Here is a 144,179-nt window from a genome sequence, read left to right as displayed (position 1 = left end):
TGCACACACACACAGGCGCACACGCCCGTGCACACACGCCAGGCGCACACGCCCGTGCACACACACACAGGCGCACACGCCCGTGCACACACACACAGGCGCACACGCCCGTGCACACACACACACCCATGCACACACACACACAGGCACACACGCCCGTGCACACACACACGCCCGTGCACACACACACAGGCGCACACGCCCGTGCACACACACACAGGCGCACACGCCCGTGCACACACACACAGGCGCACACGCCCGTGCACACACACACACACAGGCGCACACGCCCGTGCACACACACACACACACAGGCGCACACGCCCGTGCACACACACACACAGGCGCACACGCCCGTGCACACACACACACACAGGCGCACACGCCCGTGCACACACACACAGGCGCACACGCCCGTGCACACACACACAGGCGCACACGCCCGTGCACACACACACAGGCGCACACGCCCGTGCACACACACAGGCGCACACGCCCGTGCACACACACACAGGCACACACACGCCCGTGCACACACACAGGCGCACACGCCAGGCGCACACGCACACACAGGCGCACACGCCCGTGCACACACACACACGCGCACACGCCCGTGCACACACACACACAGGCGCACACGCCCGTGCACACACACACAGGCGCACACGCCCGTGCACACACACACACACACAGGCGCACACGCCCGTGCACACACACACAGGCGCACACGCCCGTGCACACACACACACACGCCCGTGCACACACGCACACGCCCGTGCACACACACACACAGGCGCACACGCCCGTGCACACACACACAGGCGCACACGCCCGTGCACACACACACACACAGGCGCACACGCCCGTGCACACACACACAGGCGCACACGCCCGTGCACACACACACACACAGGCGCACACGCCCGTGCACACACACACACAGGCACACACGCCCGTGCACACACACACAGGCACACACGCCAGGCACACACGCCCGTGCACACACACACAGGCACACACGCCCGTGCACACACACACACAGGCACACACAGGCACACACGCCCGTGCACACACACACAGGCACACACAGGCACACACGCCCGTGCACACACACACAGGCACACACGCCCGTGCACACACACACGCACACACGTCCGTGCACACACACACAGGCACACACGCCCGTGCGCACACACAGGCACACACGCCCGTGCGCACACACAGGCACACACGCCCGTGCACACACGCCCTGCATTCATATTACCTCACAATTAGTGACATTAGAATTCAACACGCTCACAGCTTGTCTTAGTTCTTACTGTTTTTGTTCTTGTTATTATCTTGTTATTTTTAGTAAAACATTGTTAGTGATTACTGCATTGTTGGGGTTAGAGCTGCAAGAAAGACATTTCACTGTACTGGTGCACCTGACATCACAACTTAAATTGTCTGGAGCCGGGTGTTGTGTGACCTGTTCAGACTGTGATGAGTGTGCAGGATGGTGCTGCCTGGCATACACCCACACACTGTACACAATCTGGCAGCCAGCCACTCTTTCAGTGGGTAGAGGGGATACACTGAGGTGGTCCAGAACAGAACAGGCCAGAAAACATAAAAAAATTCATCCCTCTCTCTCTGGCCTGATGTCATCCTTCTGCCCCCAGGAAATGACCCTGACCTGCCTGTCTGCCTCCATGGCTTCAGACTCCTGGCTAAGACAAGAACACGCTCTCTGGCTTTACATAATCAAACCAGCGCCTAGGATTGTGCTCACCAAAGCAAGGCCTCCAACCTAGAGATGGAATGTGGCCCCATGGTTGACACCGGGGTCCAGAAATCACAGCAATGGTACATCCATAGAGATACATGTACAGTTGAAGTTGGAAGTTTACATACACTCAGGTCGGAGTCATTAAAACTCGTTTTTCAACCACTCCACAAATTTCTTGTTAACAAACTATAGTTTTGGCAAGTCGGTTAGGACATCTACTTTGTGCATGACAAGTAATTTTTCTAACAGTTGTTTACATTCAGATTATTTCACTTATAATTCACTGTATCACAATTCCAGTGGGTCAGAAGTTACCAAACACTAAGTTGACTGCCTTTAAACAGCTTGGAAAATTCCAGAAAATTATGTCATGGCTTTAGAAGCTTCTGGTAGGCTAATTGAAGTAATTTAAGTCATTTTGAGGTGTACCTGTGGATGTATTTCAATGTCTACCTTCAAACTCAGCGCCTCTTTGCTCGACATCATGGGAAAATCAAAAGAAGTCAGCCAAGACCTCTACATGTCTGGTTCATCCACGCAGCCGTCATACTGCTCAGGAAGGATACGTGTTCTGTCTCCTAGAGATGAACGTACTTTGGTGCGAAAAGTGCAAATCAATCCCAGAACAACAGCAAAGGACCTTGTGAAGATGCTGGAGGAAACCGGTACAAAAGTATCTATATCCACAGTAAAACAAGTCCTATATTGACATAACCTGAAAGGCTGCTCAGCAAGGAAGAAGCCACTGCTCCAAAAAAGCCAGACTACGGTTTGCAACTGCACATGGGGACAAAGATTGTACTTTTTGGAGAAATGTCCTCTGGTCTGATGAAACAAAAATAGAACTGTTTGGCCATAATGACCATCGTTATGTTTGGAGGAAAAAAGGGGAGGCTTCTAACCCGAGGAACACCATCCCAACCGTGTGAGCAAGGAGGTGTACAAATCTGACTCAGTTACACCAGCTCTGTCAGGAGGAATGGGTCAAAATTCACCCAACTTATTGTGGGAAGCTTGTGGAAGGCTACCCGAAACATTTGACCCAAGTTAAATAATTTAAAGACAATGTTACCAAATACTAATTGAGTGTATGCAAACTTCTGACCCACTGGGAATGTGATAAAATAAATAAAAGCTGAAATCACTCTACAATTATTCTGACATTTCACTTTCTTAAAATAAAGTGGTGATCCTAACTGACACAAGACAGGGGACTTTTATTCGGATTAAATGTCAGGAATTGTGAAAAACTGAGTTTAAATGTATTTGGTATGTAAACGTCTCACTTCAACTGTATGTGTTCTACCTGCTTAAGGTCATGTGAGCGTGGGTGTAAGTCTGTTTCTCTGTTTCTGTGTTGGTCAAGGTGGCGTTGCCTTGCCAAACAACTGTGTGGTTTGACTACCCGTATACAGAGACAGCCAGGCACTTAGTAATGCTCAACACACCAATTCAGGAAGTAGAGGAACATGTAACTATAGAGAACTAATACAACCCTCATAAGACTAGACCTGCTCTGACAGATCTCTAAGCCCAGTCAGATTAGTATTGCAAGAAGCTGTTCTGAACTCCTCAACAGCCACATTAGAGAGGAAAGACCACAGCAGGTGAAGCTGCTTATGTCTCCCGTGACACTGTAAGACAGCAAAAATAGTTTGGACTTATACTTCCATTTACATTCTACTGATCCACACTTGAAATTCACGGCATTCGTTCTTACCTACAGGGACTTCAAAAGTGCATTTAATAAGAGGGAGAATCAACAGCATGAAGTCAAGTTAGTACTCGACTGGTATCGTAAGCGTGGACTCACAACTAGTTATATGCAGCAGCTGGCTACTATAGCAGTGACCGAATGAAGAGTAGATTTCCAGTATAGGGATACAGGTCATGATGCAACATGTTGGGTGAGAGACAGTATTGCATTGGAGGTTGAGAGGATGCTGTGTGGTCAAAGTAAGTGGGTAGTGGATCTCTCAGCACACTTGGAAAATGGTGCTGGATCAAATCCAGCTTTGAAGTCATGAAAGTTAAATTAATAATTAATCCCCCAAAAACAGACACATGGTGAGACCATTCATTCCTTCCTTCCTTCCTTCCTTCCTTCCTTCCTTCCTTCCTTCCTTCCTTCCGACAATGTACACTGCCTTTTCATAGCATGTCTAATTGAGGGAGTTCCCCATTCCACCCTGTAATGTTTTCATTGATATTGACTGGCACTTTGTACATTCAAATGTATATATAATCCCTTTTTACTTCAGCAGATGTCACAAAGTGCTTATTCAGAAACCAGCCTAAAACCCCAAAGAGCAAGCAATTCCTATCTACAGGGGCAAACGCAGGATCCGCATTTTAAAAATCCTTCTGCTAGCTTTAGGGGACTTTACTTGCTAACATAATGTGATGTATGAGTCATATTAAATCTATGGGCTTGAGAGAAAGAAACTATATAAAAACTGTTAAACTCTCTTAAAGAGATTTACAGAAGCAAACATGAACTCACAGCCCCAACCTTATAATCAGATCACCATAGCAACACAATGTGCCATATCTAGGCCATAACGCTCTTTAAAAAAGCGTCCGACTGTCAATCTGAAAATAGGGCTTTAAAGCTTGTGATGAATTTTGTGGCTTCTACTTTACCAGTCACATTTAGACAAATCTGGTTCTTGGGTACAAAACAGATGAAGAGACAGGTTGTTCTGGTTTGAGTGAGTGAGTGAGTGTGTGTGTGTGTGTGTGTGTGTGTGTGTGTGTATGTGTGTGTTTGAGTGAGTGAGTGAGTGTTTGTGTGTTTGTGTGCATGTAGGTATTATCTGGAAGAAACAGACTCAAACTTCCGTCCGTCGTCTCACAGCCAAAACTGTCCTGCTAGCTGCGAGGATTAACATCCCAGAATCCACCTGGACAGGGAGAGAGAGATTCATCCACCACTAGCCAGATAAAAAGCCTTATCCCTGTATTTTCTCACACATATCCTTACTTTTCTTCTCTGTTTGGAAAGCCATCAAATCACATTTTAATTGGTCACATGCGCCAACTGCTTTACTTACAAGCCCCTAACTAACAATGCAGTTAAGAAAAAGAGCAGCAGTAAAATAACAATAGCGAGGCTTTATACAGGGGGTACTGCTACAGAGTCAATGTGAGGAGGCTTTATACAGGGGGGTACTGCTACAGAGTCAATGTGAGGAGGCTTTATACAGGGGGGGGGTACTGCTACAGAGTCAATGTGAGGAGGCTTTATACAGGGGGTACTGCTACAGAGTCAATGTGAGGAGGCTTTATACAGGGGGGTACTGCTACAGAGTCAATGTGAGGAGGCTTTATACAGGGGGTACTGCTACAGAGTCAATGTGAGGAGGCTTTATACAGGGGGGGGTACTGCTTTACAGAGTCAATGTGAGGAGGCTTTATACAGGGGGTACTGCTACAGAGTCAATGTGAGGAGGCTTTATACAGGGGGTACTGCTACAGAGTCAATGTGAGGAGGCTTTATACAGGGGGTACTGCTACAGAGTCAATGTGAGGAGGCTTTATACAGGGGGTACTGCTACAGAGTCAATGTGAGGAGGCTTTATACAGGGGGTACTGCTACAGAGTCAATGTGAGGAGGCTTTATACAGGGGGTACTGCTACAGAGTCAATGTGAGGAGGCTTATACATACAGAGTCAATGTGGGGGTACTGCTACAGAGTCAATGTGAGGAGGCTTTATACAGGGGGGTACTGCTACAGAGTCAATGTGAGGAGGCTTTATACAGGGGGTACTGCTACAGAGTCAATGTGAGGAGGCTTTATACAGGGGGTACTGCTACAGAGTCAATGTGAGGAGGCTTTATACAGGGGGTACTGCTACAGAGTCAATGTGAGGAGGCTTTATACAGGGGGTACTGCTACAGAGTCAATGTGAGGAGGCTTTATACAGGGGGTACTGCTACAGAGTCAATGTGAGGAGGCTTTATACAGGGGGGTACTGCTACAGAGTCAATGTGAGGAGGCTTTATACAGGGGGTACTGCTACAGAGTCAATGTGAGGAGGCTTTATACAGGGGGTACTGCTACAGAGTCAATGTGAGGAGGCTTTATACAGGGGGTACTGCTACAGAGTCAATGTGAGGAGGCTTTATACATACAGGGGGTACTGCTACAGAGTCAATGTGAGGAGGCTTTATACAGGGGGTACTGCTACAGAGTCAATGTGAGGAGGCTTTATACAGGGGGTACTGCTACAGAGTCAATGTGAGGAGGCTTTATACAGGGGGTACTGCTACAGAGTCAATGTGAGGAGGCTTTATACAGGGGGTACTGCTACAGAGTCAATGTGAGGAGGCTTTATACAGGGGGTACTGCTACAGAGTCAATGTGAGGAGGCTTTATACAGGGGGGGGTACTGCTACAGACAGAGTCAATGTGAGGAGGCTTTATACAGGGGGGGGTACAGAGTCAACAGAGTCAATACAGGGGGAGGAGAGCTTTATACAGGGGGTACTGCTGCTACAGAGTCAATGTGAGGAGGCTTTATACAGGGGGGGTACTGCTACAGAGTCAATGTGAGGAGGCTTTATACAGGGGGACTGCTACAGAGTCTTTATATAGGGGGGTACTGCTACAGAGTCAATGTGAGGAGGCTTTATACAGGGGGGGTACTGCTACAGAGTCAATGTGAGGAGGCTTTATACAGGGGGGTACAGAGTCAATGTGAGGAGGCTTTATACAGGGGGTACTGCTACAGATGTGAGGAGGCTTTATACAGGGGGTACTGCTACAGAGTCAATGTGAGGAGGCTTTATACAGGGGGTACTGCTACAGAGTCAATGTGAGGAGGCTTTATACAGGGGGTACTGCTACAGAGTCAATGTGAGGAGGCTTTATACAGGGGGTACTGCTACAGAGTCAATGTGAGGAGGCTTTATACAGGGGGTACTGCTACAGAGTCAATGTGAGGAGGCTTTATACAGGGGGGTACTGTACAGAGTCAATGTGAGGAGGCTTTATACAGGGGGTACTGCTACAGAGTCAATGTGAGGAGGCTTTATACAGGGGTACTGCTACAGAGTCAATGTGAGGAGGCTTTATACAGAGTCAATGTGAGGAGGCTTTATACAGGGGGGTACTGCTACAGAGTCAATGTGAGGAGGCTTTATACAGGGGGTACTGCTACAGAGTCAATGTGAGGAGGCTTTATACAGGGGGTACTGCTACAGAGTCAATGTGAGGAGGCTTTATACAGGGGGTACTGCTACAGAGTCAATGTGAGGAGGCTTTATACAGGGGGGTACTGCTACAGAGTCAATGTGAGGAGGCTTTATACAGGGGGGTACTGCTACAGAGTCAATGTGAGGAGGCTTTATACAGGGGGGTACTGCTACAGAGTCAATGTGAGGAGGCTTTATACAGGGGGTACTGCTACAGAGTCAATGTGAGGAGGCTTTATACAGGGGGTACTGCTACAGAGTCAATGTGAGGAGGCTTTATACAGGGGGTACTGCTACAGAGTCAATGTGAGGAGGCTTTATACAGGGGTACTGCTACAGAGTCAATGTGAGGAGGCTTTATACAGGGGGTACTGCTACAGAGTCAATGTGAGGAGGCTTTATACAGGGGTACTGCTACAGAGTCAATGTGAGGAGGCTTTATACAGGGGGGTACTGCTACAGAGTCAATGTGAGGAGGCTTTATACAGGGGGTACTGCTACAGAGTCAATGTGAGGAGGCTTTATACAGGGGGTACTGCTACAGAGTCAATGAGAGGAGGCTTTATACAGGGGGTACTGCTACAGAGTCAATGTGAGGAGGCTTTATACAGGGGGTACTGCTACAGAGTCAATGTGAGGAGGCTTTATACAGGGGGTACTGCTACAGAGTCAATGTGAGGAGGCTTTATACAGGGGGTACTGCTACAGAGTCAATGTGAGGAGGCTTTATACAGGGGGTACTGCTACAGAGTCAATGTGAGGAGGCTTTATACAGGGGGTACTGCTACAGAGTCAATGTGAGGAGGCTTTATACAGGGGGGGTACTGCTACAGAGTCAATGTGAGGAGGCTTTATACAGGGGGTACTGCTACAGAGTCAATGTGAGGAGGCTTTATACAGGGGGGGTACTGCTACAGAGTCAATGAGAGGAGGCTTTATACAGGGGGTACTGCTACAGAGTCAATGTGAGGAGGCTTTATACAGGGGGTACTGCTACAGAGTCAATGTGAGGAGGCTTTATACAGGGGGTACTGCTACAGAGTCAATGTGAGGAGGCTTTATACAGGGGGTACTGCTACAGAGTCAATGTGAGGAGGCTTTATACAGGGGGTACTGCTACAGAGTCAATGTGAGGAGGCTTTATACAGGGGGTACTGCTACAGAGTCAATGTGAGGAGGCTTTATACAGGGGGTACTGCTACAGAGTCAATGTGAGGAGGCTTTATACAGGGGGTACTGCTACAGAGTCAATGTGAGGAGGCTTTATACAGGGGGTACTGCTACAGAGTCAATGTGAGGAGGCTTTATACAGGGGGTACTGCTACAGAGTCAATGTGAGGAGGCTTTATACAGGGGGTACTGCTACAGAGTCAATGTGAGGAGGCTTTTTTACAGAGTCAATGGGGGTACTGCTACAGAGTCAATGTGAGGAGGCTTTATACAGGGGGTACTGCTACAGAGTCAATGTGAGGAGGCTTTATACAGGGGGTACTGCTACAGAGTCAATGTGAGGAGGCTTTATACAGGGGGTACTGCTACAGAGTCAATGTGAGGAGGCTTTATACAGGGGGTACTGCTACAGAGTCAATGTGAGGAGGCTTTATACAGGGGGTACTGCTACAGAGTCAATGTGAGGAGGCTTTATACAGGGGGTACTGCTACAGAGTCAATGTGAGGAGGCTTTATACAGGGGGGGTACTGCTACAGAGTCAATGTGAGGAGGCTTTATACAGGGGGTACTGCTACAGAGTCAATGTGAGGAGGCTTTATACAGGGGGTACTGCTACAGAGTCAATGTGAGGAGGCTTTATACAGGGGGGTACTGCTACAGAGTCAATGTGAGGAGGCTTTATACAGGGGGGTACTGCTACAGAGTCAATGTGAGGAGGCTTTATACAGGGGGTACTGCTACAGAGTCAATGTGAGGAGGCTTTATACAGGGGGTACTGCTACAGAGTCAATGTGAGGAGGCTATATACAGGGGGTACCAGTACAGAGTCAATATGAGGAGGCTTTATACAGGGGGTACTGCTACAGAGTCAATGTGAGGAGGCTTTATACAGGGGTACTGCTACAGAGTCAATGTGAGGAGGCTTTATACAGGGGTACTGCTACAGAGTCAATGTGAGGAGGCTTTATACAGGGGTACTGCTACAGAGTCAATGTGAGGAGGCTTTATACAGGGGGTACTGCTACAGAGTCAATGTGAGGAGGCTATATACAGGGGTACTGCTACAGAGTCAATGTGAGGAGGCTTTATACAGGGGGTACTGCTACAGAGTCAATGTGAGGAGGCTTTTACAGGGGGTACTGCTACAGAGTCAATGTGGAGGCTTTATACAGGGGGTACTGCTACAGAGTCAATGTGAGGAGGCTATATACAGGGGGTACTGCTACAGAGTCAATGTGAGGAGGCTTTATACAGGGGGTACTGCTACAGAGTCAATGTGAGGAGGCTATATACAGGGGTACTGCTACAGAGTCAATGTGAGGAGGCTTTATACAGGGGGTACTGCTACAGAGTCAATGTGAGGAGGCTTTATACAGGGGGTACCAGTACAGAGTCAGTGTGAGGAGGCTATATACAGGGGGTACTGCTACAGAGTCAATGTGAGGAGGCTTTATACAGGGGGTACTGCTACAGAGTCAATGTGAGGAGGCTTTATACAGGGGGTACCAGTACAGAGTCAGTGTGAGGAGGCTTTATACAGGGGGTACTGCTACAGAGTCAATGTGAGGAGGCTTTATACAGGGGGTACCAGTACAGAGTCAGTGTGAGGAGGCTTTATACAGGGGGTACCAGTACAGAGTCAATGTGAGGAGGCTTTATACAGGGGGTACTGCTACAGAGTCAATGTGAGGAGGCTTTATACAGGGGGTACTGCTACAGAGTCAATGTGAGGAGGCTTTATACAGGGGGTACCAGTACAGAGTCAGTGTGAGGAGGCTTTATACAGGGGGTACCAGTACAGAGTCAATGTGAGGAGGCTTTATACAGGGGGTACCAGTACAGAGTCAGTGTGAGGAGGCTTTATACAGGGGGTACCAGTACAGAGTCAGTGTGAGGAGGCTATATACAGGGGGTACCAGTACAGAGTCAACATGAAGAGGCTATATACAGGGGGTACTGCTACAGAGTCAATGTGAGGAGGCTATATACAGGGGCTACTGCTACAGAGTCAATGTGAGGAGGCTATATACAGGGGGTACCAGTACAGAGTCAGTGTGAGGAGGCTTTATACAGGGGGTACCAGTACAGAGTCAATGTGAGGAGGCTATATACAGGGGGTACCAGTACAGAGTCAGTGTGAGGAGGCTATATACAGGGGTACCAGTACAGAGTCAGTGTGAGGAGGCTATATACAGGGGTACCAGTACAGAGTCAGTGTGAGGAGGCTATATACAGGGGGTACCAGTACAGAGTCAGTGTGAGGAGGCTATATACAGGGGGGGTACCAGTACAGAGTCAGTGTGAGGAGGCTATATACAGGGGTACTGCTACAGAGTCAATATGAAGAGGCTATATACAGGGGTACCGGTACAGAGTCAATGTGAGGAGGCTATATACAGGGGGTACTGCTACAGAGTCAATGTGAGGAGGCTATATACAGGGGGTACCAGTACAGAGTCAATGTGAGGAGGCTATATACAGGGGGTACTGCTACAGAGTCAATATGAGGAGGCTATATACAGGGGGTACCAGTACAGAGTCAATGTGAGGAGGCTATATACAGGGGTACCAGTACAGAGTCAATGTGAGGAGGCTTTATACAGGGGTACTGCTACAGAGTCAATGAGGAGGCTATATACAGGGGGTACCAGTACAGAGTCAATGTGAGGAGGCTATATACAGGGGGTACAAGTACAGAGTCAGTGTGAGGAGGCTATATACAGGGGGTACTGCTACAGAGTCAATATGAGGAGGCTATATACAGGGGGTACCAGTACAGAGTCAATGTGAGGAGGCTATATACAGGGGGTACCAGTACAGAGTCAGTGTGAGGAGGCTATATACAGGGGGTACCAGTACAGAGTCAATGTGAAGAGGCTATATACAGGGGTACCTGTACAGAGTCAATGTGAGGAGGCTATATACAGGGGTACTGCTACAGAGTCAATATGAGGAGGCTATATACAGGGGGTACCGGTACAGAGTCAATGTGAGGAGGCTATATACAGGGGTACCAGTACAGAGTCAATGTGAGGAGGCTATATACAGGGGGTACCAGTACAGAGTCAGTGTGAGGAGGCTATATACAGGGGGTACCAGTACAGAGTCAACATGAAGAGGCTATATACAGGGGGTACTGCTACAGAGTCAATGTGAGGAGGCTATATACAGGGGCTACTGCTACAGAGTCAATGTGAGGAGGCTATATACAGGGGGTACTGCTACAGAGTCAATGTGAGGAGGCTATATACAGGGGGGTACCAGTACAGAGTCAATGTGAGGAGGCTTTATACAGGGGTACTGCTACAGAGTCAATGTGAGGAGGCTATATACAGGGGGTACTGCTACAGAGTCAATATGAGGAGGCTATATGCAGGGGGTACCAGTACAGAGTCAATGTGAGGAGGCTATATACAGGGGGTACCAGTACAGAGTCAATGTGAGGAGGCTATATACAGGGGGTACCAGTACAGAGTCAGTGTGAGGAGGCTATATACAGGGGGTACCAGTACAGAGTCAATGTGAGGAGGCTATATACAGGGGGTACCAGTACAGAGTCAGTGTGAGGAGGCTTTATACAGGGGGGTACTGCTACAGAGTCAATATGAGGAGGCTATATACAGGGGGTACCAGTACAGAGTCAATGTGAGGAGGCTATATACAGGGGGTACCAGTACAGAGTCAATGTGAGGAGGCTATATACAGGGGTACCAGTACAGAGTCAATGTGAGGAGGCTATATACAGGGGGTACTGCTACAGAGTCAATGTGAGGAGGCTATATACAGGGGTACCAGTACAGAGTCAATGTGAGGAGGCTATATACAGGGGGTACCAGTACAGAGTCAGTGTGAGGAGGCTATATACAGGGGTACTGGTACAGAGTCAATGTGGAGGCTATATACAGGGGGTACCGGTACAGAGTCAATGTGAGGAGGCTATATACAGGGGGTACTGCTACAGAGTCAATGTGAGGAGGCTATATACAGGGGGTACCAGTACAGAGTCAATGTGAGGAGGCTTTATACAGGGGGTACCGGTACAGAGTCAATGTGAGGAGGCTATATACAGGGGGTACTGGTACAGAGTCAATGTGAGGAGGCTATATACAGGGGTACCAGTACAGAGTCAATGTGAGGAGGCTATATACAGGGGGTACCAGTACAGAGTCAATGTGAGGAGGCTATATACAGGGGGTACCAGTACAGAGTCAATGTGAGGAGGCTATATACAGGGGTACCAGTACAGAGTCAATGTGAGGAGGCTATATACAGGGGTACCAGTACAGAGTCAGTGTGAGGAGGCTTTATACAGGGGGTACTGCTACAGAGTCAATGTGAGGAGGCTATATACAGGGGGTACCAGTACAGAGTCAATGTGAGGAGGCTATATACAGGGGTACCAGTACAGAGTCAATGTGAGGAGGCTATATACAGGGGGTACCAGTACAGAGTCAATGTGAGGAGGCTATATACAGGGGTACTGGTACAGAGTCAATATGAGGAGGCTATATACAGGGGGTACCAGTACAGAGTCAATGTGAGGAGGCTATATACAGGGGGTACCAGTACAGAGTCAATGTGAGGAGGCTATATACAGGGGGTACTGCTACAGAGTCAATACAGAGTGAGGAGGCTATATACAGGGGGTACCAGTACAGAGTCAATGTGAGGAGGCTATATACAGGGGGTACCAGTACAGAGTCAATGAGGAGGCTATATACAGGGGTACCAGTACAGAGTCAATGTGAGGAGGCTATATACAGGGGGTACCAGTACAGAGTCAATGTGAGGAGGCTATATACAGGGGGTACCATGCTACAGAGTCAATGTGAGGAGGCTATATACAGGGGTACCAGTACAGAGTCAATGTGAGGAGGCTATATACAGGGGGTACTGGTACAGAGTCAATGTGAGGAGGCTATATACAGGGGGTACCAGTACAGAGTCAATGTGAGGAGGCTTTATACAGGGGGTACTGTACAGAGTCAATGTGAGGAGGCTATATACAGGGGTACCAGTACAGAGTCAATGTGAGGAGGCTATATACAGGGGGGTACTGCTACAGAGTCAATATGAGGAGGCTATATACAGGGGGTACCAGTACAGAGTCAATGTGAGGAGGCTATATACAGGGGTACCAGTACAGAGTCAATGTGAGGAGGCTATATACAGGGGGTAATGCTACAGAGTCAATATGAGGAGGCTATATACAGGGGTACCAGTACAGAGTCAATGTGAGGAGGCTATATACAGGGGGTACTGTACAGAGTCAATATGAGGAGGCTATATACAGGGGGTACCAGTACAGAGTCAATGTGAGGAGGCTATATACAGGGGTACCAGTACAGAGTCAATGTGAGGAGGCTATATACAGGGGTACCAGTACAGAGTCAATGTGAGGAGGCTATATACAGGGGTACCGGTACAGAGTCAATGTGTGGAGGCTATATACAGGGGTACCAGTACAGAGTCAATGTGAGGAGGCTATATACAGGGGTACCAGTACAGAGTCAATGTGAAGAGGCTATATACAGGGGTACCAGTACAGAGTCAATGTGAGGAGGCTATATACAGGGGTACCAGTACAGAGTCAGTGTGAGGAGGCTATATACAGGGGGTACTGGTACAGAGTCAATGTGAGGAGGCTATATACAGGGGTACCAGTACAGAGTCAGTGTGAGGAGGCTATATACAGGGGTACCAGTACAGAGTCAATGTGAGGAGGCTATATACAGGGGTACCAGTACAGAGTCAGTGTGAGGAGGCTATATACAGGGGGTACTGTACAGAGTCAATGTGAAGAGGCTATATACAGGGGGTACCGGTACAGAGTCAATGTGAGGAGGCTATATACAGGGGGGTACTGCTACAGAGTCAATCAATGAGGAGGCTATATACAGGGGTACCAGTACAGAGTCAATGTGAGGAGGCTATATACAGGGGGTACTGCTACAGAGTCAATGTGAGGAGGCTATATACAGGGGTACTGGTACAGAGTCAATGTGAGGAGGCTATATACAGGGGTACCAGTACAGAGTCAATGTGAGGAGGCTATATACAGGGGGGGTACCAGTACAGAGTCAATGTGAGGAGGCTATATACAGGGGGTAATGGTACAGAGTCAATGAGGAGGCTATATACAGGGGTACCAGTACAGAGTCAATGTGAGGAGGCTATATACAGGGGGTACTGGTACAGAGTCAATATGAGGAGGCTATATACAGGGGTACCAGTACAGAGTCAATGTGAGGAGGCTATATACAGGGGGTACTGCGGTACAGAGTCAATGAGGAGGCTATATACAGGGGTACCAGTACAGAGTCAGTGTGAGGAGGCTATATACAGGGGTACCAGTACAGAGTCAATGTGAGGAGGCTATATACAGGGGGTACTGGTACAGAGTCAATGAGGAGGCTATATACAGGGGGTACCAGTACAGAGTCAATGTGAGGAGGCTATATACAGGGGTACCAGTACAGAGTCAATGAGGAGGCTTTATACAGGGGGTACCGGTACAGAGTCAATGTGGAGGCTATATACAGGGGGTACCAGTACAGAGTCAATGTGAGGAGGCTATATAGGGGGTACCAGTACAGAGTCAATGTGGAGGCTATATACAGGGGTACCAGTACAGAGTCAATGTGAGGAGGCTATATACAGGGGTACCAGTACAGAGTCAATGTGAGGAGGCTATATACAGGGGTACTGGTACAGAGTCAATGTGAGGAGGCTATATACAGGGGGTACCGGTACAGAGTCAATGTGAGGAGGCTATATACAGGGGGTACTGCGGTACAGAGTCAATGAGGAGGCTATATACAGGGGGGTACCAGTACAGAGTCAATGTGAGGAGGCTATATACAGGGGGTACTGTACAGAGTCAATGTGAGGAGGCTATATACAGGGGGTACTGTACAGAGTCAATGTGAGGAGGCTATATACAGGGGTACCAGTACAGAGTCAATGTGAGGAGGCTATATACAGGGGTACCAGTACAGAGTCAATGTGAGGAGGCTATATACAGGGGTACTGGTACAGAGTCAATATGAGGAGGCTATATACAGGGGTACCAGTACAGAGTCAATGTGAGGAGGCTATATACAGGGGGGTACTGCTACAGAGTCAATATGAGGAGGCTATATACAGGGGTACCAGTACAGAGTCAATGTGAGGAGGCTATATACAGGGGTACCGGTACAGAGTCATGTGAGGAGGCTATATACAGGGGTGCCGGTACAGAGTCAATGTGAGGAGGCTATATACAGGGGGTACAGGGGGTACAGAGTCAATGTGAGGAGGCTATATACAGGGGGTACTGGTACAGAGTCAATGTGAGGAGGCTATATACAGGGGTACCAGTACAGAGTCAATGTGAGGAGGCTATATACAGGGGGTACTGGTACAGAGTCAATGTGAGGAGGCTATATACAGGGGGTACCAGTACAGAGTCAATGTGAGGAGGCTATATACAGGGGGTACTGCTACAGAGTCAATCAATGAGGAGGCTATATACAGGGGTACCAGTACAGAGTCAATGTGAGGAGGCTATATACAGGGGTACCAGTACAGAGTCAATGTGAGGAGGCTATATACAGGGGTAATGTACAGAGTCAATGTGAGGAGGCTATATACAGGGGTACCAGTACAGAGTCAATGTGAGGAGGCTATATACAGGGGTACTGTACAGAGTCAATATGAGGAGGCTATATACAGGGGTACCAGTACAGAGTCAATGTGAGGAGGCTATATACAGGGGTACCAGTACAGAGTCAGTGTGAGGAGGCTATATACAGGGGTACCAGTACAGAGTCAATGTGAGGAGGCTATATACAGGGGTACCGGTACAGAGTCAATGTGAGGAGGCTATATACAGGGGGTACCAGTACAGAGTCAATGTGAGGAGGCTATATACAGGGGTACCAGTACAGAGTCAATGTGAGGAGGCTATATACAGGGGTACCAGTACAGAGTCAATGTGAGGAGGCTATATCAATGTGGGGGTACCAGTACAGAGTCAAGTGTGAGGAGGCTATATACAGGGGTACTGCTACAGAGTCAATGTGAGTATAGGGGGCTATATACAGGGGTACCAGTACAGAGTCAATGTGAGGAGGCTATATACAGGGGTACCAGTACAGAGTCAATGTGAGGAGGCTATATACAGGGGTACCAGTACAGAGTCAATGTGAGGAGGCTATATACAGGGGTACTGGTACAGAGTCAATATGAAGAGGCTATATACAGGGGGTACCGGTACAGAGTCAATGTGAGGAGGCTATATACAGGGGTACTGTACAGAGTCAATATGAGGAGGCTATATACAGGGGTACCAGTACAGAGTCAATGTGAGGAGGCTTTATACAGGGGGTACTGTACAGAGTCAATGTGAGGAGGCTATATACAGGGGGGGTACTGCTACAGAGTCAATATGAGGAGGCTATATACAGGGGTACCAGTACAGAGTCAATGTGAGGAGGCTATATACAGGGGGTACCAGTACAGAGTCAGTGTGAGGAGGCTATATACAGGGGGTAATGCTACAGAGTCAATATGAGGAGGCTATATACAGGGGTACCAGTACAGAGTCAATGTGAGGAGGCTATATACAGGGGGTACTGCTACAGAGTCAATATGAGGAGGCTATATACAGGGGTACCAGTACAGAGTCAGTGTGAGGAGGCTATATACAGGGGGTACTGCTACAGAGTCAATATGAGGAGGCTATATACAGGGGTACCAGTACAGAGTCATGTGAGGAGGCTATATACAGGGGGTACCAGTACAGAGTCAGTGTGAGGAGGCTATATACAGGGGTACTGTACAGAGTCAATGTGAGGAGGCTATATACAGGGGGTACCAGTACAGAGTCAATGTGAGGAGGCTATATACAGGGGGTACCAGTACAGAGTCAATGTGAGGAGGCTATATACAGGGGTACCGGTACAGAGTCAATGTGTGGAGGCTATATACAGGGGGTACCAGTACAGAGTCAATGTGAGGAGGCTATATACAGGGGGTACCAGTACAGAGTCAATGTGAAGAGGCTATATACAGGGGTACCAGTACAGAGTCAATGTGAGGAGGCTATATACAGGGGTACCAGTACAGAGTCAATGTGAGGAGGCTATATACAGGGGTACCAGTACAGAGTCAATGTGAGGAGGCTATATACAGGGGGTACTGCTACAGAGTCAATATGAGGAGGCTATATACAGGGGGTACCAGTACAGAGTCAATGTGAGGAGGCTTTATACAGGGGGTACTGTACAGAGTCAATGTGAGGAGGCTATATACAGGGGGTACCTGTACAGAGTCAATGTGAGGAGGCTATATACAGGGGGTACCAGTACAGAGTCAATGTGAGGAGGCTATATACAGGGGGTACCAGTACAGAGTCAATGTGAGGAGGCTATATACAGGGGTACCAGTACAGAGTCAGTGTGAGGAGGCTATATACAGGGGTACCAGTACAGAGTCAATGTGAGGAGGCTATATACAGGGGTACCAGTACAGAGTCAGTGTGAGGAGGCTATATACAGGGGGGTACCTGTACAGAGTCAATGTGAGGAGGCTATATACAGGGGTACCGGTACAGAGTCAATGTGTGGAGGCTATGTACAGGGGTACCAGTACAGAGTCAATGTGAGGAGGCTATATACAGGGGTACCAGTACAGAGTCAATGTGAGGAGGCTATATACAGGGGTACCAGTACAGAGTCAATGTGAGGAGGCTATATACAGGGGTACCAGTACAGAGTCAATGTGAGGAGGCTATATACAGGGGTACCAGTACAGAGTCAATGTGAGGAGGCTATATACAGGGGTACCAGTACAGAGTCAATATGAGGAGGCTATATACAGGGGGTACTGCTACAGAGTCAATATGAGGAGGCTATATACAGGGGGTACTGCTACAGAGTCAATATGAGGAGGCTATATACAGGGGGTACTGCTACAGAGTCAATATGAGGAGGCTATATACAGGGGGTACCAGTACAGAGTCAATGTGAGGAGGCTTTATACAGGGGGTACCAGTACAGAGTCAATGTGAGGAGGCTATATACAGGGGGTACCAGTACAGAGTCAATGTGAGGAGGCTATATACAGGGGTACCAGTACAGAGTCAGTGTGAGGAGGCTTTATACAGGGGTAATACAGGGGGTACCAGTACAGAGTCAATATGAGGAGGCTATATACAGGGGGTACCAGTACAGAGTCAATGTGAGGAGGCTATATACAGGGGTACTGGTACAGAGTCAATATGTGGAGGCTATATACAGGGGTACCAGTACAGAGTCAGTGTGAGGAGGCTATATACAGGGGGTACTGTACAGAGTCAATATGAGGAGGCTATATACAGGGGTACCAGTACAGAGTCAGTGTGAGGAGGCTATATACAGGGGTACAAGTACAGAGTCAATATGAGGAGGCTATATACAGGGGTACCAGTACAGAGTCAATATGAGGAGGCTATATACAGGGGTACCAGTACAGAGTCAATATGAGGAGGCTATATACAGGGGGTACCAGTACAGAGTCAATATGAGGAGGCTATATACAGGGGTACCAGTACAGAGTCAATATGAGGAGGCTATATACAGGGGGTACCAGTACAGAGTCAGTCAAGGTAATTGAGGTAATATGTACATGTAGGTAGAGTTATTAAAGTGACGATGCATAGATAATAACAGAGATTAGCAGCAGCATAAAAGCGGGGGCAATGCAAATAGTCTGAGTAGCCATTTGATTAGATGTTCAGGAGTCTTATGTTTTGGGGATAGAAGCTGTTTCTAAGCCTCTTGGACCCAGACTTGGCACTCCGGTACCGTTTGCCGTGCGGTAGCAGAAAGGACAGTCTATGACTGGGGTTTCTGTGGTGTCCTTTCACCCATATGAAAGCTGCAAGATAAGTGATCAATCACCAATTGATTGAGACCTGGACTGGCAGGTGTGTGCACTGGCAAATTAGTGGCATGGTGTCCACATATTTAGGGGGTAAAGGCGGGGGGCTAGGGGTCACCTTCCTCCAAAGCCAGTTAGAACCCACTAGACTACAACCAGATTGGTGGAGGGGACAGACATATCAGCTTACCCCGCCCCCTCTATAAGCCTGATCTGTAGGTCCACTTGTGTGTTATTGGCTCTGACATCATGCTGGGTTAGCTGTAACCAGGTGAGGCACGAGTGACTGGAGCATCTGCTCTCCCTGGGCCCTTCCCATTTCAGTCTATACTCCCTACCAACCTTCCCTCGTCTCCTACCCCCTTCGAAGTGTACAGATCTGAATGGACTGAGTAGGATGTGATAGCAAGATCTACTTAACTATATTGAGGCTATAATATCCCTTTTTTACATACACCTATCTGGTTACTTCAGATCGGCACAGAGGGAATGGTTAGGTGGCTAAGGGAAGGGGGTAGGGAGTGGAATGGAACGTGACCCATGCGATCGCGGTCTGGTGCCTGATCCCTCGCTCGACATGGGGGAGAAATAAAGGCGGAGGGCAGCAGCGTGGACAGCTGACAGGAACCAATGTTCGGCCAAGGTCAGGGGAGGGAGAAAGGGGACGCGCAGGGACTCAGAGGTCTGACAGGAAGCAGTGGTCAGCAGGTGGGAGAGGGTTAATGTGGCGACTGTGCTCCGATGTGGCAGGAACCACATTCCTGGCAGGGTCAGTGGAGGGGGGAGTGTAAGTCAGGTAACACAGCCACAGTGCCAGACAGTGAGATCTACAACCCCGGGAACATGTACACGTACGTCACTGTTACACACACAAACTGACACCATCATTGTTTTTCACCACACATACAGTATATAGATGCACTCACTGACACTTCCTATGCATGATAATGATTGAGACAGCTGCCCTGCTTGGCCAGAGGTGGAGGAACCAATCAATATTACATTACCTACAGTTCACCATCCCCCCAGCACCCTCTGTGTGTGTGTGTGTGTGTGTGTGTTTCTGTCTGTCTGTCTGTCTGTCTGTCTGTCTGTCTGTCTGTCTGTCTGTAATGAAAAGAAAGTGCAGAAAACAGAAAATACAATAAAAGTATTGAGGAGACAGCAGGCAACAGAAAGGAGACAGCAGGCAACAGAAAGGAGACAGCAGAAAGCAGAGTGGAGACAGCAGGCAACAGAAAGGAGACAGCAGACAGCAGAGTGGATACAGGAGACAGCAGAGAGGAGACAGGAGACCGCAGGCAGCAGAGAGGACACAACAGACATCAGAGAGGAGACAGGAGACAGCAGGCAACAGAAAGGAGACAGCAGGCAACAGAAAGGAGACAGCAGACAGCAGAGTGGAGACAGCAGGCAACAGAAAGGAGACAGCAGACAGCAGAGACAGGAGACAGCAGGCAGCAGAGAGGACACAACAGACATCAGAGAGGAGACAGGAGACAGCAGGCAACAGAAAGGAGACAGCAGACAGCAGAGTGGAGACAGCAGGCAACAGAAAGGAGACAGCAGACAGCAGAGTGGATACAGGAGACAGCAGAGAGGAGACAGGAGACAGCAGGCAGCAGAGAGGACACAACAGACATCAGAGAGGAGACAGGAGACAGCAGGCAGCAGAGTGGAGACAGCAGGCAGCAGAGAGGACACAACAGACAGCAGAGAGGAGACAGGAGACAGCAGGCAGCAGAGAGGACACAACAGACAGCAGACAGGAGACAGCAGGCAGCAGAGAGGACACAGCAGGCAGCAGAGAGGAGACAGCAGAGAGGAGACAGCAGACAGCAGGCAACAGAGAGGAGACAGCAGGCAACAGAAAGGAGACAGCAGACAGCAGAGTGGATACAGGAGACAGCAGACAGGAGACAGCAGGCAGCAGAGAGGACACAACAGACATCAGAGAGGAGACAGGAGACAGCAGGCAGCAGAGTGGAGACAGCAGGCAGCAGAGAGGACACAACAGACAGCAGAGAGGACACAGCAGGCAGCAGAGAGGAGACAGGAGACAGCAGAGAGGAGACAGCAGACAGCAGGCAACAGAGAGGACACAGCAGGCAACAGAGAGGACACAACAGGCAACAGAGAGGACACAACAGGCAGCAGAGAGGAGACAGAAGACAGCAGAGAGGAGACAGCAGACAGCAGGCAACAGAGAGGAGACAGCAGGCAACAGAGAGGGACACAGCAGAGAGGAGACAGGAGACAGCGGGCAGCAGAGGACACAGCAGGCAGCAGAGAGGAGACCACAGGCAGCAGAGAGGAGACAGCAGGCAACAGAGAGGACACAGCAGACAGCAGAGAGGACACAGCAGGCAGCAGAGAGGAGACAGGAGACAGCGGGCAGCAGAGAGGACACAGCAGGCAGCAGAGAGGACACAGCAGGCAGCAGAGAGGACACAGCAGGCAGCAGAGAGGACACAGCAGGCAGCAGAGAGGACACAGCAGGCAGCAGAGAGGAGAGGAGACAGCAGGCAACAGAGAGGACACAGCAGGCAACAGAGAGGACACAACAGGCAACAGAGAGGACACAACAGGCAGGACACAGCAGGCAACAGAGAGGACACAGCAGGCAACAGAGAGGACACAACAGGCAACAGAGAGGACACAACAGGCAACAGAGAGGAGACAGAAGGCAGCAGACAGCAGAGAGGAGACAGCAGGCAGCAGAGAGGACACAGCAGGCAGCAGAGAGGACACAACAGACATCAGAGAGGAGACAGGAGACAGCAGGCAGCAGAGTGGAGACAGCAGGCAGCAGAGAGGACACAACAGACAACAGAGAGGAGACAGCAGGCAGCAGAGAGAACACAACAGACAGCAGAGAGGAGACAGGAGACATCAGGCAGCAGAGAGGAGACAGCAGACAGCAGAGAGGAGACAGGAGACAGCAGGCAGCAGAGAGGACACAGCAGGCAGCAGAGGGGACACAGCAGGCAGCAGAGAGGAGACTGGAGACAGCGGGCAGCAGAAGACACAGCAGGCAGCAGGCAGCAGAGAGGAGACAGCAGAGAGGACACAGCAGGCAGCAGAGAGGAGACCGCAGGCAGCAGAGAGGACACATCAGGTAGCAGACAGCAGAGAGGAGACAAGAGACAGCGGGCAGCAGAGAGGACACAGCAGGCAGCAGAGGGGACACAGCAGGCAGCAGAGAGGACACAGCAGACAGCAGAGAGGACACAGCAGGCAGCAGGCAACAGAGAGGAGACAGCAGGCAACAGAGAGGAGACAGCAGACAGCGGGCAGCAGAGAGGAGACAGGAGACAGCGGGCAGCAGAGAGGAGACAGGAGACAGCGGGCAGCAGAGAGGAGACAGGAGACAGCAGGCAGCAGAGCAGGAGAGGACACAGCAGACAGAGAGACAGGACACAGCAGGCAGGACACAGCAGGCAGCAGGCAGCAGAGGACACAGCAGGCAGCAGAGAGGACACAGCAGGCAGCAGAGAGGAGACAGCAGGCAACAGAGAGGAGACAGCAGACAGCAGGCAACAGAGAGGAGACAGCAGACAGCGGGCAGCAGAGAGGAGACAGGAGACAGCGGGCAGCAGAGAGGAGACAGCAGAGAGGAGACGGAAGACTGAAATCTTCCAGCCCAGCCCTCCCAAAGGTTTCTGGGAAAACAACTAGGGAGGTCTAAAAATGTGCCTGATGCATTAGCCAAGACCTAGATCCATCATAATTAAAGTATTGCACAGACAGAACCCAGGAGGTTCACATGTCTTGAATGAAATCTTCCAGCCCAGCCCTCTCAAAGGCTTCTGGGAAAACAAGTCTCCAGTTGGGGCCTTCCACTTTTACACTGGAACTAGGGAGGTCTAGAAATGTGCCTGAGGCATTAGCCAAGACCTAGATCCATCATTGTGAATGCTAACTAAGCTAACTAGGCTAGTAAACCAGAAAAATAAATGACCTGTGTATGAGATGGGACGTATAACTCTGGATCACATTCATTATAGCACATCATAGCAAAACATTTTGCAACAGAAAAGGAAAATGAGCATTTCTATAGAAGTTCAGATAGTCCCTCCCTGTTTCAGTATGGCTTCTTGCTTGGGTGCCTAATGAGTAAGACCTTTGTCAAGTCTCTTAGCCCTTAAAGACCCAGCGTCAGTTTCCCTCTGTGAGCAAACGCAAAGCCTTTCAGCTGGTTTTAATTAACTCAACCAGAGACAATGATTAATTACAATCAGTGCAAAGACTTTTTACTGAGGATACTGACAAAGACTGGAGAACTTCACACTGGTCCCAGGACGAAGGGATTTTAATACAGACACAGAAGTAGGTCTAACACACACACACACACACACAAACTCTCATGAGACCCTCTCTATTTTAACAATGTCCAAACAAACCAATTGAAAGTGGGCTTTGGATGTTTAATCCAGATGAAATATGTGTTCAGCACAGAGGTTTCAACCATCAGTATCCATCAACTTTGTTTTGTTGGTGGAGTTTAAACACTTGATCGATGTATACATCATAGAGTGTCATTGTTTTTAGGCCAGCTGTTTTTAGTCAAGATGTTTGTGTTTTTAATGTCAAATGTTTTTGTTGTATTGTATGTGTGTTTATAGTTTTGTTTAATGATGTGTTCGTTTAAGTAAGTTGTTTTGTCTGAAACGTTCCCCCTGCTGCTATTGGACCAGGTCTCTCTTAGAAAAGAGATATTATCTCAATGAGAAAAAACCTGTATCAATAAAGGTAAAAATAAATAAAAAAATAAATCAACCATCATAATCATTCCCAGATCCACAGCCTTTACCGGTTGGGCTTTGACACACAGAGGGATACAGAGAGAGGAAGCATGGTGAGACAGGCAGCGTGGTATAAGGAGACAGGCAGCGTGGTATAAGGAGACAGGTAGCGTGAGATAAGGAGACAGGCGGCGTGAGATAAGGAGACAGGCAGCGTGGTATAAGGAGACAGGTAGCGTGGTATAAGGAGACAGGTAGCGTGAGATAAGGAGACAGGCAGCGTGAGATAAGGAGACAGGCGGCGTGGGATAAGGAGGCAGGCGGCGTGGGATAAGGAGGCAGGCGGCGTGGTATAAGGAGACAAGCAGCGTGGGATAAGAACACAGGCAGTGTGGGATAAGGACACATGCAGCGTGGGATAAGGAGACAGGCAGAGTGGGATAAGGAGACAGGCAGCGTGGTATAAGGAGACAGGCAGCGTGGTATAAGGAGTGAGGCAGCGTGGTATAAGGAGTGAGGCAGCATGGTATAAGGAGACAGGCAGTGTGGTATAAGGAGACAGGCAGCGTGGGATAAGGAGACAGGCAGCGTGGGATAAGGAGACAGGCAGCGTGGTATAAGGAGACAGGTAGCGTGAGATAAGGAGACAGGCAGCGTGAGATAAGAGACAGGCGGCGTGGGATAAGGAGGCAGGCGGCGTGGGATAAGGAGGCAGGCGGCGTGGTATAAGGAGACAAGCAGCGTGGGATAAGAACACAGGCAGTGTGGGATAAGGACACATGCAGCGTGGGATAAGGAGACAGGCAGAGTGGGATAAGGAGACAGGCAGCGTGGTATAAGGAGACAGGCAGCGTGGTATAAGGAGTGAGGCAGCGTGGTATACAGTGAGGCAGCATGGTATAAGGAGACAGGCAGTGTGGTATAAGGAGACAGGCAGCGTGGGATAAGGAGACAGGCAGCGTGGGATAAGGAGACAGGCAGCGTGGTATATGGAGACAGGCAGCGTGGTATAAGGAGACAGGCAGCGTGGTATAAGAAGACAGGCAGCGTGGTATAAGGAGACAGGCAGCGTGGTATAAGGAGACAGGCAGCGTGGTATAAGGAGACAGGCAGCGTGGTATAAGGAGACAGGCAGCGTGGTATAAGAAGACAGGCAGCGTGGTATAAGAAGACAGGCAGCGTGGTATAAGGACACAGGCAGCGTGGGATAAGGAGACAGGCAGCGTGGGATAAGAAGACAGGCAGCGTGGTATAAGGAGACAGGCAGCGTGGTATAAGGAGACAGGTAGCGTGGTATAAGGAGACAGCGTGGATAAGGAGACAGGCAGCGTGAGATAAGGAGACAGGCGGCGTGGGATAAGGAGCAGGCGGCGTGGGATAAGGAGGGCGTGGTATAAGGAGACAAGCAGTGTGGGATAAGAACACAGGAAGTGTGGGATAAGGACACATGCAGCGTGGGATAAGGAGACAGGCAGAGTGGGATAAGGACACAGGCAGCGTGGGATAAGGAGACAGGCAGCGTGGTATAAGGAGACAGGCAGCGTGGTATAAGGAGACAGGCAGCGTGGTATAAGGAGTGAGGCAGCATGGTATAAGGAGACAGGCAGTGTGGTATAAGGAGACAGGCAGCGTGGGATAAGGAGACAGGCAGCGTGGGAGGAGACAGGCAGCGTGGTATATGGAGACAGGCAGCGTGGTATAAGGAGACAGGCAGCGTGGTATAAGAAGACAGGCAGCGTGGTATAAGGAGACAGGCAGCGTGGTATAAGGAGACAGGCAGCGTGGTATAAGAGACAGGCAGCGTGGTATAAGGAGACAGGCAGCGTGGTATAAGAAGACAGGCAGCGTGCAGCGTGGTATAAGAAGACAGGCAGCGTGGTATAAGGACACAGGCAGCGTGGGATAAGGAGACAGGCAGCGTGGGATAAGAAGACAGGCAGCGTGGTATAAGGAGACAGGCAGCGTGGTATAAGGAGACAGGCAGCGTGGTATAAGGAGACAGGCAGCGTGGTATAAGGAGACAGGGCAGCGTGGGATAAGGAGACAGGCAGCGTGGTATAAGGAGACAGGCAGCATGGGATAAGGAGTGAGGCAGCGTGGTATAAGGAGACAGGCAGCGTGGTATAAGGAGACAGGCAGCGTGGGATAAGGAGACAGGCAGCGTGGGATAAGGAGACAGGCAGCGTGGTATAAGGAGACAGGCAGCGTGGTATAAGGAGACAGGCAGCGTGGTATAAGGAGACAGGCAGCGTGGTATAAGGAGAGAGGCAGCGTGGTATAAGGAGTGAGGCAGCATGGTATAAGGAGACAGGCAGCGTGGTATAAGGAGACAGGCAGCGTGGGATAAGGGAGACAGGGCAGCGTGGGATAAGGAGACAGGCAGCGTGGTATAAGGAGACAGGCAGCGTGGTATAAGGAGACAGGCAGCGTGGTATAAGAAGACAGGAGCAGGAGGCAGGCAGTGTGGGATAAGGAGACAGGCAGCGTGGCATAAGGAGACAGGCAGCGTGGTATAAGGAGACAGGCAGCGTGGGATAAGGAGACAGGCAGCGTGGGATAAGGAGACAGGCAGCGTGGGATAAGGAGACAGGCAGCGTGGTATAAGGAGACAGGCAGCGTGGGATAAGGAGACAGGCAGCGTGGTATAAGGAGACAGGCAGCGTGGTATAAGGAGACAGGCAGCGTGGTATAAGGAGACAGGCAGCGTGGTATAAGGATGAGGCAGCGTGGTATAAGGAGACAGGCAGCGTGGTATAAGGAGACAGGCAGCGTGGGATAAGGAGACAGGCAGCGTGGGATAAGGAGACAGGCAGCGTGGTATAAGGAGACAGGCAGCGTGGTATAAGGAGACAGGCAGCGTGGTATAAGGAGACAGGCAGCGTGGTATAAGGAGACAGACAGCGAGGATAAGGAGACAGGCAGCGTGGGATAAGGAGACAGTCAGCGTGGGATAAGGAGACAGGCAGCGTGGTATAAGGAGACAGGCAGCGTGGTATAAGGAGACAGGCAGCGTGGTATAAGGAGACAGGCAGCGTGGTACAAGGAGACAGGCAGCGTGGTATAAGGAGACAGGCAGCGTGGGATAAGGACACAGGCAGCGTGGGATAAGGAGACAGGCAGCGTGGGATAAGGACACAGGCAGCGTGGGATAAGAAGACAGGCAGCGTGGTATGGAATACAGATATGCATCTGTTGGTCACAGATACCTTAAAAAAAACAGTAGTGGCATGGATCAGAACACCAGTCAGTATCTGGTGTGACCACCATTTGCCTCATGCAGCATGACATCTCCTTCGCATAGAGTTGATCAGGGTGTTAATTGTGCATTCTAAAAATGCATCATAGGTGACAAGTCTGGTGAGTATTTAAGAACTGGGACATTTTCCGCTTCCAGTTATTGTGTACAGATCCTTGTGATGTGGGGCCGTGCACTGCAGTCAGGTCAAGACCCTGGTGAGGACGACGAGCACGCAGATGAGCTTCTCTAAGACATTTAACAGTGAAGAAATTATTTGATTGTGCACACCCACAGATTCATCAACTGTCCAGGTGGCTGGTCTCAGATGATCCCGCAGGTGAAGAAGTCAGATGTGGAGGTCCTGGGCTGACGTGGTTACACATGGTCTGCGGTTGGGAGGCCTGTTGGACGTACTTCCAAATTCTCTAAAACAACGTTGGAGGTGGCTTATGGTTGAGAAATGAACATCCAATTCTCTGGCAACAGCTCTGATGGACATTCCTGTAGTCAGTACGCCAATTGCGCGCTCCCTCAAAACTTGAGATATCAGTGGCATTGTGTTGTGTGTCAAAACAGCACATTTTAGAATGGCCTTATATGTAATGATTTTGTTGTTTAATCAGCTTCTTGATATGCCACAGCTGTCAGGTGGATGGATCATCTTGGCAAAGGAGAAATGCTCACTAAAAAGGATGTAAACAAATTTGTTAAAGAAATAAGCTTTTTGTGCATATGGAAAATTTCAGGAATGTTTTATTTCAGCTCATGAAACATGGGACCAACACTTGACATGTGTTTTTTTTTGTTCAGTGTAGATCAAATACTACCCTATGCTCTGGACAGTGAACATCAAATGATTTAATGAGAAATTTAGAGGAGTATGTAAACCACCTGCTGTCTTATAATACCTTAGAGTATAAAACATTATACATTACAGACCACACACAAGCACTTTACCATAACAGTATTCATGTCCTGAGATCACCTCAAGACTTCACAGATTTGATTGACAGGGAGAGACCTCCTCTGATGATTTACTTGCACACTGAGTTTAAAGCACCAATAGGTAAGAGCACATGTTCTGACATCAAAAACAAGGCCCAGATTGAATACTTTGAAAACGCATCCTTTCCTTTCAAAAATTCACAGATTTGAAATGACTCTGGATTGTCAACCATGAAGTGGAAGCAATCGGTCAGCTTTTCAATAGCGTCAGATCAGAGATGACGACAAGCAACGATGGAAGGAAGGAAGCGAGGAAGGAAGGACGCATTGTCAAAGTATTAGAACAAGGCCATGTTCTTGATACAGACCACAAGAGATAAATCATAGTGCCTTTTTACAAAGCTCACTAGAGCGTGGATCAGTAGTAATAAGAAAACTAAATGTATGAAAGCAAGATATATACAATAAAAAAGGACTTGTACAAACAAAACAAAAAAAACAGGCTCTATTGATATAATTAGTGTATAAATGTCCTAAACAGTGTTGAACTTAATAGTAAACATAGTCGACAGAGGCCTTAGGTCAAGGTTTGATTTTTTAAAAAAGTGGTGGGTAGGCTTCCCCATACTGCGGAATCCATCTTTAAGGCTTTAGTTAGTCCAAATACACAGGTTTAGACCGCTACATTTTAGTCAACAGACGCTCTTATCCAGAGCGACTTACAAGAGCAAATTAGGGTTAAGTGTGTTGCTGAAGGGCATAAGAGATGTTTCACCCAGTCGACTCAGATTGAACCAGCAACCTTTAGGTTACTGGCACAACGCTCTTAAATCGCTAGGCTCCCTGCCGCCCAAACTTCACAGGGAAAAATACATGTACTTTGTTTAAGACGACAGAACACAATCATGACCATTTGCAGAGTGCCACGACATTAACAAAGCAAACGACTCATTGGGCACTTAGAAATACAAAACCAATTCACTGTGTTTGACAACATCACAACAGATAATGCTGGTGCATTTCATTATAGCATAGATTTTCCTAGTTAAAAAGAGCATAGAAAAATCTTTCCATATTGCATACAATTTACCCCAGTGCAGTAAGAATCAAATGCTTTTTGTCTATGGTCCCCTGATACAATAAGAAAAGCAGAATAGTTCATTTTGTCAGGATATCAATTTAGTTGTGATTGTTTGACTGTTGTGGCATGCAGAAGGCAGAGCAGGAGAAATGATGTAGTTTGTTGTGACTGTTTGACTGTTATGGCATGCAGAAGGCAGAGCAGGAGAAATGATGTAGTTTGTTGTGACTGTTTGACTGTTGTGGCATGCAGAAGGCAGAGCAGGAGAAATGATGTAGTTTGTTGTGACTGTTTGACTGTTGTGGCATGCAGAAGGCAGAGCAGGAGAAATGATGTAGTTTGTTGTGACTGTTTGACTGTTGTGGCATGCAGAAGGCAGAGCAGGAGAAATGATGTAGTTTGTTGTGACTGTTTGACTGTTGTGGCATGCAGAAGGCAGAGCAGGAGAAATGATGTAGTTTGTTGTGACTGTTTGACTGTTGTGGCATGCAGAAGGCAGAGCAGGAGAAATGATGTAGTTTGTTGTGACTGACTGTTGTGGCATGCAGAAGGCAGAGCAGGAGAAATGATGTAGTTTGTTGTGACTGTTTGACTGTTATGGCATGCAGAAGGCAGAGCAGGAGAAATGATTGTCCTTTAGCAGATCTCCTGTTCTTCACCTACTCTGATCTGAGAATGCAGGCTAAAGCAACATGGCAGATGACTAACAGACATTGGCTCTCACCTGTCTGGCTCTTTCAGATCAATGCAAGGATAGGAGACGAGAACTATTTCCATTATTGAGCTACGCCCCCTTTAGTCTAAAGTGGTTTCCTTATAGCTCATTAGTCTAATGAGCTATGCCTCCCTCTCATTCCACCTTCTTAAGGATGTAGAGGATTCCGATATTGTCGATGGTGACGAAGGTGGAGAAGTCAGGTGACACGTGGATCCTTTTCAGATTGGCTCCTGTCGGGTAGAAGGTCTGGAGGGCCTCTCCTTTCTCCACGTTCCACCACTGAGGGAGAGCGAGAGAGAGAGAGCAGGGGCAAGAGGGAGAGAGAATGAGAGAGGGAGAGTGAGAGAGACAGAGAGAGAGAGTTATCAGTTTAAGTGTGTCTCTAAGCTTCTACCACTGCTGTACAGTACCCTGCAAGAGCCCGTCTGATAATAGATCAGTGATGCAGTTTGGTCTTGACACACACACACACACACACTTTTGCTAACCGATTCTGTTTAATGCGACCTGCTAAGCTGTAATTTTTTCATTGAAGTTCCACCTCTCAGGAATCCACTATCAAAGGCGCCAAGTCAATCATATCAAGTGTGCGCGCAGGAGGTGTCTCAAACATGCCAATCTTCCACATTTCCCAGAATAATATTCATATTCGCTCTTATCAGGCCAATGAAAACAGACAGCATCACACCACTTATCTCCCTGCAGAACATATTTCCACTTCCTCAATTCCATTAGTGGAAGGGAGAAACCTAGCAGCTTCTAAGACCCAGCTGTTATTGTGGGTCTGAGGAAAAAACAGGACAAGTCTGGCTGTAAGACCCAGCTGTTATTGTGGGTCTGAGGAAAAACAGGACAAGTCTGGCTGTAAGACCCAGCTGTTATTGTGGGTCTGAGGAAAAACCAGGACAAGTCTGGCTGTAAGACCCAGCTGTTATTGTGGGTCTGAGGAAAAACCAGAACAAGTCAGACTGTAAGACCCAGCTGTTATTGTGGGTCTGAGGAAAAACCAGGACAAGTCTGACTTTAAGACCCAGCTGTTATTGTGGGTCTGAGGAAAAACCAGGACAAGTCTGGCTGTAAGACCCAGCTGTTATTGTGGGTCTGAGGAAAAACCAGGACAAGTCTGACTGTAAGACCCAGCGGTTATTGTGGGTCTGAGGAAAAAGTCTGTCTCCGAGAGTGTGTGTGCAGCGTCAACTGTTGCAGTATTAGTAGTAGTACCCTTGTACCATCATACTCAAGTACACACATATTCTCACACGCAGACACATGTACGCACGCACAAACACACCACAGACACAGAAATATTAATGAATCATACAAACTCCTCAAACACACATTGATCTGAAAGATGCCCTCAATCTCACACAAATCATCAAGGAACCCACCAGGTACAACCCTAAATCTGTAAACAAGGGCACCCTCATAGACGTCATCCTGACCAACTGGCCCTCCAAATACACCTCCGCTGTCTTCAACCAGGATCTCAGCGATCACTTCCTCATTGCCTGTATCCGCTACGGAGCCGCAGTCAAACGACCACCCCTCATCACTGTCAAACGCTCCCTAAAACACTTCTGTGAGCAGGCCTTTCTAATCGACCTGGTATCCTCGGGTATCCTGGAAGGACATTGCCCTCATCCCGTCAGTTGAGGATGCCTGGTCCTTCTTTAAAAGTAACTTCCTCACCATTTTAGATAAGCATGCTCCGTTCAAAAAATGCAGAACTAAGAACAGATACAGCCCTTGGTTCACTCCAGACCTGACTGCCTTCGACTAGCACAAAAATATCCTGTGGTGGACTGCAATAGCATCGAATAGTCCCCGCGATATGCAACTGTTCAGGGAAGTCAGGAACCAATACACGCTGTCAGTCAGGAAAGCTAAGGCCAGCTTCTTCAGGCAGAAGTTTGCATCCTGTAGCTCCAACTCCAAAAAGTTCTGGGACACTGTGAAGTCCATGGAGAACAAGAGCACCTCCTCCCAGCTGCCCACTGCACTGAGGCTAGGTAACACGGTCACCACCGATAAATCCATGATTATCGAAAACTTCAACAAGCATTTCTCAACAGCTGGCCATGCCTTCCGCCTGGCTACTCCAACCTCGACCAACAGCTCCGCCCCCCCCGCAGCTACTCGCCCAAGCCTCTCCAGGTTCTCCTTTACCCAAATCCAGAAGCAGATGTTCTGAAAGAGCTGCAAAACCTGGACCCGTACAAATCAGCTGGGCTTGACAATCTGGACCCTCTATTTCTGAAACTATCCGCCGCCATTGTCGCAACCCCTATTACCAGCCTGTTCAACCTCTCTTTCATATCGTCTGAGATCCCCAAGGATTGGAAAGCTGCCGCAGTCATCCCCCTCTTCAAAGGGGAGACACCCTGGACCCAAACTGTTACAGACCTATATCCATCCTGCCCTGCCTATCTAAGGTCTTTGAAAGCCAAGTCAACAAACAGGTCACTGACCATCTCGAATCCCACCGTACCTTCTCCGCTGTGCAAACTGGTTTCCGAGCCGGTCACGGGTGCACCTCAGCCACGCTCAAGGTACTAAACGATATCATAACCGCCATCGATAAAAGACAGTACTGTGCAGCCGTCTTCATCGACCTTGCCAAGGCTTTCGACTCTGTCAATCACCATATTCTTATCGGCAGACTCAGTAGCCTCGTTTTTCGGATGACTGCCTTGCCTGGTTCACCAATTACTTTGCAGACAGAGTTCAGTGTGTCAAATCAGAGGGCATGCTGTCCGGTCCTCTGGCAGTCTCTATGGGGGTGCCACAGGGTTCAATCCTCGGGCCGACTCTTTTCTCTGTATATATCAATGATGTTGCTCTTGCTGCGGGCGATTCCCTGATCCACCTCTACGCAGACGACACCATTCTATATACTTCCGGCCCGTCCTTGGACACTGTGCTATCTAACCTACAAACGAGCTTCAATGCCATACAACACTCCTTCCGTGGCCTCCAACTGCTCTTAAACGCTAGTAAAACCAAATGCATGCTTTTCAACTGTTCGCTGCCTGCACCCGCACGCCTGACCAGCATCACCACACTGGATGGTTCCGACCTTGAATATGTGGACATCTATAAGTACCTAGGTGTCTGGCTAGACTGTAAACTCTCCTTCCAGACTCATATCAAACAACTCCAATCGAAAATCAAATCAAGAGTCGGCTTTCTATTCCGCAACAAAGCCTCCTTCACTCACGCCGCCAAACTTACCCTAGTAAAACTGACTATCCTACCGATCCTCGACTTCGGCGATGTCATCTACAAAATTGCTTCCAACACTCTACTCAGCAAACTGGATGCAGTTTATCACAGTGCCATCCGTTTTGTCACTAAAGCACATTATACCACCCTCCACTGCGACTTGTATGCTCTAGTCGGCTGGCCCTCGCTACATATTCGTCGCCAGACCCACTGGCTCCAGGTCATCTACAAGTCCATGCTAGGTAAAGCTCCGCCTTATCTCAGTTCACTGGTCATGATGGCAACACCCATCCGTAGCACGTGCTCCAGCAGGTGTATCTCACTGATCATCCCTAAAGCCAACACCTCATTTGGCCGCCTTTCGTTCCAGTTCTCTGCTGCCTGTGACTGGAACGAATTGCAAAAATCGCTGAAGTTGGAGACTTTTATCTCCCTCACCAACTTCAAACATCTGCTATCTGAGCAGCTAACCGATCGCTGCAGCTGTACATAGTCTATCGGTAAATAGCCCACCCATTTTTACCTACCTCATCCCCATACTGTTTTTATTTATTTACTTTTCTGGTCTTTTGCACACCAATATCTCTACCTGTACATGACCATCTGATCATTTATCACTCCAGTGTTAATCTGCAAAATTGTAATCATTCGCCTACCTCCTCATGCCTTTTGCACACAATGTATATAGACTCTCTTTTTTTTCTACTGTGTTATTGACTTGTTAATTGTTTACTCCATGTGTAACTCTGTGTTGTCTGTTCACACTGCTATGCTTTATCTTGGCCAGGTCGCAGTTGCAAATGAGAACATGTTCTCAACTAGCCTACCTGGTTAAATAAAGGTGAAATAAAAATAAAAAATTAAACACAAAAGGGGTCTCATTTTCCATTCCCCTGCAAGTACAGTTTGCAAATGAGACTCCTTTTGTGTGTTTGAGGAGTTTGTATGATTCATTAATATTTCTGCATATTTTTGTGTGTGGTGTGTGTCTGACTGTCTGCCACTCTGTACCCCCCTATCTCTAGTCTATGAGTGTGAGGCCCATGCTGTGTAATGGCTCTGCAGGGGTTTCGGCCACGGTCTGTGGAATACCAACACCACTGTGTGAGCAGCGTATGGAGCAGGCTGCAGTGAAGTGGTGTGACTGAGCTCCATAAGGCCTCAAGCTGACTATTCTAGATCTATGAAGACTGAGGAATGGGAGGAACAACAGGATGTCTGTTTTGACTTAATGAGGTATGCTTCTGTGGAGAATAGAGGGAGTGATGGAGGGAAGGAGAGAAGGAGAGATGGAGGGCAGGAGAGATGGAGAGAAGGAGAGATGGAGGGAAGGAGAGAAGGAGAGATGGAGGGCAGGAGAGAAGGAGAGATGGAGGGAAGGAGAGATGGAGGGAAGGAGAGATGGAGGGAAGGAGAGAAGGAGAGATGGAGAGATGGAGAGAAGGAGAGATGGAGGGCAGGAGAGAGGGAGAGATGGAGGGCAGGAGAGATGGAGGGAAGGAGAGAAGGAGAGATGGAGGGCAGGAGAGATGGAGGGAAGGAGAGAGGGAGAGATGGAGGGAAGGAGAGAAGGAGAGATTGAGGGAAGGAGAGAAGGAGTGATTGAGGGAAGGAGAGAAGGAGAGATGGAGGGAAGGAGAGAAGGAGAGATGGAGAGATGGAGGGCAGGAGAGATGGAGGGAAGGAGAGAGGGAGAGATGGAGGGAAGGAGAGAAGGAGAGATTGAGGGAAGGAGAGAAGGAGTGATTGAGGGAAGGAGAGAAGGAGTGATTGAGGGAAGGAGAGAAGGAGAGATGGAGGGCAGGAGAGAAGGAGAGATGGAGAGAAGGAGAGATGGAGGGAAGGAGAGATGGAGGGAAGGAGAGAAGGAGAGATGGAGGGAAGGAGAGAAGGAGAGATGGAGGGCAGGAGAGAGGGAGAGATGGAGGGCAGGAGAGATGGAGGGAAGGAGAGAAGGAGAGATGGAGGGCAGGAGAGATGGAGGGAAGGAGAGAGGGAGAGATGGAGAGAAGGAGAGAAGGAGAGATTGAGGGAAGGAGAGAAGGAGAGATGGAGGGAAGGAGAGAAGGAGAGATGGAGGGCAGGAGAGAAGGAGAGATGGAGGGAAGGAGAGAAGGAGAGATGGAGGGCAGGAGAGAGGGAGAGATGGAGAGAAGGAGAGATTGAGGGAAGGAGAGAAGGAGAGATGGAGGGCAGGAGAGAAGGAGAGATGGAGGGCAGGAGAGAGGGAGAGATGGAGGGCAGGAGAGAAGGAGAGATGGAGGGAAGGAGAGAAGGAGAGATGGAGGGCAGGAGAGAGGGAGAGAAGGAGAGATGGAGGGCAGGAGAGAGGGAGAGATGGAGGGAAGGAGAGAAGGAGAGATGGAGGGAAGGAGAGATGGAGGGAAGGAGAGATGGAGGGAAGGAGAGAAGGAGAGATGGAGGGCAGGAGAGATGGAGAGATGGAGGGAAGGAGAGAAGGAGAGATGGAGGGCAGGAGAGATGGAGAGATGGAGGGCAGGAGAGATGGAGAAGGTCCGGTAGGTGATTCCCTTTCAGATCCCTTACATAATCATGCAACACAACAAGACAAAGGTCTTCAATATTTAACACCACTAAGATGTCTCTAAATTCATCTCTTTCTCTCCCCCCTCCTTTCTTTCACACTCCCTCCATTTCCATATAAATATTTGGAGAGAGAGGAGAGTTAATAATAAATAAACCCTGTACTGTAGCTGTAAGACTGCTGATTCTAATCCCAGACTGGGCAACACAGATATGGACCCATGGATATAGATAGTTACTGCTTTTCAGCAATGCTCTCAACCCTAGATAACTCTAGGTAGTGCTGCACTTGGAGTGGTGTGTGTGTGTGTGTGTGTGTGTCTGTGTGCGTGCATACGTGCGTCTGTGTGTGTGCGTGCCTGTGGCCTGCCTGTTGACAACAGAGAAGGTTTTTGTAGTAACGGATGGATATAAAACTAGTACTATTCTTCCTATTTGACAGCTTCTCGTGATGGAGGAGGTGGTACCCTATACTGAGAGGAGAGGGGGAGCGAAGTGTGATTAAGTCTCAGAGGAAAGAAAAACAGCTCCCCCCACACACACTCATGTGTGCACAAAACCTCCTAGTCTCTCAAACACTCATCAATCTCTCTTGTAAATATCCTTTGATCGAAAGACAACCAGCAAGGGATGAGAATAAAGACAAGACCACCAGCAAGGGATGAGAATAAAGACAAGACCACCAGCAAGGGATGAGAATAAAGACAAGACCACCAGCAAGGGATGAGAATAAAGACAAGACCACCAGCAAGGGATGAGAATAAAGACAAGACCACCAGCAAGGGATGAGAATAAAGACAAGACCACCAGCAAGGGATGAGAATAAAGACAAGACCACCAGCAAGGGATGAGAATAAAGACAAGACCACCAGCAAGGGATGAGAATAAAGACAAGACCACCAGCAAGGGATGAGAATAAAGACAAGACCACCAGCAAGGGATGAGAATAAAGACAGACAACCAGCAAGGGATCAGAATAAAGACAGACCACCAGCAAGGGATGAGAATAAAGACAGACCACCAGCAAGGGATGAGAATAAAGACAGACCACCAGCAAGGGATGAGAATAAAGACAGACCACCAGCAAGGGATGAGAATAAAGACAGACCACCAGCAAGGGATGAGAATAAAGACAGACCACCAGCAAGGGATCAGAATAAAGACAGACCACCAGCAAGGGATGAGAATAAAGACAGACCACCAGCAAGGGATGAGAATAAAGACAGACCACCAGCAAGGGATGAGAATAAAGACAGACCACCAGCAAGGGATGAGAATAAAGACAGACCACCAGCAAGGGATGAGAATAAAGACAGACCACCAGCAAGGGATGAGAATAAAGACAGACCACCAGCAAGGGATGAGAATAAAGACAGACCACCAGCAAGGGATGAGAATAAAGACAGACAACCAGCAAGGGATGAGAATAAAGACAGACCACCAGCAAGGGATGAGAATAAAGACAGACCACCAGCAAGGGATGAGAATAAAGACAGACCACCAGCAAGGGATGAGAATAAAGACAGACCACCAGCAAGGGATGAGAATAAAGACAGACAACCAGCAAGGGATCAGAATAAAGACAGACCACCAGCAAGGGATGAGAGTAAAGACAGACCACCAGCAAGGGATGAGAATAAAGACAGACAACCAGCAAGGGATGAGAATAAAGACAGACAACCAGCAAGGGATCAGAATAAAGACAGACCACCAGCAAGGGATCAGAATAAAGACAGACCACCAGCAAGGGATGAAAATAAAGACAGACCACCAGCAAGGGATGAGAATAAAGACAGACAACCAGCAAGGGATGAGAATAAAGACAGACAACCAGCAAGGGATGAGAATAAAGACAGACAACCAGCAAGGGATGAGAATAAAGACAGACCACCAGCAAGGGATGAGAATAAAGACAGACAACCAGCAAGGGATGAGATTAAAGACAGACAACCAGCAAGGGATCAGAATAAAGACAGACCACCAGCAAGGGATGAGAATAAAGACAGACAACCAGCAAGGGATGAGAATAAAGACAGACCACCTGCAAAAGATGTGAATAAAGACAGACCACCAGCAAGGGATGAGAATAAAGACAGACCACCAGCAAGGGATGAGAATAAAGACAGACCACCAGCAAGGGATGAGAATAAAGACAGATCACCAGCAAGGGATGAGAATAAAGACAGACCACCAGCAAGGGATGAGAATAAAGACAAGACAACCAGCAAGGGATGAGAATAAAGACAAGACAACCAGCAAGGGATGAGAATAAAGACAGACAACCAGCAAGGGATCAGAATAAAGACAGACAACCAGCAAGGGATCAGAATAAAGACAGACCACCAGCAAGGGATTAGAAGAGACCGAATAAAGAAAACGAGAATGACACAGAGGAGAGGACTTCACTCCACATCCTCCAAACTCTAACCCCAGAGAGAAAAGAGAGAATGTGGTTCCTGCTAAAGGGGTCAGCATGCTTCAGTTCGGCTGATGCCTAGCCAAACACGGCTAGCTGAACCAAACGAGTGCGCTCGCATACTGCCTTGGAAGACCTATGCTTGAAAAAGGAGGAAAAAGCAGAAATAGTACTGTTTGTCCATTTTGACATGCCATAGCCAGGATATACTTCCTCAAAATAGTCTGAATTATTCCAAGAAATCTGTCATTCATTTTGACATTTTGCCGAAGAGATCTTAGTCGTGCAATTTTACATCTAAGATGTTTGGTGCAGTATCAATTGTACATCTATCTAAGATGTTTGGTGCAGTATCAATTGTACATCTATCTAAGATGTTTGGTGCAGTATTTTTCAATGAAACAATGTGCTGGGGACAGTGTGTCCATGTGGGGTACATGATGCGGGGACATAGTCACTGTACTATAGGTACACACAGACACACACTACAAGAGGAGCCTTATTTGACAACGGTCTAATGACCACCAAGAGAATACTGCAGTATAAGTCATGATGGAATGTGTGTGTGTCCTCTATAGAACAGATGGTGCTGCTGATATGAACACTATTACTGTGCTGCCATTGATTTATGATGGTGTTAGCGAAGCAGAAAGATGCAATGTCCTGGTGTGTGTGTGTGCATACGTGTACTGTAAGCTCTGTTTTTCTTCATGTGTGTGTGTTTGTAACTTGTGTGTGTGTGTGTGTGTGTGTTCTCATAAGTTAGAAAACTTTCCAATCCAACAGCACAGCTTGCTGCCCCCTCCTGCCAAGTCTTCTAAAATTAACACTGATGATGATATCTACGTGGATATACTAATATAGAATAACAACCCGTCTAACACACACACACGCACACACACACACACACTGACTAAATGTATTAGTATATGTACTGTGTGTGTCTATATGTACTGTGTGTGCCTAGCTTATTACCTTATGCTAGAGTGAATACAGTACACTAGAATGACCCTGTGTGTGTCTGTATGTGAATATGCAGGCATGTACACTGAGCATATGTGTGTCAGTATGTTAATATGAAGGCTTGTATACTGAGAGTATGTTTGTGTGTCAGTATGTGAATATGAAGGCTTGTATACTGAGAGTATGTTTGTGTGTCAGTATGTGAATATGAAGGCTTATATACAGAGTATGTTTGTGTGTGAGTATGTTAATATGCAGGCTTGTATACTGAGAGTATGTGTGTGTGTGTGTGTGTGTCAGTATGTTAATATGCAGGCTTGTATACTGAGAGTATGTGGGTGTGTGTCAGTATGTTAATATGCAGGCTTGTATACGGAGTATGTTTGTGTGTGAGTATGTGAATATGCAGGCTTGTATACTGAGCGTATGTGTGTGTGTCAGTATGTTAATATGCAGGCTTGTATACTGAGAGTATGTGTGTGTGTCAGTATGATAATATGCAGGCTTGTATACTGAGCGTATGTGTGTGTGTCAGTATGTTAATATGCAGGCTTGTATACTGAGAGTATGTGGGTGTCAGTATGTTAATATGCAGGCTTGTATACTGAGAGTATGTGTGTGTGTCAGTATGTTAATATGCAGGCTTGTATACTGAGAGTATGTGTGTGTCTGTGTCAGTATGTTAATATGCAGGCTTGTATACTGAGAGTATGTGTGTGTGTCAGTATGTTAATATGCAGGCTTGTATACTGAGCGTATGTGTGTGTGTCAGTATGTTAATATGCAGGCTTGTATACTGAGCGTATGTGTCTGTGTCAGTATGTTAATATGCAGGCTTGTATACTGAGAGTATGTGTGTGTCAGTATGTTAATATGCAGGCTTGTATACTGAGCGTATGTGTGTCTGTGTCAGTATGTTAATATGCAGGCTTGTATACTGAGAGTATGTGTGTGTGTCAGTATGTTAATATGCAGGCTTGTATACTGAGAGTATGTGTGTGTGTCAGTATGTTAATATGCAGGCTTGTATACTGAGAGTATGTGTGTGTGTCAGTATGTTAATATGCAGGCTTGTATACTGAGAGTATGTGTGTGTGTCAGTATGTTAATATGCAGGCTTGTATACAGAGTATGTGTGTGTGTGTCAGTATGTTAATATGCAGACTTGTATACTGAGAGTATGTGTGTGTGTCAGTATGTTAATATGCAGGCTTGTATACTGAGAGTATGTGGGTGTGTGTCAGTATGTTAATATGCAGGCTTGTATACTGAGAGTATGTGTGTGTGTGTCAGTATGTTAATATGCAGGCTTGTATACTGAGAGTATGTGTGTGTGTCAGTATGTTAATATGCAGGCTTGTATACAGAGTATGTGTGTGTGTGTCAGTATGTTAATATGCAGGCTTGTATACTGAGCGTATGTGTCTGTGTCAGTATGTTAATATGCAGGCTTGTATACTGAGAGTATGTGTGTGTGTCAGTATGTTAATATGCAGGCTTGTATACTGAGCGTATGTGTGTGTGTCAGTATGTTAATATGCAGGCTTGTATACTGAGCGTATGTGTGTCTGTGTCAGTATGTGAATATGCAGGCTTGTATACTGAGCGTATGTGTGTGTGTCAGTATGTTAATATGCAGGCTTGTATACTGAGAGTATGTGGGTGTCAGTATGTTAATATGCAGGCTTGTATACTGAGAGTATGTGGGTGTCAGTATGTTAATATGCAGGCTTGTATACTGAGAGTATGTTTGTGTGTCAGTATGTTAATATGCAGGCTTGTATACTGAGCGTATGTGTCTGTGTCAGTATGTTAATATGCAGGCTTGTATACTGAGAGTATGTGTGTGTGTCAGTATGTTAATATGCAGGCTTGTATACTGAGCGTATGTGTGTGTGTCAGTATGTTAATATGCAGGCTTGTATACTGAGAGTATGTGTGTGTGTCAGTATGTTAATATGCAGGCTTGTATACTGAGAGTATGTGTGTGTCTGTGTCAGTATGTTAATATGCAGGCTTGTATACTGAGCGTATGTGTGTGTGTCAGTATGTTAATATGCAGGCTTGTATACTGAGCGTATGTGTCTGTATGTTAATATGCAGGCTTGTATACTGAGAGTATGTGTGTGTCAGTATGTTAATATGCAGGCTTGTATACTGAGCGTATGTGTGTCTGTGTCAGTATGTTAATATGCAGGCTTGTATACTGAGAGTATGTGTGTGTGTCAGTATGTTAATATGCAGGCTTGTATACTGAGAGTATGTGTGTGTGTCAGAATGTTAATATGCAGGCTTGTATACTGAGAGTATGTGTGTGTGTCAGTATGTTAATATGCAGGCTTGTATACTGACAGTATGTGTGTGTGTCAGTATGTTAATATGCAGGCTTGTATACAGAGTATGTGTGTGTGTGTCAGTATGTTAATATGCAGACTTGTATACTGAGAGTATGTGTGTGTGTCAGTATGTTAATATGCAGGCTTGTATACGGAGAGTATGTGTGTGTGTCAGTATGTTAATATGCAGGCTTGTATACTGAGCGTATGTGTGTCTGTGTCAGTATGTTAATATGCAGGCTTGTATACTGAGAGTATGTGTGTGTGTCAGTATGTTAATATGCAGGCTTGTATACTGAGAGTATGTGTGTGTGTCAGTATGTTAATATGCAGGCTTGTATACTGAGAGTATGTGGGTGTCAGTATGTTAATATGCAGGCTTGTATACTGAGAGTATGTGTGTGTGTCAGTATGTTAATATGCAGGCTTGTATACTGAGAGTATGTGTGTGTGTCAGTATGTTAATATGCAGGCTTGTATACAGAGTATGTGTGTGTGTGTCAGTATGTTAATATGCAGACTTGTATACTGAGAGTATGTGTGTGTGTCAGTATGTTAATATGCAGGCTTGTATACTGAGAGTATGTGTGTGTGTGTCAGTATGTTAATATGCAGGCTTGTATACTGAGAGTATGTGTGTGTGTCAGTATGTTAATATGCAGGCTTGTATACAGAGTATGTGTGTGTGTGTCAGTATGTTAATATGCAGGCTTGTATACAGAGTATGTGTGTGTGTGTCAGTATGTTAATATGCAGGCTTGTATACTGAGAGTATGTGGGTGTCAGTATGTTAATATGCAGGCTTGTATACTGAGAGTATGTGTCTGTGTCAGTATGTGAATATGCAGGCTTGTATACTGAGAGTATGTGTGTGTGTCAGTATGTTAATATGCAGGCTTGTATACTGAGAGTATGTGGGTGTCAGTATGTTAATATGCAGGCTTGTATACTGAGAGTATGTGTCTGTGTCAGTATGTGAATATGCAGGCTTGTATACTGAGAGTATGTGTGTGTCTGTGTCAGTATGTTAATATGCAGGCTTGTATACTGAGAGTATGTGTGTGTGTCAGTATGTTAATATGCAGGCTTGTATACTGAGAGTATGTGTGTGTCTGTGTCAGTATGTTAATATGCAGGCTTGTATACTGAGAGTATGTGTCTGTGTCAGTATGTTAATATGCAGGCTTGTATACTGAGAGTATGTGTGTGTGTCAGTATGTTAATATGCAGGCTTGTATACTGAGCGTATGTGTGTCTGTGTCAGTATGTTAATATGCAGGCTTGTATACTGAGAGTATGTGTGTGTGTCAGTATGTTAATATGCAGGCTTGTATACTGAGAGTATGTGTGTGTGTCAGTATGTTAATATGCAGGCTTGTATACTGAGAGTATGTGGGTGTCAGTATGTTAATATGCAGGCTTGTATACTGAGAGTATGTGTGTGTGTCAGTATGTTAATATGCAGGCTTGTATACGGAGAGTATGTGTGTGTGTCAGTATGTTAATATGCAGGCTTGTATACTGAGAGTATGTGTGTGTCAGTATGTTAATATGCAGGCTTGTATACTGAGAGTATGTGTGTGTCAGTATGTTAATATGCAGGCTTGTATACTGAGAGTATGTGTGTGTGTGTCAGTATGTTAATATGCAGGCTTGTATACTGAGAGTATGTGTGTGTCAGTATGTTAATATGCAGGCTTGTATACTGAGCGTATGTGTGTGTGTCAGTATGTTAATATGCAGGCTTGTATACTGAGCGTATGTGTGTCTGTGTCAGTATGTTAATATGCAGGCTTGTATACTGAGCGTATGTGTGTCTGTGTCAGTATGTGAATATGCAGGCTTGTATACTGAGCGTATGTGTGTGTGTCAGTATGTTAATATGCAGGCTTGTATACTGAGCGTATGTGTGTGTGTCAGTATGTTAATATGCAGGCTTGTATACTGAGCGTATGTGTGTGTGTCAGTATGTTAATATGCAGGCTTGTATACTGAGAGTATGTGGGTGTCAGTATGTTAATATGCAGGCTTGTATACTGAGAGTATGTTTGTGTGTCAGTATGTTAATATGCAGGCTTGTATACTGAGCGTATGTGTCTGTGTCAGTATGTTAATATGCAGGCTTGTATACTGAGAGTATGTGTGTGTCAGTATGTTAATATGCAGGCTTGTATACTGAGCGTATGTGTGTGTGTCAGTATGTTAATATGCAGGCTTGTATACTGAGCGTATGTGTGTCTGTGTCAGTATGTTAATATGCAGGCTTGTATACTGAGCGTATGTGTGTCTGTGTCAGTATGTTAATATGCAGGCTTGTATACTGAGAGTATGTGTGTGTCTGTGTCAGTATGTTAATATGCAGGCTTGTATACTGAGAGTATGTGTGTGTCTGTGTCAGTATGTTAATATGCAGGCTTGTATACTGAGAGTATGTGTGTGTGTCAGTATGTTAATATGCAGGCTTGTATACTGAGCGTATGTGTGTGTGTCAGTATGTTAATATGCAGGCTTGTATACAGAGTATGTGTGTGTGTGTCAGTATGTTAATATGCAGACTTGTATACTGAGAGTATGTGGGTGTCAGTATGTTAATATGCAGGCTTGTATACTGAGAGTATGTGGGTGTCAGTATGTTAATATGCAGGCTTGTATACTGAGAGTATGTGTCTGTGTCAGTATGTGAATATGCAGGCTTGTATACTGAGAGTATGTGTGTGTGTGTCAGTATGTTAATATGCAGGCTTGTATACTGAGAGTATGTGTGTCTGTGTCAGTATGTTAATATGCAGGCTTGTATACTGAGAGTATGTGGGTGTCAGTATGTTAATATGCAGGCTTGTATACTGAGAGTATGTGGGTGTCAGTATGTTAATATGCAGGCTTGTATACTGAGAGTATGTGTCTGTGTCAGTATGTGAATATGCAGGCTTGTATACTGAGAGTATGTGTGTGTGTCAGTATGTTAATATGCAGGCTTGTATACGGAGAGTATGTGTGTGTGTCAGTATGTTAATATGCAGGCTTGTATACTGAGCGTATGTGTGTCTGTGTCAGTATGTTAATATGCAGGCTTGTATACTGAGAGTATGTGGGTGTCAGTATGTTAATATGCAGGCTTGTATACTGAGAGTATGTGTGTGTGTCAGTATGTTAATATGCAGGCTTGTATACTGAGAGTATGTTTGTGTGTCAGTATGTTAATATGCAGGCTTGTATACTGAGAGTATGTTTGTGTGTCAGTATGTTAATATGCAGGCTTGTATACTGAGAGTATGTTTGTGTGTCAGTATGTTAATATGCAGGCTTGTATACTGAGAGTATGTGTGTGTGTGTGTGTGTCAGTATGTTAATATGCAGGCTTGTATACGGAGAGTATGTTTGTGTGTCAGTATGTTAATATGCAGGCTTGTATACTGAGAGTATGTGTGTCTGTGTCAGTATGTTAATATGCAGGCTTGTATACGGAGAGTATGTTTGTGTGTCAGTATGTTAATATGCAGGCTTGTATACGGAGAGTATGTTTGTGTGTCAGTATGTTAATATGCAGGCTTGTATACGGAGAGTATGTTTGTGTGTCAGTATGTTAATATGCAGGCTTGTATACTGAGAGTATGTTTGTGTGTCAGTATGTTAATATGCAGGCTTGTATACTGAGAGTATGTGTGTGTCAGTATGTTAATATGCAGGCTTGTATACTGAGAGTATGTGTGTGTGTGTCAGTATGTTAATATGCAGGCTTGTATACTGAGTGTGTGTGTCAGTATGTTAATATGCAGGCTTGTATACTGAGCGTATGTGTGTGTGTGTCAGTATGTTAATATGCAGGCTTGTATACTGAGAGTATGTGTGTGTCAGTATGTTAATATGCAGGCTTGTATACTGAGAGTATGTGTGTGTGTCAGTATGTTAATATGCAGGCTTGTATACTGAGCGTATGTGTGTGTGTCAGTATGTTAATATGCAGGCTTGTATACTGAGCGTATGTGTGTCTGTGTCAGTATGTTAATATGCAGGCTTGTATACTGAGCGTATGTGTGTCTGTGTCAGTATGTTAATATGCAGGCTTGTATACTGAGCGTATGTGTGTGTGTCAGTATGTTAATATGCAGGCTTGTATACTGAGAGTATGTGGGTGTCAGTATGTTAATATGCAGGCTTGTATACTGAGAGTATGTTTGTGTGTCAGTATGTTAATATGCAGGCTTGTATACTGAGCGTATGTGTCTGTGTCAGTATGTTAATATGCAGGCTTGTATACTGAGAGTATGTGTGTGTGTCAGTATGTTAATATGCAGGCTTGTATACTGAGAGTATGTGTGTGTCTGTGTCAGTATGTTAATATGCAGGCTTGTATACTGAGAGTATGTGTGTGTGTCAGTATGTTAATATGCAGGCTTGTATACTGAGAGTATGTGTGTGTGTCAGTATGTTAATATGCAGGCTTGTATACTGAGAGTATGTGTGTGTCTGTGTCAGTATGTTAATATGCAGGCTTGTATACTGAGAGTATGTGTGTGTCTGTGTCAGTATGTTAATATGCAGGCTTGTATACTGAGAGTATGTGTGTGTGTCAGTATGTTAATATGCAGGCTTGTATACTGAGCGTATGTGTGTGTGTCAGTATGTTAATATGCAGACTTGTATACTGAGAGTATGTGGGTGTCAGTATGTTAATATGCAGGCTTGTATACTGAGAGTATGTGGGTGTCAGTATGTTAATATGCAGGCTTGTATACTGAGAGTATGTGTCTGTGTCAGTATGTGAATATGCAGGCTTGTATACTGAGAGTATGTGGGTGTCAGTATGTTAATATGCAGGCTTGTATACTGAGAGTATGTGTGTGTGTCAGTATGTTAATATGCAGGCTTGTATACTGAGAGTATGTGTGTGTGTCAGTATGTTAATATGCAGGCTTGTATACGGAGAGTATGTGTGTGTGTCAGTATGTTAATATGCAGGCTTGTATACTGAGCGTATGTGTGTCTGTGTCAGTATGTGAATATGCAGGCTTGTATACTGAGAGTATGTGTGTGTGTCAGTATGTTAATATGCAGGCTTGTATACTGAGAGTATGTGTGTGTCAGTATGTTAATATGCAGGCTTGTATACGGAGAGTATGTGTGTGTGTCAGTATGTTAATATGCAGGCTTGTATACTGAGAGTATGTGTGTGTCAGTATGTTAATATGCAGGCTTGTATACTGAGAGTATGTGTGTGTGTCAGTATGTTAATATGCAGGCTTGTATACTGAGAGTATGTGTGTGTCAGTATGTTAATATGCAGGCTTGTATACGGAGAGTATGTTTGTGTGTCAGTATGTGTAGAAACAACCATAACCCAGTCCACTGGAATGAACTGGCTGTGACAGGTGCTTCCAGCTTTTGCAGAGCTGAGCAGGTCTGTCTATTGAAGCTGCCCAGGGAAATACTCAGACTTACATGATAGAAACACAGCCTGCCTGGCCCAGTCACAACACAACAGAGTGTGTGTGAGTGAGAGAGAGATAATTGGATAGGAGGAGAGAGAAATAGGGAAGGAGGGAGAAAGATGGAGAGGCAGGTGTTTATATGTGGGTGAGCAATCTCTCTTAAGCGAGCACACTCAGACGAAGTGCCTAGGGATAATGCGTACAGTTCCCTTGCTCTTGTTCAACTCCTACAGGCTCTGGGACAAGGAAAGAAGATGGAGGGAGAGAGATGATCAAATAAAAGGTGAGAGAACTGTGGGTGAACTAGGTGAATACCAGTAAACTGTAGGCCTATATTACAACTGTACACTGATGTACCAAATATGAACACCACCTCCCTCAATGTTGTCCTCAGAACAGCCTCAAATCATCAGGACATGGACTCTACAAGGTGCTGAAAGTGTTCCACAGGGATGCTGAGCCATGTTGACTCCAATGCTTCCCACAGTTGTCAAGTTGGCTGGATGTCCTTTGGGTGGTGGACCATTCTTGATACACACGGGAAACTGTGGAGCGTGAAAAACCCAGCAGCGTTGCAGTTCTTGACTCAAACTGGTGCGTCTGGCACCTACTACCATAACCTGTTCAAAGGCACTTAAATATCCACCCTCTGAATGGAACACACACACAATCCATGTCTCAATTGTCTCAAGGCTTGAAAATCCTTATTTAACCTGCCTCCTCCCCTTCATCTACATTGATTGAAGTGGATTTAACAAGAGACATTAATACGCTTTTACCTGGAATCACCTGGTCAGTCTGTCATGGAAAGAGCATGGTCTTAATGTTTTGTACACTCAGTGTATGTATGTCAATGCCCGTGTGTGTGTGTGTGTGTGTGTGTGTGTGTGTGTGTGTGTGTGTGTGTGTGTGTGTCAGCACCCAGGACCAAGCGGAGAGAGGGAAACACTGTCTGACGCAACGGCTGCATTATTCAACAAAGGCTCCCACTGAAATATTGATGCACAGTTAATCCTTTAACTCCTCCCCTCCTCCATCTCTCTCTCCCCTCCATCTTTCTCTCCCTCTATTGTTCTCTCAATCTTCCTCGATCTTCCCGTCTCATTCTTTCTTGCCCTCTGTCTGAGTCCTTTTTTTTACCTCCCACTCTCCATCCCTTCCTCTCTCCACCTCTTTCTCAGAAAGGATGGCATTGTCTCAATTTCTATATGAATATGTACTCTCTGTCCTGGCAAGACCGTGTGTGTTTTTCTCTCCTGTCTCCACCTACCTTTCCCACTCTTCCCTAACCCTCTACCTTTGTGTCTGTCTGTCTTCGTGTCTGCCGGTCTGTCTGCGTGTGTTTCTCTCCTGTCTCCACCTACCTTTCCCTCTCTTCCCTAACGTTAACCCTCTACCTTTCCCTCTCTTCCCTAACGTTAACCCTCTACCTTTCCCTCTCTTCCCTAACGTTAACCCTCTACCTTTCCCTCTCTTCCCTAACCCTTTCCCTCTCTTCCCTAACCCTCTCTTCCCTAACCCTTTCCCGCTCTTCCCTAACCCTTTCCCGCTCCTCCCTAACCCTTTCCCGCTCTTCCCTAACCCTTTCCCGCTCTTCCCTAACCCTTTCCCGCTCTTCCCTAACCCTTTCCCGCTCTTCCCTAACCCTTTCCCGCTCTTCCCCAACCCCTTCCCTCTCTTCCCTAACCCTTTCCCTCTCTTCGCTAAACCCTTTCCCTAACTCTCTCCCACATCTTGCCTCTCTTTCTCTCCATCTCATCCCGGGATGTAAGGTATAAGGTATAACCCCTCTCTCTCCCACAGCCAAAGACAATTAACCCAGAGTTAACGAGAGGAGCATGGTAACAACAGGCTTTGGGGGGATAAATATTTCACTACATCATGTTGTGTTTACGCCATGAGCCTGAGAAGACATATACTGTAGCTAGGCCAAACTCAGGGCTGCCAACCAAATGGCACTCTATTCCCTTTATAGTGCACTGCTTAGATAGGGCTCTGGTCAAAAGTAGTGTACTCTCAACTGAATAGGGTACCTTCTGGGACATAGCAAAGGCTGAACAAGGCTAGATCACGGCTCTAGCTGAAGAAGAAGAAGAATACTTTATTAGTTCAACCGAGACAGGAATGAGTCTTCTGCTTTTACCAAACCCCACGAGATCTACCTAACTTATTATGCTTTATACATTAGAATGTGTGTATACACGCAAACACACATTAAGTTGGAGAAGCTGGAGCAGAGAGCAGCCAATGAGCAGTTTGGGTGGTCCTTACTCAAGGGAACGGTGACAATAGCTGGCTTTTTCAAAGACCGAGATGTAGTTTTTGATCTTGGAATCAGAAAAATATGAACACACAAATATAATAACTGTACTGTGTCTGATCATAATTCTATCCGAAATACACATTTAATTTATACAAAAACACAAGCCAAAAACAAAACCTCAAACAACAAAATCAAAAAACACCCACCCCAAAGCCACCACATAGCACAGAACTGTGATTTAAAGTATGTGATGTGATAGGTAGTGTGTGTGTATTTTTAGAGGCATGTCTCTGCTCTGCGTGGAGTGTGGCATGGCTCTCCTGCAGCTTCTCTGTTGGGAACTATCAGTACGTGTGTTATGGCTGGGGAGGAACAACAGATCTACACTGACAAGGTTCTCTCCTACTGACTCGCTCCACCATGTCTTATCGGATGACTTCATCCAATCTATTTACCGACATAGATTGTGGTGTAAGAATGCTGTATCTACAAGCATTAGAAAATGCACCGTTGTCCTGGGAAGGCAACGGAGAGCCTTTTTATTACTAAACTAGGTGTTTGTGACGTTACATCGGGAGACTTGAACGGACCAATCAATATAATATACATTTCTCGTCCAATATTGTTAGCCGACTGACTATTAAACATTATTAACAGGGTTTCAGCAACTGAACAAGATATTTACAGATGGATTATTTAGCTTTATGGGGGACACCAATCACACAACTTACCTATCTCTCTCTCTCTAACTCCCACCCTTCCTTCTCTATGATTCTCTCACTCACGAATGTACTCTTTCTTTTCTCCCTTTCCAGGGGAAGGTCATATTAACCTCGACTCCTCTCTCTCCCTCCCCCTCACTGACCACCTGGGTCTTGTTAGCATACACTTAACGACCATAACACAGAGCGAGAGCGAGAGAGAGCGACAGAGAGAGAGAAGCAGAAAGCTCACATATTTTACCCAATTCTTACCCCTGTTACACAGCTTATGATGGAAGGGGAGGGAGATTGAGAGAGGGGTTCCAATGGGGAGATGAAAAGTGAAAAAGAGAATGAACACCTGAGAGAAAGGGAGAGGGAGAAACAGACAGAGAGAGAGAGACACACAAAGTGAGCGAGTAAAAGAGTGAGAGAGGAGAGATGCCATTAGTAGGAGTGTGAGAGACGTCCTATGGGGAACAGAGAGATGGAGAGCAACAACAGCGAGTGTGAAAAGGTGAGATAAGGTTGGATGTCTTCTCTTGGTCTTCAATCACCTAGAGAAGAGAAGTGAGGTCTGACAACACTACCGACAGGCAACTGCCTTCATCTAAACTCCTCACATCCATCTACAGTACTGTGTGTGTGTCTACGTATGTGTGTGTTTGAAGGTGTGTGTGTGTGTGTGTGTGTGTCTGTATTTCGAGACGTGTGTGTGTGTGTGTGTGTGTGTGTGTGTGTGTGTGTGTGTGTGTGTGTGTGTGTGTGTGTGTGTGTGTGTGTGTGTGTGTGTGTGTCTGTACACGTGTGTGTCGGTGCATGATTCATGTGAGAGTACCTAGGGAAATGAATGAAGGTTAAATGAGGACGGTATGAGATCTGGGAATATGTTTGATAAATGTGGGTATATTGAGAAAACAGAACATAAAGTGCCTTCAGAAAGTAGTCATACCTGTTAACTTATTACACATTTTGTTGTGTTACAGCCGGAATTCAAAATTGATTAAAAAAAATAAAAATCTCACCCATGTACACACAATAACCCATAATGACAAAGTGAAAACATGTTTTAAGAAATGTTAGCAAATTTATTGAAAATTAAATACAGACATTTCTAATTTACATAAGTATTCACACCCCTGAGTCAATACTTTGTAGAAGCACCTTTGGCAGCGATTACAGCTCTGAGTCTTTCTGGGTAAGTCTATAAGAGCTTTCCACACCTGGATTGTCCAACATTTGCCCATTATTCTTTTAAAAGATTATTCAAGCTCTGTCAAATTGGTTGTTGATCAATGCTAGACAACCATTTTTCAGGGCTTGCTATAGATTTAAGTCAAAGCTGTAACTCGCCATTCAGGAACATTCCCTGTCTTCTTGGGAAGCAACTCCCGTGTATATTTGGCCTTGTGTTTTAGGTAATTGTCCTGCTGAAAGGTGAATTAAATCTCCCAGTGTCTGGTGGAAAGCAGACTGAACCAGGTTTTCCTCTAGGATTTTGCTTAAGCAGTCATCGACCATGAACCACATCGACAATCTACTGGAAAATCCTTTTCCATCCTTGCAATATGAAGATAAATTATAGATAAAACGGTATCGGTGTCCATCGGCCATTGGACATAAACATTACACAACAAGTCAAAAATCGCAAATTCAACAATGAGTGGTTTGGAAGGAATCAGTAGCTAACTGCAAGTGTTGCAAAGCAATCACCATTTTGCTTCGCCTGCCTGCTATTTGGTGGAGAGGGTGTGTGGTCCAAGTCTGGGTTTAAGGATTTAAATAATCTGTCTGAAATGGTCTCTTTTCCAAGCTTAAAAAGATAAACAGTCACTCGCAACACCATGGGCCAGAAAGGGTTGAATACATTAGCCATGCTGTCCATCCAGAATGACTTCTTCCGTGTTTAAGACAACTGGTACCTCTGGGGGGAAAAAACTAGCTCCAACTTGGAAAAGACATTTTGAACGGTCAACCAACATAGAATTCCACACCGGGAACTCAGGCCTCTTTCTAGCGCTCCGACCTGAAGATCAAGGACATCATGATTCAACCTTTTTTAAATATATTTTTTAAGAGTTCCCAGTTATCTTGAAAGCCCCTTTGATGACAAAATTGTTGTTGGGTCTGTAACCATGAGGAAGGGATACTATATAATGTTGTTGGGTCTGTAACCACGAGGAAGGGATACTATATAATGTTGTTGGGTCTGTAACCATGAGGAAGGGTTACTATATAATGTTGTTGGGTCTGTAACCATGAGGAAGGGTTACTATATAATGTTGTTGGGTCTGTAACCATGAGGAAGGGATACTATATAATGTTGTTGGGAAGGGTTACTATATAATGTTGTTGGGTCTGTAACCATGAGGAAGGGATACTATATAATGTTGTTGGGTCTGTAACCATGAGGAAGGGATACTATATAATGTTGTTGGGTCTGTAACCATGAGGAGGGGATACTATATAATGTTGTTGGGTCTGTAACCATGAGGAAGGGATACTATATAATGTTGTTGGGTCTGTAACCATGAGGAGGGGATACTATATAATGTTGTTGGGTCTGTAACCATGAGGAAGGGATACTATATAATGTTGTTGGGGCTGTAACCATGAGGAAGGGATACTATATAATGTTGTTGGGTCTGTAACCATGAGGAAGGGATACTATATAATGTTGTTGGGTCTGTAACCATGAGGAGGGGATACTATATAATGTTGTTGGGTCTGTAACCATGAGGAAGGGATACTATATAATGTTGTTGGGTCTGTAACCATGAGGAGGGGATACTATATAATGTTGTTGGGTCTGTAACCATGAGGAAGGGCTACTATATAATGTTGTTGGGTCTGTAACCATGAGGAAGGGCTACTATATAATGTTGTTGGGTCTGTAACCATGAGGGGATACTATATAATGTTGTTGGGTCTGTAACCATGAGGAAGGGATACTATATAATGTTGTTGGGTCTGTAACCATGAGGAAGGGATACTATATAATGTTGTTGGGTCTGTAACCATGAGGAGGGGATACTATATAATGTTGTTGGGTCTGTAACCATGAGGAAGGGATACTATATAATGTTGTTGGGTCTGTAACCATGAGGAAGGGATACTATATAATGTTGTTGGGTCTGTAACCATGAGGAAGGGATACTATATAATGTTGTTGGGTCTGTAACCATGAGGAAGGGATACTATATAATGTTGTTGGGTCTGTAACCATGAGGAAGGGATACTATATAATGTTGTTGGGTCTGTAACCATGAGGAAGGGTTACTGTATAATGTTGTTGGGTCTGTAACCATGAGGAAGGGATACTATATAATGTTGTTGGGTCTGTAACCATGAGGAAGGGTTACTATATAATGTTGTTGGGTCTGTAACCATGAGGAAGGGATACTATATAATGTTGTTGGGTCTGTAACCATGTTGTTGGGTCTGAGGAAGGGATACTATATAATGTTGTTGGGTCTGTAACCACGAGGAAGGGATACTATATAATGTTGTTGGGTCTGTAACCACGAGGAAGGGATACTATATAATGTTGTTGGGACTGTAACCATGAGGAAGGGATACTATATAATGTTGTTGGGTCTGTAACCATGAGGAAGGGATACTATATAATGTTGTTGGGTCTGTAACCATGAGGAAGGGATACTATATAATGTTGTTGGGACTGTAACCATGAGGAAGGGATACTATAAGGGTCTGTAACATGAGGAAGGGATATAATGTTGTTGGGTCTGTAACCATGAGGAAGGGATACTATATAATGTTGTTGGGTCTGTAACCATGAGGAAGGGATACTATATAATGTTGTTGGGTCTGTAACCATGAGGAAGGGATACTATATAATGTTGTTGGGTCTGTAACCATGAGGAAGGGATACTATATAATGTTGTTGGGTCTGTAACCATGAGGAAGGGATACTATATAATGTTGTTGGGTCTGTAACCATGAGGAAGGGATACTATATAATGTTGTTGGGTCTGTAACCATGAGGAAGGGATACTATATAATGTTGTTGGGTCTGTAACCATGAGGAAGGGATACTATATAATGTTGTTGGGTCTGTAACCATGAGGAAGGGATACTATATAATGTTGTTGGGTCTGTAACCATGAGGAAGGGATACTATATAATGTTGTTGGGTCTGTAACCATGAGGAAGGGATACTATATAATGTTGTTGGGTCTGTAACCATGAGGAAGGGATACTATATAATGTTGTTGGGTCTGTAACCATGAGGAAGGGATACTATATAATGTTGTTGGGTCTGTAACCATGAGGAAGGGAAGGGTCTACCATATAAGGGATACTATATTGTTGGGTCTGTAACCATGAGGAAGGGATACTATAATGTTGTTGGGTCTGTAACCATGAGGAAGGGATACTATATCATGTTGTTGGGTCTGTAACCATGAGGAAGGGATACTATATAATGTTGTTGGGTCTGTAACCATGAGGAAGGGATACTATATCATGTTGTTGGGTCTGTAACCATGAGGAAGGGTTACTATATAATGTTGTTGGGTCTGTAACCATGAGGAAGGGATACTATATAATGTTGTTGGGTCTGTAACCATGAGGGTCTGTAACCATGAGGAAGGGATACTATATAATGTTGTTGGGTCTGTAACCATGAGGAAGGGATACTATATAATGTTGTTGGGTCTGTAACCATGAGGAAGGGTTACTATATAATGTTGTTGGGTCTGTAACCATGAGGAAGGGTTACTATATAATGTTGTTGGGTCTGTAACCATGAGGAAGGGTTACTATATAATGTTGTTGGGTCTGTAACCATGAGGAAGGGATACTATATAATGTTGTTGGGTCTGTAACCATGAGGAAGGGTTACTATATAATGTTGTTGGGTCTGTAACCATGAGGAAGGGATACTATATAATGTTGTTGGGTCTGTAACCATGAGGAAGGGATACTATATAATGTTGTTGGGTCTGTAACCATGAGGAAGGGTTACTGTATAATGTTGTTGGGTCTGTAACCATGAGGAAGGGATACTATATAATGTTGTTGGGTCTGTAACCATGAGGAAGGGTTACTATATAATGTTGTTGGGTCTGTAACCATGAGGAAGGGATACTATATAATGTTGTTGGGTCTGTAACCATGAGGAAGGGATACTATATAATGTTGTTGGGTCTGTAACCACGAGGAAGGGATACTATATAATGTTGTTGGGTCTGTAACCATGAGGAAGGGTTACTATATAATGTTGTTGGGTCTGTAACCATGAGGAAGGGTTACTATATAATGTTGTTGGGTCTGTAACCATGAGGAAGGGATACTATATAATGTTGTTGGGTCTGTAACCATGAGGAAGGGTTACTATATAATGTTGTTGGGTCTGTAACCATGAGGAAGGGTTACTATATAATGTTGTTGGGTCTGTAACCATGAGGAAGGGTTACTATATAATGTTGTTGGGTCTGTAACCATGAGGAAGGGATACTATATAATGTTGTTGGGTCTGTAACCATGAGGAAGGGTTAGGGTAACCATGAGGAAGGGTTACTATATAATGTTGTTGGGTCTGTAACCATGAGGAAGGGTTACTATATAATGTTGTTGGGTCTGTAACCATGAGGAAGGGATACTATATAATGTTGTTGGGTCTGTAACCATGAGGAAGGGATACTATATAATGTTGTTGGGTCTGTAACCATGAGGAAGGGTTACTATATAATGTTGTTGGGTCTGTAACCATGAGGAAGGGATACTATATAATGTTGTTGGGTCTGTAACCATGAGGAAGGGATACTATATAATGTTGTTGGGTCTGTAACCACGAGGAAGGGATACTATATAATGTTGTTGGGTCTGTAACCATGAGGAAGGGATACTATATAATGTTGTTGGGTCTGTAACCATGAGGAAGGGATACTATATAATGTTGTTGGGTCTGTAACCATGAGGAAGGGATACTATATAATGTTGTTGGGTCTGTAACCATGAGGAAGGGTTACTATATAATGTTGTTGGGTCTGTAACCACGAGGAAGGGATACTATATAATGTTGTTGGGACTGTAACCATGAGGAAGGGATACTATATAATGTTGTTGGGACTGTAACCATGAGGAAGGGATACTATATAATGTTGTTGGGTCTGTAACCATGAGGAAGGGATACTATATAATGTTGTTGGGTCTGTAACCATGAGGAAGGGATACTATATAATGTTGTTGGGACTGTAACCATGAGGAAGGGATACTATATAATGTTGTTGGGTCTATAAACATGAGGAAGGGTTACTATATAATGTTGTTGGGTCTGTAACCATGAGGAAGGGATACTATATCATGTTGTTGGGTCTGTAACCATGAGGAAGGGATACTATATAATGTTGTTGGGTCTGTAACCATGAGGAAGGGATACTATATAATGTTGTTGGGTCTGTAACCATGAGGAAGGGATACTATATAATGTTGTTGGGTCTGTAACCATGAGGAAGGGTTACTATATAATGTTGTTGGGTCTGTAACCATGAGGAAGGGATACTATATCATGTTGTTGGGTCTGTAACCATGAGGAAGGGATACTATATAATGTTGTTGGGTCTGTAACCATGAGGAAGGGATACTATATCATGTTGTTGGGTCTGTAACCATGAGGAAGGGTTACTATATAATGTTGTTGGGTCTGTAACCATGAGGAAGGGATACTATATAATGTTGTTGGGTCTGTAACCATGAGGAAGGGATACTATATAATGTTGTTGGGTCTGTAACCATGAGGAAGGGTTACTATATAATGTTGTTGGGTCTGTAACCATGAGGAAGGGATACTATATAATGTTGTTGGGTCTGTAACCATGAGGAAGGGATACTATATAATGTTGTTGGGTCTGTAACCATGAGGAAGGGATACTATATAATGTTGTTGGGTCTGTAACCATGAGGAAGGGTTACTATATAATGTTGTTGGGTCTGTAACCATGAGGAAGGGATACTATATAATGTTGTTGGGTCTGTAACCATGAGGAAGGGATACTATATAATGTTGTTGGGTCTGTAACCACGAGGAAGGGATACTATATAATGTTGTTGGGTCTGTAACCATGAGGAAGGGTTACTATATAATGTTGTTGGGTCTGTAACCATGAGGAAGGGATACTATATAATGTTGTTGGGTCTGTAACCATGAGAAAGGGTTACTATATAATGTTGTTGGGTCTGTAACCATGAGGAAGGGATACTATATAATGTTGTTGGGTCTGTAACCATGAGGAAGGGTTACTATATAATGTTGTTGGGTCTGTAACCACGAGAAAGGGTTACTATATAATGTTGTTGGGTCTGTAACCATGAGGAAGGGATACTATATAATGTTGTTGGGTCTGTAACCATGAGGAAGGGTTACTATATAATGTTGTTGGGTCTGTAACCACGAGGAAGGGATACTCTATAATGTTGTTGGGTCTGTAACCATGAGGAAGGGATACTATATAATGTTGTTGGGTCTGTAACCATGAGGAAGGGATACTATATAATGTTGTTGGGTCTGTAACCATGAGGAAGGGTTACTATATAATGTTGTTGGGTCTGTAACCATTTTCTCAAAACAACACTATGTATTCGGGAATAAAAGTGAATTAATTACTTTGCAACATTTTTTACAGTTTTACTTAAGCTTGATGCACGTTTTTTAATATGTTTTATTCTGCACAGGCGTCCTTTTTACACTGTCAATTATGTTAGTATTGTGGAGTAACTACAATGTTGTTGATCCATCCTCAGTTTTCTTCTATCACAACCATTAAACTCTGTAACGGTTTTAAAGTCACCATTGGCCTCATGGTGAAATCCCTGAGCGGTTTCCTTCCTCTCCAGCAACTGAGTTAGGAAGGACGCCTGTATCTTTGTAGTGACTGGGTGTACTGATACATCATCCAAAGCATAATTAATCACTTCACCATGCTCAAAGAGATATTTAATGTCTGCTATTTTCTTTTCACCCATCTACCAATAGGCACCCTTCAAAAATCTCTCTGGTCTTTGTGGTTGAATCTGTATTTGAAATTCACTGCTCAACCTTACAGATAATTGTGTGTGGGGTACAGAGATGAGGTAGTCGTTAAAACAATATATGTTAAACACTATTATTGCAGACAGAGCGAGTCCATGCAACTTATTATGTGACTTGTTTAGCAGATTTTTAATCCTGAACTTATTTAGGCTTAACAAAAAGAGGTCATAACTAAAAGAGGTTAAATACTTTGTCTCACTAGATTTCTGCGTTCCATTTGGAATAAATCTGTAAAAAACACACACACACACACACACACACACACACACACACACACACTTTGACATTATGGGGTTTTGTGTGTAGGCCACTGACAACATCTACATGTAATCTATTTTTTATTCAGGCTGTAACACAGCAAAATGTAGAAAAAGTCAAGGGGTATGAATACTTTATGAAGGCACACTATATGTGGGTCTGTTGAGAGAATGAACATATACACTGAGTGTACAACACATTACAAACACCTGGTCTTTCCATGACAGACTCACCAGGTGAAAGTTATGATCCCTTACTGATGCCACTTGTTAAATCCACTTCAAATCAGTGTAGGTGAAGGGGAGGAGACAGGTTCATGTAGGATTTTTAAGCCTTGAGACATATATTGTGTGTGCCATTCAGATGGTGAATGGGCAAGACAAAATATTTAGTGGGGCAAAAAAGTATTTAGTCAGCCACCAATTGTGCAATTTCTCCCACTTAAAAAGATGAGAGGCCTGTAATTTTCATCATAGGTACACTTCAACTATGACAGACAAAATGAGAAAATAATATCCAGAAAATCACACTGTAGGATTTTTAATGAATTTATTTGCAAATTATGGTGGAAAATAAGTATTTGGTCACCTACAAACAAGCAAGATTTCTGCCTCTCACCTGTAACTTCTTCTTTAAGAGGCTCCTCTGTCCTCCACTCGTTACCTGTATTACTGTCACATATTTGAACTTGTTATCAGTATAATAAGACACCTGTCCACAACCTCAAACAGTCACACTCCAAACTCCACTATGGCCAAGACCAAAGAGCTGTCAAAGGACACCAGAAACAAAATTGTAGACCTGCACCAGGCTGGGAAGACTGAATCTGCAATAGGTAAGCAGCTTGGTTTGAAGAAATCAACTGTGGGAGAAATTATTAGGAAATGGAAGGCATACAAGACCACTGATAATCTCCCTCGATCTGGGGCTCCACGCAAGATCTCACCCCGTGGGGTCAAAATGATCACAAGAACGGTGAGCAAAAATCCCAGAACCACACGGGGGGACCTAGTGAATGACCTGCAGAGAGGTTGGACCAAAGTAACAAAGCCTAACATCAGTAACACACTACGCCGCCAGGGACTCAAATCCTGCAGTGCCAGACGTGTCCCCCTGCTTAAGCCAGTACATGTCCAAGCCCGTCTGAAGTGTGCTAGAGAGCATTTGGATGATCCAGAAGAAGATTGGGAGAATGTCATATGGTCAGATGAAACCAAAATATAACTTTTTGGTAAAAACTCAACCTGTCGTGTTTGGAGGACAAAGAATGCTGAGTTGCATCCAAAGAACACCATACCTACTGTGAAGCATGGGGGTGGAAACATCATGCTTTGGGGCTGTTTTTCTGCAAAGGGACCAGGACGACTGATCCATGTAAAGGAAAGAATGAATGGGGCCATGTATCGTGAGATTTTGAGTGAAAACCTCCTTCCATCAGCAAGGGCATTGAAGATGAAACGTGGCTGGGTCTTTCAGCATGACAATGATCCCAAACACTCCGCCCGGGCAACGAAGGAGTGGCTTCGCAAGAAGCATTTCAAGGTCCTGGAGTGGCCTAGCCAGTCTCCAGATCTCAACCCCATAGAAAATCTTTGGAGGGAGTTGAAAGTCCGTGTTGCCCAGCAACAGCCCCAAAACATCACTGCTCTAGAGGAGATCTGCATGGAGGAATGGGCCAAAATATCAGCAACAATGTGTGAAAACCTTGTGAAGACTTACAGAAAACATTTGACCTCTGTCATTGCCAACAAAGGGTATATAACAAAGTATTGAGATAAACTTTTGTTATTGACCAAATACTTATTTTCCTCCATAATTTGCAAATAAAATCCTACAATGTGATTTTCTGGATATTTTTTCTAATTTTGTCTGTCATAGTTGAAGTGTACCTATGATGAAAATTACAGGCCTCTCACATCTTTTAAAGTGGGAGAACTTGCACAATTGGTGGCTGACTAAAATACTTTTTTGCCCCACTGTAAGTGCCTTTGATCGGGGTATGGTGGTAGGTGCCAGGCACACTGGTTTGTGTCAAAAACTACAACACTGCTGGGTTTATCACAGTTTTATCAAGAATGGTCCTCCAGCCAACTTGACACAACTGTGGGAAGCATTGGAGTCAACATGGGCCAGCATCCCTGTGGAATGTTTGACACTTTCTAGAGTCCATGCACTGACGAAATGAGGCTGGTCTAAAGGTGCTCCTAATGTTTTGTACACTCAGTGTATGTAGGTATATTGAGAGAACAGAGCATACAGTGTATACCCACATACATGTTCTGTTGACGTAGAAACACCTAACATGCATGGAATCAGGAAGCTGAATACTTATGCAACTAACTATTTATTTATTTATTATTAATCTTGAAAACATTTTTGAAAAAATTATTCCACTTTGAAAGAGTGTTTTGCTTAGATTGTTGACAAAGTTTAAACAAAATTCAATCCATTTCAATCCTACTTTGCAACACAATAAAATGTGAAGAAATCCAAGGGGTCTGAATACTTTCGCAAAGCACTGTATTTTGGAATATTGAGAAAACTCAACATTCCATTCCTTGCATTAGTCTTTTATAGAAGAGTAATGTACTAATATAGAGCACTATGTTGAGTCATATAGTCCTGTATAATATTGTATTGGAAAGCATCAAAAAGTAATATAATGATAAATTAAATACTGTGTGGTTATCAAGATTGGTGATTGCACCTACAGTACCAGTCAAAAGTTGACACACATACTCAGTCCAGAGTTTTTCTTTATTTGTACTACAATCTACAATGATGAATAATAGTAAAGAAATCAAAACAATGAAATAACACATATGGAATCATGTAGTAGCGCCGATTCAGGTTTGTAGGCCTCCTTGCTCACATGCACTTTTTCAGCTCTACCCACACATTTTCTATAGGATTGAGGTCAGGGCTTTGTGATGGCCACTCCAATACCTTGAATTTGTTGTCCTTAAGCCATAACTTTGGAAGTATGCTTGGGGTCATTGTCCATTTGGAAGACTCATTTGCGACCAAGCTTTAACTTCCTGACTGATGTCTTGAGATGTTGCTTCAATATATCCACATAATTTCCCATCTCATGGTGCCATCTATTTTGTGAAGTGCACCAGTCCCTCCTGCAGCAAAGTACCCAAACCGTAGTCTGGCTTTTTTATGGCAGTTTTGGAGCAGTGGCTTCTTTGATCTTCATGCCGAACGGCCTTTCAGGTTATGTCGATATAGGACTCGTTTTTACTGTGGATATAGATACTTTTGTACCCGTTTCCTCCAGCATCTTCACAAGGTCCTTCGTTGTTGTTCTGGGATTGATTTGCACTTTTCGCACCAAAGTACATTCATCTCTAGGAGACGATGTGTCTCCTTCCTGAGTGGTATGATGGCTGTGTGGTCCCATGGTGTTTATACTTGCGTACAATTGTTTGTACAGATGAACGTGGTACCTTCAGGCGTTTGGAAATTGCTCCAACGGATGGACCAGACTTGGAGGTCTACAATTTATCTTGGAGACTTGGAGGTCTTGGCTGATTTCTTTTGATTTTCCAATGATGTCAAGCAAAGAGGCACTGAGTTTGAAGGTAGGCCTTGAAATACATCCACAGGTACACCTCCAATTGGCTCAAATTATGTCTATTAGCCTAATCGGAAGCTTCTAAAGCCATGACATTATTTTCTGGAATTTTACAAGCTCAACTTAGTGTATGTAAACATCTTACCCACTGGAATTGTGATAGTGAATTAAGTTAAATAAATCTGTCTAAACAATTGTTGGAAAAATTACTTGTGTATGCACAAAGTAGATGTCCTAACAGACTTGCCAAAACTATAGTTTGTTAACAAGAAACGTGTGAAGTGGTTGAAAAACGAGTTTTAATGACTCCAACATAAGTGTATGTAAACTTCCGACTTCAACTGTATTTGGTAAAAGAACAAGTCCATATAATGGCAAGAACAGCTCAAATAAGCAAAGAGAAAAGACAGTCCATGATTACTTTAAGACAAGATCAGTCAATGCGGAAAATGTCAAGAACTTTGAAAGTTCCCTCAAGTGCAGTCGCAAAAACCATCAAGCGCTATTATGAAACTGGGACCACCACAGGAAAGGAAGATCCAGAGTTCTCTCTGCTGCAGATGATAAGTTCATTAGAGTTACCAGCCTCAAAAAAAATCTAAAATAATTTAGTCTGAGCCCAAATTTGCGATTTTTGGTACCAATCGCCGTGTCTTTGTGAGACGCATGATCTCCGCTAACGGATGATCGCTAACGGATGATCTCTGCATGTGTGGTTCCCACCGTGAAGCATGGAGGAGGATGTGTGATGGTGCTTTGCTGGTGACACAGTCAGTGATTTATTTAGAATTCAAGACACACTTAACCAGCATGGCTACCACAACATTCTGCAGCGATATGCCATCCCATCTGGTTTGTGCTTAGTGGGACTATCATTTGTTTTTCAACAGGACAATGACCCAACACACCTCGAGGCTTTGTAAGGGCTATTTGACCAAGAAGGAGAGTGATTCTTGGAGAGTGATGGAGTGCTGCATCAGATGACCTGGCTTCTACCATCACCCGACCACAACCCAAATGAGATGGCTGGGGATGAGTTGGACCGCAGAGTGAAGGAAAAGCCGCCAGCAAGTGCTCAGCATATGTGGGAACTCCTTCAAAACTGTTGGAAATCATTCCAGGTAAAGCTGGTTGAGAGAATTCCAAGAGTGTGCAAAGCTGTCAATCAAAGCAAAGGGTGGCTATAAAATATATTTTGATTTGTTTAACACTTACATGATTCCATGTGTGTTATTTAATTGTTTTGATGTATTCACAATTATTCTACAAAGTAGAAAATAGTCAAAATAAAGAAAAACTCTGGAATGAGTAGGTGTGTTCTAACTTTTGACTGGTACTGTATTGACTGGTATTGGTCTGTGGTCGCATATCAAATGGTGCACTTTCCCCTATACAGTTGACCAGAGCGAGTTGGGCCCTGATCAAAAGTAGTGCACTAAATAGGGGAATAGGGTGCCATTTGGGATGTATACTATGTCTCCTCAATCCTAAGGACTAGTGTTGACTTAGCAACAGTGGAGGTGTAGGGGAGAGGAGGAAGATATGAAGCTTCTGTAAGTATGAGCGCTCTGTGTGAATTACTCGGGGTCTCCTGCTGTGTGTGTGTGTGTGTGTGTGTGCGCGCGTCAGGATGAGCCTCTTCACACATCCCACCTCTACGTGGATCATGGCACTATGACAGATTGTCTCACAGCAACTCATGCTGAATCTGTGAGGTCCCGCTGATTCTCTGAGTGTACCTATGTGCATAGCTGTGTCTGCGCGTGTCTGCATGTTTGTGTATCTGTGTGTGTCAGACTGTGTGATGTATAGCTGTGCGTTGGGGGCTGTCTCCCAGGTGTAAGACAGGCTGTGTGAGGTATTATCGGGCAGAGAACAGAGGAGTGATGGGGGTCAGTGTGATATTACACCCTCACTCAGAGAGCTGCCCCCAAAACACCTGATCACTCCCTGACACACACACACACACACACACACACACACACACACACACACACACACAATGTCCTATCCTGGTGTCTCAGAGGCTTTAAGGAAGCAATGGAACAGCTCCCAGAGGGTCACACACCATGCTGCTTTTAATTACACTACCTGATAATACATGTTGTATGGACCAGACAGAGATAGACAGAGACAGATAAAAGGAGAGTGCATGAAGAGAGAGACACACAGAGAGAGCAAGACACAGAGAGAGCAAGACACAGAAAGCGAGAGAGAGCAAGACACAGAGAGAGCAAGACACAGAGAGAGAGAGAGAGAGAGAGAGAGAGAGAGACAGAGAGACAGAGAATCTCCTTTAAATATAGCAAGACAAAGATAGTGTGAGTGTTGTGGTGGGAAGTTACTCCACGAAGCCATAAGGAGGAGACAGATAGGGGTTGACAGACATCAGGGAGACTAGCTTTATTGAATCAACATCACAGCACCACTTCTACTGAACACACATGTCTGTAATGATAAGTTCTTCTCACTGTTGGCTGCTTCCTCAAGTTAGTTTTCATACAGCGTGATACAAAATCAACATTTGGAAAGACATGGTCTTCTTCAGGAAGACAAGGCTACAGTACAAACTAGGCCTTAACTCAATCAAAACCCCAAATTGTCAGAGCAGAAGGAAGAAAGTTTTGTATGTGGCTTGATTCATGCGTCCTCCACAAAGACACATTTCATAGTGGGTGCAAGACACTGTGGCTTGTAGGCCTCACCAGGTCTCGCACCAACTGTGAAATTTGGTGGAGGATCGGTGATGATCTGGGGGTGCTTCAGCAAGGCTGGAATCGGGCAGATTTGTCTTTGTGAAGGACGCGTGAATGTGGTTGTCCAGGAAGAAAACTTGCTTCCTTCTGCTCTGACAATGTTCCCCAACTCTGAGGATTGGTTTCTCCAGCAGGACAATGCTCCATGCCACACAGCCAAGTCAATCATGGTGTGGATGGAGGACCACCAGATCAAGACCCTGTCATAGCCAGCCCAATCTCCAGACCTGAACCCCATTGAAAACCTCTGGAACGTGATCAAGAGGAAGATGGATGGTCACAAGCCATCAAACAAAGCCAAACTGCTTGAATTTGTGCGCCAGGAGTGACATAAAGTCACCCAACATCAATGTGAAAGACTGGTGGAGGGCATGCCAAGACGCATGAAAGCGGTGACGGAAAATCAGGGTTATTCCACCAAATATTGATTTCTGAACTCTTCCTAAGTTAAAACACTAGTATTGTGTTGTTAAAACATGAATATGAACTTATTTTCTTTGCATTATTTGAGATTTGAAACTGCATCTTTTTTTGTTATTTTGACCAGTTTCCATTTTCTGCAAATAAATGCTCTAAATGACAATATTTTCAGTTGGAATTTGGGAGAAATGTTGTCAGTAGTTTATAGACTAAAACAAAAATGTTCATTTTACCCAAACACATAAATAGTCAAACCAGAGAAACAGATCATTTTGCAGTGGTCTCTTATTTTGTTCCAGTGCTGTATATTTTGTAATCATTTCCAGCTGAAATCTGGATACAGGTTTGGATTGAATATGGCCCACTGTTACAGTTTTTTTCGATTGCTAAACGACAGTGGACACAACTGGAGTCACATGTGCAAAACTAACTATAGTCTGCACAGCAGCAGTTCATGTGGACCAAACTCTAGTTCGTTTTTCATTGCTTGAACACAGTTTTCAAAACTCTACACACTTATCCCACGACTTTAACCACAACCTGCACAACACTGTGGATTTACAGCACTTTGTTCAAATGCTAACACACTGCTGTCAAAACTGTGAACCACACATTCAAAACGGAATAGATTTCAGCCTTGTGCCTTTCAAACACTGCTGATTGCAATTGCAGCTGAAAGGCTAAGCAGGTGTCTTGTTTTAGACTTGTTAGTGAACACACACACATATTACAGTGTATATAGGTAGAGCTCAGAAAGACTCATTTTGGAAATGGAACAAGAAAGATGGGTTCGTGGAGGGAGAAGGGTGGCAGGAAGAGGGCGGATGCGTGGAGGAAGACAAAGAAGACAAAGAGCTGTTATTTCAGATGAAATAAGGGCTACACTTATAGACCATGTCGTGAACCATGGTCTCTCATTGAGAGAGGCAGGGTTGAGGGTGCAACCCAATCTGCAAAGATCCACAGTGGCATCTGTAATGCGAATTTTCCATCATGCAAACAGGTGAGAGTTACATCCTTACAGTAAATGAAAACATTACAGGAATCTATTTTTTATTGCAATTATAGAATATTTACACAGATATATTACAGTAAGTTTGACTGTAAAATATATTTTTACAACAGGACCCAAAGGCTGCCCCCAACAGGGGGAAAAGGAAAAATATTTTCAGATGCGCAGGAAAATGCTATTGTTGACATGGTTGTTGTAAACAATGCAATAAAACTGCGGGAGATTCAAGATAGAGTGCTGGCTGATAATGATATATTTGAAAATTTTAATTCTGTCAGCACAACAACTATTGCTCGAGTCCTAAAGAAACACCAAGTTACAATGAAACACTGTACTGTTCGAGAGAAACAGTGAATGGGTAAAAGATCAAAGATACCAATATGTCCAGGTAAGACGTCTGAGGTTACGTACACAGCTATACAAAATATTTACAGTAAAAAAAAACACTAGCATTTCTACAGTAAAACTGTGCACTTACTGTTTTTCAGAGAGTAATGGAGGTGGAAGCACTGGAAAGACCACATTCATTTGTATTTATCGATGAAGCTGGATTTAACCTTGCCAAAACACGGCGCAGAGGAAGGAATGTTATAGGTCAAAGGGCCACTGTGGAGGTTCCAGGCCAAAGGGGGGGAAATATCACCATGTGTGCTGCAATGGCCAATGATGGTTTGCTTCTCAACACACCACTCATTGGCCCATACAACACAGAAAGGCTTATAGCTTTCCTAGAACAGCTCTATGCTCAGATAGTGCCAGCAGAACAGGGGGAGCCAGTAAGAAACCCCCAAGGTTTTGTCATAGTTTGCAATAACGTTGCTTTTCACCACTCTGCAGCTGTCACAGATTGGTTTGCAGCACATCACAGATTTATGGTTTTGTACCTGCCTGCATATTCACCCTTCCTCAACCCAATAGAGGAGTTTTTCTCTGCCTGGAGGTGGAAAGTGTTTGGTCACCACCCACATGACCAAATGTCTCTTTTGGAAGCCATGCGTGCCGGATGTGAGGACACGAGTCCAGAGGACTGCCAGGGATGGATAAGGCACTCCAGAAGGTTCTTCCCCAGGTGCATGGCAAGAGAAAACATTAGATGTGATGTTGAAGAAAACCTGTGGCCTGATGCTAGAGAGAGGCAGGATTAGCCCCTCAATTATTTGTTCGAATTACAGTATGTACTTTTAGTTTCTACCTTTTTTTTATCATTACTGTAATTCCGTAAATTACTACAGACTATTGAACCAACTGCTAATTTTCATTTACCTTAAAGAATTATGTTCTAAAAATTTTAATAAATCATGTGAAAGAATGTCACTCTTTTCTTTGAAGAAAATATTACTTTGTATGAAGTCACTGAAATTGTTCAAACTGTAAAGATGAAAAGTTTGTATTTTCTGTATTGGTGTTTGATGCTAGTGTTTTTACTCTCAGTGTGTTCTGAGTGACAGTGTGTGTTATCTCAGTGAGGGTTGTGCATAGTGTTTGGCTGCACTGAGCGTGTTTTGAGCCATGTGTTAAGAGTTGTGTTGCTTGGAATGAGTTTTGCAGGTGATGTGAACTGTTTAGCTCAGGTGACTGTTGGTAGTGCAGACTGTAGTTAGAGTTTTGCACATGTGACTCCAGTTGTGCCCACTGTCGTTTAGCAATCGAAAAAAACTGTAATACATACAGATGCAATTAGTCCGTTTTATTTATTCTGTCCCCACGTCTCCCCAGGCTAAATTAGCCATCGTTTAACTATGAATACACAGCTGCCACGGCAATTATTATGACTGACAGCTCACCTCTCACCCACGATAAATCAATCAACGCTCATTACAAGGGATTCGCCTCTTCAGCGCAGACAGGCATAATAATCAATCACTGCTCGTTACATCCACACATGCTCAGATCCATCAAGTCAAGGCGCCTCAGGAGAAAGAAAGGAAGTGTGGAAAGAGGAAGTGATAGAGTGATGAAGAGTTATTCTGTCCTTCTACCACTCTGGATAAGAGCGAGTGTCATCAGGAGGTAATGATGGAATTGGTAGTTAAGTTCTCAATCAGTATCTATGGAGTTGACTCATTAAGTCTAGTAGTTAAGTTCTCCATTAGTATCCATGGAGTTGACTCATTAAGTCTAGTTAAGTTCTCCATTAGTATCCATGGAGTTGACTCATTAACACATTTACTGATCACAATGGGCTTAATGACCAGGGGCTCATCAATAGAAACTAGAATCTTCCCAATGAAGACAAAAAAGAAAAAAGGCTAGCTAACAACTGCGAGAGAAGTTTGAAATTGACATGCAGTCAATTTATTTTGTGTTTCTTAGATACGTGGCAACCACTTTGATTCAAACAAACTCTTGAATATCACATAAAAAGAGCCAAGCAATGAGAGTTGATGTGTTGAGAAGAATTAGAAATAAAACATCCATCACATTGATCCAATGTACGTTAAAATCACAGGCATAATATACTTCATACATTTAGTGGAGGCTTTTAGAATTCAGAGCGGAAGAGACAAGCGAGATAAGGAATGTGGCTGTTGAATTTTCCTGAAATCACTCAGGCAAGAAACTCCCTCTCGCTCCACTCACACGCCCGCCCGCCCATCCACGCCCACCCACGTATGCTAAATGTAATGCCCCCAAGCTTTCTTACAGTAGGTTTACAGTAGGTTTATAGTACTCCCAAAGCAATAGTCACAGTGAGAGTGTGAGTGAGATTTCATATCTCATCCTCCTCCAAACTTGATTGGATTGCGGCATGTGTCTGTTACTCCTCTCTGATTACCTCCAGTTTTACAGAAGGATCACCTGGGGGTCAGCCTCAGCTGGGCTCTGATTGGCTTTTTAACCAGGCAGTGATGATGTAATCCCCGGGGGACAAGGGCTCTGGTCGATAGTGCTTCAAACTTCTGTTTGTTCCCATTAGTGTGTGTGTGTGTGTGTGTGTGTGTGCGCGCGCATCTATTTGTCTTTACATGCTTGTGTGTGTGTGTGTCTCTCCATGTGTGTGTGTGTTTCCTACCTTAATGTATCCTCCTGTAGACAGCAGCACAGTGTTGTCTGGGGAGAAGTGCAGGTCGGTCACCCAGCCTCCGTGCAGAGAGTCCATGGCGTCCTTGTTGTCACGGGAACAGATCTTAAGCAGAGTACCATCCTTCACGTTCCACAGCTGAGACACGAGACACGCATGAGACAAACAAATAAAAAATGAGAGAAATGAATGAGACCTAGTAGTTATAAATGGTGGGGTGTATGACAGCTATGAACTTATTATCAACCTGGTATCTTAGGAACCTTTTGACGAGACGGCCATAAAATATCTAACCCCAACCAGAACTACAAACTAAAATAACAAATATCTCATGTACTGTTCGGGCTACTTTAGTATTTTCTAACATGGCCATCTAGGTGACTACCAACCTTAGACATACAGTAGTCTACAGTTAGGTGTGCAATAATCCAGTCCTTGAATGCTACAGTATCTTGTGCTTTTCAACTTTACCTTTCAATCAATGACTACTTTCACTGATAAAGGCCCATAGAGACATAAAACAACCCTCCATTTTAATACTGGAGTTATGCAACTAACAACCATGAGCCATACTGTCCTGTCTATATAGGACACAGAACATGCTATATTTAACACCTTGCATGATTCATTGAGAATGACTCAAGTGTTTCCATAGAAACAAGAGGGGCATATATTCCACTCTATGTACTGTAATTCAATCTTGTGGTTTAAGTCAGTTTCCTTCTGTTTGGTGCCAAATGAACACAACCCTGGATGATTGACTAGACATGATTGACATGTCATGACATGATTTTAAAGTGACAGTTCACTCCAAAATATAAGTTTGTCAGTTGTTTTAGAACCTGGGAAGAGGCATGAGATGTGGACTCGTCGACATTAGATTACTTTTCAGGTAGTCCAAATGTACTAGTCAGTCAGGGATAGTTTGTGGAAAGCAGCTGGTAGAAGAACAATGTGATTGTAGAGGAACAGACCGGTCCCTCTGTCACGCTCTCATTTCTTCAGGCCCTAGTCTGTCCCGCTCTTTCACTCTCCCTCTTCTTCTCTTTAATTGATCTTATTTTCCATCATCCCCTCTTGCCCACTCTCATTTCTTCTCTTACCCCACTTTCCCTTCATTTCCATCATCCCTTCTCCCTCTCTCTCTCCTTCTCTAGGATCTATGCAGATGCCAGAGCCTTAGGGATTCAATCTGACTAACTGTCTTCTACTTCCTCCCCTCCTCCGCCTTCCTTCCTTCCTTCCTTCCTTCCTCTTCATCCCCCCTGCACACCTGTTCCACATCCTCCTCTCCGTCTCTTTAGAGGTGCAGCACTTCGCTCTATTTTTCTATTGCTCCTTCCTTCACTCATGTGCTCACTCCTTCACTTACCCCTCAACTTCCCTCCTTCTAATGCTCCTTCACTTACCCCTCCCTAACCCTCAACTTCCCTCCTAATGCTCCTTCACTCACTCCTTCCTTCCTCCCTCCCTCCCTCCTCCTTTACTCACCCCAACTTCCATCCCTCTATCCCTACCCACCCGTATCTCTCCGTTGTCGTCGCCGGTTGCTAGGCGCCGGCCGTCCCAAGAAAAGCGGCAGCTGCGGACACAGTCCTGGTGGCCGTTCAACAGGCGCACGCACTCCCACGATGCACTGCTCCACACCTGAGGGCCAATGAGAGGAGAAACAGGAGGTCAGAGGTTACAAAAGTTTGTCGAAAATAAAACATTTTCAAATATGTTATTTTGAACATGCCATAGCAATTTGGGTTAGGCCACTTCTATATGCAGAGTGCCTTGGTTAATTAAATTGAATAATTTCCTTTTCCCCTGAAGGCCTAACTGTCTATTGTTTCTCTATGCTGCTAGTCTGGTAGCTCAACTCACTGATAATGAAGCCTGGCATCAATTAAAGCCTCCCGGCTGCTCTTTGATAGATGATACTGCCCATACCATAATGCTATTTTTACATTTTATTAACCCATCCACCACCGCCCCTCTTCGGAGGACAAATATATATATATATATATATATATTTTTTTTTACAGCTTTTCTGCTACATATACATACATACATGATACTTTTATATAAAGCAATCACATAACAATAATACATTACCAAACAACGTAAACAACGTATTACCAATTATTACCAACCTATCACCATAGACCTCAGCTCCTTAATCCCACCCCTCAGCCACTCTCAGCCCATCCCACCTATCACCATAGACCACCCCTCAGCCCATCCCACCTATCACCATAGACCACCCTCAGCCCATCCCACCTATCACCATAGACCACCCCTCAGCCCATCCCACCAATCACCATAGACCACTCCTCAGCAAATCCCACCTATCACCATAGACCATCCCTCAGCCCATCACACCTATCACCATAGACCACTCCTCAGCCCATCCCACCTATCACCATAGACCACTCCTCAGCCCATCCCACCTATCACCATAGACCACCCCTCAGCCCATCCCACCTATCACCATAGACCACCCCTCAGCCCATCCCACCTATCACCATAGACCACTCCTCAGCCCATCCCACCTATCATCATAGACCACCCTCAGCCCATCCCACCTATCACCATAGACCACTCCTCAGCCCATCCCACCTATCACCATAGACCACTCCTCAGCCCATCCCACCTATCACCATAGACCACCCCTCAGCCCATCCCACCTATCACCATAGACCACTCCTCAGCCCATCCCACCTATCACCATAGACCACCCTCAGCCCATCCCACCTATCACCATAGACCACCCCTCAGCCCATCCCACCTATCATAGACCATCAGCCCATCCCACCTATCACCATCAGCCCATCCCACCTATCACCATAGACCACCCTCAGCCCATCCCACCTATCACCATAGACCACCCCTCAGCCCATCCCACCTATCACCATAGACCACCCCTCAGCCCATCCCACCTATCACCATAGACCACCCTCAGCCCATCCCACCTATCACCATAGACCACCCCTCAGCCCATCCCACCTATCACCATAGACCACCCCTCAGCCCATCCCACCTATCACCATAGACCACTCCTCAGCCCATCCCACCTATCACCATAGACCACCCTCAGCCCATCCCACCTATCACCATAGACCACCCTCAGCCCATCCCACCTATCACCATAGACCACTCCTCAGCCCATCCCACCTATCACCATAGACCACCCCTCAGCCCATCCCACCTATCACCATAGACCACCCTCAGCCCATCCCACCTATCACCATAGACCACTCCTCAGCCCATCCCACCTATCACCATAGACCACTCCTCAGCCCATCCCACCTATCACCATAGACCACCCCTCAGCCCATCCCACCTATCACCATAGACCACCCCTCAGCCCATCCCACCTATCACCATAGACCACTCCTCAGCCCATCCCACCTATCACCATAGACCACTCCTCAGCCCATCCCACCTATCACCATAGACCACCCCTCAGCCCATCCCACCTATCACCATAGACCATCCCTCAGCCCATCCCACCTATCACCATAGACCACTCCTCAGCCCATCCCACCTATCACCATAGACCACCCCTCAGCCCATCCCACCTATCACCATAGACCACCCCTCAGCCCATCCCACCTATCACCATAGACCACTCCTCAGCCCATCCCACCTATCACCATAGACCACCCCTCAGCCCATCCCACCTATCACCATAGACCACCCCTCAGCCCATCCCACCTATCACCATAGACCACCCCTCAGCCCATCCCACCTATCACCATAGACCACTCCTCAGCCCATCCCACCTATCACCATAGACCACCTCAGCCCATCCCACCTATCACCATAGACCACTCCTCAGCCCATCCCACCTATCACCATAGACCACTCCTCAGCCCATCCCACCTATCACCATAGACCACTCCTCAGCCCATCCCACCTATCACCATAGACCACCCCTCAGCCCATCCCACCTATCACCATAGACCACCCCTCAGCCCATCCCACCTATCACCATAGACCACCCCTCAGCCCATCCCACCTATCACCATAGACCACTCCTCAGCCCATCCCACCTATCACCATAGACCACTCCTCAGCCCATCCCACCTATCACCATAGACCACCCCTCAGCCCATCCCACCTATCACCATAGACCATCCCTCAGCCCATCCCACCTATCACCATAGACCACTCCTCAGCCCATCCCACCTATCACCATAGACCACCCCTCAGCCCATCCCACCTATCACCATAGACCACCCCTCAGCCCATCCCACCTATCACCATAGACCACTCCTCAGCCCATCCCACCTATCACCATAGACCACCCCTCAGCCCATCCCACCTATCACCATAGACCACCCCTCAGCCCATCCCACCTATCACCATAGACCACCCCTCAGCCCATCCCACCTATCACCATAGACCACTCCTCAGCCCATCCCACCTATCACCATAGACCACCCCTCAGCCCATCCCACCTATCACCATAGACCACTCCTCAGCCCATCCCACCTATCACCATAGACCACCCCTCAGCCCATCCCACCTATCACCATAGACCACCCCTCAGCCCATCCCACCTATCACCATAGACCACCCCTCAGCCCATCCCACCTATCACCATAGACCACCCTCAGCCCATCCCACCTATCACCATAGACCACCCTCAGCCCATCCCACCTATCACCATAGACCACCCTCAGCCCATCCCACCTATCACCATAGACCACTCCTCAGCCCATCCCACCTATCACCATAGACCACCCCTCAGCCCATCCCACCTATCACCATAGACCACCCCTCAGCCCATCCCACCTATCACCATAGACCACCCCTCAGCCCATCCCACCTATCACCATAGACCACCCCTCAGCCCATCCCACCTATCACCATAGACCACTCCTCAGCCCATCCCACCTATCACCATAGACCACCCCTCAGCCCATCCCACCTATCACCATAGACCACTCCTCAGCCCATCCCACCTATCACCATAGACCACTCCTCAGCCCATCCCACCTATCACCATAGACCACCCCTCAGCCCATCCCACCTATCACCATAGACCACTCCTCAGCCCATCCCACCTATCACCATAGACCACTCCTCAGCCCATCCCACCTATCACCATAGACCACCCCTCAGCCCATCCCACCTATCACCATAGACCACTCCTCAGCCCATCCCACCTATCACCATAGACCACTCCTCAGCCCATCCCACCTATCACCATAGACCACCCCTCAGCCCATCCCACCTATCACCATAGACCACCCTCGTTTGGTTTCCATCTACCAGATATTTTTAAATTTTACTGTGATGTATTACATCATTTTTTTACCTTTCTAAATCGTAAAGTATCCACAGATTGTGAGCTAAAGATGAAAACCTTTCCTACTAGTATTATATTATTTAATGACCGACTACGGCTTTCTAAATTGCCCAACACTGCTTTTTGCAAGGTTAATGTTGTGATTTTTTAACCAGTCCTGAACCTGTGACCAGAAACGAGCTACATAGGTGAAATACCAGAATAAATGATCTAGGGATTCTGTCTTTTCGCAGCAAAATCTACAGAGCTGAGGTTGTTGTATGCCCCATTTGGCAAGAATTTATATAATTATTTAAATTGAAAAGCTCTAAGTGTTGAATCAAGTGTTGTTTTTTGTACCAGTTCATAAACCATGTGCCATGGAATCGGTACGTCAAAAATCTCTTCCCATTTATTTACATCCTGTATGGCACAGCTGTCAACATTTTTGTCCTCAGATGAAAGTGGTATATTTTTCTATTTACGCCAATTCCTTTTCAGCCTATTTGTATCTTTAATATATGGCAGGCAAACAAGTTCCCTACCTTCTCCCTTTTCCACTTGCCTCCTCCATTGTGGTAGTGCTGCAATCAGTTGGTTGTAAATTAGGATTGAGCAGATATTCCTATATATTTTCGATAGCTGCACGTGACATAATTCCATTTCTAGTCATATTGTTCATAAATATAATACCATTAAAATTAATAATCCATAAAGAATGTGTTTTTTTTATTAAATCAGTATATTTGAGTTTAACCATAACATTTGTTTTATCTTTTCTGGAGGATAAAACTGAAATTGTAACCAGCTTTGCATGTCTTGTTTAAGAAAGGGCGACACTTTAAACAAAATGTACTGTTCAATTCGTTGGAAATGAGAAGTTGTAATCTTTATGAAGACGCTATTTTTTTAACAAAGGATGAGCCTTTCTTAGTAATCTATTGGAGAAACATTTTGGGTTGAAGTATAATTTATGCATGAGTGATGCTTTTAGTGAGAGGTTTAAAAATGTAATATTTAATCATTTTAGCCCCCCAAACTCATTATATAAATAGACACGTTTAAATTGTCTGGCTTAGCATTCCAAATAAAATGAATTTTTTTTTGCTCATATGATTTTTAAAAACGCGTCGTTTGGAGTAGGCAGTGCCATTAGTAAGTAAACTGTGATAGGACCAAAGTGTTAAAGTGATTTTTCCATAAATAGACAAGTATTTACCTCTCCATGGTTACAGAATAATATCTATTTTTTCTAACTTTCTATTGAAATTAATTGTGGTAATTTCATTTATATTTTTTGAGATGTGAATACGAAGTAGGTCTACTTCACCATCTGCCCATTTTATTGGTAAACTACAAGGTAGTGTAAACATATTTGAATTTAATCCCATCAGTATGTAAAGTACATCTAATTGTTGGGTTCTTGAAATATCCTTGTTCATGGTACTGAGGGAGAGAGGGGAACGTTTATGTTCTGTTAGGACGTGTTATTGTTAGACGTCATGGTATCCTATGGGAAGGAGAAGGGCCACAGTCTGGTTTCAGTTGTTGGGTTGTAATTTGAAATACTTGCTACACCAGAAGTGAATGGTTATCTGTAGGAGGAATGTATATGGTGGGGTCAATTAAGGTTGGATATGAGCCAGGGGCTTGGACTGTTACTGAGTAAGGGAAAGGCAATCACATGGTTGTGGTCATTGATAAGGGTGGAGAGCTGTGGATTAGTGAGGAATCGGGGCCTAGGTCAGGTCACATTAAGGGAGAAGGAACAGTTTATTACCCACATCACTTACCTTCCTGCCTACCATTAAATATGTCATGTTTAGAGAAAAGGAGACGACCACCTAAAGTGGGGAATATATATACACTTGTGCTGGTGGGAACATGTCTTTGTCTGTTCAGCTATCTGACCCATTTGGTGAATAAACTTGGTTTGAGCTTTTCCTAGTTTTTGCTCTGTTTATTACAAGAACACAATGTTCTTAGCAAATTGTCTCCGTCTTTGTCTGTCCATCTCTCTCCCTCTTTCGCTCTCTCTTTCATGCTTGGAGAGAACATCACATGGTAGATGATTAAAAAGTGATTATTTGGCACAACATCTCGTAGTCATCTGAAGGTCAATAGACAGAGGGAGGAAGGGAGAGAGAAAGGAACAGAGGAGAGAGACGAGTGGAACAAAAACCTTCAGTCTTTTATTCTATCAGACAAAGACGATCAGACTCAGGGTTTGGCTTTGACCTATGATAGCAGACAGAAAGAGACAGTGGGTGTATGTGTGTATACAGTGGCTTACGAAAGTATTGGCATTTTTCCTATTTTGTTGCGTTACACCCTGGAATTAAAATAGATTTTGGAGGGGTTGTATCATTTGATTTACACAATATGCCTACCACTTTGAAGATGCAAAATATTTCTTGTTTGTTTCACAAGAAAAACTAAGACAAAAAAACTTCAAATTTGAGCGGGCATAAAAGTCAATACTTTGTAGAGCTACCTTTTTCAGCAATAACAGCTGCAAGTCTCTTGTGGTATGTCTCTATAAGCTTGGCACATCTAGCCATTGGGATTTTCACCCATTCTTCAAGGCAAAACAGCTCCAGCTCCTTCAAGTTGGATGGGTTCTGCTGGTGTACAGCAATCATTAAGTCATACCACAGATCCTCAATTGGATAGAAGTCTGGGCTTTGACTAGGCCATTCCAGGACATTTAAATGTTTCCCCTTAAACCACTCAAGTGTTGCTTTAGCAGTATGCTTAGGGTCATTGTCCTGTTGCAAGGTGAACCTCCGTCCCAATCTCAAATCTCTGGAAGACAAACAGGTTTCCCCTCAAGAATTTCCCTGTATTTAGCGCCATCCATCATTCCCTGAATTCTGACCAGTTTCCCAGTCCTTGCCGATGACAAACATCCCCACAGCATGATGCTGCCACCACCATGCTTCACTGTGGGGATGGTGTCCTTGGGGTGAGGTGTTGGGTTTGCGCCAGACATAAGTTTCCTTAGTCTCATCTGACCAGAGTACCTTCTTCCATATGTTTGGGGAGTCTCCCACATGCCTTTTGGCGAACACAAAACAATTTTTTTTCTGGCCACACTTCCATAAAGCCCAGCTCTGTGGAGTGTAAGTCTTAAAATGGTCCTATGGACAAATACTCCAATCTCCGCTGTGGAGCTTTGCAGCTCTTTCAGAGTTATCTTTGGTTTCTTTGTTGCCTCTCTGATTAATGCCCTCCTTGCCTGGTCCGTGAGTTTTGGTGGGCGGCCCTCTCTTGGCAGGTTTGATGTGGTGCCATATGCTTTCCATTTTTTTTTTTTTTAATAATGGATTTAAAATGGTGCTCCATGGGACGTTCAAAGTTTTTTATTTTTTATAACCGAACCCTGATCTATACTTCTCCACAACTTTGTCCCTGACCTGTTTGGAGGGCTCCTTGGTCTTCATAGTGCTGCTTGCTTGGTGGTAGCCCTTGCTTAGTGGTGTTGCAGACTCTGGGGCCTTTCAGAACAGGTGTATATATACACTGAGATCATGTGACACTTAAATAAAGTCCACCTGTGTGCAATCTAACTAACTATGTGACTTCTGAAGGTAATTGGTTGCATCAGATCTTATTTAGGGGCTTCATAGCAAAGGGGGTGAATACATATGCACACACCACTTTTCAGTTGTTTTTTGTTTGTAACTTCACCAATTTGGACTATTTTATGTATGTCCATTACATGAAATCCAAATAAAAATCCCCTTAAATTACAGGTTATAATACAACAAAATAGGAGAAAAAAAAAACACACACACACACACCTCGGTAGACACACCAGAAACATGCAATCCTCCAATGCCAATTTGGATACTGACAAATAGACATTCCCACAGTGAGTGACCAACTCAATGATCCTGTGACTGACAGAAGACAGCGGGGGAAACAAGGATAGAACATAGAAGAAAGAGGGAACAACACACACTGATGGAGAGAACGAGGAAGGTCGATCGAGGGCAAAAACACAGTAAGGTGACAGAGTGAAAACCTAGTCAAGAGGAGAGATCCTCTCCCAACCTACAGTGTCAAAGTCAACCGCAGAGCAGCAGCCTGCTCTCTCTCACAAACACGCACACACACAGGTAATTCTAGGTAGGAGGAGAGGGCAGCGGTACGGTCTGTAGGTTACAGTCAGACTTAATGACCGCTGCAGAGACAGGGAGGCGAGTGGGCGACTTGACCGCTGGAGGGCCAGGGAGGCGAGTGGGCGGCTTGACCGCTGGAGGGCCAGGGAGGCGAGTGGGCGGCTTGACCGCTGGAGGGCCAGGGAGGCGAGTGGGCGGCTTGACCGCTGGAGGGCCAGGGAGGCGAGTGGGCGGCTTGACCGCTGGAGGGCCAGGGAGGCGAGTGGGCGGCTTGACCGCCGTCTAAGTTAGCTACCGCTAACATGTCCACCCCAAGCTACCAATGACCTTAGTCGACCGCATAATAATGTACACTATACACACGGTTCTGAAAGGATCATGACATAGACAACATGTCTGTCTCACACAGATCTAAGAATTTAGGCTAGGTTCTGTCGCATACTGATGACACGTGTGTGTTACCTTGGCAGTCTTGTCAGCAGAGGTGGTGGCGAAGAGCTGTCCGTCAGGCGACATGTCACAGGCTAGCACCGCCCCCTGGTGACACACTAGGTCCTGCAGCCGTTCACCACTAGACATGTCCCACACCTGGGGGGAGACGCTTTCGGTGTCACCTCCCTCTAGTAAATATCCTTCAGTTCATGTAAGTGCACGCTGATTGTAACTTGTTGCTTTTAACAGGTTTTGAATGTGTGTGTGTTTCTAAGTCTTACTGTCAGTCTGGTACTGCATGCGTGTGTGTGTGTTTCTAAGTCTTACTGTCTGTCTGGTACTGCATGCGTGTGTGTGTGTTTCTAAGTCTTACTGTCTGTCTGGTACTGCATGCATGTGTGTGTGTTTCTAAGTCTTACTGTGTGTCTGGTACTGCATGCGTGTGTGTGTGTTTCTAAGTCTTACTGTCTGTCTGGTACTGCATACGTGTGTGTGTGTTTCTAAGTCTTACTGTCTGTCTGGTACTGCATACGTGTGTGTGTCTGTCTGTTTCTAAGTCTTACTGTCTGTCTGGTACTGCATACGTGTGTGTGTGTGTTTCTAAGTCTTACTGTCTGTCTGGTACTGCATACGTGTGTGTGTGTGTTTCTAAGTCTTACTGTCTGTCTGGTACTGCATACGTGTGTGTGTGTTTCTAAGTCTTACTGTGTGTCTGGTACTGCATACTAAGTCTTACTGTCTGTCTGGTACTGTGTGTGTGTTTCTAAGTCTTACTGTCTGTCTGGTACTGCATACGTGTGTGTGTGTTTCTAAGTCTTACTGTGTGTCTGGTACTGCATGCGTGTGTGTGTTTCTAAGTCTTACTGTCTGTCTGGTACTGCATACGTGTGTGTGTTTCTAAGTCTTACTGTGTGTCTGGTACTGCATACGTGTGTGTGTTTCTAAGTCTTACTGTCTGTCTGGTACTGCATACGTGTGTGTGTGTTTAAGTCTTACTGTCTGTCTGGTACTGCATACGTGTGCTTGTATTACCTTGATGGTGCCGTCAAATGACCAGCTGAGGAGATGTGTCTCTGAGGAGGGTGTGGTGGTGAGCAGAGAGAAGCATCTGACCTGCTCCTTGTGGCCCTCCAGAACCACACACTCACATGTCCTCCACCTCCACACCTACAGGGGGGGGGAGAGAGAGGGAGACAGAGAGAGAGCGAGATAAAGCGCGAGAAAGAGCACGAGAGCGATCACCTTCTGGTACTGGAGTGGGTAAAAGTTGCACCTCAACCAGGGATTTAGCACAACCACAGTTATGCAGGATAAGCTGATCCTGGATCTGTGCCCAGAATGGGAGTATTCAGCTGCTAGGAGGGAATGGGCACTGGGCAGAATATTGGCCTCTATGCAAATATCTTAGACAATGATTGACATATCAAACTCTCACCACTCCAGAAGTCAGTGGTCAGAGTAACAGCTATGTTTTCTGTATAGAGCTATTCACATTCCCTGTAGGTGAACATTTCCTCAAAGTGAATCTATCCACCAAATATTCCCTTTTCAGCGAAGCTACTCAAAAATGACAGTAAGGGACTAAACAGGAGACTAAACAGGAGAATACAGAGTAAGATGAATACAAAGTGAGGCTGTGCTGTTCTGATTTGCAGCAAGGTGGTGCTCTGGATAGTGTGTGTACTTCTGATAGGTCTAGCAGTGGACAGGCAGTCCTAAAAACTGAGGAGAGGAGATGAGAGAGACAGAGGAGATGAGAGGATATGTTCAGTGAGCTGGAACTGTAGAGGAGAGGGGTGACAGAGCGGAACAGTCCGAAAACATCAGACACACGCACACACACAGACACACACACAGGGAGGGAAATAACAAACCACAGAAGGGAAGAAAGAAGGATGAGGAAGAAAGAGAAGGGCCCCACCCGTATGGTGGTGTCCTCAGAGGAGGTGATGAGTGTGTGTCCCTCCGGGGTGAACTGGCAGTGGAGAACTGCCCTGGTGTGACCCTGAAGAGTGGCTAGAGAGGTCCCCGACGGCACCTCCAACACCTGGGGAGAGAGAGGGAGGGAGGAGAAGGGAGAGAGACAGATGACAGATGATTCCATGTCAATCCTTTATTACTGTGTCAAAAGAGCAAAAACAATCTATTAAAATTATGAGTTGACACACACCCCAAGAAGTTGGAGAGGTGTTGACTAACAGAATAGTAAACTTAGAAAAAATTAAATAAGATAGTCACAGACTATATTTAGCTCCCAAACGTGTAAAAACAAGCAACTGATCAAGTGAGATGGAAAACAGGAGACAGAAAGAAGAGGGAACACAGAGATATTTAGAGGGGAAAGCTGGGAGGATAAATTGATAACCTTCTGACTGTCTATGGGTAAGCCTAGACCAAAACTAGTAAAAGATAAAGATGTGGAGCAAAATAAAAATAATAAAAATATATTAGAATAAAAAAGGAGACCAAAGTAATGCGTTTGGGTTGACAGTGATAAGCTCATCAAAAAGGACATGTTTTAAATATTACCAGGCTCTGCGTGCGATTGATCAGCCCATTAGCAGAGTGGATCTGCCCTGACTGCTTTGTGTGAGGGTCTGACAGACAACACTGCCACAGCAGGACAAAGAACAGCTCTGATGCCCAAAGAACTGGCTTCAAGTTACAAAACTCCTTTAATCTTAAAAGGGAGACAACGGAAACTCGGACAACCTAGAGTACATTATTGAGGTCCTAGAAGTCCCAACTGTCTTACAAACTTCCTGCGCCATCTTTGATAACTTGACTGAGTAGTTGGACTAGAATTTTAAGGCTGAATTCTTTTGACATTGAACTATTGTAAATTGCAAACTTAAGCTATTAAACTTAAGTTATTCATTAAGATGGTAAGATTTAGAAACAATAAGGGCCATACTTGAAGTCTATTAATATTATCGCAAATTAATTCAACCCAATTAACCCTCCTGGTACGATATCTGTAGTGTAAACCAATAAACCAAAAGGCAAAGAAACACACAAGCTCATAACTTTAGACAAAAAATGACTACACATGCATGCAAGCATGCACACACACACAGACACTCACTGCAAGGTGAAATCTCAATCTAGGATTCACCTTGTACTAAAATATTTAAACCTCTCAAATAAAACCCTACTTCAAACAAACGCGTGAGAAGGCTAGCCGCAGGGCATGCCAACCAGAGGACGCTCTGCGATGCTACTGGGAAACGGGTTTCAAAAGGTTGCCAGCTCACCTCAAGGTTTGGGAATGAGGCAGCAGGGAGGGTGCTCGGGGCGATATGGGGGAAAGGTTGAGTAAAACATGTTAGCGTTAGGAATACTAGTTTGGCTTATGACGCTTAGGAATAAACAGATCAACGAAAGCAGCACAGATCCGATCTGAGAGCAGTGGTCATTGGAGCACCTTACGATGAGCAGGTTAACATGTACTGATCCCTGATCTGTTTTCATCCACATCTGCTGCCTCCCTAGTGTAATACTGCATACAGAAAGATATGCAGTGATGTGCACCTTAAACTCCATTTGAACAATAGATCACTCCACAGTACTGGAGCTAACCCTCGCCCTAACACTGATCACAATCACTTTGAGAAGGTCAAGGAACACACACACACACACACACAACACACACACACACACACACACACACACCTTAAAATACTATTTAAAAAGATCAGAACTTGATTGAGCCTGGTGCAATGGACAAATGGAATAGTCCCAACAGTGCAAACCCTGACCATCTAGGCAGACTAAAGCAAAGTATATGTAATATTATTTGAAATCAGATCCAAGCACACAGTGGAGGCTGCTGAGGGGAGGACGGCTCATAGTAATGGCTGGACTGGTATTAATCACATAGAAACCATGTGTTCGATACAATTCCATTTACTCCATTCCAGCCATTATTATGAGCCGTCCTCCCCTCAGCAGCCTCCACTGACGCGCACACATGCCATATCACGCTACCATACCTGCACACTGCCTGTTTCTAGCCCTAGCGCCAGCAACAAGCCCCTGTGAGGGGTCAGCCGCTGTAGAGTCCTCCATCCAATGGTCCTCAGTACCTGCCTAACCGTCTTCCCTCCTGCCTGGGGTAGAACACACTCTCTTCAACACTCCTGTCCCTCTCTTCTTTTCCTTCTTAATAGAAAAACAGCATGTCATTTCAGAGGAGAGAACCGAGCCAATCAAAGTGGCAATTACGGCCCAGAAAGAAGACTAGAAGGCATGCGTCAAACTGAGTCAATGACAACGAGGGCATTGCTTTGTGAGTTCATTAGAGTTCTGGTCAATTTTTACCTCTCTGCTCTAATAGCAAAGTGGCTCTGATGTGGAGAGAAAGAGAGAGCAGGCAGAGAGACACAGAGAGAGAAAGAGTGAGAGAGCTAGAGGGGGAGAGGAGAGAGAGAGAGAGAGAGAGAGAGAGAGAAAGCTAGAGGGGGAGAGAGAGAGAGAGAGAGAGAGAGAGAGAGAGAGAAAGAGAGAGCTAGAGGGAGAGAGAGAGAGAGAGAGAGAGAGAGAGAGAGAGAAAGAGAGAGCTAGAGGGGAGAGAGAGAGAGAGAGAGAAAGAGAGAGAGAGAGAGAGAGAGAGAAAGAGAGAGCTAGAGAGAGAGAGAGAGAGAGAGCTAGAGCTAGAGAGAGAGAGAGAGAGAGAGAGAGAGAGAGAGAAAGAGAGAGCTAGAGGGGGAGAGAAAGAGAAAGAGAGAGAGAGAGAGCTAGAGGGGAGAGAGAGAGAGCTAGAGGGAGAGAGAGGGAGAGAGAGAGAAAGAGAGAGCTAGAGGGGGGAGAGAGAGAGAGGGAAAGAGAGAGCTAGAGGGGGGGAGAGAGAGAGAGAGAGAGAGGGAAAGAGAGAGAAAGAGAGAGAGAGAGAGAGAGGGAAAGAGAGAGCTAGAGAGAGAGAGAAAGAGAGAGCTAGAGAGAGAGAGAAAGAGAGAGAGAGAGAGAGAGAGAGAGAGAGAGAGAGAGAGCTAGAGGGGAGAGAGAGAGAGAGAGAGAGAGAGAGAGAGAGAAAGAGAGAGCGAGTGCGAGAGAGCGCAAGAGCTAGAGGGGGAGAGAGAGAGAGCACAAGAGCTAGAGGGAGCAAGAGAGAGTGCGAGAGAGAGCGGGGGGCAGACTACTGCAGCAGCGGACCTGGAAGGAAACAAAGCAGCAGCTCCCTCTGGTGGAAATGAGAGGAATTAGATGGAATGGAACAGGTGTAAAGACCAACACAAGTATCCTCACAGTGAAACCAACATTTCCATGGTATGCCCACTTTTCACATGTTAAGTAACTGATATTACACAACCCTGCAGAGTTTTTCAGCTCCACTCATTTCAACCATTATCATCCCTTTATCCCTCAGCCCCCTCTTGACTGAGAAGAGTAGACAGACGCCCAGGTGTGTGTGTGTGAGAGAAGAGGCCTGAGTTATTATAATCCATTAACCCCTGTGTTGGTTAGAGCCCATGCCCCCTTCATTAATTAAAGAGGTTCCTGAGGTGACACAGAGCTGGGTACCGTACACACACACAGAGAGAGACACACAGAGAGAGAGAGACAGAGAGAGAGAGAGAGAGAGAGAGAGAGCTGGGTACCGTACAGTAGGACTGAGACAGGGTTGACAGGCCAGACAGAGGTTTCCAGCACAATGTCACCAGCCATTACTGGATGTGAGAAACACCTCCTCCAGCAAGGTGAACATGATTTTTACACACACACACACACACACACACACACACACACACACACACACACACACACACACACACACACACACACACACACACACACACACACACACACACACACACACTTCGACCAAGCATAGGCAGACCACAGTAGTCACAATGCTACTAGAACAGCACCAGTGGAAAAACTGTCAAACTTAGTTTTGGTGTAACATTGTATCCAGCTTTACCTTCAAAAATGTATCTTTCTGCCTTTCCTACAGCTCAGTTGGTCTTTATCAAGTTTGGCAGTGACACCATCTTCTCCAGCCAAAAAGCCTTTTACATTTCTGGCACTTTTCCCTCATAGCACCTGCACTTTTGTCAAGTTAAGCATAAATTATACGTAAGCATTTTCCTACTTTTGTGTCCTTGAAGATTTTTGCTTTCTGGTATGTGTGTAAGGGTAAAAGTGTGTGTATATGTGAGCGTACCTGTGTGTGTGTGTGTGTGTGTGTACCTGTATCGTCCCATCCTCTCGTCCCAGCCCCACAGCTGAGGTCTGTGAGCAGATCGCAGTGCAGCGGATACGAGACTCCTGGTTCTCTGACTGGAACATCACCGCTCCGGTCCTCCCATTCCTCACCTGACACACACACACACACACGCCAGCCTGCTGGGTTAACACCTGTCACATCTGTAAGGCGTCATTGTGTGTGTGTATGTTTGTGAATCCAGCCCTCTCACCTGCAGTCTGTTGCGGTTGTCGGCGGCGACCACAGTAATGTCACCGTTGTTAAAGAGCACGTCAGAATCCCTCTTCAGACAGACAGCCGAGGAGGTGTGGACTTTATTAGTCTCCCACACCTGACACACACACACACACACACACAACAAAGGCATTACATTTTTTTATGCCATTAAAAATGTTAAATGGTTAAGTACAATATGTCACGAGAAGGGTTAACTGATGAAGACAGATTGGACAACTTATTGACAGACAGACGGCAGATGCACAAATACACACACACAAACACTTACCCTGATGGTCTGGTCGTCAGAACAGGAGAGCAGTAGAGATCCGTCAGGGGAGAACTGGACTCCATGGACCCAGCTCAGATGACCACTACAGTCAGCCATCTTCTTACTGGTCTCTATGTCCCACAGCTGGAGGGAAGAGACGTATGATGTCATATCCTGCCGTATAATGGTGTAGTAGTTTGATAGGGCTATAGCCACCACGTGTGTACCTACATGGCACAGTGTAATAGTCAACAGCCTGTGTGTGTGTGTACCTCCACAGCATAGTGTGACAGTGCGATGGCCACCAGGTTACTGCTGGGGCAGGCGTGACAGTACTGAACCGTGCTCAGACGACTGGTCCGGATCTCCAACAACATGGCCGCCGTCTCTACATCAAACACCTGGGAACAGCAGGAGGGATCTGTCACTACACCATAGTTATAGCTGGTGATCGCTCTCTAGTGCAACTGCCAATATGTGGGGCACAAAATGGCTTCCATGCATAAGCTAGTGATAACTTTCTAGACACTTCTTGATGGCCCCTTGAAGGGCTCAGAGGTTGTTAGGTCAGACCATGTAGAGATGTAATTGTAAGTTGCTCTGGAGTCTTTGCTAAATGACTCAAATGTAATGTGAACTGTAAAGGACATGACAGGATGGGATTAGATGGAAGCAACATGGTAATAGCCTGATAAACTGCTAAGTGAAGTCTCAACTGCAGGTTTTGTTTTCATTCATTTTTCTGACTTTACAGCTGTCCCATCTAGCGGGAACCACAGTTCTGCCTCCAGGGCAAGACTCATGACAATACATGTCAACCTGTATCTTAACCATGGATGATGATGATTTCCATATCTTCCAACTTGGCAAAGTGTGGGATTGTGAAGGGAAAGGCAGACCGAAGAAAAGAAAGAGAAAGAGACGGAGAGAAAACAGAGATTCAGGTGGAAAACAAAAGAGTTCCAACTGCTGTTTCTACGTGCCATAATTGTTTTTAAAGTCCATCAAGCTATCTATTATTCTATCAATACTAGCCTACAAACTGACAACTCTGACATTCAACACCACTCTGATTCCTGGAGTGGAGAGAACAGACACGGACACAGAGACCTTTACATTTCCCAGGAGTGGGACGGCTTCATTCTCAGTCAGAACACACGCTTCTACCCTCTGATGGGCAGACAGGCCCAAATACCAAAACATGAAAGACAAGTTGTCCAGGGCATTCTCATTGCTTCACAGACAGATTGCTCTAGGAGCAGTTTACGAGACAAGAACATACCGCTAAACACAAAAATATTGACAGAATTTGACAGATAGGCTACGCAGTGCGTCGACACGGTGAACAACACATTATGAACACCTGCTCTTTCCATTAGACTGACCAGGTGAATCCAGGTGAAAGCTTATTGATGATCCACTTCAAATCAGTGTAGATGAAAGGGAGGAGACAGGTTAAAAATCCTTCTTTAAGCCTTGAGACAATTGAGAAATGGATTGTGTACGTGTGCCATTCAGAGGGTGAATGGGCAAGACAAAATATTTAAGTGCCTTTGATCGGGCTATGGTAGTAGGTGCCAGGCACACTGGCTTGTGACAAAAACTACAACACTGCTGGGTTTATCACAGTTTTATCAAGAACGGTCCACCACCCAACTTGACACAACTGTGGGACACATTGGAGTCAACATGCCAGTCCAGGACCTTCACATCCGGCTTCTTCACCTGCAGGATCGTCTGAGACCAGCCACCCGGACAGCTGATGAAACTGTGGGTTTGCACAACTGAAGAATTTCTGCACAAACTGTCAGAAACCATCTCAGGGAAGCTCATCTGCATGCTAGTCGTCCACAGCCACAACATTCCCCAGGCCAATATCAACAGCCTGATCAATTCTATGCAAAGGAGATGTCACACTGCATGAAGCAAATGGTGGTCACAACAGATACTGACTGGTTTTCTAATCCACGGCCCAACTTTAAAAATAAAAAACAACATTTTAAGGTATCTGTGACCAACAGATGCATATCTGTATTCCCAGTCATGTGAAATCCCTAGATTAGGGACTAATGAATTTATTTACATTGACTGATTTCTTTTTATGAACTGTAACTCAGCAAAATCTTAGAAAGTGTTGCATGTTTGGTTTCTATTTTTGTTCAGTGTAGTGTTAGCCATAGCAAGTTACCGAAGTCCATTCAACATTCAGCCAGCTCCTACTCTGATGCAACATGCTAAACAAATCTGGTCCGAGTCATGGAGCTCCGCCAGGGGACCACCCCTCAGTCCCTGTGCCCATGCCACGGCCCCATGCCAGCCTGACGGAGCAGAGCTGAGGCTTACTCACTCAGCAGGGGAGGGCTGGCTCTTCAACACTCACAAAGACTGCGTTCCTGGCAGCACAGATGATGGTCCTGCCGCCTGCTGACCAGGTGCTGCACTTCACCATGACCTCCGTCTGCTCTCTCTGCTCCGGGAACATGTCCGCCACGTCTATGGACTTCCACTCATTAGCCGAGGACACCTCCCACAGCTGAAACACACATGCAAGCACACAGGTAGGCACGCACACATGCATGTACAGAAACACATACACAGGTACGTACAATTAATGTTGTTAAATACATAGTAGTAGTCTACACCTAAATTAAAAACCTTTATTTGCTAATATGAACACATAAAGCCATAGGTGGTGACTATGCCCCGCCCACCTTCAGGGTTCCGTCGCTGGAAGAGGTGGAGAGGTAGGCGTCATCAGGGGAGAAACAGCAGTGATTGACAGGCTCCAAATGACCAAACATGGTGTTCTGGGAAGAGGGTTTATTGATGTTCCACAGCTAGAGAGAGAGGGTGGGATGGATATATATGGATATATATATATATATATATATATTATATATATATATATATATCTTATAGCCAGAGTGCAAAAAATGTGGCCTACTTCATGGTTTTTAAATCATACACACACAACACAGGCTCACCTTGGTGTTCATGAACTTGTCGTTGGAACAGGTGGCCAGTAGGAGGCGTCGGCGTGTGTTGGTGAACTGACAGTGGTTGACCTGCTCCTCGTGTTCGTCCTCAAACATCCTCATCAGAGTCCCACGCTCCACATTCCAAACCTGGCACACAACACAGATACTGTAGTTACATAGATACACAACTCCTTTATTTACTTTCCAAACCTTTTACGCAACACAGATTAGAGACAGACAAACCACTTCCGTCTGTCGAAGTCGGGTTGTCAGGCAAGTCTGTCTGAAGTCTGTCCAAAGTTTGAATGGCAGAGGGGAGGCTTCCACACCATACCTTGACCTTCCTATCACTGGAGCAGGTTGCTAGGAGATGGTCATCCGGGGAGAAGGCGCAGCAGAGCACCTCATCGTCGTGAGCCTGGATCTCCAGCAGCTTCTCCCCAGACGTGCTCTTAAACACCTGGAGACACACACAGGGCAGAGTTTATAGAGGACACCCACCAACACAAACAGGGAAGTGTGGGAGATACAGTGTGTAAAATATTTATTTCAAAAGAATGTGTGTGTCTTACTCGCAGTGTCTTGCTGGAGCCACAGGAAGCGATCTTGGTGCCGTCGTGGGAGAAGCAGGCAGAGTAGATGGATCCCTGGTGGGGCTGGACCACCAGACGAGACAGGCTCTTCAGACTACTTTTGTTCCTGAAACAAACCACAAACATAAATGACTTAGAGAATGTGAGCATGAGGGGATGTTAGATGAAGTAGAACATCAGGGAACGAGACTAAAACTTAAGAGTTATGGTCATAGAGTTGGATAGAGGGCACGTCTTTGCATGTACAATGGCTTCTGTTTTAGCATGGGCAGTGCCACTGACACTACGCTCAAACAGGCTTTGTGGTAATTGCAACACAAAACCAACTCTATGGTTAGGGTATGGTTGACTGGGGAATGGAATGCATAAGGGCTAGGGAGTAAGAGGTAGGGGCTAGGGGTCAATACTGTACACCCCTATTAAGTAGTGAGTACACTTATAAGCACGTTAGTAGTGTGTATGGGCCTACTACTGACACCCAGTCAAGGTAGAGTCCCCCTCTGGTGGCCCTCTCCTGCGCCTGCAGCAGGGCCTGGCGGTACACCTCAGAGGAGTCTGGCTGGGAAAGGGCCAGCTGCACTACGTCAGGGAACGGACGCTGCTCCAACTGGTGGCCGTTCAGAGACAGGAACTCCTGGAAGTGGCCCCGCACCTCGCTGTTCTGGGGGGGACCATAAAGAGAGACTCACAGCGAGGATGTGACAAATGGTGTGCGTCCCAATAATATGTCCAGCTTCCTGAAGTGTGCATTTATTCACTACACAAACATAAAAGCATTGGATTGGAGAAGGCATCGGCTAGGGGGAGTTTATATACAACAGTCACTTCCTTTCAAAACCATGAGCGGAATTGAACAAGTACACACTGCAGGAGAAAGGAGAGATTATTGGAACAGAACAATTGTATTCACAGGCATGAAACAAGTAATTGTTTCTAGCATTGACATTACTACATTGTAGTCATTCAGCAGACGCTCTTATTCAGAGAGACTTACAGGAGCAATTAGGGTGGAGTGCCTTGCTCAAGGGCACAAGGACAAATTTTTCACCTAGTCGGCCCAGGAATTCAAACCAGCGACGTTCTGGTTACTGGCCCAATGCTCTTAACCGCTAGGCCACCATCGACTTACGAGTAATTGATACCAACCACAAGATCTGAAAACCATATCAAATGAGGATAAAACAAGGTACACTAAGTTCCTCAGTGAACTTGGGTGTTGATCAAATCCTGACCTCTTTGTCCAGTATGGTGCTGTACTCCAAATAGTCATTGATGAGATGAGCCGGTCCCATAATCTGAGCTTTAGTTCTGACCCAGTCCAGAGAGAACATCAGAGAGTACAACTCCTAAAGGGAGAGAGGGGGGAGGAGAGGTAACAGAAATAGAGAGAGAGAATATACAGGGAGAGAGAAAGAGATGGAGATAGAAAGAAATAGAGCGAGAAAAAGACATTAGTGACTTGTGCTTGTCTGGTGAAGGCCTCCATCATACGGAGTGGTGCTTTTATCTCCATCAGACTGTTGAACAGCCATCACACCATCTCCTGTAGCAAGACGCTAAGAGAGACTCGTTCACAAAACAGAAACCAGCTCACACAATACACACACACAAACTCCCTCACACACCAGCTCTCTCACACAAGCTCAAACAAGCTCAAACTCACACAAGCTCAAACAAGCTCTGATAGTGTTATTTGGTTGGTTAATTGGATTTAGTTTTTGATTATTTGTGTACCTGCTAGGAGCTAGTAACACAAGCATTTCCCAGCACCCACTATAACATCTGCTAAACTGTGTACGCGACCCAAAAATGTTGATTTGATTTTGATGTGTGTGCGCGCGCGTGCGTACCTGTGTGAGGTTGGCCTTGGCCATGTGGTAGGTGAGGAATCTGAACCAGTAGAGGCACTCTTCATCTCCTGAGGTGGGGGGACCCTTGCTGTAGCGCTGCTGGTACTGACGCACCACCTTGGTGTGGAGGCTCTGGAACACACACACACACACACACACACACGCTTGTTCAAAAACATACCATATTATAAACTGGGTGATTTTAGCTCTGAATGCTGATTGGCTGACAGCCGTAATATAACAGACCATATAGCACAGACATGACAAAACATTTATTTTAACTGCTTTAATCACATTGGTAACCAGTTTATAATAGCAATAAGGAACCTCGGGGGTTTGTGGTATATGGCCAATATACCACGGCGAAGGGCTGTTCTTAAGCACGACGCAACATGGAGTGCCTGGACACAGTATATTGGCCATACACCACAAACCCCTCGGACCTTATTGCTTAATTATAGTAGATTGATGTCCCAATAATGCAGGGCATAGAAGACATGAGTCTAACTGATTCATTCTTTAAGCGACTGTCTAGTTCTCCAATTTCTATGTACATTGATTCTCTAGAAGACAGTGTTTTCCTTATATTGGATTTCAGAAAATATGAATTAATTCAAACACATTTGACAAAAGTTAACAAACATCAAACTTTAGATACATTTCAAAATGGCCACCAGCATACAGAACAACCCTATGTAAATTAAGATAGAGGTGTGTATGTTGGAGTCAGTGGAGGCTGCTGAGGGGAGGACGGCTCATAATAATGGCTGGAATGGAGTATTTAATACCATTCCATTCCGGATATTATTATGAGTTGTCCTCCTCTCAGCAGCCTCCACTGGTTGGAGTGTATGAGACCCACCTCTAGGCCAGAGCGGTTCATCTCAGCCAGGAAGTCCAGCTGGAGGTCGTGGAGGTAGTAGAGGTAGGGCCGGTGGTGACAATCACGGAACAGTAGGGACTTGTTCACAAAGTCCTGGAGAACGTCCTCCACCTCCTCCGGTTCTAGATCCCACAGAACTGACAGAACCTGCAGGCAGAGGAACATGGAGGACACACGTTGGTGGTGGCACCTTAATTGGGGAGGACTGGCTCATAGAAATGGCTGGAACGCTATTCCAGACATTATAATGAGCCGTCCTCCCCTCAGCAGCCTCCTTTGATAGAAGAACAGGCTTCGATTTAGAGACAGAGATTTAGAGACAGAGAATGTCCTGTTTCCTTGTCTTTTATTATCTTATTCCCTCCTTCTTTCCACAAGGACAGCTCACAATGTCTCCATGGGTTGTGAATACTTTCTGGCTGAAGGTGCTGGATAGCCTTACCCTAACCTACTGTAGCCCAGCTTAGTTTAGCCTAACCTTACCTACCCAAGCCTAGCCATAATCCCCCCCGGCCAGTCTGACCTTGGCAGGTACTTTGACGTCCTTCTCCAGCACGGTGAGGTCAATGTACAGCTCCCTGTGTTCCTCAGACAGGACCTGGATGCTGGCAGCCATGGCCTGGTCAAGGGCATCGTAGTCATACGAAGACGACTTACGGATACGCTTGAACTTCTTCTGCTGGAGCGTGTGCAGGTAGTAGGCCCAGCGGTCCGGGAACTCCCGCAGCAGGGCCCCGATTAGGGACACCACCAAGGGAGAGCCTGGGGAAGAGAGGAGGGTAGAGGAGGGGTTTAGGTAGGCTGGTTGATTGTGCCAAGAGTTGAGATGTAACAGAAATGTAATTTGTATTTATTAGTTTTGATACATTTAATTATTTAATGTATTGAATTTAAAACTTCACTAATTGAAATTGAATTTCATGATTTAGAATGGAATTCTAAAAGTCGTTGAAGGTTAATAGAATTTTCAGTGGGCATTAAGGGCTCCTTTTCTCCAAAGTCTATGTTCAGACTAATTTGACTATCAGTTTTTTGACTCAAACAAAAACAGGTTAACAGCCTCCTACTCATTTGACTGATGTCCTGCGGGTAAGAGAGAACTGAACATAACCACTATACAAAGCATGCTATAAAAATACATGAATAGGTGTACTGTGTATTGTTCTGAAATAGCGCCTGCCCTACAGAGAAAGGTGCAGCTGAATGCAGAGGATCCACAGTACACCAGGTCAAGACAGCTCGCTGAAAATATTGGTTTCTTTTTTATGAATCTTTTGTCATGGAGAAGAAAGTGCTGATTGTGTTTTTCTCAGGTCAGTGGTTTTATTATGATATTTAATATATATATATATATATATTTTATTACAATGTATTTACAATTGCATATCTGCAGCCAGCACATGTGTTCCAACCCAACACCATCACAAAGAATCAATGAACCATCAAGCTCTTGAGAAGTTGAATCTGCTAAAGTGCAAAACCTTTAAATAGAGTTCAAATGTGAACATTAGTAGTTTAACAAATAGTAATACTATGATTTTTTCTGCTTTGAACTTTTAGAACTGAACTTGACTATTGATATTGCAGCCTCTGGGTAGAAGGGTCTATATTAATGATGTTGCAGCCTCTGGGTAGAAGGGTCTATATTAATGATGTTGCAGCCTCTGGGTAGAAGGCTCTATATTAATGATGTTGCAGCCTCTGGGTAGAAGGCTCTATATTAATGATGTTGCAGCCTCTGGGTAGAAGGGTCTATATTAATGATGTTGCAGCCTCTGCGTAGAAGGGTCTATATTAATGATGTTGCAGCCTCTGGGTAGAAGGGTCTATATTAATGATGTTGCAGCCTCTGGGTAGAAGGGTCTATATTAATGATGTTGCAGCCTCTGGGTAGAAGGGTCTATATTAATGATGTTGCAGCCTCTGGGTAGAAGGGTCTATATTAATGATGTTGCAGTCTCTGGGTAGAAGGGTCTATATTAATGATGTTGCAGCCTCTGGGTAGAAGGGTCTATATTAATGATGTTGCAGCCTCTGGGTAGAAGGGTCTATATTAATGATGTTGCAGCCTCTGGGTAGAAGGGTCTATATTAATGATGTTGCAGCCCTTGAGGCAGTTACTTGAGATGACAATGCACCTCTTCATAGGGCTCTTCACACTATCCTCCTGTCAGTATCACTATGTACGGGACCCTAAAAACTGTACTGAAGCACAGAGGTACTGCAGAGAGAAGTACACGGACCTGGCCACCGTAAGCAACATGGAGGATATGAACAGACTGAACCACTCGACTATAGACAGCGGTTATGATGGCGCAGTGTGGATAGGACTGAAGAAGGGGCAGTATTCCAGGTGGCATTGGTCTCTGGCAGACATAGACTACTATAGTAAGGGACAGACTCAGTTTCGTGAATTTTGGGACCAAAACCAGCCAAACAATTTGAATGAAGATTGTGGTGTCATGACGAATTCTGGAAAATGGCACGACTGTTTTTGTACTACTCAACACTTTCCAGTGTGCTACGACGGTGAGTGACATACTACATGTATTCTAGTTAAAAACACACTAACCTGGTAACACAAGAGGACACCAGCAGCACATACAAGTTCGCCAAGTAACAGATTACTGTGGGGTTATCAAGGTCGCAACAGATTACTCTGGGGTTAAAGGTCACAACGTTTATCTTTCAAATTTCTTATCAATTCCAAGGTTTATGAATTGACAACAGTTCAAACGGCACCGATCCAAACTCTGATGGTTGCATTTGTCCCCATAGGGACTAAGCCTCCAGCTGGTCATTTCCTAATGGTTCAACAGCTAATGACCTGGAGGGAGGCTCAGCTCTACTGCAGGAAGCACCACACAGACCTGGCCAGTGTGAGGAACCAGACTGAGAACAAAGAGATCTGTAACGTGGCCGGGAGTAACAAAGTTTGGATCGGCCTGTTCAAAGACAACTGGACGTGGTCGGACCAGAGTAACTCCTCGTTCAGATACTGGGTCGACAGACAACTGAACGAGTCCTGCGCTGCTTGGAATCGCAGTACCTCAGGCCAATGGATAGACAGAGAATGTCTGAAGGAATGTCCCTTTGTTTGCTACGGTAGTAAGTTAAGATCCCTTATTGTGCCACCAAACTCATCTCCTTAAATGGGCTGTTGATTTGGAATAACTGTCCACACAGATTTAAATATGTGACATTCTTGTATGCAATAGTGAATGTTCATCTTAACTGTATGTGTGTATATAGATGAAGTCGGAAGTTTACATACACTTAGGTTGGAGTCAATTAAACTAGTTTTTCAACCATATTTCTTGTTAACAAACTATAGTTTTGTGCATGACAAATAATTTTTCGAACAATTGTTTTCAGACAGATTATTTCACTTATAATTCACTGCATTACAATTCCAGTGGGTCAGAGGTTTACATACACTAAGCTGACTGTGCCTTTAAACAGCTTGGAAAATTCCAGAAAATTATGTCATGGCTTTAGAAGATTCTGATAGGCTAATTGACATAATTTGAGTCAATTGGAGGTGTACCTTTGGATGCATTTCGAGGCCTACCTTCAAACTCTGTGCCCTTTTGCTTGACATCATCGGTAAATCTAAAGAAATCAGCCAAGACCTCCACAAGTCTGGTTCATCCTTGGGAGCAATTTCCAATCGCCTGAAGGTACCACGTTCATCTGTACAAACAATAGTACGCAAGTATAAACACCATGGACCACGCAGCCGTCATACCGCTCAGGAAAGAGACAACTTCTGTCTCCTAGAGATGAACGTACTTTGGTGCGAAACGTGCAAATCAATCCCAGAACAACAGAAAAGGACCCTGTAAAGATGCTGCAGGAATCAGGTACAAAAGTATCTCTATCCACAGTAAAATGAGTCCTATATCGACATAACCTGAAAGGCAACTCGGCAAGGAAGAAGCCACGGCTCCAAAACCGCCATAAAGCCAGACTACGGTTTGCAACTGTACATTGGGACAAAGATCATACTTTTTGGAGAAATGTCCTCTGGTCTGGTGACACAAAAATATAACTGTTTGGTCATAATGACCATCGTTATGTTTGGAGGAAAAGGGGGGACGATTGCAAGCCGAAGAACACCATCCCAACAGTGAAGCACGCGAGTGGCAGCATCATGTTGTGGGGGTGCTTTGCTGCAGGAAGGACTGGTGATCTTCACAAAAATAGATGGCATCATAAAGCTTGGCCGCAAAATCGGTCTTCCAAATGGACAATGACCCCAAGCATACTTCCAAAGTTGTGGCAAAATGGCTTAAGGACAACAATGTCAAGGTATTGGAGTGGCCATCACAAAGCCCTGACCTCAATCCCATTGAAAATGTGTGGCCAGAACTGAACAAGCGTGTGCGAGCAAGGAGGCCTACAAACCTGACTCCGTTACACCAGCTCTGTCAGGAGGAATGGGCCAAAATTCACCCAAATTATTGTGGGAAGGTTGTCAAAGGCTACCCAAAACATTTTACCCAAGTTAAACAATTTAAAGGCAATTCTACCAAATACTAATTGAGTGCATGTAAACTTCTGACCCACTGGGAATGTGATGAAAGAAATAAAAGCTGAAATGAATAATTCTCTACTATTATTCTGACATTTCACATTCTTAAAATAAAGTGGTGATCCTAACTGACCTAAAAAAGGGAATTTTTACTAGGATTAAATGTCAGGAATTGTGAAAAACTGAGTTTAAATGTATTTGGCTAAGTTGGATGTAAACTTCCGACTTCAACTGTATGTGTTAGACCCAAGACCCCCAACAGTCAAGAAGATACAGGTAGTGAGAGTGCGGATGACCCCAGACCCAAACATGGACCTGAATGATGCTAAGAAGAGGGAGGCCATTTTACAGCAGGTGAGTCTCACCCTCTTCATTTCTAGACTTTTACCTTCATTTAACCACGCATGTCAGTTAACTCTTTACACTCATACCTGTTTACGGGTTCAAAGTGGCAGATTTTATGCCCACCTGACCCAGATTGTGATTTATAATGGGCTGTTTTTGAATTGTGTAAACAACAGTAATTGTGTGATGGTGGGATGCAGGGTTGTGTTCCAAACAAAAAAAGTGTGCTTGCTCTAGTTCCTCAACAGCACTGCTAGGAAAGCTACATTTAAAAAATACTTTATATTTGAACACTCTTATTTGAGTCATAAAGTACATGGAAAGGAGTGTGGTCACTTGGAGACACCAGTTAGTTCTCTCACTCAAACCCTTGTAATTGTTTTGTCTTATGTTGCACCTATCCCACATTTTCCCGGAATATTCTTATCATGCTACTGGATGGATCCAGAGTATTTTCAGATTTCGCTAATAACAAACATTTTTCAGTAAATGAAAAATGCACATAAAATCAACAGTGCAATGTTTGGATTCAGTCTTGTATCAGGTGAACTGTTGAGTCCTCAACTTTGGTCAAATAATTTCCCATAATCTTCTAATTGTTCCCTTTAAATTTCTACCATGCTATTCATATTTCTTCTTTGTGAAACATTTCAATTTAGCCTTATCCATAAAGGATAAAAAACAAGTGTTTTTTTTATTTCAAGTGTTTTATTTAATTTAACCAGGTAGGCCAGTTGAGAACAAGTTCTCATTTACAACCGCGACCTGGCCAAGATAAAGTGTAAAGGGTTAAGAATACATTCTTATTCACAATGACCAACTCGCTGTGAACAAGTCCACTGCTCTTTACATTAAGAGAGTTCTCCAAGTAATGATAAACTTTTCAAACCGTAAGAGTGCAGGTACCTACATATGAAAGCATATAGCTGCCATCATTAAATTTGTAATGCAAATAGCTAATCCTACAATGTATTAATAAATACATATTCAGTAAGATTAGGTGTTCGGGGCATAAAGCCTGGTTCTGTTCCTCAGATAAAGGAGAAAATGAAGGCCAATGGGATGACTTGGAACTTCGAACTGAGATGTAAAGAGCAGCCAGATGAAAAGGTCTTCCACAAGGAAGAGAAGAAAGAGAACGACAGAGAAAAAAAAAAGGGACCCGAAAAATAAGGAAGAGCTTTGAATAGAAGCACATGGAGTTAGTGTGCGGATCGGTTGCCATGTTAGTGTGTGGATCGGTTGCCATGTTAGTGTGTGGATCGGTTGCCATGTTAGTGTGTGGATCGGTTGCCATGTTATGTTGGATCGGTTGCCATGTTAGTGTGTGGATCGGTTGCCATGTTAGTGTGTGGATCGGTTGCCATGTTAGTGTGTGGATCGGTTGCCATGTTAGTGTGTGGATCGGTTGCCATGTTAGTGTGTGGATCGGTTGCCATGTTAGTGTGTGGATCGGTTGCCATGTTAGTGTGTGGATCGGTTGCCATGTTAGTGTGCGGATCGGTTGCCCGGATGTTAGTGTGTGGATCGGATTGCCATGTTAGTGTGTGGATCGGTTGCCATGTTAGTGTGTGGATCGGTTGCCATGTTAGTGTGTGGATCGGTTGCCATGTTAGTGTGTGGATCGGTTGCCATGTTAGTGTGTGGATCGGTTGCCATGTTAGTGTGTGGATCGGTTGCCATGTTAGTGTGTGGATCGGTTGCCATGTTAGTGTGTGGATCGGTTTGCCATGTTAGTGTGCGGATCGGTTGCCATGTTAGTGTGTTAGTGTGCGGATCGGTTGCCATGTTATGTTAGTGTGCGGATCGGTTGCCATGTTAGTGTGCGGATCGGTTGCCATGTTAGTGTGCGGATCGGTTGCCATGTTAGTGTGCGGATCGGTTGCCATCGGTTGCCATGTTGTTAGTTGCCATGTTGTGATCGGATCGGTTGCCATGTTAGTGTGTGGATCGGTTGCCATGTTAGTGTGTGGATCGGTTGCCATGTTAGTGTGTGGATCGGTTGCCATGTTAGTGTGCGGATCGGTTGCCATGTTATGTGTGCGGATCGGTTGCCATGTTAGTGTGCGGATCGGTTGCCATGTTAGTGTGCGGATCGGTTGCCATGTTAGTGTGCGGATCGGTTGCCATGTTAGTGTGCGGATCGGTTGCCATGTTAGTGTGCGGATCGGTTGCCATGTTAGTGTCGGATCGGTTGCCATGTTAGTGTGCGGATCGGTTGCCATGTTAGTGTGCGGATCGGTTGCCACCTATAATTAATGATTCCCTTCTCATCTCACATTGTATTAATTTATCATGAACCATTATTAACTATGAGAATTCCCGAGAAGCAGGTGTTTAGAGGATATATTTGCATCGTCTCAGGCAGCAAACAAATATATCCTTCAAACACCGGCTTCTCGGGCATTATCACTTTTACACAACGGATTACCAACATATTCAAATAATAATTTATTGAGGAAGTCGTTCAGTCTTTTTGTTATGCATCTATGGACACGACCCAGTCGTTCCTTCTAAATGTTCCATAGCCATACTGGCTGGCAACGTTCTTATCCTTTGCTTGCTAGCTAGCCAACTACGGTTAACTTAGTCACGTCAAACAGTGCAGCCAGAACAACAACAGTAGCTGCATTTGTTTAAGCTGTTTTCTAGTGACATTTACTTGGATACATCTATAACAATGAGCTAATGATGCACAATTTCTCCTGGCATAGAAAATGTGCTCTCTTGTCAGGACATTGTCGTTCAGAGGAGACAACAACACAACTAACACAATCACTAAAAACTCAAGCTGGAAAGACTGCAAACTAGCTGCACTTCGTTTTGTTTGACCTTTTTTCAATGTACATTTCTGTGTATATATATCCACAAAAATTATGCCAGCTGATTCATGATTTGTATGTATGGGACAGCTGGAGATTGAATTTGAATATTGAAACAATGTTGCAAATGTTGGAGACAGACAGAAAGGTTTATACAAATATCTGCTGTTAAACTAAATAATAGTCTAAAAAAAATTATGTGAGTTAATGTCTAGATACTTTTTTATAGTGGAGAACAAGTTTATAAATTGCCTGGCTGGGCTGATGATACAGTGGAATGCGCAGTCAGATGCAACAGAGTAAATAGGCATTTTAACATCATTGATTTAGCCTGTGGTAACTTGTGGAATAGACACCAGCTGGAATGCGGTTTAAACCAATCAGCATTCAGGATTAGACCCACCCTCTGTATAAGGTACTATATTCTATCCATACTATTACAGTATGCCACGTTGCTGTTTTATTTGATGTTTAATTAGCTTGTTCTCTTCATGATCTGTTCATTATTTCTATCAATGTTTTTGGTCACACTACATAATGCCAACCAAATCATTCATAAGAAAATGTAATACTTATTTCTCTTGAATATGTGAAATAAATTGAAATTTTATTGTAAACCTGAATGGAATTTTCATTTAATTCAATACAATTTCTTTTGACAATATAGCTACGTGTGCGTGTGCATGTACCTTTGCACTCTCGGACAATGCTGCGGGCCTGTTCTGGGAGTCTCTGGGGTTTCCTGTTGACATACAGGGCGAGGATCTCCAAGGCCTGACCCTCCTCCAGACCACTCTCCACTGCCACCTCAGACTTAGGACCTGGACACACACACACATATGCACAGTTTGATGAGCAGGTGCATTGAGTGTAAAGTTTGAGCAGTGTTCTATAAATGAAGTCATAATTATTAGTAGTACTGTAGTAATGTTAGTATTAATATCACTGCTATTACTCATACACACCGCTGACACAGTCGGCTAGGCTTCTGTCTCGGGTGGTGAGCAGTACTCGACACTGTATGTCAAAGGCCTTGAGCACCGAGCTGTCCCAGATGTCATCCAGTATCAGCAACGACCTGCACACACACACACACACATCTAATTCAATTGACAGGAATTATAATGGAGTTAATAGCATACAATAATTCACTCCAGAGCTAAAACTTCTGAGGTCCAACTGAACGTTCTACTCATCATTAACAGCCACCATTAAGAAGAAATGGACCAAGTTGAAAAGTTTGCTACCAGTCCACATCAACCCTGGGGGACTGACCTGGGGTAACGACGGTGCATGAGGAAGCGTAGTCGCTCCTTGGCCTCTTCCAGAGAGCCAGGAGGCCGGTGGAGGGAGGACGAGGGGTCTTTCTCCTGGCTCTGCTGCTCCAGGCGGAAACACAGTGACTGGATCCTAACCAGCAGGTCAGACCGGTCCAGCTGGCCTATGGACAGCCAGTGGACTCCTCCTGGAAAACACTCTGGGGGGTCAGAAGGACCGGCGTGGGTGTCAGAGAGAGAGAAGACAGAAGAACAGAACAGTCAAGAGACCAATGCGATAAAGAACAGAGAGAAAACAAAGTGAATGCAGACAAAGAGAAAACAGAGAGAAAGTGAATGAAGAGAGAAAAAGAGCCTCCTCTACATGTATTAACCCCCCTCCAGAAATGCATCTTGGGTCAGTTTGACATTTTACCCATTATTGGGCTTGGTTAGGATTGTGGGAGGAAGCTGATCCTAGATCTGTACCTAGTGAAAACTTCACCACGGAGCCACCTACCTGTGATGAGTGCGTGGTCTCGGACTGCCTCCGCAGCCAAGACAGACTTGCCGGAGCCGGCCATGCCGAACACAGTGACCCAGCCGGGCTCCTTCTGCAAGCGGTAGAGCTTCTCCCTGACCCGGTTCATCAGGGCTGGCCGGCTCACAAACACCACAGGTCTCTGGGGCACGCCGCCCTCACTCAGCACCGCCTGGACTGGAACAGGGTAATACAGCATTATATATATATAGAAATACAGTATGTTGCCAATGGAATAAACAGAGGGGTCAAACATGGCAGAGACAGAGAGGTGCGCTACCATACACACACATATAGTTGAAGTCGGAAGTTCACAAACACTTAGGTTGGAGTCATTAAAACTCATTTTTCGTCCAAACTAAACTCTGCTCTTACCCCAATTCTTAACAACCCAGATTTCAGTCCAGGATTGCTGGATGCTGGCTTTAACTTTTGGCTTGATAAGGGCATACGCAGGCTAAATGACTTATTTGCTGATAAGATGTTATTGTCATTTGAGCAGATGGTCGAGAAATATCGACTCCCAAAGCAGGACTTTTTCCGCTTCCTACAAGTAAGACATTATATTCTGAAGAGCACCACCTTAATTGGTAACCCTGGTGTGTCTGTCATTGAAAGAATGCTTTTTTTCCCCACAAAGGAAAATGTCTGTAAGTCTGTTTTATGATACTTTAAGGTCCTTTTCTGCTGTCAACACACAGAGGGTGAAACAAGTGTGGGAGAAAGAATTGTCTGTTACTATTGACGAAGAGATGTGGGAGGACATTTGGAGATATGCAAAAACAATATCTATATGTAACCGTACTAGAGCAATCCACTTAAGAATAATACACAGATTGCATATATCCCCAAATCGCAGACATGCTTTTAGCCCCACTTCCTCTTCCCCTCAGTGTCTTAAATGCAAAACTGATACAGGCACCCTAACACATTGTTTATGGTCATGTACCAAAATACAAAGATACTGGTCTGGTGTTCTGCAAGAAATTGAAAAGATCCTAGGGGTTGATCTAGAATTGGACCCAGTTTCTGTACTGTTAGGTCTCCCTAGTAGGCATGTTACTTCTGTGGGTAAAAGAAGGCTTTACAACATCCTTACCTTCGCAGCGAGGAAAAACATCATTTTACAGTGGATTAGTGATAAGGTTCCTTCTATTAAAGATTGGCATAAGATACTATTTGAATGGGTGCCTCTGGAATATCTGACATGTACATTGCATTCTAAAACAGACCAGTTCTACAAAGTATGCGAACCTTATCTAAATTACCTAGAACCTGAGGTATCAGCTATTATGCTGCAAGGATTCTCTTAGAATGGCGGGGATCTATGTATTTCAGAACTACACTGTACGTTCCATGTGTGGAACCTAACCTCTTGGTTTAAACTGAGCTTTTTTGTTTAATTTCTGTTTGTAAGTTTGTTTAAAATGTATGTATTGAGAGACGCAATGATGGAGATGGGGTGAGAGAAGCACCGAGCGGGAAGAGGAAAATGGTGTACGTATGTATGGGTGTGTGTGGTATGTATGTATGTGTGTACGCATATGTGTGTGTGTGTGTGTGTGTGTGTATATATATATAAGCTGAAGAACACCATTCCAACCGTGAAGGACGCGAGTGGCTGCATCATGTTGTGGGGGTGCTTTGCTGCAGGAGGGACTGGTGAACGTCACAAAATAGATGGCTTCATAAAGAGGGAAAATTATGTGGATATATTGAAGCAACATCTCAAGACATCAGTCAGGAAGTTGAAGCTTGGTCCCAAATGGACAATGAGCCCAAGCATACTTCCAAAGTTGTGGCAAAATGGCTTAAGGACAACAAAGTCAAGGTATTGGAGTGGCCATCGCAAAGCCCTGACCTCAATCCTATAGAAAATTTGTGGGCAGAACTGAAATTCTACCAAATACTAATTGAGTGTATGTAAACTTCTGACCCAACTAGGAATGTGATGAAAGAAATAAAAGCTCAAATAAATAATTCTCTCTACTATTATTCTGACATTTCACATTCTTAAAATAAAGTGGTCCTAACTGACCTAAGACAGGGAATCTTTACTAGGATTAAATGTCAGAAATTCTGAAAAACTGAGTTTAAATGTATTTGGCTAAGGTGTATGTAAACGTCCGACTTCAACTGTACATATACATAGAGCGCCCCTGCATATTATGTCCCTGTATCAGAAAAGGAGGGCACATCTCAGACTGCCCTAGTCTCCTGGTATTCTCCACCCTTTGGGGCAGCTCACCATAGCGGGTGCCACCATCTGAGAAGCTCTTCTCAGCCTCAGGGGAGACCAGGGGCAGGCTGTTGTGGAGCAGGCTGGCCAGGTCTCCGTAGCTCTCGCGGACCAGGGCATTGTAGAAGGAGATGTAGGCCTGGTTATCCTTCCTCAGGAGCAGCTCCAGCAGGGCCGCCGCCTGCTCTCTCCTGGTGGGCTAATCGATGGACAATTTGAATTTTGAAACCACTTTATTGCTTTTCTTACACCGATGCGGTTCTTTCAGATGTCCGTAGTGTTAAGTGTTTAAAAAGCCCTGCAATCTCTCTGACTTACCTCTCTCTCCCCCATCCTCTTATGAGGGTGTTTGTTTGGAATCAGGAACCCAACTGTTTTCCCAGCACAGTGCACTCGGTTATGGGCCAAATTCAAAACAAACAGTTTTGTACACTTAATCATCACTACACACTTACCACTATTGACATAGGAAAGTGTATGAAAAGGGTGCTACTGTACTTCCCCACCTCACCCCACCTTGCTCCTGATCCTGTCCTCCTCGTCCCCCGTCAGCACACCGTCACTGATCATGTGATCCATCAGGTAGGAAGCCCTGATGTCCTGCTCCAGGCTGGAGCGTGACTGAAGCAGGCAGCTCCGCGCCCCTTCCTCCATCATCGCCATGCCAACGGGCCAGACCTGGTCCGACCACACAGGTGGGGTGGCTGGGCTGGAATGGTGATGAATTGGCAGGTGATGGGAGCTGCGGGGAAAGGAAGTTGCATGGATAGGTGTAGTATGGGCAGCACAAGCTCTGGTCCAGGGTGCTATGTGTGGCTTGAGCTTTCTTGAACAATAATACGTTGAAGGAGGCTCAAGCTACACGTAACACCCTGGACCAGAGCTAGGACAGTACTACTGCTTGCACTGCTGCCTCTTAGTGACTCCTGTGCCCCACCTAAAATAAAACTGGAGAGAGAGAGCTCTGATAGGTAGATGTACAGTATGATGAAGATCCTTGTAATACTACAGTGCCAGAAAATATTTGAAAATGCTGCCCTTACAAAAAAAGATTGCAGTCGACTGTGGTATTTTGGAGGCAGTATTTGCAGCATACTGCAGTTATACAGCACTCTGACTGAATATATTTCGTAAGGACAGGTGACTTCTCCATGAATGTGGTTGAGAATGGAATAAGTCTGAATGACTTGACCATCTAACGTTAATTTGTAGCAGAAAAACAACAATTGAGACTACTTTCGTTATCCATCTCCTCCATTCAGTCTGCGTGCACTGACTTGCCCAGATATTGCTGATTCAACGTCAGGAAGTTACCAAATTTCCTCTTTAGAGTGAACATTGATTGTGGGCTTTTGTCATTTAGTCAGGTTACAAGTTTATATACATACATACACATATATATATATACATATATATATACATATATATATACATACACACACACACACATACATACATACATACATACATACATATATATATATATATATATATATATATATATATATAAAGTAGCTGACTGGCGTATAGCTAGCTAACTGTGCACAAACTACACAGCAGCTGTCTGTAGTAGGCTATATAGTATGCATAACAAACGCTATTTATACGTTTATTATTTCCACAGGCAGACAAACATTGTATGTTTATAAAAACAAGATAGGAACAACACTTTATAACTGAAGGTGGCACATACTTCACTCGTAATAAGTTGTAAGGAAACAAATGAAACACAATTACTCACATGTATCTATTTGCTCGACACAGGAGCTCGCTATCCACACTCGATAAGTGCTCAAGTTTATAATAATTTCCTTTCAAAATAATGTAATTCTGACAAAAATCCCCACCTATTTTTGAAATGAGTAGGGTTCTTCCTGAATTATAACAAAAACAACTTCCCCCGGTCTGAAATGACCAATGCGGTGGCGTTTCGCGCACACGTGAGAGGGTGAGATAAAGCATGCACTTGACTGTAACTAGGCAGATGGGAGCTGGCTGCCTGGTGATACGTGACAGCTTGTTGTTCATTGTAAACTTGTAGGCCTGCAGTGCTAGCTCAGTATCTTTGGTATTGCACTTGGCAATACTGATAAGACACTTAACAGTGGCCCGAAATAGACTCATAGTGCAAACAGCGTTCCTTTTGTCATGGCACTTAGAGTTGCATGTTTCTGCCACATTCAGAACAAAATAATGTAAATGATTAATGACAAAATATTCACCATATCAAATGTTGACAATGTCATATGAACCTACTAGTAGTGCATATATATTATCCAATCACGTTCATACATTTACTTGACAAGGGATAATGATAATGGATTATACATAATATGAATACATACAAATGATCAAATATAATATTTCCATCCAAGCAGTGCATGCATACAAACAATTTTCCAAGCATTTTATTTATTTGCTTACAACGCTCAAACTTATACTGGTTACACTGAGCTCGGCTGGGTTGGGTTGGAGGGGCTGTGTGTGTGAGGGTGGGGTCTCTGGCTGAGGGTCGGGGTTTGTCCTTGGGGGGTGGGGTGGGTGCCCGGGTACAGCTGAAGGTTGGGGTTGAGGGGGGGCAGTCTGGTGGGGAGAGAGCCCCTCCCCTCCACCACCCTCTCCAGAGCCTGGACCCGGCGCTCCTGCTGCAGCCAGTAGAGCATCTCGATGCGGTCCCAGCGCATCTTCTCCCTGTACGGCCTCCCCTGTAGAGAGTGAGAGAGTGACCTTTGAAAAGCTGTGAGGAAACTGCTTAGTCTGGCTGCACCAGAGTTGTCTGGCTTTTGTTCTAGCCCAATACTACTACACCTGATTAAACCAATGAAGGAGTTGATGATGAGTTGACAAGTTCTGGTTATTGGGGATAATCAGATAAGTGGGATGGCGCAGAGCTCTCCATAGCGTTTTCTCAGTATGTATGAGCCTAGTATGTAAATATTTGTAGCTTACTGCATACATTTTTTTCTAACTTGTATGTTCTAGATAGGATATACGACTATTACACATTGTGCAGTTTTAGTAAGTAGTAGGCAAGACAGGACCGATTTTGGACATGGCCAGAGGAAGAAACAGAGAATGTGAGGGAGAGAGAAATAGAGAAGGTGAGGGAACGGCAAAGCTCTTTCAATGAGGGTAAATCACCAACCTAAAAACTGCTTTCTCTCTGTCTCTCTCTATCCCCCATAGCATACTGCATGTGCTGTATGTCAGAGCACAGTGACACTAGTGGGTCATATTCACTAGGAAGTCAACGGAAGCAAACAAGCAAAAATGAGGAGGGACTTTGCTCAATTTATCTAATAAGAAACACAGGTTTTTGTTTTCCGTTGCAAAACATTTTGCTACGCTGTACACTAATTAATAGACCCATGATGTATGGCCCATTGGCCTGACTCACCTTGTAGGTGACAGTGTCATGGAAGCTGTCTGTAATGTGGTGGAGAATCTTAGACAAAACCTTCTCCAGAGAACAGATCTGGGAGTTGAGTTTTCTCCGGTGCTTGGACTCATCCATCCTGGCTAGAGAGGTGCCTCGGTAGCCTGAGAAAGAAAAAAATGAGTCTGCAAGTGAGAAAGAGAGAGAGGGGCAGGAAAGAATAAATAGAAAGAAAAGAGAGTGGAAGGAAAGAAAGATAGAAAAGTAAAGTGAGAGGAAGGAAGGAAAGATGGAAGGAAAGAAAGAGACAAAGAAAGAGCGAGAGACATTCCCTTTGTATAGTGCACGAAGATATGCTCCTTCACTTATGACCATACTAGCCTCTCAGAAGCTATGCAGGGTTGGGCCTAGTTAGTTTCTTGGCTGCCTGGGAATACCAGGTGCTTTAAATTTTTTGTCCAGTAAGGTGTACTCTGGCATTAGATATTTCATCAACTGCCTTTTATTTATAACAATAATAATATGATGATATATTTAGCAACTTACAATATATCATCCAATACAATATGCTGTAAAATGAAATATGTTATAATATTGTAAGGAGCACAGGAGGTTGGTGTCACCTTAATTGGGGAGGACGGGCTCGTGGGAATACATCTGCGCCAAGGGGAAACTTCACCCCAGAGCAGATATATATTATGCAGTACCTTGCAGGAAGAAGCGGTTGGGGTCAGAAGCGTCCCTCTCAAACAGCTCCAGACGAGCCAGCAGAGACTCCCTCTGCTGGATGAGACGGGCAGCGCGCTCCCATGCTGCTGTGGCCTGGGAGGAAACGCACACACACACGGATGTATACAAATACACACACACGGACACACACACACATACACAAATGTATGCATAAACACAAAATTCTGTTCAAGGTATAGAAAAGATTTTGGAAGTATATGGTGAACTCTGAGTCTATGGTGATCTCTGTCTCTATGGTGATCTGTCTCCATGGGGATAAGGTGAGCTCTGTCTCTTTGGTGATATGGTGAGCTCTGTCTCTTCGGTGATATGGTGAGCTCTGCTCTTCTGTGATATGGTGAGCTCTGTGTCTATGGTGATATGGTGAGCTCTGTCTCTATGGTGATATGGTGATCTCTGTTTCTATGGTGATATGGTGGTGAGCTCTGTGTCTATGGTGATATGGTGGTGAGCTCTGTGTTTTTGGTGATATGGTGAGCTCTGTGTCTATGGTGATATGGTGAGGTAATATGAACACAGCATCAAGTATCATGCTACCATCTCTGCTAACCTCTATCAGGGCTGTCCAATGTCAGTCCTGGAGGGCCCAAAAACTTCTGGGTTTCATTCTCTCCTTCTGATCAGGGGCTAATTCAGACCTGGGACACCAGGTGAGTACAATTAACTACCAGGTAGAAACAAAAAATAGAAGTATTTAGGCCCTCCAGGACCAGAATTAGACAGCCCTGCTATAGATGGTGGCATGATACTTGTACAGTAAGTGTGCATTCACCAGTATGTATTTGTTATCGTATGCGTGTGTGTCTGTGTACTGTGCACACCTCCTCCAGCTGGTCCCTGCGTGCGTGGGAGCTGTACTTAATGGCCATGTCCAGTCTGTAGGTGTCGGGCAGGCAGAGGAGTGTCCAGATCCTCTCCAGCCTGCTTTGGACCTGGTCCCCCTCTCCCATCACCCCCCCTCGACTGGCCTCCTTGCTCCCCTCACTCACTGTCCTCTTATAGGCCTTCTGACAGGGAGAAAGGACAGTTAGTAAAAAAAAATGTTTAAAGGGAAATAGTATCCATATTGCTAAGGCCTATTCAATTCAAGTCTACAGAAAGTCCCTAGGGGTAGAAGCTAGAGTTTGATTTGGAACAGAACCTAATCAGTCCCAAACTGTTATGAGCCTTTGCGTAGATCTGAAGGAATTGGAGAGATGATGGAATGGGACAGAGAAAGAAAGATGATGGAATGGGACAGAGAAAGAGAGATGATGGAATGGGACAGAGAAAGAGAGATGATGGAATGGGACAGAAAGAAAGATGATGGAATGGGACAGAGAAAGAGAGATGATGGAATGGGACAGAGAAAGAGAGATGATGGAATGGGACTGAGAAAGAGAGATGATGGAATGGGACAAGGAAGGAGAGATGATGGAATGGGACAGAGAAAGAGAGATGATGGAATGGGACAGAGAAAGAGAGATGATGGAATGGGACAAGGCAAGAGAGATGATGGAATGGGACAAGGAAGGAGAGATGATGGAATGGGACAGAGAAAGAGAGATGATGGAATGGGACAGAGAAAGAGAGATGATGGAATGGGACAGAGAAAGAGAGATGATGGAATGGGACAGAGAAAGAGAGATGATGGAATGGGACTGAGAAAGAGAGATGATGGAATGGGACAAGGAAGGAGAGATGATGGAATGGGACAAGAAAGAGAGATGATGGAATGGGACAGAGAAAGAGAGATGATGGAATGGGACTGAGAAAGAGAGATGATGGAATGGGACAAGGAAGGAGAGATGATGGAATGGGACAGAGAAAGAGAGATGATGGAATGGGACAGAGAAAGAGAGATAATGGAATGGGACAGAGAAAGGAGAGATGATGGAATGGGACAAGGAAAGAGAGATGATGGAATGGGACAAGGAAGGAGAGATGATGGAATGGGACAGAGAAAGAGAGATGATGGAATGGGACAGAGAAAGAGAGATGATGGAATGGGACAGAGAAAGGAGAGATGATGGAATGGGACAAGGAAAGAGAGATGATGGAATGGGACAAGGAAGGAGAGATGATGGAATGGGACAGAGAAAGAGAGATGATGGAATGGGACAGAGAAAGAGAGATGATGGAATGGGACAGAGAGAGATGATGGAATGGGACAAGGAAGGAGAGATGATGGAATGGGACAAGGAAGGAGAGATGATGGAATGGGACAGAGAAAGAGAGATGATGGAATGGGACAGAGAAAGAGAGATGATGGAATGGGACAGAGAAAGAGAGATGATGGAATGGGACAAGGAAGGAGAGATGATGGAATGGGACAGAGAAAGAGAGATGATGAAAGAGAGATGATGGAATGGGACAGAGAGAGATGATGGAATGGGACAAGGAAGGACAGATGGGGGAATGGGACAAGGAAGGAGAGATGATGGAATGGGACAGAGAAAGAGAGATGATGGAATGGGACAGAGAAAGAGAGATGATGGAATGGGACAGAGAAAGAGAGATGATGGAATGGGACAGAGAAAGAGAGATGATGGAATGGGACAGAGAAAGAGAGATGATGGAATGGGACAGAGGAAGAGAGTATCACGTCTGCTCCCGCTCTTCTCTGCCTCTGGCGCTTGAGGGCGCCAGATTACCCTGCATCACACGCTCCTGCCATCTATCATGCACACCAGCCCTCCCTCGTCACTTGCATCAGCATTATTGGACTCACTTATCTCCTGTTTATTTCCTCCCCTATAATTGCCAGTTCCTCAGCTCTGTTCCCTGCTGCTTCATTGATTGTCTTTTGTCTTTGTATTTAGTTCTTGACACTGTTCCTGTCTCGTCTATGTCCGTTGTTTATTAAATGTTTACTCCCCGTACCTACTTCGTCCCTCCAGTGTCATTCTGTGTGACAGAGAGATGATGGAATGGGACAAGGAAGGAGAGAACTACCCAGATCGAAGGCTCCCAGTCTTAATGACACATAAAACCTGACTGTATTACAATGGCTGTAAATCCATTTATGGTACATTTACTGCATAGTATCCATTTACAGTTAATTTATCGTATCCATTTACAGTACATTTATAGTATCATCTGTGTACTAAGACACGCACACACACACATACCTGTTTAGGGCTGGATATTTCTTCATCTGGGCTCTCTTCCTCCTCTGTAAAAAACCCAACAGACAATAGGTTACCTATGAGTCTATAAACAATAGGCTATGAAACAGGTTTAGTACTAACGAGTCAGAAATCCAATGAGTCATGACATTCCCTACTAAACCAGAACTGTTCGACTTCCTTTTATTTCACAATCCTTGACTGGAACATCCTGCTTTTGAATGACTCACTGAATTACTATGGTTAAAAGTTACAGTGTGTGTGTGTGTGTTACCCTCCAGATCGGGTTCCTTCCACAGCCCTCCCAGCAGCACTGTGTTGACGTTCCACACCCCTGTCACGTACTCCTGCTTCTGACCCTTTAGAGCCTCCATCTTCTGCCTCCGCCTCCTGTCCACACACATTGGTTTGTTAGCTGCTCGCAGTCCTCATAATGTAAGAAACATGATTACAACAAAAAATAATGTAGAAAAAAATAATGAAAATATTGGGGCAGACAGACATACAGACAGACAGACAGACAGACAGTAAGACAGACAGACTTCTTCCTCTCGTCTCCTCGTAGCTGGAGCAGTCTCCTTCTCTCGTCCTCCTCATCGTCACTATCGCCACTATCGTACTGGTGGAACGCCGCCCACAGGTAGTCATTGTCCTACATAGACACAGAGACAGAGACAGTCCTAGTCAATCATTCTCTGATACCACAACAATAACTGGACATGGAAATAATTGGACATGTGCTTGAATTGGGCCTGGAAAAACACTGGTACTCTGATATTACACAGGTACTTAAAGAGTGGGAGAAGGGGTTTGCCAGTTTGTTCTCAGGTAACGAAAATGTGGCATATTTTGAGGATTTTTTTTTATAAAGACATATGTTCCCTGAAAACTAAACTGGAAAATACAATGTTAGAACCATCTTATATATGTAACCTGTATTTAAATGAGCTGTCTGTGGCAGAAGTTAAGAAGGTGATTGACGCTGCAAAAAATGGGAAAGCGTTTGGCATTGATGAACTGCCTAATGAGGTTTTAAAATCCCCTAAATGAATTGACGTCCTATATGATTTGCTCCAAATGTGTTTTGAGTACAGTATACTGCCATCCACTTGGTATAAGTCTATAGTGAATCCCATTACCAAATCTTCAAAAAATTACCCAAGAGTGCAACTGAACTATAGAGGCATAAGTTTATTAAGTTTATAAGTTTATACAGTTTATAAATTATATTTTTTATCCATCCTCAACAATAGGCTAATTACATTTTTGGAGAATCAAAACATTCTGGTGGAAGAACAAAATGGTTTTCGTAAATCCAGAGCCTGTACAGATCATATCTTCTCGGTCTGTACAATAATCAGAAATAGATTACACAAAGAGAAGCCTACTTTTGCATGTTTCATTGATTTCTAGAAAGCTTTTGATTTTGAAAATAGGGATATTTTAGCTTATAGTTTGTTAAAGACAAGGGTTGAAGGGAAATTTTATCACACAATCCAGTCTCTTTACAAAGTATCAATTGCTTGTGTGCAGGTTAATGAATATGGTACAGACTGGTTTCCCGGGTGTAAAACAAGGAGACACCTTATCACCGACTTTGTTTGCTTTGTTTATAAATGATTTGGCAAAAGAAATTCAACAGTTAAATATTGGAGTAAGATATGATGATGAAATGTTAAGAATCCTTTTATATGCTGATGATACTATTTAGATGGAAGAAACTGAACAAGACCTGCAGAACATGTTATTATGTGCAGTCAATTGGTGTAGAATATGGAGACTCATGATTAACCAGACAAAAACACAGATAATGACTTTTAGAAATCCAGGTACTAAGAGAAGTGTTTTTCAGTTTTGTTTTGGTGAAGACATTCTTGAGTTTACTAGCAATTATACATATTTGGGTCTTTTTATTCTGTTTCTTTTTTTCTGTATTTATTTATCTGGTTATTGTTTGTTTGTTTGTTTGTTTGTTTGTTTGTTTGTATGTATGTATGTATGTATGTATGTATGTATGTATGTATGTATGTATGTATGTATGTATGTATGTATGTATGTATGTATGTATGTATGTATGTAATGTATTTTACTGATCTAGGGATGTAATTTACTATTATGTATTGATTTTTTACCTTACTTATTCTTTCTTTCTTTCTTTATTGAATTATTGTAATGTTTGTTTATGTGTCAATTAATCCCATAAGGGATGGGTTGCCAATTGGCGATTTGACACGAAAATAAAATGTAATTCATTCATTCAAAAAAGTATTCATTACATTTGGTACTGAGTACCGGCACCTTGACTTTCCTACTGCTTGAGGTCCAGCACCTCTTATAGAATAATGATTGACAAGTTCTGGCACCTAAATATAAACAGTACTCAAGCCCAAAATGAGTACCAGCACCTATTTTAAATTTCATGTTTTATTTGTCACATGCACAAATATAGTGAAACGCTTAACTTTCAAGCCCTACGCAACAGGGCACAGTATTCAATATGAAAAAAGTAGAACTACTAAAAAACAACAACATCAAAACACAAAAAATAAATCAAGCCATGTCTATAATGTACATGCATAACCTATGGTCCAATTCAAAAATCTATTGAGATTTATTTGTAAACAAAACCGGTTGATTTTCTTCTAGTTACTCAATTGATTTTTATGCATTTACTGCCTTCTATTAATTAGAAAGTCTTCTTCTATTTGCTTCCTGTAACTACAGAATGTGTGACCTCTCACCTGATTGGTGATGTATCGGAGGTAGTCCTCGACTGAGAGGTCAGTCTTCCACCACTGCAGCCAGGCTGTGAAGGCCCGGGAATTCTGGTCTTCCGGTTTCTTATGGTCCGCTGGGATCTCGGTCCTTTTCCTGGACACACACACACACACACACACTCACTTTGAGTTACATTGGGAGAGCTGCAGCTCTCTGTGAGAAAATGTGTTGTATTATGAGAAAGAGCGTGTTAAAGTGGTGTTCAGGCATTGAGTTAAGTGGGATACAGGGTACAGTACCTGTGGGACATGGCGTTGGTGTTCTGTCTCTTCAGCTGTGGGTTGATGAACCTCTGGTGGTTCTTCTTCTTCAGACTCCATCTGATGTTGGTCAGGGCTGGCTCTATCATGGGGTCCTATAGGGGAAAGGAACAGATCAACAGGGAGTCAATTCTATTGATATTCAAGAGATTAATTGAAATTCTGGATCAACAATTGCCAATTTAAGAATGGATTTTTCCTGAATTAAATTCAACAGGCAATGTAAAAGAGTATATCTCACCTCATCGAAGTTGAGATACTGTGTAGATTTGCTTTTGGATAACTCCTTATAGACTTCCTTTATTTCTTCCCCAGCAAACAGGTTACGATCCAGCCATTGCACTGAAGACAGCTCAAGCTGTTTAGAGAAAAAGAGAGAGAAAAGAAGAGAGAGAGAGAGAGAGAGAGAGAGAGAGAGAGGGGTCAGACCACCATGATGAGGTCATAATGATAGTAACAGTATAACAGTACCATCATCACACACTAAGTAGTAATAATAACATGTCTATCCTCCGCCTCCTCTGTGACCCACCTCTTTGGTGAGGTAGTTGTAGACGGGTGGATACGTGTGGATGTTAATGGTGTCGCGGAGAACCCTGTCTGAGACGCGGGCAGCGGCTGTGCGGGCTAGAGAGACGTGGGACAGGGCCACGTTCACCACAGCTCCCTGGGGGTTCTCCGGTTCCTCCACTGGCACCCTGTACCTTCCTCCACTGGCACCCTCCCTCTTCTCCCCCTCCTCTTCCTGTTTCTAGGATTGGACGAGAATATGTGGGGGGGGTATATAGGAAGTATACTATGGTGAGAGAATGTGTGTGTGTGTGTGTGTGTGTGTTCCCTACCTGCAGAGTGTGTTCCCTACCTACAGAGTGTGTTCCCTACCTGCAGAGTGTGTGTGAGCTGTTGTAGTTTGGTGGAACCTCTCCACGCCAGGGCCTTGATCAGAGGAGGGAGGTCTGTGTCAGAGTCTGTCACAGCCTGATCCACAATCACTCTGTCCTGTAGCAACCTAGACACATACACACACATAAGAACAAACATACACACACACACACACACACACACACACACACACACACACAAGCACAAAATACACACATTCAAGCACAAAAATACACAAACACACACTTTACCGCACACACCTCCTGAGGTCGTGGGCAGGGTCAATGGGCTTCTCGATGTTGGAGCAGGGCCCAGTGGCCAGCAGCACCAGAGGCGACTGGGGTCTGGCAGGCAGGGCCTCCATCTCCAGCTCCTCCAGGAGAGTCTCCCTCTGCAGGTCTGGCATAGAACTACAGCCCTGGGTGCTCACAAAAATAACTGCATAAAATATAACTCATACTAATAATAAATAATAAATCAATAATAACCATCCTGTATGTATGTCTTCAGAGACCAGTTGGAGTGGGTGTGAAAAGTACAGTGCAACTATACCAATACCTTTAGTCTGGTGTAGCCATGGTAATACATGCTGGGTTCCTCATCTGACTGTGAAACATTGGCCAAGCTGGCCCGCGCTGCATCTAAACACACACACACATATCACTACTACTAGTACTAACAAACAATTGTTTATTATTGTCACAAGTGTACTTGACTATATGTGTGTGTGCCTGTCTGTGTGAGAGAAAGAGAGATAGAGAAAGAGAGAGACAGAGAAAGAGAGATAGAGAAAGAGAGAGAAAGAGAGAGACAGAGAAAGAGAGAGAGAGACAGAGAGAGAGAGAGAGACAGAGAAAGAGAGATAGAGAGAGACAGAGAGAGAGAAAGAGAGACAGAAAGAGAGAGAGACAGAGAAAGAGAGAGAGACAGAGAGAGAGAAAGAGAGAGACAGAGAAAGAGAGAGAGAGACAGAGAGAGAGAAAGAGAGAGACAGAGAAAGAGAGAGAGAGACAGAGAGAGAGAGAGAGACAGAGAGAGAGAGAGAGAGACAGAGAGAGAGAAAGAGAGACAGAAAGAGAGAGAGACAGAGAGAGAGAGAGACAGAAGAGAGAGACAGAGAAAAGAGAGAGAGAGAGACAGAGAGAGAGAGAGAGAGAAAGAGAGAGACAGAGAAAGAGAGAGAGAGACAGAGAGAGAGAGAGAGAGAGACAGAGAGAGATAGAGAGAGACAGAGAGAGAGAAAGAGAGAGACAGAGAAAGAGAGATAGAGAAAGAGAGAGAGAGACAGAGAGAGAGAAAGAGAGAGACAGAGAAAGAGACAGCAATAGAGAGAAAAGAGCGAGAGAGAGAGATAGCAAGCCTTTGTTAGTGATCAGTTCCAGGTGGCAGGGCATCAGGTCATAGACCTGCTCCAGGTCCATGTCTCCCATCTTCTCAGTCATCTGACAGACAGACAGACAGACAGGCAGGGAGAGAGAAGGGAACATCTCAGCTCCCTGTAGCTTTACCACAGACACACACACACCAAAACAACAGAGAAGCAAGTGTACACACACATTCACACGCATGGAGACACACACACCCACACAGAAAGATGTAGGTACCGCATACACACAGACAGACAGACAGACACACACACAAACCCACCGACCCACACTCACACACACACACACACACACACACACACACACACACACACCACACACACTCTCTCTCTCCCTCTCTTTCTCTGTCTCTCACCTCTCGGAGGTCCCTCTCGATAGGGTTTTTGCCCTGCCTGGAGGCACCGCTCTTCTTGCAGCCAGCCTTGGTCTGCAGAGTCAGACCAAAGTCCAGTTTGCATGGCAGCGCTGTGTGTGTCTCCATCGCCCCCTTCAGGTCGCGTCCGGCAGCTCTGGGTCTCTCAGCGCTCTGCCGGGCTCTCCGCGTAGCCTTGATCCCTGCCGCTACGCTGCGTCTGATCGAGTGGACGTTTAAACTGCAGAGAAAGAATAACCGTTAGCAATAAGGAGAACAATAACAACAGCCAATTGTATTTACAGCTGCTTGGTGAGTTTGCACTTATCGACAAAAGGTGGATGATCGATAATTCAAGTAACGAGCTTAGCATGCATTTTCGACTATAAGAATTTGGCTACAATTGGTTTCAATTGTAAATCTTGGTTTAAAGAAGCTAGAGATGTTGATTTTAGGACCTTAGATCCTCATCTAGGAAATAATGGAGCTCGGGAAAACCCTGCTCGCCAGTCACTCACAGGCTGGTGCAGTCTATGGCCATCTGGGCCCCCAGGCGGCTGCGGTTGGCCTGGTCGCTGAAGACGGCGCGGCGCCTCAGCCTGTCCAGCAGGTGGAGATAGTTGAGGTAGAGCTCCTGGCAGATGCGGAGCACCTCCTGGCACGTCTCCGCCTGCAGCTGCCTGTTCTCCTCCTGGTTCAGCGTGGGCTCGTCCATCAGCCCCTTCAGGTCCTGCCAGATCAGGCCCAGCTCTGACGTCATTACCGCCGCCTTGGGGGGGGTCGCAGAGTGTTTTGGGTGGATGGGGGCTGTGTGTGTGTGACACTGTTCCATCCATCTATCTATCCAACCATCCATCCATTTAGTAGATGCTTAGGAGAGAGTGTATAGTGTATCCTAATGGAGTTGCTCACCAGAGCTTGCTGATCCTCCACAGGGGTGGAGTGGAGCACGGAATGCTCCTGGATCCGGTACTGCAGCTGCTGACGCATGTCGGCCAGGGAGGTGGGGTTGGCCTTCACCCCCTCTGACACCGACGGGGACACTGTTCTCTCCTCCTGGACCCTGTCTGGGAGGAACAACACACCCGGGACATGTGTACATACGGTACCATCATTCTCCTGTATCACCTCCATTCAAAAAAACAATAAACATATTTTGTTTTGGCATCATAAGAGATGTGTGGGGCATGTGGATAGAGAAAATAGACTGTGTAGATCGACACCCTGTGTGTGTTTTCAGGTCAGCCCTGTAAATGAATAGGCCTACACTTTAGAATTTAGGTGGGTAAAACTGTCTGCACATCCTTTTGTTGATTCAAATAACTCAAAGGCCTCATGCATACAATCACGGATCAACAATAGCACCTCACACAAGGCACCAGGCTGTCTTCCCTCAAACAGCTTTAGATCCCCACACACCTGCCCTCTTCTCTCCCTCAGGGTTGGACTGGAAGAAGAGGGACAGTGGCCCCAGGATGCTGCGGTATCTCTGCTGGATGTCCTGGGTGCAGGCCACCATCTGTGTCATGGAGGTCAGCATGTCCTGGCCATCTGCCATCCGTCGTTTGGCCTCCGCCGCTCGGGAGAGGCGGCCCACCACTTTCATTTTGCCACTGCTCATCCCCTCACTGTTTGACATAGACAGCAAAAAAGCCTTGGTATACACTCGTCTGAAGAGCTTGAATGAGCAACTCTCTGGTTTCAGGATATGATATGGCACTTTTGGGCATGCATGGTCACCTGGGTCCATGTTCAGACCTCTCTTGGTTCATACACATTCAGTAGCGACATGATGCACAGCGCACACAAAGACATGAATTTCTGTACCAGCTGCCTGTTATGATTCACATTCACAGGCTGTCATTTTTCATTTATGGTAACTTTGTGAACCAAATATCTAGCCACCCACATGGGCACAGACGCCAGTTCAACGTCTGGTTTTGATTTACATTTGGTTGAGTTGTCAACTAACGTTAACGTGAATGGAACGTGAAATCAACATTACATGTAACCAAGTAATTGGATTTAGGTTAATTCAACGGCATCACATAAAAATTAAATAAAAAGACGTAGAAACAACGTTTATTCAACCAGTTTTTACCCAGTGGGTAGCTCCCCCCTTGAAAGGTAATGCGCAATCTTTACAGCAATGCTCTGTACTAACTAGCTAGCTAACATTAGCTAGCCAGCAAGCAATGGAAGTTGGAACTTTGTTTGACAAGTGAGCTCTAAAAATGATATACAATTAATTGAAAATACTACTTGAATTTGTCATAATTTGGAGAATACCTAAATAATTGTTAATTCATATTAATAGATAAGAAACATAACTTGCTGTACCTTTAGCTACCATTATTTCCTCGTTGCCTGTTTCAGGAGGGACGCGTTGCTTGGAAACGCAAGTTCTCACCAGTGATGTATACAAACCCTGGACTGCATTATGTGAATTGGCCACCGAGTGACTTTGAAGCCACAGGTCAGTCATATTGGCACTCCCCAGAAGGAGCAGTCCTCCATAGGATAGGAATGAATGGAATTCTACATCATTTTTTGTTGTTGTAGACAGTAACATTAGAACTTTAAAACAAACAAAAAAAATACACTCTAAGGAAATGTTTTTTATATTTAGCTCACATATAATTTAAAACGTATGCATTAAGATGGAGGAGAGATGGCTTCAAAACAGTGCCCTCAGTCACTGCAGCAGAGGGTACAGGACTTGTCAGGTCACTGGAGTTCTTCTGTAATCTAACAGCAAGGACTGTTCCTTCTAGTTACATTCCTTGTCCGATTGTAATCTATACAATCTATGCCCTTTGCAGATAAAACCAACTGTCTTTGATTGATGGGTCTGTATGTAGACAACTATTTTCAATAAGCACCCACACACACACACACACACACACACCACACACACACACAGGTCACTGCTAGACAAATAATAAGGTACTGCATGAGAGTTTATTGTATTATAGCTGCATTACATGAGAAGATAAAAATGTATTTATTCAAGTGAATTTTAAAAGCTAAAAACATTCAATGTTTATTCTGCGTCAAAAAGTTCCATTGTGGGAAGTTTTAGACATTTCAAAACATCTTCAGCACCTCTAATGACTTGAGTTCTAAACCAAAAGATAGATATTACATAAAATGTCCAGAGATATACAGCTGTTGGATATCTTTTAGGGAAATATAGGTATAGAAGGACAACTAATACTGGTACCTAGAAGATAAAGCAAGTGACTTAATAAATGCACTGACACAAATAACAAAACAAAAATCAGTCACATTCAAACAACCCAACAAAATGACTGAATACTATGCAAGGGCTAACATACAACAAAACATTTTCCAACGAATGTTAACACAAAATAGAGCATGCATTATATTTATCTCCAAAAGGTCAAAGGTCAGAATCCATCAGGATTAGTGATTCCATAACCATATCAATTAATCAGTCCCCCCCCTAAAAAAGTTAAATATTAATTAAGTCTACTAATTTAGCTCAAGTGATTTAAACATGTCTTCGACATGTTGGAAAGCAACAATTAAAACAAGTCTCTTGTTTTCATTCAAGATGACATTTCCCGAGCCCTAACCAGTTTAATGGCGAGTTATCACAAGCCGACATAAGTTAAAAAACAACTTTTTATATTTCTATTCAAATGGTGGCACGTCAATGAATAAGCTAATGGCATGAATAATATAGCATTTTTTGTTCTGGATTTGTCAACATGTAACAAACAGTTATAGATCAACTTTATTTAACCTACGCTCTGCACAGCATAAAGCATACGAACTGTGATGTTGTAAAAATGGGCGACATGATTCTAAATATATAGGCCTTTCCCTTTTGTCATAAAGTCTATGAAACGTGTATAAATGTTCTTTGTAACAGTAGCACTTCATGAACATTCTACCCTTTTCCAATGACACCCTCCAAAATAACAACAGGAGAATGATGTCGAGCACTCCCTTCCATGCCAACGCAGATTCACAACGTACCCGAATCTAATTAAAAAGGACATTGGGAAAGATTCCTCACACAAAACACTAGGGTCAGTTTTTAGGTATGAATCTACACAAAATCTAACAGATCAGGTCAGGTGTCACAAAGCGGATGTCGCAATACACGACAGTGGGGGGTGGATTAGTCAAAGCTTGGACTTGCACCACAATTGCTCATTGTCATTTTCCTGACGCACCTCTAATACACATACCCCGACGTTCTATGCAAAACGTAGCTGTGATACTACTTCATCTAAAGCCTAAGGGAAGGAGGGTTAGGGATAGGGGAGCGATTGCAGCCTCAAGGAATCAGAACGACCACTGGGGGGGTGGATTTAGGTAGCTGCTAAGTCATTTCTTTCTTCTCCCCTTTTCAAATAAGGTGTTGTCAGCTCCAGCTTTGTATTGCTCCTGGCTCGGTAGGTAGGTTGGCGGTCCTAGTTGGAGTTCACAGGGTTCTGTATGCTGGGGTCCTGAGGTGCGGTGGCTGCCGGTGGAGGAGCCGCGTTACTGAAGAGCAGGGTCTTGAGGATCATCATGTAGAAGGGGCTGTAGACCTGCTTGTTGAAGTTGACCAGGCTGACGAAGGTGACCGCCAAGGAGGTGAGCTCCGGTTGGATCAGGGCCAGGCCTCCGGGCGTCGGGGGCGGGTTCACGTGAGAGTTGGGCGTGGCGAGGAGCAACCGGAAGTACTGCTGGACCCTTCCTTCTGGAAAAGGAACAGAGAAGAGGCACAGAACAAACAGAGTGATCAGAAAAACAGGCATGAGACAATTGTGAGCTATTCAAGCAATTCAATAAACGGGAGCAAAATTTCACACAGTGTACAATTAAACAGTCCATTCGGAAAGTATTCAGACCCCTTCTTCCACATTTTGTTATGTTACAGCCTCATTCAAAAATGTATAACATTTTATATTAAATCCTCATTGATCTACACACATACCCCATAATGACTGAGTGAAAAAAACAGGTTCAGAAACTTGCAAATGTATTAAAAATAAAACAGAAATATCTGATTTGAATATTCAGACCCTTTGCTATGAAACTTGAAATTGAGCACAAGTGCATCCTGTTTCCATTGATCATCCTTGAGATGTTTCTATAACTTGAGGAGTCCACCTGTGGTAAAGTCAATTGATTTGATTTAGAGAGGCACACACCTGTCTATATAAAGGTCCCACAGTTGATAGTGCATGTCAGAGCAAAAAACCAAGCCATGACGTCAAAGGAATTGACAGAAGAGCTCCGAGACAGGATTGTGTCAAGGCACAGATCTGGAGAAGGGTACCAAAACATTTCTGCAGCATTGAAGGTCCCCAAGAACACAGTAGCCTCCATCATTCTTAAATGGAAGAAGTTTGGAACCACCAAACTCCTAGAGCTGGCTGCCCAAGCCAAACTGAACAATCGGGGGAGAAGGGCCTTGGTCAGGGAGGTGACCAAGAACCAGATGGTCACTCTGACAGAGCTCCTCTGTGGAGATGGGAGAACCTTCTGTAGCACTCCACCAATCAGGCCTTTATGTTAGAGTGGCCAGACGGAAGCCACTCCTCAGTAAAAGGCACATAACAGCCCACTTGGAATTTGCGAACTGGCACCTAAAGGACTCTCAGACCATGAGAAACAAGATTCTCTGGTCTGATGAAATCAAGATTGAACTCTTTGGCCTGAATGCCAAGCGTCACGTCAGGAGGAAACCTGGCACCATTCCTACGGTGAAGCATGGTGGTGGCAGCATCATGCTGTGGGGATGTTTTTCAGTAGCAGGGACTGTGAGACTAGTCAGGAAAATACCAAGATGAACGGCAAAAAGTTCCTTAGAGATCCTTGATTGAAAACCTGCTCCAGAATGTTCAGGACCTCAGACTGGGGTGAAGTCTCTGAATGTCCTTGAGTGGCCCAGCCAGAGCCCGGACTTGAAGCCAAACAAACCCCGCTAGAGACCTGAAAATAGCTGTGCAGCGACGCTCCCCATCCAACCTGACAGAGCTTGAGAGGATCTGCAGAGAAGAATGGTATAAACTCCCCAAATACAGGTGTTCCAAGCAACATCATACCCAAGAAGACTCAAGGCTGTAATCGCTGCCAAAGGTGCTTCAACAGAGTACTGAGTAAAGTGTCTGAATACTTATGTAAAATGTGATATTTCCATGTTTTATTTGTTATAAATTTACAAAATAAAAAATGTAATTGTCTTGTCATTATAGGGTATAGTGTATAGATTGATGAACAAAACCTTTTTTTAAATAAATTTTAGAGTAAGGCTGTAACGTAACAAAATGTGGAAAAAGTCAAGGGGTCTGAATACTTTCCGAATGCAATGTAGCTTGGCTGAGAACATTGCATTAAATATATAAAATTAAATAGTTAGTGAGCCATGTCAGGCCCTCAGGTGTTGTTTTGCTTACCCACAAGACTGCGGATAGGGTTGTTTTCCTGGGTGATGCTGGTGATCTGGCCCTTGAGTGTGACCTGGAGTTCTGGGGGCAAGGCTGGGTAGTTCCTCTCAGTCAGGGACTTGTTGAGCTCACAGCAGATCTGACCACTGACGTTCCCCAGAGCCTCTGACAGGTTAAAGTCCCTGCAGAGTGGAGGAAGTCAGTCTCAATTTTCACATTGAAATGTATGTTGCTTCTACACCTGCATTGCTTGTTGTTTGGGGTTTTAGGCTGGGTTTCTGTACAGCACTTAGAGATATCAGCTGATGTACGAAGGGCTATATAAATACACACACAAACATGATTTGATATGTTTGTGTGTGTTATGTAGAACCTACGGTCTGTGCATGCCCTCCAGGAGCACGCTGGCCATCCTCTTGAGACGCTCGGCCAGTGCGGGCAGCCCCGAGATGGGCCCTCCGATGGCGCTGTAGACAATGAGCAGCACGGAGGCCACGGCCTTTAGCAGCTGGAGCCTCCGCTGGAGCTCCCGCAGACGCACCTCGTCTGTCATCAGGGTCTGAGTGTGTTATACACACACACACACACAGAGAGAGACTCAAATGGCTTTCACATATAGGGACGAATCATCAACTTAAGCAACATTTTTACTTAGTCTCCCATTGACATCAATGCATGACTAAATGAACATTTGACATTAGTGGAAGTTAGGAATCACCCCATGGAGACTAGATTTTAGACAATGGTCATTTAATAGACTTGTGGTTGTAAGTTGGTTGAGAGAGATGGTACCTTCTTTCAGACACTTGTATTCATATGGAATTCACACACATTTAAGACACACAAACAAACCCTCTAGGTAATAGTCTATATGCAAATAAACACCACAAATTCATTAGACCAAGAAGTATAATACACAGAAACCAACACCTGACAACATCCTCGTCACCTCTATTTACACACACACCCACATACATTTCCCCTGTGAACATTCAGCAACACCCTCGTCACTTGACAAACACACTGAATGTCACCTTTTCTTAATAACAAAAGACAAGTAATCCAATCCAATGGCAATCATGATATGTCTTGAATAAGCAAATAATTATTTTGAAACCATCTGTCTACTAACACACACACATTTCAACCCACCTCAGGCAGTGGGCTCTTGTGATAGTCCCAGGTGAGGATGCGGATGAATCCACTGTTGAAGACCAGGAGGGGACTTGGCAGGGCTTTCCCCGCCTTCCCATGGCCATTGGGCTGCTCCATGGTTGGCATGGAGAAAAGCACTTCCTCCAGAGAGGACTTGATCCACTCAGTGGTATGGTCCAACGCACCTGAGGAAGTCAGGACAGTCATTTGTGTGGCATTTAATAGTGATTGACATCTTTCATTTAATGATGTAGAGAAATCACACCCACGCTTCACATGCTGTACATCCCACAACTCAAAACATCCCCTAATACCATAAAGCAGTACAGGCACCTAATTTAGGTCCCAGGAGCACACCAAGTTAAAAAAATGAATGAATACTATGCTGACCTTTAGGCAGTCAACGGTCAAATGTATTTGTAAAGGAACAGGGAAATGATCCAAAACGCCAGTCCATTGCCAATAAAATGTTCCTCATAAACAAAGGTTAATAACAATGCAGACTCACTGGGAGTCTTCTCCACGATGCTCTGGAACTTGGCCCTCTCATACTCCACTGACTGCCTCTGCAGATCGGGCCGCAGGCTCTGGATGGTAAAGTTCACCATGTCCATCTTCATCAGGTCCAGCACCCGGAAGATCTCCCTGCTCAATATAATAACACTCTCAAAACAGATGCTTCCAGAAGTAATACCTAGTGACTTGCTGTCATCAAACCCTCAACAGCTGTACTTCTAGCTTTGGAGTTTTAAAAGGATCAATTGAATTTACCAAAGGTGGACTTCAATTAAGTTGTAGAAACATCTCAAGGATGATTAATGGAAACGGAATACATCTGAGCTCAATTTTGATTCTCATAGCAAAATAAGTTTTTTTTTTTTTTTTTATATATATATTTATTTTCAAATTTTGCAAAAATGTCTAGAAACCTGCTTTCGCTCTGTCATTGTGGTATTGTGTGTCTATGGTTACATTTTAAAAAAATCCATTTTAGAATAAGGATGTAAAGTAACAAAATGTGGAAAAAGTCAAGGGGTCTGAACACTTTCCAAATGCACGGTAGCTTTAGAGAGCTAAAAGGATCAAATGGATGCTGGCCATATATGGGGATGGCTACAATTATCCAAATAAATATTCACAAGGGTTGGAAACAAAACTTTGCCCAAACGTACTTGAACATTGATACAACGTTGTCGGGGTTCTCGCAGAGCTTCTTGACCTCGTCGTCACGGACCGGGGCGCACAGCTTGCCCATGATGGTGACGATGTAAGAGGCCAAGCCCTGTATGTCCACCGCTTCCTTGTCTGCCTGCTGGCGAATCAGATCCATGTCCAGCACCTCCAGGATCTGAGTCCGCAGCCGATTGGCTCCCGGGCTCAGGAACGACAGCAGGATCTGTTCATAGTAAATGGTTTTAAAAAATGAAGGAAAGAAACAATATATAGCTAGAAGATATCTTCAAAAGCTATTAGCCCATTTTAAATACATCCTTATTGCGTACATTCACAATACACACACAATTGGACAGGTGAAAGAATGGATTCCACTACATAACTGTTGCTTATCCACTTGTGTCAGATCAGTGATTACTGCTCAGGGAGTTAGAAATGATACGTTTTCAAAGTCTTCCAACAGGGTCATCTTCCTGATAAGATAAGCTTTCCAACCATGGATTCATCAAGATTGATAGAGGGGAAAAGGGCCAAAGCTCACCTCTCTGATCTCCTCCAGCAGTTTGATGGCGTGCTCATACTCTGGTGGGTCATCATTCAGCTCAGACTCCAGGCTATCCCAGAACGCCTTGTGAACTATATCTTTGACTTGCTTCTCCAAACTGAAAAGGAGAATTGAATATCATCAGTTGTCAATTGGCATTTGAGTAGCCCAAGTGATGGCCATGTTTACTGGGCATCCATTTTGAAGTGGTAGGTACCTGTTCTGAGGTAGGTGGGGCTGCTCCACATGGAAGTCACGGTTGACGATGATCTCGTGGGCCAGGGTCAGGTTGGACAGGTCCCGGGCAGAAGACATGACATCATCCAGTGTTATAGTTTTGGGAGGGCTAGCTGTAAATAGGGGGCATAAAAATAAAAACAAAGTGTTGAGAGTAGCCATTTTGGCGTTTGAAAGCTCAACCAAAGTGGGGAGAGGGCAGACAGTGTTGCAATCCGATTCTCTATACTCCTCCAAAAGGTGATGATGACACCAATCCAATGCTTTTAAATCAATGGTGGGAAGTGTGCAAGTGCACACTTTCTGGAAATGCAATTTTTAGGGTGACATTTTGACAAGCCTAAGAAGCAGTCCTACTAGACAGGGAGGAAGGAGATCTACTCACAGGAGGGCGAGCTGTGCTTGCTGCTGGAGCAGTCACTGGTGAAGCTTTGGCGGGAAAAGTCAAAGTCGCTGGCAGACGTGATGCTGTTACAGCGGTCCGACGACTCGGCGTCGCTGCTGGCGTCCTCGCTGCCAGTGGTGGACATGGAGGTGGGCCGCTCGTCAGTCCCAGGCATGGCGGGCTAGCGCTGCAGGCAGGCACAGCATTATTTAAGCCTACATGAGTACTGTAACATGTGGTTGAATGCACTGGAAGGTACCCACAAGTTTCTCTCTCAAGTTGTTCTCTTATGGAAAAATAAGGGGTTTCTAAGTCTTGTGTAGTGGGGGTCAGGCAGTTGTAGAAAGAGCCTGGAGTTTGAGCTTACATTCATTATCTAGCTATGTAGCCTATAAAAGGCACTGGACTGGCCATGAGCTTGTTAAACCTAACTTAACCTCCCTTTCCAAAGTCTGAGGTCCCCCAATAAAAACATTTGCACTACCTTACTGAAGACACTACTCCAATCTTTCAACTGCCCCTTTTTGGTTTGGTGTGTTACCATTACCATGTGTGTTTTTTCCTGTGTTCCTGTTGCTAGGAGAGGCAGGGTGTATAACACAGGACAGTATAACAGCTGTTAGGCCAGAGTGGCCATGGAAACCGGAGGAGGGCCATCCACTTGTGCCCCAGTTAAAATAAAAGGATCAATACACACAGTTTCCAAAACGATTCAGACATTAGTTGACTTTAAAGATGGTGCTGAAAAAAAAAAGAGGGATATTATCACCATAGTTCAGTCAGTACAGCCTACTTCCACAATAACAAAACAAAGGGACAGTGTTATGAATGGGATCGCATGAGTCTCCAGGGTAACATGATAACAGCCGGATTCTCAGCCAACCGTCCACAGATCCAGTTACACTTCACTGCTTAGATGAACAGGGTAATCATTCTCGTGTACCGCACATCGTTCCAAGCAACATAAAGGCACACTTCCAGCCATCCCGCCAATGAGATCACGTAAACAACTTGGCCTACACTTTTTAGAACAACACGTGTTGTTGAGGCAAAGCACTTGAATTTAGGCCAATAGTTTTAAAATGGACCTTAAAACATTCCAATACACTATGTCGAACTACTAGGCCAACGTGCCAAATACAGAAGACACAGTATCAGACGTGTGTTGCCCTGTTGGGCTATCTGGCAAAGAAAACACCAACAACTCCAGTCCAGAGAGCTAGGTGGTGCTTCCTTCTTATGGAGGAAGGCTGTGACTTTAGAGTCTATGCCTGTGTGTATCTCAGTCATGACCTTCATCGTCATTCTCCTGTCAGACATGGCAAGATCATAACCCATATCTCAAAGGTCACAAGAGAAAGGGAACGTCTGAAGTTGTTTGATACAGTGCATCCGGAAAGCATTCAGACCCCTTCACTTTTTCCACATTTTGTTACATTAGACTTATTATAAAATGTATTAAATTGTCACCCCCAAATCTACACCCAATAATGACAAAGCAAAATCAAGTTGTAGAAACACCTCAAGGATGATCAATGGAAACAGGATGCACCGGATCTTCATTTCAAATATCATAGCAAAGTGCCTGAATACTTACGTAAATAAAGAATAAAGTATGTTTTCTGAAAGAAAAAAATCTGTTTTCTCTTTGTCATTATGGTGTATTGTGTGTAGATTGAGGGGGAAAAATAATTTATTCAATTTTAGAACAAGGCTGTAATGTAACAAAATGTGGAAAAAGTCAAGGGGTCTGAATACTTTCCGAATGCACTGTATTTGCTTGCTAGATCATCCCATGTCTATTGTGATGCCTGAAGTGATGTGCCCTGTCCTTCCAATGAAGGATAAACAGGCAGGTGATTCAGAGAGAATTCCTAAAGCAAATGCAAGTCAAACCATTTAAAAATGACTGCATCCCATTAGCTTGCTTAGACACAGAGGCATTGATAAGGCAACCCAGCACAAGGATCTACGCTGACCTTAATCATGATCATTTTTTTCCCTTCCAAGGAACATGTTGGCGCACACAAAGACATTTAGGAGCACAATGGGAAATAGTTAAGGTAATAAAGCTAGAATCCTTTATATTTCTAGGCACACTTGTGCCCCTAAATTTAAATTCCAGGTAGCACAGTAACATATTTATGGGCGCATGTGTGAGTAAAATGGTTGCACTGTAGAGCCCTGACCCAGGAGGAAAAGGAACTTCACATAGGGTTACAGAGCAGGGATTGAGATGAAGGTCTGAAAGGCATTCGCCCATCGACCAAGTCAGGAGTATTTTGAATACCCGAAGATTATGATCAAGTATGATCATTTCAAGCTATATTCCCCTAGACAGAAACCAGAGAAACTAGAAAGACCAGACAACTGAAATTCTTAGCATTTTGGTTGTTAACAGAAAAAAAATATATCACATGCCCATTGGGACAACCACAGAGCAGGCCCAACTTGCACGGCTGCTCAGGTCACTTGCCCTGGGAAATACGGTAACCGTTAATGTCAATCCCTGCAGAGCAACTGACACTTCACCACCACTTGACACAGCACAGTGGCTATAAATAGCCTCAGATATGTCTATTACTGTAGTTAGGCGAGTTAGTTCGATATGATCACATTACAATCAAAGCGTCCCGTAGCCACATGAAGACAAAATAGCTACCCTTGTGTGTGCAGTGCACGGACTATATCAGTGAACAACTGTGGGGAAAATAGCTTTCCATGGCAACGCTGTCATTGGGTTGATTCCCCATCGCTTTGTCTAAACAGAACGTTACCATGGTTACGCCATGGATTAGCAGTCTGACCGAAGTTGCCCTAAAAAAGACGCAGTAGGCTCTACAAGCCAGGATGTTGAATAAAATGATATTTACACTTACTTTACCAGTTGTACATGCTGTTGATCCTTTTGGAGGTAGGTGGTGGAGATAAGGTAAACAACCATTTCCTGTGGATACCCTACTTTTTGCGGTGTTGGTAGTTTCTGTAACTTGTATTTTCAATCGTTTCAGGCATTGCACGTGATGCACAATATGTCCATTTACTTTTATCAATAGTTAGCATTGAAACATTTTTTTTAAAGTTACCTTGCCCAAGAGAGATTTGCGTGGTTATCAAAATGTCATGCCAAGGTAAGCCTACACGAAACACAGGCCTTATATGACATCATTCTAAAATCCACAGGAGGCTGCTGAGGGGAAGATGGCTCATTATAAAATGGCTGGAACAGAGCGAATGGAATGGCATCAAACACATGGAAAACATGTTTGATGTCGTTGATACTATTCCACTCCCAGCCATTACCACGAGCCTGTTATCTCAAATTAAGGTGCCGCCAACCTCCTGTGCTAAAATCCCAGATTGAAAAATGTATGGTGAAAAAACAATTGGAACCATTTCTGGGTTTTATGACTCATACTGTGGTACTCAATTGCATCAGTATTTTTTTTCTTCATTTATACACAACCATATACAGACCATTGTACTAAAAGTTGGGCAAAGAACACTTCCCTGCAAATGCTTTGTTTCAGATCACCTAGTACTTAAGGACAAAAATCAGCAGACAATTGGTAAAGTACAGTCGTGGTCAAAAGTTTTGAGAATGACACAGATATTAATCTTCAAAGTCTGCTGCCTCAGTATGTATGATGGCAATTTGAATATACTCCAGAATGTTATGAAGAGTGATCAGATGAATTGCAAAGTCCCTCTTTGCACCTAAATCAACCATTTATTGGATCATCAAGAACTTCAAGGAGAGCAGTTCAATTGTTGTGAAGAAGGCTTCAGGGTGCCCAAGAAAGTCCAGCAAGCGCCAGGACCGTCTCCTAAAGTTGATTCAGCTGCGGGATCGGGGCACCACCAGTACAGAGCTTGCTCAGGAATGGCAGCAGGCAGGTGTGAGTGCATCTGCACGCACAGTGAGGCGAAGACTTTGAGGATGGCCTGGTGTCTAGAAGGGCAGCAAAGAAGCCCCTTCTCTCCAGGAAAAACATCAGGGACAGACTGATATTCTGCAAAGGGTACAGGGATTGGACTGCTTAGGACTGGGGCAAAGTCATTTTCCCTGATGAATCCCCTTTCCGATTGTTTAGGGCATCCGGAAAAAAGCTTGTCCGGAGAAGACAAGGTGAGCGCTACCATCAGTCCTGTCATGCCAACAGTAAAGCGTCCTGAGACCATTTATGTGTGGGGTTGCTTCTCAGTCAAGGGAGTGGGATCACTCACAATTTTGCCTAAGAACACAGCCATGAATAAAGAATGGTACCAACACATCTTCCGAAAGCAACTTCTCCCAACCATCACAACTATGAAATAACACATATGAAATAATGTAGTAACCAAAACAAGTGCTAAACAATAAAAAAAATATATATAGATCGATTCTTCAAAGTAGGCACCCTTTGCCTTGACAGCTTTGCACACTCTTGGCATTCTCTCAGACAGCTTCATGAGGTAGTCACTTGGAATGCATTTCAAATTAACAGGTGTGCCTTCTTAAAAGTTAATTTGTGGAATTTAGTTCCTTCTTAATGCATTTGAGCCAATCAGTTGTGTTGTGACAAGGTAGGGGTGGTATACAGAAGATAGGGCTATTTGGTAAAAGACCAAGTCCATTTTATGGCATAGAACAGCTCAAATAAGCAAAGAAAAAAAATGACAGTGCATCATTACTATTAAGACATGAAGGTCAGTCAATGTGGAAAATGTGCAGTTGCAAAAACCATCCATTACTTTGATGAAACTGGCTCTCGTGAGGATCACCACAAGAATGGAAGACCCAGAGTTACCTTTACTGCAGAGGATAAGTTCATTAGAGTTACCAGCCTCAAATTGCAGCCCAAATAGATGCTTCAGAGTTCAAGTAACAGACACATCTCAACATCAACTGTTCAGAGGAGACTGTGTGAATCAGGCCTTCATGGTTGAAACTAGAAGCACAAGCATTTCGCTACATTCACATTAACATCTGCTAACCATGTGTATGTGACAATAAAAATTTGATTTGATGGAATTGCTGAAAAAAAAACACTACTGAAGGACACCAATAAGAAGAGACTTGCTTGGGCCAAGAAACACAAGCAATGGATATTAGACTGGTGGAAATCTGTCCTTTGGTCTGATGAGTCCAAATTTTAGATTTTTGGTTCCAACTTCTGTGTCTTTGTGAGACGCAGAGTAGGTGAACAGATCTCTGCATGTGTGGTTCCCACCGCGAAGCATAGAGGAGGAGAAGACGTGATGGTGTGGGGGTGCTTTGCTGGTGACACTGTCAGTGATTTATTTAGAATTCAAGGCACACTTAACCAGCATGGCTACCAGAGCATTCGGCAGCAATAGGCCATCCTATCTGGTTTGCGCTTAGTGGGACTATCATTTATTTTTCAACAGGACAATGACCCAACACCCCTCCAGGCTGTGTAAGGGCTATTTGACCAAGAAGGAGGGTGATGGAGTGCTGCATCAGATGACTTGGCCTACACAATCACCCGACCTCAACCCAATTGAGATGGTTTGGGATGAGTTGGACCGCAGAGTGAAGGAAAAGCAGCCAACAAGTGCTCAGCATATGTGGGAACTCCTTCAAGACTGTTGGAAAAGCATTCCAGGTGAAGCTGGTTGAGAGAATGTCAAGAGTGTGCAAAGCTGTCATCAAGGCAAAGGGTGGCTACTTTGAAGAATCTAAACTACAACATGTTTTTATTTGTTTAACACTTTTGGTTACTACATGATTCCATGTGTTATTCATAGTTTGTCTTCACTATTAAAAATAAATAAAACCCCTTGACTGAGGTGTGTCCAAACCTTTGACTTGTACTGTACATTCAGATTAAGTATATTCGAACGTCTGACTTTTGATGGGAATGCTCACAAAAAGTGAGCCTGCATACTAGAGACGAGTCTTTCACTCTCGGATTCGTATAGGCTATCCGTCGTTCAGCCCTACAAGGCTGGTTACAGCAAAGGGCATTTTCAGTTAAACTGCAGTACACTGTACAAGCTGCATGCACAAAACAATATATCCACACACGCGTCACTGATAAGTACACGTGATCCTGCAGCACCAAAACAAGAGCGCTGGACAAGACTGAGAAGAGATCTGCCTGTGCCAAAAGAAACGCAAGACAATAACTATGTCGCTGAAAGGGTTTTAATTGAAAGGATGTTGATCCTCGCATCTAGTTACACAGGGAGAATTGTACTGAAGCTACCCACTCCAATTAAAATGTCGCTACAAGCAATAGTTGTTATTGTTACGGATGAAGTCACAAGCGCGATCGTGCAAGCGTAGCAAGCTAACGACGTTAGATTAATCTGACAAGGAGCTAAATGGTTTTTTAACAGCTAGAAGATATACAATGTTATTCATTTGTTTGTAAACAAGAATGCTAACGCTAAATCACCAATTTATAATGGGTTCAAGTTTGTAACTAACGTTACGATTACATACACCCAGCTCAATCACACCAACAAGGATAAACATGACCCAAACAATACATTGGTAACTAGCAACACCATAGCATAGGTGGTTTCGCTATCTAGCTGTTTCCAATTAGCATGTGCTAATGCTAACAAAAATATACGTCGAAATATAGCTATGTTTTACCTTTTTCACGTCTCCGCTGTGGGAGACTAGGTTATACACCAAAAGAGTCGTTTGTAAAGGAGGTTGAGTCTAGTTAGCTGACGGCCCTTAGTATTTTTAAAGGTCCAAGACCACAGCTGGCTTGCGGTTTGATTTGGGCTAAACCGTTCAGTAGCGGTGGGGAGTACTTTGTTGGGCAACGTTAATACAAACCTAAACCGTATATACAAACAGCAATTTATGGATAGATAGCTATCATTATATAACGAATATATGTTTCATTCATCTCAATATATGGTATTATCCCCGGATTTAGCTCACTGAAAGAAAATATCCACTTCGATATATGACACGTCCATTGTTTACAGTACAATTACCTCCCTTTCCTTCTCGATGAATGGTAGGCTCTGCTTCACATGGGACTCCTTTGTTTACGGATGTGACGTTTGTGAAAGATTAAATACATTTTTACAAAACATTCAACAATACATGATGCCACATACATTGTTTTTTTATATTTCGTATCCAGTACATGACATCTCGAACGTGTTATCATGGATCCTTGGGGCGTCCCTACTCCTAAAACCCTATCCAACGATTTACAACTAACCCCTAAGCATTTTACGTTACAACTTCAATGGGGGAGGGGTTAGGGACGTCCCAGGGAACCGAGAGAGCAATAACCGTGTGGAAAATTCCTCTCACAACTTTATTTGTCACCTCCCCTTATCAAGGATACTCAAAGGCACAGTAAGGACACAACCAGTTTATTTATTTTTTACATTTGACCTTTATTTAACTAGGCAAGTCAGTTAAGAACAAATTATTATTTATAATGGCGGCCGAACCTGGACAAAACTGGGCCAATTGTGCACCACCCTATGGGACTCCCAATCACGGCCGGATGTGATGCAGCCTGGATTCAAACCAGGAACTGTAGTTTGAAGTAACTCTTGCACTGAGATGCAGTGCCTTAGACCGCTGTGCAGTAAGGTTGTATGGTTTATTTTGTTTTGTGCTGGTAGGTAAACAATGCAAAAACATACATGCAAAAGGATTGCTCTGTTTGACCAGCAGAAAAACGACAATGGCCCAATCTCCTAAATGGGCATTGGTGAATGAGGGCATATTCTGAACTGATCTGATGTGGCTCCTGTGAGGCTGTCAACATTCATTTTGTAAACTTGATTTTCAAATCCACTAAATACTTTAAAAAAAATGTTTTATTGTATTTACCCTATTTTTTGCAGGCATTTTCTCACCTCCATTCCAATTCCAACAATAGAGAACAGTGTCATCATGTTAATAGTCAGCATTTTACATTACGTATGTGGACGCATTTTAAATTAAATTACGTATGTGGACAGCATTTTACATTATGTATGTGGACGCATTTTAAATTAAGTATGTGGACAGCATTTTACATTACATTATGTATGTGGACACATTTGTTACGGGATTCTTCCGTCGAAGGAGAGGCGGACCAATACGCAGCATGGTTGAAGTTCATGGTTTTTTAATAAGAAAAACTATACATGAACAAACTACAAAACAATAAATGTGAACCCAAAACCAGTCCCGTGTGGTACAAACACTGACACAGGAGACAATCACCCACAAAACCCAACACAAAACAGGCTACCTAAATATGGCTCCCAATCAGAGACAATGACTAACACCTGCCTCTGATTGAGAACCATATCAGGCCCAAACACAGAAACAGACAAACAAGACATCCAACATAAGAATGCCCACTCAGATCACACCCTGACCAAACAAAACATAGAAACATACAAAGCAAATTATGGTCAGGGTGTGACAACATTTTACATTACATGAGCATGTTGAGAGCTTGGTGTCCACATTGGTGTCCACATCACCAACAAACTATCATTGTCCAAACACACCAAGACAGTCATGAAGAGGGCACAACAATGTGTTTTCCCCCTCAAGAGACTGAAAAGATTTGGCATGGGTCTTCAGATCAGCTGCAACATCGAGAGCATCCTGAACGGTTGCATCACCTCCTGGTAAGGCAGCTGATCGACCTCCGACCATAAGACACTACAGAGGGTAGTGCGTACGGCCCAGTACATGACTGGGGCCAAGCTTCCTGCCATGCAGGACCTCTATACCAGGCGTGTCAGAGGAAGGCCCTAAAAATTGCCAAAGACTCCAGCCACCCCAGTCATAGACTGTTCTCTCTGCTACCGCACGGCAAGCGGTAAGTCTAGGTCCAAAAGGCCTCTTAAGAGCTTCTACCCCCAAGCCATAAGACTCCTGAACAGCTAATTAAATGGCTACCTGTACTATTTGACGCCCCGCCCCCCCACCCCATTTTTACGCTGCTGCTGCTACTCTCTGTTTATTATCTATGTATAGCCACTACCTCTACCTACATGTACATATTACCTCAATTACCTCAACTAACCTGTGCTCCCGCACATTGACTCTGTACCGGGACCCCCTGTATATAGGCTCTTTTCTGTTATTTTATTGTTGCTCTTTAATTATTTATTATTTTTCTATTTTCTTATCTTTTTATAAGAATTTTTTAATGTTTCCATTTTTTACTTCAGTTTATGTTAGTAAATACTTTCTTAACACTTATTTTTCTTAACTGCATTGTTGGTTAAGGGCTTGTAATTAAGCATTTCACTGTAAGGTCTACACCTGTTGTATTCGGCGCATGTGACAAATACAATTTGATTTGACATTACATTACATTATTTGCTAACAAGTTATATTTTTCCAAACACTATTTGCTCAGAAACACCTTCAGCATTGTTTCATGGTAATACCACATGTTTTTTTGCAAGAGGGTTAACAATACAAGAACACTATGGTAACAGAGTTCCTCTTTTCCATCCATCATTCTCAAACCCTGTTCAGTGCAATTTACCATTGCTCTTGTATTGTCAGTTTATTACCCTGAAACAATAACAGAATGATTGTAATCAGCAGATATCTGGGCAAACAATGATTTAAATGTGAGTAACTATAACTTGTTACCTTTTCTGTCATGACAATACATTAGTGTGATAGACATTTACATTTGTAATCACAGTATATTCTGTCCAAACAATGAAACAACTATGCAAACAGTGTGCAAAAACAGAACATTCAACAGTCAGGTTTGGAGGTGCGAAGGTTGAACATCAAGGCACTGGAGTGATGAACCACCCTTGCTGTCTCTGCCTGGCCGGCTCCCCTCTCTCCACTGGGATTCTCTTCCTCTGACCCTATTGCGGGGACTGAGTCACTGGCTTGCTTGAGCTCTCCCATCCTTCCTGTACTCTTTGTGGGCTATACTTGGCCTTGTCTCAGGGTAGTAAGTTAGTGGTCTGTTGTTATCCCTATGTTGGTGTGGGGGTTGTGTTTTGGAAAAGTGGGTGTGGTTTGCCCTGTCCAGGGGTAACTTTGGAAAGGGCCCAGTGTCTTCAGAAAGTATTCATACCCCTTGACTTATATATATATATATATATATATATATTTATTTATTTATTTTAAACAAAAATAGTGTTACAGCTTAAATTCAAAATGGATTAACTATATTTTTTTCCCTCAATCTACAGAAAATACCCTATAATGACAAGTATATTATTTTTGAATTGAAAATTAAATACAGAAATATCTCATTTACATAATTATTCACATCCCTGAGTCAATACTTTGTAGAAGCACCTTTGGCAGCGATATACAGCTGTGTGACTTTCTGGGTAGGTTGGCAGGTTTAGGCTCAGTTTCTGTAGAAGCATGTTGTGACAACTGCAGATGTAAAAAGGGCATTATAAAACATTGTATTGATTGAACTTCACAGGTTGGGGTTTATGGGTCCTTTTACATGGAAATGTCTCACTACAAATGTGTCACTTAGCCCCAAAACCATTTATTTAGATTCTGAAAAGTTTGGTATCCTTTATTTCTTCTAATGTAATCACATGAGCGACAGGCGTGCTCAAGTCCAAACCACCACCCCTGGACTTTAAAGTTCTTTCGCCAGGTGAAGTAACTCATGTATTCTTCCTCGTTCTGGTCGAGAAAGAGAAGCTTCTTTGCCAGCTCCTCTGTAGAGGAGAAATCATCCACATGGATGAAAGAGTCCCTTGGGATAAATTGCTCGTAGTTGTCCCTGGATGGACCTAGAACAACGGGCACTGCTCCCAACTTCATAGCGTTGAACAGCTTCTCTGTAGCATAGTCTTTGTAGATGGAGTTTTCAAATGCCAGGTAGAATTTACAGCTGGACAGCATCTTTGAGTAGTCTTCGTTTTCTAGGTATCTACTAAAATGTCTCCCATAGGCCTCTATTTTGACATGCCTACTGAGCTCGTTGAACACCTGTACCCTCTTGTAGTTTGGGTTCCAGTTGCTCACTACCCAGCAGACTAATTTGTCCTTCTTGGGCAGCTCAAAGATTTTATCCTCACTGGTTACCTCGACAAGCGACCCATATGGAACCTTGATATCAGAATCCAGTCGATAACTCGCAGTCAAATTGAACAAGTGGTCAACACCAGGGATCCTGTTTGTGTTAGCCGGTGATTCTCCATTCCACCACACCCATTTCTGGTACCATGGACGTTGCTCTTGGGGCATGTTCTTCAGGTCTCCATGGATGTCTCTATGGTGGAATATGACACCGTGCGCCTTGCTGTAAAGGTTTTTATCCACTGTTAGGTGACAGCCTTTGATGTTAAAGTAGACACAAGAGTCTATGTCAAAGGCATGACCAAATGGCCACATCCAGATCAAAATGATAGTGTCTGTGTCTCCGTCATCATCGGCCTGAATGGCTGTCTGTGCATGGTGTGTTTTTTGCCCTGTGTGGTTCCCTGCAATACTTACTTGAGGGCAAGGAGAACAACCAGCCTTCCCCTCGTGGGATGCCTGGTCAGTAGGGCATGAAAGGAACTTGATCTGGGGTTTGTAGTAAATTAAGAATATTCCCACGAAGCATGCCATAAAAAAACAGCCAATCAGAACAGGCCGTAGAACCCCCTGAGAAACCGGAGTGGACATAGCTTGACCCTTTGAAAGAGAAAAGAGACCAATCAAAACCACTCTAGAATATCAACAACAACTCAAAGTATTTATGGATGTGAAATACATTATAATAATGGTAGTGATTGGTTATAGCTGAAAAAGTAGTTAGATAGAAAGATTGCTTGAATGTATTATATAGCCTGAGCATGTGAAAGTTGGGTTGGTGTGTCTATAAAGTTTTTTAAAAGTCACATTTGAAATGTCTTCCATTGTGTTGTTATAGATAGTTGGCATTAAATCAAGAAAGTTTTATGCAAATGTATGCTAATTCAGATTGTTACAGTTAAAATTGTAAAGGTTATAGACAGTTTGAAGTTAGGATAGCCTGATGTAGCATCTAGAATTTTAAATGTTTTACCATTTAAGTTTATGGCCATTTTAATGCATTGCGTTTTATGCAAATATGGCTGTAGTACAAAAAGTATAAATGGTATCAAAAATATCTTAAAGTAACCTGCTGACAGGGAGTCTGCGTATTCCAAAGATGAGTTGGTGTTGATAAGCTCAAGCGGTTTAACACTAGGAGAGCCAATAGCGTCATGTTGACTCAAAACAGAAGCCTTTTTAATGTCCCCCCGTCCTTAACTTTTCCTAAATTAATCTTTTTAACACACTGTCGTTGTCAGAATCTTAATGTGACAAAAATAATGTGTGTTATAAATTAAAGCAGTTTTAAGAGGATGCCATTTTTTCCCCCTGCCCCTCAATCACTGCAGGTCATTCCTTGGCAGTCAGCCTGTGCAGCTGATGATGGCCCCCACTCCCCCTCTCTGAGCTTGAGGGTGTCAGGTGCCCATCATTACGTACACCTGTTACCATCATTACGCACTTCATGGGACTCTATTACCTTATTGATTGCCTCCCCTATATCTGTCACTTCCTCCTTTTCTTCACCATGTCTGCATTAATGTTGTTTTGTTCCCCGTCCAGACATTGATCTTGTTTTTTTTTTTTCATGTCCAATTATCCATTATATCTTCACTCCCTGTACTTGCTTCTCGTCTCCCAGCGTCTGTCCTCACACTAAACTATGTATATCAAAACTAGTTTCCCACATATATAATAAAGACAAGATTAAATTGACAATAGTCTGATGAGTGAGAATATTATCAATTGTTAAATTGTATATGACAAATCCAATGAACAGCTGCAGCTTGGAATTGACACAGAGGCAGGTAAAAGATGGGCCAAAAAGTTACTTTTTTCAAATTCTCCTACAAATCACAAGCAGGTAAGATGTTTTGATGTCTATATAGTATCAGAAAGAGCAGATTATGCAGTTCCAAATCACTTATCCTTGCCACACAACTCTTAAAAATGACCTTTTGAGATACTATATATTTGAAGATATAACTTTTTCGCAAAATTAAAGGGAAAGAGGGATACCTAGAACGGAATGACTCAACCAAAATGCGTCTTCTGCATTTAACTCAACAACTCTAAATAACAGTGATCCCATCCATGCCTCTCCACGTGAACTCAACACTCAAAGAACAGTAATAAATTTAAATAGAAAATATGCCATTCTGTTCTTTTGAAATGCTTTCCCTTAAATTCATGATGCTCCTTAAGACCTGTCTTTAACAAATTAATTCTCTTTGTGACAGTGTTTATTTGAAATCAATTAACACTTGAATTGTGGGGTTTTAGTGTTTTTTCATTTGTTCATATAGCCTGCAGCTACAAACAAATTAATATGCTATGGTGTTCTTTCATATACATTTTCTTTCATATTCTAATGTTACCTAAGACCTCCATAAACTCAAAAAAATGATAGGATATATTAAATGTATTCATTAGACTGTTATAATGTTGGCTTTCAAAGGATTGCCGAAGGGGGGTCCAAGGATCCCAGGATTTTCTAGCGTTAAGCACTAGAGCTGGTGACATATTCATTCATTTCAGGAAGCACATTAACTATTTATATGACAATACACCAGGGAACAAAGAATGTAAAATGCATCACTAGTGAAACTAAGGCGTCGTTCAGTGCTGTTGATAAATTCAGCATTCATGAGGACAGTCGGACTATCCTGTATGACGATGTATACAGTATGTACAGAAAACAGTGTACACCAGGGATGGACAACTGCAGTCCTCAGGGGCCTGATGATTGGAGGCACACTCTAATCTACATGGAATCGTTTGAAGAAGGTCATACCAAGGATCATTTAGAATTTGATTTAGAAGACCTCTTAAAGTTAAAAAAATATATATATATAAATAAAAAATATATTTTCGTAATTGTATTTGGCCTTGCCAAAACTATTAGCCCAAACTTACGCTTCGAATAACAGATTCACTATGTGGAAGAGAGACTCCCCCAAAAAACAAAAGTGTTCTGAAGTATCTGAGCGATATAAGAAAGATTGGAAACATAATTTTTTCATTTACATGTATTGAATCCTTTTTTCTTGGAACGAAACAGTCTCCATATACAGTGTCTTCGGAAATTATTCAGACCCCTTGACCTTTCCCACATTTTGTTACATTACGGCCTTATTCTAAAATTGATTAAAACATTTATCAATCTACACACAATATCCCATAATGACAAACCAAAAACAGCTTTTTAGAAATTGTTGCTAATTTATTTTAAAAAACAACTGAAAAATCACATTTACATAAGTACCCTTTACATCAGTACTTTTTTGAAGCACCTTTGGCAGCGATTACAGCATTGAGTCTTCTGGCGTATGACGCTACAAGCTTGGCACACCTGTATCTGGGGAGTTTCTCCCATTCTTCTCTGAAGATCCTTTCAAGCACTGTCAGGTTGGATGGGGAACATTGCTGCACAGCTATTTTCAGGTCTCTCCAGAGATGTTAGATCGGGTTCCTGAGCGCTCTAGAGCAGGTTTTCTTCAAGGATCTCTCGACTTTGCACTATTCATCTTTCCCTCGATCCTGACTAGTCTCCCAGTTCCTGCCGCTGAAAAAACATCCCCACAGCATGATGTTGCCACCGCCATGCTTCATCGTAGGGATGGTGCCAGGTTTCCTCCAGACGTGACGCTTGGGATTCAGGCCAAAGAGTTCAATCTTGTTTTCATCAGACCAGAGAATCTTGTTTCTCATGGTCTGAGAGTCTTTAGGTACCTTTTGGCAAACACCAAGCGGGCTGTCATGTGCACTTTACTGAGGAGGGGCTTCCATCTGGCCACTCTACTGTAAAGGCCTGATTGGTGGATTGTTGCAGAGATGGTTGTCCTTCAGGAAGGTTCTCCCATCTCCACAGAGGAATTCTAGAGCTCTGTCAGAGTGACCATCAGGTTATTGGTCACCTCCCTTGATTGTTCAGTTTGGCCGGGCGGCCAGCTCTAGGAAAAGTCTTGGTGTTTCCAAATATTTTCAATTTAAGAATAATGGAGGCCACTGTGTTTTTGGGGACTTTCAATGCTGCAGAAATGTTTTGGTTCCCTTCCCCAGATCTGTGCCTCGACACAATCCTGTGTCGGAGTTCTACTTCAACCTCATGGCTTGGTTTTTGCTCTGACATGCACTGCCAACTGTGGGACATTATATAGACCGATGTGTGCCTTTCCAAATCATGTCCAATCAATTTCATTTACCACAGGTGAACTCCAATGAAGTTGTAGTGTAATGTGTATGCTGGGAGTCAGGAACCAAGTGCAGGGAGTGCAAAGGTAATAGTAAATAGTACAAAACAAAAACCACCAAAAGCGCACAGACACGAAACAGATTCAATAACACCTGAGGAAAGAACCAAAGGAAGTGACCGATATAGTGGAGTTAATCAGGAAGGTGATGGAGTCCAGGCGAGTCTCATGAGGCGCAGGTGCGGAAAATGATGGTGACAGGTGTGCGTAATAATGTGTAAACTGGCGACAACGAGCGAGTAGACGTGACAGTACCCCCTCCCTGACACGCAGCTCTTGCCGCAGGACACCGACCAGAGGGATGATCCTGAGGACCAGGAGCGGGACGATCGCTTCTGCTGAGCCACAGAAACTTGCAGAGCTAGCTGAGCCGCAGAAACAAGTTAAACCAGCTGAGGCATGGGAGTATTATGAGATGGCATGGGGTATTGTGTGTAGATTGCTGAGGAAAAACATTTATTTAATCCATTTTTAAAGGCTAAATTAATGTACTTTTGTACATTTCTAGATTGGCTCTTGTGTGCTTTGTTGGGAGCTACTGTGTGTGATCTGTCTGGAATGTTCCAGAAGAGTATTTTCCAGTTTAAAAAATATATATATTTTATGACATCACCCCAATTTTTAAACAAAGTACACTTGTGCTACCCTGTGAATACGCCAAGTGCACTTTGAGCGATACGTCTCAAACAATGACTAACAATCCCTTGGACAAGACCAACCTGTACAACCATGTTTTCACATAAAACTCATATCAAAGTCTAAAATCATACCAATCATTAACTAGGACCCATTCCTCATTAACTTCCTTTTCCTTAGCCTTGTCACGAAAAGATCTTTGGTCACTTATTATACTATATCATAATATGGCAAAGTCGTCTTTAATCAACAGATACTAAAATAAAAAAACAAATTAGCATAACAAATAGTTTATCAATGTGAAGTACAAGATTCCGTATGATTTTTGATTACCCACAATGCTCTTATTTAGAGTAACAGTTATACATAACCAGTCAAAACATTGCCATTACTTCTAATATAATGAATAGTTCCTCCTCTGAGCCAAGTTCTCAAACTTACCTTGGTATCCACAATGCCAGGAGAAGATGAAGTATTGTATCACACTGTCTACGTATACCATCCAGGTGTAGAGATCAGTGAGTGACTGAGTGACGCAGCAAAACGCCTTGTGCCGAGCTACTCTCGGAGACAGACAGGTTAGGTAAAAAGGTGTGGGTGATATTTATGTTTCCTCTTCACCTGGTTGTCTGATGCAGGCAGGAAGTTTATCAAAGTATGAGTCTACTTTTATCATAGTTATTTAGACCTAACTCCACATTCAAAAAAGTGAACTTGGAGCATAGTTTATTCTCTCTAATGAATTCTAATCATTTTTTATTATTGTTTAAAGCTGTCAGAGACACTGTATATAATACAAGAAGGAGCAATGAAATGGTTGGTCCACACCCCCTCGACAATGAGTAGCCTACAGTACGTAGTGTTTGCATCAACAGGACATTTTACCTGACAAATAGAGCCCTCAACAGTTTTGTGCCAGCATCAATACAACTTTAACTTCTTTGGTCTTGTACAGTATCTTTCATGTAGTGTGTGAATTCTACTATTTGTCGTACTGTAAATTATTACCCTGTTATATTCCAAGTTCATTGTTTTGAGTTGTATATCATTTCTATGCCAGTTGTATGGACATATCAAAGTAACTTTCTAGTTCATTTTCCATTTGAAGAACAACCTATGCTAATTTTACATTGGATTGTAAACCTGCCAAAAGCTGGACACACCATCAACACCACGGTCATACCTCTATGCTTAAAACTGGTTTGATGAGATCTTAACCTGATGTAACTAAAATAAGAAAAGTATTTTATTATTTTTATTCCCAAGTGACCTGTTTCAATTTGTCTGACTCATCCATTGTTATGCCCACTAAAATAACCTGATTTTAGAAGATCAAAAATACAAAACAATACATGATAAGAATGAAGTATTTTAAATAACTAAATATATATATTTTGAGATTATGTGTAACAAAAGAGCATTCCCACTGAGCACACTGGTTAAATCAACATTTTTTCTACGTCATTTCAATGATGTTGGTTCAACGTGGAATAGATGTTGAATTGACGTCTGTGCTCAGTGGGTTAGTCTCTTATTCTCTGTTATAAAACCAACACTGAAACTGAACATAACACCGTCACCTCTACTGTAATTTACTACGTTTGATAGACAAATTCTATTCAATATTGATTTATCACCACAATGAAATTAGTAATTTTCTCTTCCTTAAAAAAACGTGAGTTCTTCAAATGACATGACAATGAGTGAGTGTTGAGGGAATGCGTGTTGGACAGTAGGTCGATAAGCAGTAGGTCAACACGTCTCCCCCACTTTTTGGTAACATTCTGCTTCTGGTTTAGTCTAGTAGGAACCATGTAAGTTTGTGGGCTTGACTAGTCTAGCAATGCTGCTACAGGAACTATGTAGATGTGGTCAGGTGAATCATGTCTCATCACTGAAAGCAAAATTATTCGTGGACCTGTATTCAATATTTCATTCTCCGATATGGGCAGTGGAGTGCATATTCTGAACTGTTCAAGCAGGTGGAAGTGGTGTGGCTGCTGTGAGGTGGTCAACATTAATACAAATATCCACAAATCTTTAAACAACATTTCAAATTCATTGCATTCTCACATCAATTTCAATTCTCTCAAAAATACAAAAACAGTATGATGTTCAGGAACAGCACTTGTACATTACGTGATGTTAATATGGGTCGTATTTTACATTACATGATAATGTGGC

The 144,179-nt window shown here is 44.3% G+C and overlaps 5 protein-coding genes across 14 annotated transcripts; 1 reads left to right on the top strand and 4 right to left on the bottom strand.

Annotated features, from left to right (window-relative positions):
- Positions 1 to 29,159: 29,159 nt before the first annotated feature.
- On the bottom strand, positions 29,160 to 105,437 carry LOC112267804 (apoptotic peptidase activating factor 1). 4 transcript variants are annotated; one of them, XM_042297878.1, is made up of 28 exons: positions 105,055 to 105,437; positions 103,830 to 104,055; positions 103,323 to 103,512; positions 101,054 to 101,251; positions 100,553 to 100,754; positions 100,243 to 100,355; positions 99,967 to 100,098; positions 92,100 to 92,338; positions 91,556 to 91,723; positions 90,694 to 90,825; positions 90,076 to 90,189; positions 89,320 to 89,504; positions 88,823 to 88,949; positions 88,585 to 88,710; positions 88,257 to 88,397; positions 87,984 to 88,109; positions 87,653 to 87,805; positions 85,545 to 85,673; positions 85,291 to 85,416; positions 84,997 to 85,116; positions 84,770 to 84,895; positions 82,573 to 82,689; positions 80,502 to 80,627; positions 79,613 to 79,747; positions 78,611 to 78,736; positions 70,265 to 70,390; positions 68,735 to 68,881; positions 29,160 to 30,047 (listed from the first exon to the last, which is right to left on the bottom strand). In XM_042297878.1, the coding sequence occupies exons 1-28, from the start codon at positions 105,435 to 105,437 to the stop codon at positions 29,901 to 29,903; spliced, it is 4,380 nt and encodes a 1,459-aa protein (XP_042153812.1). In that variant the 3' UTR covers positions 29,160 to 29,900. The 4 variants fall into 4 exon arrangements, 3 of the variants coding, with proteins under 3 accessions (XP_042153812.1, XP_042153814.1, XP_042153813.1); XM_042297880.1 differs by having other exon boundaries at positions 103,820 to 104,055; positions 105,055 to 105,193; XM_042297879.1 differs by lacking the exon at positions 82,573 to 82,689.
- Positions 93,694 to 96,899, top strand: LOC112267805 (lectin-like). Of its 2 annotated transcripts, XM_042297887.1 has the most exons (3): positions 93,694 to 94,105; positions 94,355 to 94,684; positions 96,355 to 96,899. In XM_042297887.1, exons 1-3 carry the CDS (start codon positions 93,703 to 93,705, stop codon positions 96,690 to 96,692), a joined length of 1,071 nt encoding a protein of 356 aa, XP_042153821.1. In that variant the 5' UTR covers positions 93,694 to 93,702; the 3' UTR covers positions 96,693 to 96,899. The 2 variants fall into 2 exon arrangements, with proteins under 2 accessions (XP_042153821.1, XP_024301709.2); XM_024445941.2 differs by lacking the exon at positions 96,355 to 96,899 and having other exon boundaries at positions 94,355 to 94,790.
- LOC112215000 (coiled-coil domain-containing protein 87) lies at positions 104,909 to 118,740 on the bottom strand. 5 transcript variants are annotated; one of them, XM_042297881.1, is made up of 20 exons: positions 118,544 to 118,738; positions 117,623 to 117,831; positions 117,116 to 117,270; positions 116,722 to 116,972; positions 116,207 to 116,444; positions 115,827 to 115,908; positions 115,025 to 115,107; positions 114,718 to 114,884; positions 114,467 to 114,593; positions 114,117 to 114,335; positions 113,826 to 113,942; positions 113,564 to 113,679; positions 113,288 to 113,417; positions 111,089 to 111,198; positions 110,821 to 110,936; positions 110,550 to 110,593; positions 108,261 to 108,446; positions 107,397 to 107,511; positions 106,711 to 106,853; positions 104,909 to 106,018 (listed from the first exon to the last, which is right to left on the bottom strand). In XM_042297881.1, exons 2-20 carry the CDS (start codon positions 117,822 to 117,824, stop codon positions 105,758 to 105,760), a joined length of 2,862 nt encoding a protein of 953 aa, XP_042153815.1. In that variant the 5' UTR covers positions 117,825 to 117,831; positions 118,544 to 118,738; the 3' UTR covers positions 104,909 to 105,757. The 5 variants fall into 5 exon arrangements, with proteins under 5 accessions (XP_042153815.1, XP_042153816.1, XP_042153817.1 ...); XM_042297882.1 differs by having other exon boundaries at positions 105,707 to 106,018; positions 108,261 to 108,443; positions 118,544 to 118,740; XM_042297883.1 differs by having other exon boundaries at positions 105,707 to 106,018; positions 114,117 to 114,329.
- Positions 118,741 to 119,145: 405 nt separating this feature from the next.
- tcp11l2 (t-complex 11, testis-specific-like 2) lies at positions 119,146 to 133,093 on the bottom strand. Of its 2 annotated transcripts, none has more exons than XM_024445933.2 (10): positions 133,071 to 133,093; positions 126,108 to 126,294; positions 125,703 to 125,835; positions 125,483 to 125,603; positions 124,941 to 125,164; positions 124,277 to 124,413; positions 123,766 to 123,953; positions 122,991 to 123,172; positions 122,623 to 122,795; positions 119,146 to 120,920 (listed from the first exon to the last, which is right to left on the bottom strand). In XM_024445933.2, the coding sequence occupies exons 2-10, from the start codon at positions 126,280 to 126,282 to the stop codon at positions 120,649 to 120,651; spliced, it is 1,605 nt and encodes a 534-aa protein (XP_024301701.1). In that variant the 5' UTR covers positions 126,283 to 126,294; positions 133,071 to 133,093; the 3' UTR covers positions 119,146 to 120,648. The 2 variants fall into 2 exon arrangements, with proteins under 2 accessions (XP_024301701.1, XP_024301700.1); XM_024445932.2 differs by lacking the exon at positions 133,071 to 133,093 and adding an exon at positions 132,715 to 132,997.
- A 3,178-nt stretch (positions 133,094 to 136,271) lies between these two features.
- Positions 136,272 to 142,745, bottom strand: LOC112267801 (4-galactosyl-N-acetylglucosaminide 3-alpha-L-fucosyltransferase 9). Its single transcript, XM_024445931.2, has 2 exons — positions 142,437 to 142,745; positions 136,272 to 137,724 (listed from the first exon to the last, which is right to left on the bottom strand). Exon 2 carries the CDS (start codon positions 137,713 to 137,715, stop codon positions 136,567 to 136,569), a length of 1,149 nt encoding a protein of 382 aa, XP_024301699.2. The 5' UTR covers positions 137,716 to 137,724; positions 142,437 to 142,745; the 3' UTR covers positions 136,272 to 136,566.
- Positions 142,746 to 144,179: the final 1,434 nt, after the last annotated feature.

Source organism: Oncorhynchus tshawytscha, linkage group LG15 (assembly GCF_018296145.1).
Source record: "Oncorhynchus tshawytscha isolate Ot180627B linkage group LG15, Otsh_v2.0, whole genome shotgun sequence".
Taxonomy (NCBI): domain Eukaryota; kingdom Metazoa; phylum Chordata; class Actinopteri; order Salmoniformes; family Salmonidae; genus Oncorhynchus; species Oncorhynchus tshawytscha.
This window is presented reverse-complemented; position numbering and strand designations above follow the sequence as displayed.

Coding starts and splice junctions, on each gene's coding strand:
- LOC112267805 (XM_042297887.1), top strand. CDS start 93,703: ATGACAATGCACCTCTTCATAGGGCTCTTCACACTATCCTCCTGTCAG. Junction 94,106..94,354: donor CTTTCCAGTGTGCTACGACG/GTGAGTGACATA, acceptor TTGTCCCCATAG/GGACTAAGCCTCCAGCTGGT. Junction 94,685..96,354: donor TCCCTTTGTTTGCTACGGTA/GTAAGTTAAGAT, acceptor TGTATGTGTTAG/ACCCAAGACCCCCAACAGTC.
- LOC112267804 (XM_042297878.1), bottom strand. CDS start 105,437: ATGAGTCTATTTCGGGCCACTGTTAAGTGTCTTATCAGTATTGCCAAG. Junction 100,099..100,242: donor CCTAGCCGACTGTGTCAGCG/GTGTGTATGAGT, acceptor GTGTGTGTCCAG/GTCCTAAGTCTGAGGTGGCA. Junction 84,896..84,996: donor ACAACCGCAACAGACTGCAG/GTGAGAGGGCTG, acceptor TGTGTGTGTCAG/GTGAGGAATGGGAGGACCGG.
- LOC112215000 (XM_042297881.1), bottom strand. CDS start 117,824: ATGAGCAGTGGCAAAATGAAAGTGGTGGGCCGCCTCTCCCGAGCGGCG. Junction 113,418..113,563: donor ACCAACGCCATGTCCCACAG/GTACTGTACCCT, acceptor GTGTGTGTCCAG/GAAAAGGACCGAGATCCCAG. Junction 107,512..108,260: donor GCAGGGACCAGCTGGAGGAG/GTGTGCACAGTA, acceptor GTTTCCTCCCAG/GCCACAGCAGCATGGGAGCG.
- tcp11l2 (XM_024445933.2), bottom strand. CDS start 126,282: ATGCCTGGGACTGACGAGCGGCCCACCTCCATGTCCACCACTGGCAGC. Junction 125,836..126,107: donor CAAGCACAGCTCGCCCTCCT/GTGAGTAGATCT, acceptor CCCTATTTACAG/CTAGCCCTCCCAAAACTATA. Junction 125,165..125,482: donor TGCTGGAGGAGATCAGAGAG/GTGAGCTTTGGC, acceptor TACTATGAACAG/ATCCTGCTGTCGTTCCTGAG.
- LOC112267801 (XM_024445931.2), bottom strand. CDS start 137,715: ATGTCCACTCCGGTTTCTCAGGGGGTTCTACGGCCTGTTCTGATTGGC.